Below are 121896 nucleotides of genomic sequence, written 5' to 3' on the forward strand. Positions count from 1 at the left end.
TTTACCTTTTTTGTTATTGTTTCTTGCTTTTTTTTTTCCTTTCTCATGTTTTTTTCCTTTTTGATCTGATTTTTCTTGTGCAGCACGATAAATGTGGAAATATGTATAGAAGAATTTCACATGTTTAACATATATTGGATTACTTGCTATTTAGGGGAAGGAGTGAAGGAAGGGAAGGAAAAAAATTTGAAAGGCAAGGTTGAAAACTATCTTTGCATGTATTTTTAAAATAAAAAAAACTTGTTAAAAAAGAAAAAGAAAAACATGGATAAACTTACACAAAATACTGAAGAGTAAAATCAGCAGAACTAAGGGAACATTGTATATAGTAACAACAATATTGTTTTAAGAACAACTTTGAGTGGATAATCATTAAGACTATTATTAAAATCTAAATTAATTACAAAGGACATATGAAGGAAGATTATCTGCATCTAGAAAAAGAACTGATAAATAGAAGTACATATAGAATGATTTTACATACACACACACACACACACACACACACACACACACACACACACACACACATTGTCCCCTTACTGCAAGGTTAAGGGGAAGAAAAGAGAGGGGGAAAAAGAAAGTTAACATGATAAGTTTATTATATATTTTAAAGGAATAGCAAGTTGTACATAATAGATTGTGCAGTTTCATGTAAAATCATCCTTTTTCTTCTATGTTATAAAAATACTTGTTTTATTTTTTAATTTGAGAATAAAATAAACACAATTTAAAAAAAATTTCTTTGGGAATATTTATACCTCAGAAATTGGTAATTGTCATAAATCATGGCTTTATTATTGCTTTGTTGATTTCTAAACTTGAGAATACTAATAATGCAGGTTAAACTTGAAAGTATCTATTTTTTTTTCTAGAGAGCCTAGCTGTTGAACATTTACCAATATATTTACCCTATTCTATAAATTGCTCCATAAACCTTGCTTGAGCTCAGCAGGATTGCAATAGAAGGCTCAGAGAATGAAATCACCAGACTGGAAGACTGGTGAATGAGGCTTAATAATAATAATTAATAATTGGCACTTACATAGCACTTAAATGTTTGTAAAGTACTTTTACATCTATTATCTCATCTGAGACTTACAATACCCTAACTCCCTTCCCATATTAAGCTAGAAAACAAGTCAACACTAGTAGTATAAGTAGGTACACATGGTGGTCAGGAGGTTTGTAGCTCTCTGACATAACCTTAGAGTCTGCCAGGTTGTGGGCAGATGAGGCTTGGCAATTATATGCTAGGATCCTGAGAATGGTAGAACTTATTTTTCTGTTTTGCAATTGGTCTGAGATATTTTTGAGTACAGAAGGTCAGATTATCTCAGTTTGAATGTTGTCAGTTTTTTCTCAGGCTTGTTCAACCAAAGAGGACTACCACTGTTCCAAAACTACAAAGCTGGGAGATCAAACTCTGGTGTTCAGTCAACAACAATCAAAAGATCTTTCCCAAGCATCTTTTTTGAAGTTCTCAGACACAGCCTTATAATAGAATGGTGAACCAAATTTCAGAACAATTTTCTTATTAGAAATACAACCTGTATTGTATTTGAATAATCTTATCATCATAGATTTAATCATATAGGAAAACCCAAACCTTTTTCACTGGGTAAGAGTAAGAGAAATACTACACAGAACTAGAGAATAAGAGAGCTTTAAGGGGAAGAAAAACAGATATAGAAAACTGCTTCCCTCCCCAGCTGCTACAAGTTAGAGCATTAGAAAAAACCTTCAGGATTATGTCCAAGAAAAAGAAGCCCCAGAGGCTTACCTGAGTCTGAACATAGCTTCACATTTGTACCCAAAAGCACTAGGATAGTAATCAGTCTAACATTTTACCAGTCACAGTAATAGTCTTTAATTCTTCTTAAATCCTCCAGTTAACTAATTGTGTATTATTTCTCTATGAGAATACTAAGAGAATACTCTATGAAAAGTACTACTTCTCTATAAGAATCAAATGATGACACCATCAATCAATGCCATTCAACAAAGATACTATACTAGATGCTGAAGAAGATAACAAAGATGTTCTCAGATTTAGTAATATTTTTATGGAAAAACTGAGCAGGGTGTTCAGTGAATGGCTTATAACACTAAAGGTCAATTTTATGGTTTAGATCATGTTCTGGGAAGGGGGAGGCTGACAGCAGGCACACAGAACCAAAGTAGCACAGAGATACATCAAATTCAGCCATACTGCGTGCCAGATAATGAGACCATTGACACTTGTGTTTTTGTTTAAAATGTCCCCATTTCTTTCCCCCACCCTCTGCCTGGAATTCCATCCCCCTCTTCTTGGCCTATCTCAGTCCAAGTTTTTCCTCAAATACCTCCAAAGCACTCCCAACTCACCTGGAGTTGGGTTGCTCGTATTGATGAAGAAATTTACCACATAAATAATTATTTATGGAGACATTTTGCCAAGTGCCCCCTCCCAAAATAAATGGTAAACTCCTTAAAGGCTATCAAAAAATTTAGTATCCCTAGTGCATAATACCCAGTAGTTCTCTGTAAATGTTGTTTGATAATTCAGAATACTCCAGCACCAAAAACATGGACTGGGAGACTGAATCAACACCAGTGTTATGGGAAAAGCAAGACAAATGAAATCAAAAGATATGAGTTTGGTTCCTGACTCTGCTATTTCCTTCCTTATCGGAATTTGGTCAAATGATGACCTCAGTAGACCTTGGTTTCCTAGTCTGTCAAATGATATGACAGGAGTAATGCTTTTAAGGTTCCTTCCAGATATAAATCCTACGCTGTCTATAATAAAATTGTCATCCTTCCTAATATATCAAGCAAGAAGCGAGCCCTCCCTCATTTACAATTAATCAGTCAGCAAGCACGTATTAATCACCTCCTATGGAAGGGACACTGCTGATCTTTCCCCTTGAGGAATTTGTATTCTATTAAGAAACATAATATGCACATGTATAAATACAGACAAAATATTTACAGAATAAATTCAAGATAATTATCAGGTGAAAGTACTAGGAGTTTGTCTATGTATGAGAGAGAGGGAGAGAAACTTTTACAGAGTCAAAAGGTGACATTTCTTAAGAACCTACCTACCATGTCTAGGCACTGCTCAAGAAGATTGTAATGTAATTAGGGAGTAACCAAGAAATAAATATGAACAAATAAGGTATATATGGGATGAATGGGAAATTGTGAAAAGATGGGAGTGAAGTACGGAAGTACTAGAATTAAGAGCTGTTGGGATCTCTGCTGAGACTTAAAGGAGGTCTGAAAGTAGGAATGAAGACAAAGAGCATTACAAGAATAAAGGCCAACCATAGAAAAATATTCTACCTTCTGTGAGAAACAGCAAGGAGGCTGAGTCATCAGGCTGAATAAAAGGTAAGGTATTAGGAGACTACAAGGAAGGGAGGAGGAAATAACCATTTATTTTGAAACCGCTCTGTACCAGGTATTGTGCTAAACACTTCACAAATATTATCTCATTTGACTTCACAACAACTCTTTAAAGGTAGATCCCAACTTTACCATTGAGGAAACTGAGACAAATCAAGGTTAAGTGACTTACCAAGCTTCACTTAGGTAGTAAATATTTGAAGGTGGATTTGAATTCTGAGCTCAGCTCTTTATCCATCATGCCGTCTAGAAGGGGATGTTAAGGGTTTAAGTTTTGAAGGACTTCAAATGCCAAACTGAGGGTTCTTTATTTCATCCTGGAGCTGAAGGGAGGCCACTGGAGTTTATTGAATTAAGGTACCTGAATAGAGAGTATGAATTGGATTGGAGAGAGAGAGAAGAGGCAGATTGACTCACTAATAGGTTATGATGATAATGCAAGGTCCTGAACTAGAGTGGTAAAATTGTCAGAAGAGGGAAGAAGGTATATTTGAGAGATGTTCAAAGGTAAAATCTTCAGAACTTGGCAATAGATTGGATATGGGAGTCCATAGATAGTGGGGAGTGGAGAATGACATCTAGGTTTGTAAGCCTGAGAACCCAGAAAGATGGTGTTGAAATGAACATTGAAAAAAAAAAAGTGACTCAATATTTTATCTCCCCTGATACTAAATTGTAAATTCTAGGAGGGCTAAGATCAAGTCGTAATATTCCTTATATCTCTATCAACATCCAATGTTAATACTTATACATAATAAGCACTCTGTGCATTAATTGAAATGAAATGAAATGAAATTTAAACTCATGATACCCAATCTAACTGAATAGAATTCAAATGTAGGAAAATACCCATCCTGGTCCCCCTATTGTTCTAAATAATGTGACTTATAGTCAATACTTACAGTTTAGCTGAGTAGCTGATACATACATAAAATTTAAAAAAAAAAACCAATATGGCATAATGCAAGAAAATGTCAATCTTTGAAGTGTAGGCAATGTGAAGTTTAAAAGGTCAGGTAAGAAAAAGGTAAGTATGAACTAAAATACTTGTAGAAAGCTCAGAAAGAAAGAAATGGGGAATCATGTGGTCTTTGAAGAATGGCTAAGATTTATATAGTAAAAGTAAAAAAAAAAAAATTCTCCTTGAAGAAAACAGTATCATCCTAGATATGGCTATATACATCAATATCTTCAAGTGTGAGTTGAATGAGACAATTTTGAGTCTTTTCAGGCCAAAGATTTAAAGAATCTATTCAATCTCCTATTCAAAATTCTATTAAAAAATGATCTAGAGTGCTAGATTCTAGTAAATTCCTGATAATCCTTTTTTCCTTAGTGCATTAACTATGTTTTTTTCCAAAACCTGACAGTTATATTCTTACTTCTCTGAAAACAGTCTCTAACAAAGGGCTCCTGAGCATTATGAAGTTAATCAAACCATTAGATTTTTTTGTTTGTTTGATTTGTTTTGTTTTGCTAAGCAATTGGGGTTAAGTGACTTGCCCAGGTCACACAACTAGGAAGCATTAAGTGTCTGAGGTTAGATTTGAACTCAGGTCCTCCTGACTTCAGAGTTAATGCTCTATCCACTGCACTACCTAGCTATCCTAGACCATGCGTTTTTTATGAAAATATCTGAAACAAGTTGACCAGAATAATCTTAACTATTATTTTAAAATGTCAAAAAGAATCAAAAATGTATATTCAACAGAAATGTGAAAAGACTTAGAGGTCATCTAAGCTCAGGGTTCTCAACCTGGGATTCATTCAAAGAGGCTATGGGCATATTTAAAGAGATCCATGAATTTGAACAAGAAAAAAAAATACAACTTTATTTTTACTAACCTCTGAAATTTTGTATTTCTTTCAATTATGATTTTTTAAAAAGAATTATTCTGTGGAGGGATGTGGGAAAACTGAGACACTAATACATTGTTGATGGAGTTGTGAACAGATCCAGCCATTCTGGAGAGCAGGTTGGAACTATGCTCAAAAAGTTATCAAACTGTGCATACCCTTTGATCCAACAATGTTTCTAATGGGATTATATCCCAACGAGATCTTAAAAGAGGGAAAGGGACCCATATGTGCAAAAATGTTTGAGGCAGCCTTTTCATAGTGGCAAGAAACTGGTAATTAAGTGGATGCCCATCGATTAGAAAAAGACTAAATACGTTATGGTATATAAATGCTATGGAATATTATTGTTCAGTAAGAAATGACCAGCAGGATGATTTCAGAGAGGCTTGGAGAGACTTACATCAACTGATGCTGAGTGAAATGAGAAGAATTAGTAGAATATCATACATGGCAACAGCAAGATCATATTATGATCAATTCTGAGGGACAGGGCCCTCTTTAACAATGAGATAATTCAGACCAGTTCCATTTGTGCAGTGATGAAGAGAGCCATCTACTCCCAGAGAGAGAACCATAGGAACCATGGTGAACCACAACATAGCATTCTCACTCTCTCTGTTATTTGCTTGCATTTTGTTGCTTTTTTCTCAGTTTTTCATTTTCTTCCTTCTTGATCTGATTTTTCTTGTACAACCAGATGTGGCACAATATGCATACACATATTGCTCTGGCATATATTTTGGCACATTTGGCATGTATTGGACTGCCTGATGGGTGGGGGAGAGGATGGGGGAAGAAGGGGAAAATTTGCAGCAGGGAATTATGCAGGTGTCAATGTTGGAAAAATTACCCATGTATATGTTTTGTGAATAAAAAGCTTTAATTAAAATATATATATATATATATATATATATATATATATATATATATATATATATATATATATATATATATATATAAAAGAATTATTCTGAAGAGTTCACAGATTGGGCCCATTTCACATATTAAAAAAGATGAATAATCCCAGAAATATTTTTTTCAGAGGACAGAATTAAGACTCAAGAGATGAATTCATTTAGTTAAGATCACACAAGTTAAAAAAAAAAAAAAAAGAGCTAGAATGCAGACCCAGGTCTTTTAACTCTATGTCCCTTTCAGCTCTCCCATGCTGCTCCACTTTGACACTTGTGACTAGTACTGGAAAGATTTTCACTGATTCATTTTCAATGTATAGCCCAATAATCAATCATCTTTTGACCAATGACATCCACTTTTGCCATGATCAGCCAGAGTTAAGTCTTCTGTGTTATTGATGACAAGTTCAAGAATTAAAATCACTCCCATGACCTTATGTTGGTTGTCCTCCACGCAAGTCACAGGTCTGTTCTGGTAATTCTGCTAATTGTTTATCTCACACAAAGGATCCACAGCTCACTGAAGCACATTATTAATATTATTCTTTATTTTTATGCTAAATCTTGTATTCTTTCAGCTTGATCTTGCCATGCCTAATTTCATTCAGATTCTGAATCTATGCCCTATATAAATTTACAGTAGATGTGCTTCATTTCCTTAATCTATACTTTAATTTTATAATGCATTTAAGTTTATTAATTTACAGTAAGACAATACATTGTGGAATGTGAAATTTTCAGTAGAACCAAGTTATTATAATTATAGCATTATTGTCATGCAAGTTTCTGGAAGGAATAGGACATACTATGAGTACTTAATGAACCAGATTTTTTTCTAATACATGTTGTTCCCTATGCCCAGGGGGCCAGATTATTGCCATTTTGCAACAACATATTCTCAGGAGAATAACTTGCAGTTCTTACAGAAAACATCCATAATTTCACATAGGCACTCCTTTCCCTGCCAAAAATGAAAACACCATCAAGCATTATCTGATTGTGTATGGGGATAAGGTGAAGGAACATCACACTTATGATATTACACAATAACCAATATTCTCAAATATTGCCATCATACTGCTCTCTGCAAGGTGTCTGCTGAAGTAATGCTATGATTTTTCTGGGATCGTCAGTTGTAATAAGGCTACTCTGCTGAATTTCTGCCTTCTGCTATTATACAAAGATCTCTGGTTACAGTATATCTTTTTCTATGTTGGCTATGTGGTTGGCCAGCCATTAGCTATAGCTATAATGTTGTCTTTCGTTCTTTTATGATGTAGACCCTAGTCAGCTGTATCCAGGCAGCTATCTAGAAAAACTTTTAAATATTTTAAAGTCTGTGTTACTGAACTTCTTTTCTCAGGATCTCTCCCTCTAAACTCTTATCTGAGTTAAACAAAAATTCCTTTTAACTCGAATCAAACCCTGAGGTTAAAAGAGTACATTCTTACATATCATCCCAAGGACTCCACTTGGCAAAATTGCAAAATCATCAAATGGAGTGGTGGTTGAAAAACAAAAATTCCTTTCACTCCCCATAAGTTCCTGTTTGTCATGTAAATCAACATTAAAGAAAAGCTAAAAAAGGGTTCCGTGGGGCTGGTGGAGCTAGCAACCTTTGGTCTACTTCCTATCAGTCACTAAAATTGCAGTTCTTCCTAAGTGTATAACACTTTATTGCTTCAAAGCCTTTAAAAAATATTTACTTTTCATTCTCACAACAACACTAATAAGTAGGTAGTTAAGTATTATTATTATTATCATGTTAAAGATGAAGAAACTGAAGTCCATAGAAATTAAGAAATTTACCACCAGTTACAAAGCTAGTAAATGTTGAAGCTAAGATTTTAATTTGGTTTGCCTCACAGACTCATTTCGTATCAGTGATACATAACAAAACAAACCAAAGCATAACAGCAAACCATAACAAAAAGAGTGAAAATGCTATATAGTGATCTACCCTCAGTTTCCACAGTCTTCTCTCTGGATGTAGATGGCTCTCTCTACCACAGATCTATTGGAACTGGCCTGAATCACCTCATTGTTGAAAAGAGCCAAGTCCAAATGATCAGTGTTCTTTGGCACTCAATTTGGCAGAAGAAGAAAGTCACCAGGGACTGAAGCTCACCTTAGCAAGTACATGTTCCTAGTGTCTTCTGCTTATAACCTTTATTATCCAGAGTGGGGAGGTGTAAGGGGAGGAGGAATCGATAGACAGAGAGGAAACTTTGCTTTCCCTTTCACTCTAGATGGTCTTTAATACTGGATCCATACAATTAATTTGTCCTTGATTTTCTTAGATCTTGGGCAACACTGGCTTCCTAAGTTCAGAGATCTACCACACTGGATCTCTATAACAGTGCCCATTTTTTTCTTTTCTCTACTACACTTCAGCCTTAAATGACCTTACAAGGAAAAAAAAATAAACACATTCAGAAATATTATATCATAAGCAAATAACTGATCACTGATTATTGAATTTTTAGCACCCTGACAACTGAGGAAGATGAGGAAAAATCATAACTTTCACCTCAAAAGTAAAAAATAAAAGATGTATTAGAGATAACACAATAGATAGAATATTGGAATTGGAGCCAGGAAGTCTTATTTATTTGATCTCCAAAACATCTTTTCATATCCAAATCCTCTTTATTTGCAAACTGATTTAGATTCTTTTTATCTCTATTACAGCTTCATAATAGGAATCCTGGATTTCATTCTTTCTTTTAATTAATTTACCCTCTATATATTTACTTAAACTATATTCCTAAAACACAATTTTGACCATGTCATTCTCCCACTCAAAAAACTTCACTAGATGTCCATTGCCTTTTGGATGAAATATAAATAATATTAAAAAAAATAAAGTCCACACCTTGGCAATTAAAGCTTTTTATAATCTTGCTCTGACATCTTTTTCTAGGTAAATGTTCTACTCAATTCAACAATCCATCTTCCATCTTTGTGACTTTGCAAGGCTATTCCATACCTAGAAAGTATTTTTTTTCTCATCTCTGTCACTTAGAATTCCTAGCTTACGTCAGTTCATGTACTTCCCAGAAGAATGTAAGTTTCTTGAGGGCAGAAATTATTTTTCATCTTTGCATCCCTATTTTTATCACCTTGTTTTGGAAATAGTAAGTGCACAATAAATGTTTATGATATTGTAGTGGAATCATACCTCTAATACTTACTAGCTGAGTGACTATGGACAAGTCATTTAATCTTTATAAGCCTCAAGAAATTAAGATTTATTTAACGTCACAATAAAATGAGACTGGCATTGGTGGATGAAGTTCCCATAATGGGAATTCCCTATGCTAAAGAAAATACAGACCATTTATGTATTTGAATATTGAAAGAATACTATCGTGTACCTGAGTGATACCTAATTTTCCCCCTCCCCCCTGGCTGGGGTTAAGTGACTTGCCCAGGGTCACACAGCTAGGAAGTGTTAAGTGTCTGAGATCAGATTTGAACTCCAGTCCCCTGAATTCAAGGCTGGTGCTCTATCCACTGCGCCACCTAGCTGCTCCCGATGCCTAATTTTTAACTAAAGTTCCCCATGACAAGCAGTTTAACATTCATGATCTTGTTCTGGGTTCCATTTACTTACCCTAGAATGGTGTCTTCAATCCTAGAACAATCCCATGTTATTTAGGGATTCTTCAGACCTGAGTTCTCTGTACTGAGGTTATTCACCTAGTCTACAAATCTAAGCTTAGTTTGGAACCCACTCATTCAGCTTTTACCTCAGGCTCACACTCAGACAAACAGAAGCTTCATTGTCCAAGGCAAGATGTTGGATATTTCATCCACATTCCTAACTAATCTTTGGCTATCTAACTTCCCCCATATAGGGAAAGATATGGAAATAAAGCATGTAAAGACCTCTTTGTGCATCAAGGTACAACCTCAAATGTAACTATCAATTCAAATTTAGTTCAGTTAAATTAGTAGTGCTTTCTATGTTCAGTTCATTGTTTAAGATGTTAAAGAAAATTCAAAATTAAGATAAAACAAGGTCAAGGTCAGTACTCTCATAGAGATTTTAGTGTGGTAAGGAAAAGAACATAATCCTCAATAATTAGAATTCAACTTAACAATTTATTTCCAAAATCCAAAAATAGGGTTTCTTTCATTGAGACTTACTTTTCATTTTTAATTCATTTTTTACATCCTTGAAAGATACCCCAAATAACAGTTTTCCTGTTAGTGCCTTTTTTTTTGGGGGGGGGAAGGGCACAGAGGTCACTGTTGTCTTAATGGAAAAGAGAAGAATTGAAGCAGAATGGGATGAGACCCTAACAGCAGAATTCTCCCTGGTGGTGAGGGACATAGCCTGGGAAAAAACATTGGGGAAAAAGCATTCCTCTCCTCCCCAAGATATTTATATGGGCATTAAACAGTAACTGTCAAGTGGAAGAAGCATTAGATTTATTCTGTTTGGGCCCAAAGAGCAAAACAAGGACTAATGAATGAGTGGCTTTTTGGAAGACAGTTTCCATTTCAAGACAATTACTAAACTTACTATCAATCCCTTCCCCAGTTAAAAAATAGTAAAGCCCAAAGAACAAATCTAATCTTTTGACTAGATGATCCCCTGTCGGGAATGGTGTAAAGAGGATTGTTGCATTGAACAGAAAAAGTGGCAGCTAAAAGAGAGAAGAGAATGAAAAGAACAAGAAATAAAGGAAGATTAAGACACAAAGACACAGAAAAAGTTGAAGAGAACCTAGAGAGACAGGAGAGAGCATGAGTTTCTCCAGAGATAGCATGTCTTCAGACAACAGAAAGATACACTTATCAGCAAGCCCATAGGCAAAAAAGCCATCTGGAGAAAACCTGATGGCCCAGGAGTTCTTCTGATACAGTTTTCTAAAACCCAAAGTCACTTATATGCCAGCAATTATTTAGTAACATTGGCATTTTAAATTAACTTTTTCATTTTGTAGTTGAAACATTATTAAGTCAATTCACCAAGCACTTATTTAGTACCTACTATATGCAAGGCACAATGCTTAAAAAGTAGAGATACAAATAAAGGGAAAAAATAGTCCCTGTTTTTGGGAAAATTAAAGTCTAGTGGAGGAAACAACATTCAAACAACTAAAAACAAATAAGATATAGACAGGGTTAATTAGAGATAATCTCAAAAGGAAAGAAGTAACATGAAGGAAGGTTGTTAAAGGTTTCTTGTAGAATTTAGCTGAGGCTTAAAGAAAGCCAGAAGATAGAAATAAGGAAAGGAGTGGAAAGAGAGAAAGAGAGACAGACAGACAGAGACAGGGAGACACAGAAACAGAGAGACACACACAAACACATAGAAAGAGAGGGAAACAGGTGGAGACAGAGGCATACATAGAGGGACAGAGTGAGAGAGAAAGAGAAAGAAAGAGAGGGAAGGAGAAAGGAGAGAGAGAGAGAGACAGAAACAGAGAGAAAGAGACAGACATATACATAAACACATAGAAAGAGAGAGAGACAGAGAGACAAAGAGACACACACACACACACACACACACACACACATAGAGAGAGAGAGAGAGAGACAGAGAGAGAGACAGACAGACAGACAGACAGAAAGACAGACAGACAGTGACAGAGACAGAGGAATCCAGGCTGACACCTAGTTTATGAGACTTGTAACTGGGAGGATAGCAATACCCTCAATAGTATTAAGGAAGTTAGAAAGAAGCAAGGATTTATGAGGAAAGATTCAGCAGTGTACATGCTGAGTATAAGATATCTACAACACACCTAATTCAAGACACTTAATAGCCAGTGGAAGAATCAAGTTAGTGTGAGGAGAAAAAGTAAGGCTGGACAAGAGAGTAATCTGCATAAAGAGTATGAATGAATCTGTGGAAGCTGAGGAAAACACCAAGTGAAAGAGTAGAGAATGAGAGAAAACCCACTTAGCAGTGTGACTTAGATGAAAAGAGAGCAAAGAAGACTGAAATGGAATTGTCAGTCAGGTAGGAAAAGAATAAGGAGTGAACTGGGTCAAAAAACCTAGAGAGAAGAGAGAATCAAGAAGAGAATGATCAATAATGTCAAAGTCTGTAGAGGAGACAAGGAGCATGGGAAGAGAAAAAGATAAGATCAGTGTCAGTTAAATTATATGGCTGAAAACCAAACTGTAGTAAGTTCAGAAAAATAAAGTAGAGGTACCTATATAAACAGCATTCTCAAGAAGGTTAACCATGAAATAGAGAAGAAATATTGAGTAAGCTTTTTGTTGTTTGTTTGCATTCTGTTTTCTTTCTTATTTTTTTCCCTTTTTGATCTGATTTTTCTTGTGCAGCATGATATTTGTAGAAATCTGTATAGAAGAATTACACATTTTTAACATATTTTAAATCACTTGCTGTTTTAGGGGAGGGGAGGGGGAAAAGGAGGGAAAAAATTAGAACACAAGGTTTTGTAAGGATGAATGTTGAAAATTATCCATATATATTTTTTGAAAATAAAAAGTTTAATTTTAAAAAAGAAATATTGAATAAGAGGTAGTGAAGATGAACAAACTAAGTGAATGGGGTTTTTTTGAGGATGGAGGAGACATGGACATGTTTATAAGCAGTAGGGAAACATCCAGTCAACAGTGAGAGACTGTAGAATGAAAGAGAAAGAAATATTAGAAAGGTCAACCTGCTGGAGAAGACAAGATAGAATGGGATCACAGGTATTTAGAGAGCTTTGTCTTAAAGATAAGGGCTACCTTTTTTCATGAAGATTATAGTTGCAGAAAGCATTAGAGTGATATGAGATAAGGAGAAGGGGAGAAAAGGGAACTCTCAGTAAATTATCTCAATTTTTTTTTCAGCGAAATATGAGCCAAGGTTCCCAGTTGAGTGTGTAGGGGAAGGGAGAGTCATAGGATATTTGAGGAAGGATGAAAAGGTTGGGAAAAGTTGCTGTGGTGAGTAGAATAGTAAATCCATTAGGGAAGAATAAAGAATTACCTTGCTGCTGTGAGGGCCCAGTTGATATTATGTAATATAAATTTGGAATGAATTTAGTCAGCAGTTTCATGATTTTCTCTACCTTCATTAAGCATCACGTGAGTTGGAATGATCACAAAGGACAGCAGAAGAAACAAAAGACTGAAGTTTGGTAGAGCAAGGTTAGTGTTACCATAAGGGAGCAAGGGTCTTAAGAAAAGACAGAGCAGAGTTGAACTGGTTCATTAAGCAGCCAAGATGGCAATGAGGAGAGTATAATTAATGGAAAGATAATGACATGGAGAAGAATTGAAGATCAGAGGGACTGGAGATCACTATGAGGAGAAAGAACAGATTTAGGGAATGCAAGGGAAGGGGAGAGATGAAATTTCAACACATTAATATCATCTTTTTTTTTTTCATCTTTTTCAATGGGATTCAGATAGAAATGGTCCTGGTACAAGCCATTCTCCTGCTATTATTCTTTAATATTTAATGTCTTATGAATGACTTGAAGATGGATAAAATGATTACTTTTATGGTTGAATAAAAGTATTGGGATATAAATTCAATTTTTGACAGCATTTTAAGTGGCCTCCAGGAGCAGATAAGAAAATAGAGATGAAATTTACTTTATAGTATTCCCATCTGATTTTGATCTACTTTCCTATATCTTTGTAGTGAATTTTTTTTCATTCAGAACTTGTCTAATTGACACTGGTTTGAGATTTGCACTACTTGAAAACTAAGAAATGATAAGGTAATGAATTATAAGTGTTTTGCAAACTTTAATGTTGTATAAATTTCATTTATTATTATTTGTATTATATTGAAACCAAACATTCATTTCTAACCAAAACAATGATTTTTGGCAAACTTAGATTCTAATGGGAATAATATATAAATAATACAAACCAGAAACCATCCAATGGGAACAAAACCCTTCAGCAATAAATGGCTTAACAACTGTTCATAGGTCTACAATTGCTTTATCAAACTTCCAAAGGCTTTGTTTTGATTGGAATAATCATAATGTGGTGAGAATATTTTCTTTGGACCATAACTCAAGTATCTATATTTTTCAGATGACATCAAATGATGGGCAAAATGTAGTAGCTTCCCACCCTGAATTAAAGGAAACCAACAATATAAAAATTTAATTTACTGACATAATAAATCGTACTAACAGTCCTTTCAACTGAAACTAGATATTATAGTATGGTAGAATGAAAAGATAAAAAAAGTCTTATAATAAATAATTTACAAAGAAAATTAAACAAACATTTCAATAGTCTAATTAGTACTCAGATAAATAAATATCAATACTTATTTCAAAAGTGCTAGCAAAATATGATCATGTCTCTGGGAGTATCATACTTCTTTTATTGAGGTTCTGTCCAGAATCTCAGAAATATTTCCCACTAAGGAGCCCCCAAACTGACGCTTAGCATCATAGGTTTCTATCTGGAGGTAAACCACTTATGATTACATTTCCAAATCATTATGATCAATTTTGCAATTTCAAAAGAGTCATTAAGACTCACTGGCATGGTATGAATGTCAACTTAAACTTTTAAAATAAAATCCTTGCAAGCAAACTATAGAAATACATTGAGAAAATTACTATCTAATGGGTATTTGTACACCAGGTTGAGGATAATTCAACATTAGACAAGCAATGAAATAATTAATTTTATAAATATCAAAAGTAATAAAATTACTCCCGCAGATTCTGAAAAATTCTTTGGCAGAATACAGCACTTATTTATGTCAAAAGAGGAAAAAGCATATTATGAAAGAACTATCCTTCATATGATCAAAAGCTTGATCTATAGTCCAAAGAAGCTTGTTTTTCAAATATGGAAATATATTTAGAACCTATATCAGATTGTTTGCTGTCTTGGGAAAAGAGGAGAGAGGGCGAAAAATTTGAAGCACAAAGTTTTACAAAGGTGAATATTGAAAACTATCTTTGCATGTATTTGGAAAAATATCTTTAAAATATCTTTAAAATATTGAAATTATGAAAATTTATTAAGAATTATGAAATTAATTATGAAAAAGAAGAAGGTTGTCTTTGTATCTATTTACTAATTCAACAACCATTTATTAAGCATCTACCATGGGCAAGGCATTATGCTAAATTCTAGAGATATATAAAGACAAAAACTAGACAGGTCCTGTTCTCAAGGAATTAACATTTTTTGAAGGATGATATAATATATACACAAGTATGTATAAAGGATATATAAATTTTGAGGGGCAGAAAGAGCATTAATAATTGGGAATCAGGAAATATCTTATATAGGAGAACACCAAGCTGAAGCTTGAAGGGAACCAGGATTTACAAGAGGCAGAAGTGAAGAAAAAGCACATTTCAGACATGGAGGATACACTGAGCAAAGATTCAAAGGTAGGAGATAGCGTGACAAGTTCAAAGAACAACAAGGTCAGTTTGGCTGGAACACCAAGTGCATGAAGGTAATAGGAAATAAATCTGGAAAGGAGAAAAGAGTCAGATTGTAAAGGTATTCAATGTCATAAAAATCATTCTGCATTTTATTCTAGAGTCAACAGAAAGATTTTGAAGATTCTTGAGAAGGGGAGTAACATGTTTGGTTTATATTTAAGAAATCCCAAACTAGCAGCTCTGCAGATAAAGAATTAGAAATGGAAGAGCTAAAGATCAGGTAGACCAATAAGAAGGCTATTGCAATGGTCCAGGTAATAGCAAACGTAGGCATGAGAAATTGGGAGTAAGTAATCCAGAACAGATGACAAGACCTGGAAAGACAGTTGGGAGGCATCCTCATGGACTCAATATGAGATCACCAAAAGGGACTATACTGACAAAGACATCTTGGGATGGAACTCTGGGGAAGTAGGTGGGAAGAGGGGGAGAATCCAAGAAGGAAATTGAAAAGGAGTAGTTAGAGAGGTAAGGAAGAAGCAAGAGGGAACAACAAAGAAAAAGGCAGGAAAAAGAGTGTCATGGAGTAGGTGGTGAATGCCAGGAGTAAGGGATCTGAAGAAGTTAAGAAAGTCAAAGGTTAAGAGATTCCTGGTAATCTTAAAGACTGCAGTTTCATTTGAGTTGTGGGATTAAAAACCAGACTAGACTACAAAGGATTAAAAAGGGAGTGGGAAGTGAGGAAATAGAGGAGATGAGTATTGGAGAAAGCTTTTTCTAAGATTTTGATTGTGAAAGGGAGAGATATCAGGATCAAATGAAGGTTTTTAAAAAAATAATTTGGGAGATCTAGACATCTTCCTACATGGTAGGAAAAAGCCAATAAATAAGAAAAAATTGAATATGAGAAATATCTTCTTCAGTCTTCTGGGTGCTATCATCTGACTGGGTGATGGAATCCAAGGAATCCTAAGCTTTGCTAGCCATTCCTCAATTGTCCCCTTAGGATTTCTGGGATAATTCATCTGCCCTACAAAATACATACATACAAACACACACACACACACACACACACACACACACACACACACACATATATATATATATATATATATATATATATATATATATATATATACACAAACACATACACACATACATATGTATAATGTTGTTTATCCCAAGTAAAGTATGAACTTCCTGAGAGTACTATCTCATTTTCTCTTTTATAACCAAACGTATAACACAGTGCTTGGCACATAATAGGCTATTAATAATATATTTTTGTTCATTCAGTGATTGGAAGGAACAAGCTATCAGAGGAGACAGGAGAAAATGGGATCAATAAAAGAGTAGTTTGTCTTGGCAAAAAGGCTCAGCTTCTCTTCAGAGGCTGGATAAAGGAAGGAGACACTGGTATATAAAGAAGAAGGGTGCGGTAGAAGGGGAAGGAAAAAAACTGACAAATGGATTCTTTTCTCAGGAAAATTAGCAATTGTGGGCCTCTGCTAAGAAGGTAGGGGAGGAAGTAGAATGGGAAAGTTTGGGAAAAGTTACTCTGGAGAACATGAAAGAAAACCAAAGAGGGAAGTACATAAAAGATTGTCGTGTAGTAATAGGATTGCTTGAAAGTAGATAAAATAAATGTGTCATAAAAAAGTCAAATCATCACCACTGTGTCTTTCTCCAACAGTACAGAATAGTTAGTATCTGAGTAGGAATAAGGAAGGCTAATGGTAGGAATAATCCAGGACTGAAGTTAGGTAGGGTGTGATTGACTATGGGACAAAGAAGCAAGGTGTACAAGACTTATAGATAAATTTAAATTGAATTGGTGAATCATAGACTTCAAAATAGAAGGGAGGCCAAAATGAAGTTGTATTAAGGAATAGAATCATGGTTAATAATACTGTTCTTGATGAAAAGACAAATGAGAAAATTTTGCACAGTTCAGATAGGATGACTAAGGCATAGAAGAAGAATTTTCCAGTGCATGGGGTTTGGAAAAGATGAAACTCCAAACAGAAATAAATTGTCTACAATACTTGGTGTTCTTATATTGGTTCACTAGTTCTAAGTGAGAGAGACATCAATCACATAAAAAGCATAATATGAACTGGTGGAAACTGAAAGCAAAATATACTTTGTCCTCATAAATGAAGGTCATTCCCATGGTGGTGATTTGTTTTGTTTTCTTTTATTTCCAGAAGAAGCAGTCTTATTAAGTTCTTTGTCCTCTTTTAATTAGGGTAACATATCTGATAATTCAAATCTTTTTCCTTATCAAATGAAATAACATATGTAAAGCACTTTCCAAACCTCAAAGTGCCATATAAATTCAAATTACAATTAATATTTTAAATTCTCATTTTTGTTATTGTGTGTTCAAATCTGAATTTGAAACTTACTTTTACATAGGTTTTTTCACAAATTATCTATTTGTATAGACTATTTACAAATATATAAAGGTACATTTCATATAGCACAATAGCATTTCACCACAATCATAGACCACAACTTGTTTAGCCATCCCCCAATTGATGGTTATACCCTCAATTTCTAATTCTTTGCCACCACCACCAAAAAAAAAAAAAAAAAAGAACTGCTATAAATATTTTTGTACATATAGGTCCCTTTCTTTCTTTCTTTCTTTCTTTCTTTCTTTCTTTCTTTCTTTCTTTCTTTCTTTCTTTCTTTCTTTCTTTCTTTCTTTCTTTCTTTCTTTCTTTCTTTCTTTCTTTCTTCTTTTCTTTCTTTCTTTCTTTTTTTCTTTCTTTCCTGTCTTCTCTTTGGGATACAGACCTAATCATAGTTGTTGTTCATCCTTTGTTTTCAGAGGACCCATGACATCATGATGTTGGAGTAAAATAGTAGGTGACTATAATGGGCCAGAACTCTGAAACAAGGATTCTTAAAAGGTGTTAAGTCAGTGGAATTGATAAGACAATGATTATCTAGTTTAGCATGATGAGTAATAGTTCTCTAGTTAATGCAGTTCCACAAGATTGACACCTATTCTACAAGATTCACACTTACAATGATGTAATTATAATAGAATATATAAGTTGTGACAAACTCAGCCAGAAACATTCATTCCATCTCCCATCTTTGTGGAGGCTAGAGGTTGGAACACAAGCCCTCAGACTCAGGGAGACATTACATGTTTGATCAGGCTCATGATGGCTCTCCTTCATTTCTCTACTGAAACCAAATCCCATCTGAAGAGCCTCCAGAAAGTTAGCCAAGACCCAAGTGAAGAAGAGAGACTTTGAAGGAGTTAATAAAGAATTTGGACTTTATTCCTGGCTATTCTTGTGCTGATTACTCTGCTGAAATGAAGGCTGGTCCAAAGACCTCCAGAAAAACAACCAGAACATTACATATTGGCACCCAATATAGGGCTAGGGATTTACACTCAGCAGTCCAGACTGACCTGATCCTGAGTTCAGTGGAAAAGTCTCCATGACCCAGAAATTAGGGTGAGTACAAAAATAGACAAGAAGAAAACTTTGTTAAGGGCTAAACTAGTGGTTTGCCTGAAATGGGACAAATGTTTAGAAAACAGCCTTCTCCACCACAAGGAAAGTGTGTAGAAAGCATAGTTAGACTAATAAAAAACCAAGGTTTGATTGTAACATGGGAGCAGATCATTGGACTTTTAGAAAAATTAAAATACACATTTCCTTGGTTCTCTACAGAAGAAGAATTAGAGCCAGACAAATGGAAATTAGTAGGAAAGCAACTAATTGAATATTACACTGATAATGGTCCTGATTCAATTCCTAAAGAAACATTCTATATAAATAACTTAATACAATTGGCTTTAAGGAATTACATAAGTTTTAGAATTTAAAAAAAGGAGAAAGAGCAGAAGTGGGATATGACAAGCTAGGTGAAAAGCATGAATAATTAGGCAAGAAAGGAGTTAAATACAATGCTGGTGAAATTAAGAAAAGCTTCACAGCAGGAGTCATTAGGGCATTCCCCATCCCCTGACCTACCCCCCTCAATTAATCCTTCATGGGTGGAGGAAGAAGGAAAAGGGGGAGAGGAAGTAACACCATAAGTACCATCCATGCAGGAGCTTTGTCTATCCCCTATGACAAGATTACAAAAGGCACTATTTAAACCTAAAAAAGGACAGGATATATCCAATTTAAAAATAAAAGCATACCCTGTAATTCAAGAATTTGACTCTTCAGGTCAACAAAGGAGAGGATCCACTCCTTTTGATCTGGAAATTATCAAAGATTTGAAAAAGGATTGTACTCTTTATGGGGCTGCATCATCTTATGTTAAGATGATATTAGAGAATGTGGTTTATGAAATGTTAACCCCTAGTGATTGGAAATCTATAGCAAAGACATGTTTAGAACCTGGACAAAACTTGTTGTGGCTTTCAGAGTATGGTGAACTATATAGAATACAAGCCAAATGAAATAAAAAAGCTGGAGTTAATATACAAATCACCTTTGACCAACTAGCAGGTAAAGGTCAGTTTGCAGATGCTTTAGCATAGATTAGTTACCCTTTGATAGAATATGAGCAAATTGCTGCTGCTGCTATCAAAGCATGGGGCACTCTCCCAGGAAGGAAAGATAGAGGGGAAACCTTCATGAAATTAGAGCAAGATCCAAATGAACCTTTTGCTAATTTTGTGGAACATCTGCAGACATCTGTCATACAAACTATTGGTGAAAATGCAGCAACAGAAATTATGATAAGACAACTTGCTAGAGAAAATGCTAATGAGGTTTGTAGAAGAATTATATGGGGACTACACAAGGATGCTCCTTTAGAGGAGATCATAAGATGCTGGTGCCACAGTGGGCACAAATGTCTTTCATACCCCAGGCTATGATGCAGAATATGGGAAGACAGGGTCCCTCTTGGCAAGAGATTTCTAGAGAAACTTGTTGGTGCTTTCAATGTGGTAAAATAGGGCATCTGAAAGCTCAATGTTGACACAAAGATAGGGTGAGAGGCCAAGATGAGAGAATAAGACTCAAAACCCCATGTCCAAAATGCAACAAGAGCTTCCACTGGGCCTCAGAATGTAGATTGACCCAAGGAAATGAGAGGTGGGGCCCAGCTCCAAGACCTTAAGCAAAAAACAGGTGGGGCATGATGGCAGCCAAGGTTACACCTAGAGAGTCTTTAGAACTTCAATACCCTGATATGATCAATCAGCCAAAAAGCAATCAGTTGGGAGAAAGGGATTATAGTTGAGGAGATTACAGCTGGGGAGAATACAGGCTTTTTAACCCAACAGAAGGGCAGTGTCCAGTGCCAGCAGCTCCAATATAATCAGCAGGTGATATGGAGAGATCCAGAAGGTGATGAATGAAAAGGACTAGAAAGATTAGTTGTTTGGGGGAGAGGGATTGCTTGTATCTCTACAGATGGAGAAGGAATCATATGGGTGCCAATGAGCCATATTTGCCTTGTCCATCAGAGAGAGACAGAAAAAGAGAAAAAAACCTCGAAACAAAGGAGAAAACCTAAGAAATATCTGACACTGAAAGAGTATGGCTGATATTGAGACTGTTGCAGGACTTTAAAGCCAGCAGGAATCATTGGATTCCCTGAGATAAAAAATTGTTGGTAAAACTGTAGCAGGACTTCAAAACTTGCAAGAATCATTGGATTCCCAGACATATGAAGTAATGGACAATAGATTGGTTTTTGACTATTTCTAAGACTTATGAACATGTTGATTCATGTTGTTTGTTACATTACTACTAGCTTGTGTTAGTATGTGCTTATGTAATACCTTCCATGTTGATGGATTTATGTATACCTGTTTGAAATGAGACCCTCCAGAAACCTGCTAATCTGATTTGAATCCCCTTTTCCTTTGGAATTTTCATCTACCTTCCTGAGATGTCAGGGAGGGCATGATCACCTCCGTTTTTGGTGTTTTAACCCCCTTTTATGAGAAGTCAGGAATGGTGTTTTCACCTCCTTTGGGGAGTTCTCATCTCCCTGAGAAGTCAGGGAGGGTGTGACCAACTATGTTCTAAAACAAAAGAAAGCAGATGTTATGGGCCAGAATTCAAAAAAAAAAAAAAAAAAAAAAAAAAAAGGATTCTTAGTCAGTGGAATTGATAAAACAATGGTTATCTAGTTTAGCACGATGATTAATAGTTCTCTAGTTCAGTACATGTACTTAGTACTTAATATAGTTCCACAAGATTGATTAGATTGATTCTACAAGAGTCGCATCTATGATGATGTAATTATAATTGAATATATAATAAGCAGGGACAAACTCAGCCAGAGATATTCATTCCATCTCCCACCTTTGGAATTTGGAGCACAAACCCTCTCACTCAGAAAGACATTCTATCTTTGATCAGGCTCATGGTGGCTTTCCTTCATTTCTCCACAGAAACTAAGTCCCATCTAAAGGGCCTCCAGAAAGCTAGCCAGGCCCCAAGTGAAGGAGACAGACTTTGAAGGAGATAATAAAGAATTTGGACTTTATTTGTGGCTATTCTCATGATGATTACTCTGCTGAAATGAAGGTTGGTCCAGAGACCTCCAGAAAACCACCGAGAACACTACAGGTGACAGGTAATGTCTTGACTCGAACTTGGATTTGATTTAATTAAGGTAGAATAGCACAAAATCATCTGCCTCACTCTCTTATCTAGTCATCAAAGTTCATCGGCAAGACAAAGTCAAGTTGACTGGCTGAGGCCTAGGATGGAGGAGGTGACCTTGATGTCTTTGCTTTCTGACCAAGTTCGAACAGTCCCCAATGCCTGCTTTACCTGACTTCATGGCACTGGAACAAAATGTTTTCCTCTACATATTCTGCAGAGAGAGTCTTCATCTGCTCGAAGTGGACCTCCCCTACCCCGAGTCCCCAGTGGATTTGAGGCCTGTCAGATACTTTCAATGGTTTAGCCCATCTATTGAAATGATTTTACCAGGATGTGGCCTCCCAATATGCTATGGCTTCTTAGAGTCACAGGTGAGAGGGGGTAATAGAGATATTTTCGGGATCAGGGGTATGCACAGTTATATAGCCCTTTGGGCCTAGATCCAAATTATTCTCCAGAAAGACTGGATCAGTTCACAACTACAGCAATAGTGCATTAATTTCCCCATTTTTCCCCCATATGTCCTCTAATATCTGTCATTTTCCTTTTCTGTCACATAGGTATGCAGTAAGACCTCAAAGCTGTTTTAGTTTGTATTTCTCTAATCAATGATTTTGAGTATTTTTTCATGATTTCTTTGATTTCTTCTTCTGAAAACTATCTGTTTATATCCTTTAAACACTTAAATGAGCTGAACTTTGAAGGAAACTTTAGGGATTCTAAGAGGTGGAAATGAAGAGGGGCTCTCCATCTATTTAAGGCCTTGTAAATCTGATTGCAAACTGGGACCCTCAATTCACTTAAGGCCTTGCACAATCTGATTCCAAACAGGGACCCTCCATCTATTTAAGACCTTGCACAATTTAATTCTAAACTAGGACCCTCAATCTATTTAAGACTTCGAACAATCTGATTCCAAACTGTTTGGTGGCTTTATGTCTTAGTACTTCTCTGCTTCAGGGAGAGTTAAACTAGATTGGTTTTAGTTAAGCATTTTCATTTCTATACCTTTAGTCACACTTTTCTCTGTACCTGAAAAGCCCTTTCCTACTTACCTCTGTTTGTTGATATTCTATCCTTCCACCAAGAATTAGCCCAAATGTCAGTTCTTCGCTATTCTCCACAAGTGAAAATTATTTCTCCTTCATTCCATCTAATGTTCTTCAGGAATGCAATGTACTGGTCATGGGGCACATGGGAGAAGCCTGATTCTAGGGCATAAACTGTTTAAGATTTCAAAGAAATTATTTCCCTTTTTAGCAAGTAGGACCTAACTATTTGCCAGTTGCTACTGTTATATAACTCAATGCAGTCACAACAGATTTGCATCAAGTAATAATAGTGATTATTAAAAATGCATGTGACACACAATGTGATCTTTGCTCACATTAAAAAAAAACTTGAACATCACTTTTATAATACCTTATGTTCCTTGTGTACACTTAAAATCTCCTAATACACATCAAATTTGTCAGTTATTGTGTATCATCTCTCCAACTAGATTATGAGCTCCATAAGGAGAGACAAAGTGAAATTATTTTTATTTTTCTATGGAGTCTAGCAAAGTAGAAATGTAACAAATGTTTTTAAATGAATTATGGTAAAATAAGTGGTTTGGAGTTACTCTGAAAAATGCTTCAAGGTCTTATTGTTAAGGTAAAAAATAGTGAAGGGCTTTCCCAGGAAGAAACATTATTATATTTTTCAAACTCTTCCCCTTCTTCTTCCAAAGGACTTTTACAATCCTTTCCAAATATCTTTATGCAAAAAAAAAGAATGAAAAATGACTAAGGGATTAAAGCTGACCCTCCAAGAAGTGGAATTTGAACTCACTAAACCTGAGGGACAGACAGTGGTTAATTCAATAAGTCATTCCACTGTCATTTTAATTTTTTTTATAAAACAAAGCACCAAGGGAGGAATTCTATACCTTATGACTACTCAATAATTCTTATAGGATTCAAACAATGTCAGGTTTCTAAATCAAGATTACAAAAAATTACCATAACTACTGATGAATCTTACTAGTTATAGGCTTTCCTGGTTCTGAAGAATAAGAAAATATGTCTTCTCCTGGTCTTTTAATCCCCTGACTCCATGATAATGATGGTGAGTATGGTGATGATGATGATAATGATGACGATGACGATGATGGGGGCAGAAGTTGTCTGGATTTCTTTCCTAACCAATTCTTTTTTTCTTTCTACAGCTCAACCATGTGATGAATTCTGCAGGATAGTTATTCCCACTAATTATCAGTCTCTGGTGATATACATAATCATTCTGCCAGCCGTGGCAGTTACATGTGGTGGAACAACCAAAAAAAAAAAAAAATCTGAAATACATAATAGAGAAAAACTGGAAATCTCTCAAATATCTCTGTAATAAGATCTTTGGGGTGCAGAGACAGGTCACAGACATCATTAGACAGATTTCTTCAATGCTGTGTAGTATATTTTTAATAAATGGGAGGACAATAACTGTCTTGGAGTATTTAGAAATCTATTACATGGAAAACAGATCAAATTTGTTCTTCTGGGCCCCAGATAAAGACCTAAAAAAATAGATATGTATTGTAAAGAGGAAAACTTGGGCTCTTCAAGTAAGAAGTTTTGCCTTATTAATAAGGCAAACCTTTCTATCTTTTTCATTAAGACAATTGGAGTGTGACTTGGTCAGGGTCACACAATTAGTGAGTGTCTTAAGTATCTGAGACTAGATTGATCTCATATCCTTCTGACTCCAGGGCCATTGCTCTATCTACTGCACCACCTAGCTGCCCCATTATTAGTGCTTTCTATAACTGGAATTAGACATTTCTAGAAATAGTGGGTTTTGAGACACAAATCTATATATGAATGACAAAGACCATCAGCAAGAGATAGAAAGAGAAATTTCACTTACAATTACTGTAGACAAAATAAAATACTTGGGAATCTACCTACCAAGACAAACCTAAGAACTATATGAATACAATTACAAATCACTTCTCACACAAATAAAGTCAGACATAAACAATTGTTCATGGCTTGGCTGAGTTAATATAATAAAAATGACACTTCTGTCTAAATTGGTCTACTTGTTCAGTGCCATACCAATCAAACTGCTAAAACATTATTTTATAGAACTAGAAAAAATAATAACAAAATTCCTCTGGAAGAACAGAAGGCCAAGAATATCAAGGGAATTAGTGAAAAATAAAATACAAAGGATGGTGGCTTAAAGTAGCAAACCTAAAACTATATTATAAAGCAGCAGCAATCAAAATCATTTAGTACTGTCTAAGAAATAGAGTGGACCCACATAAATCCTCAGCATTTTTATATATCACTAACAAAATGCAACAGCAAGAGATACAAAGAGAAATTCCATTCCAAACAAATGTTGAGAGTATAAAGTATTTGGGAATCCATCTACCAAAGAAAAGTCAGGAATTATATGAGAAAAATTACAAAACACTTGCCACAAAAATAAAGTCAGATTTAAATAATTGGAAAGACATTCAGTGCTCTTGGATAGGCCGAGCGAATATAATAAAGATGACAATACTCCCCAAACTAATCTATTTATTTAGTGCTATACCAATCAGACTCCCAAGAAACTATTTCAATGACCTAGAAAAAATAACACCAAAATTCATATGGAAGAATAAAAGGTCAAGAATTGCAAGGGATCTAATGAAAAAAAAACTCAGAGGAAGGTGGTCTAAGTGTACCTGATCTAAAGCTATATTATATAGCAGCAGTCACCAAAACCATTTGGTATTGGCTAAGAAATAGAACGGTAGATCAGTGGAACAGATTAGATACAAAGGACATAAAAGGGTACATCTATAGCAATCTAATCTTTGACAAACCCAAAGATACCAACATTAGGGACAAAAATTCATTATTCGGAAAAAACTGTTGGGAAAACTGGAAATTAATATGGCAGAAATTAGATATGGACCCACACTTAACACCATATACCAAGATAAGATCAAAATGGGTCCATGATTTAGGCATAAAGAGGGAGATAATAAATAGATTAGAGGAACAGAGGATAATCTACCTCTCAGACCTGTGGAGGAGGAAGGAATTTATGACCAGAGGAGAACTAGAGATCATTATTGATCACAAAATAGAAGATCTTGATTACATCAAACTAAAAAGTTTCTGTACAAATAATACTAATGCAAACAAGATTAGAAGGGAAGTAACAAACTGGGAAAATATTTTTAAAAGCAAAGATTCTGACAAAGGTCTCATTACCAAAATATATAGAGAACTGACCCTGATTTATAAGAAACTGAACCATTCTCCAATTGATAAATGGTCAAAGGATATGAACAGACAATTCTCAGATGAAGAAATTGAAACAATATCCACTCACATGAAACTGATTAGAGAAATGCAAATTAAGATAACTCTGAGATACCACTACACACCTGTCAGATTGGCTAAGATGACAGGAACAAATAATGATGAATGTTGGAGAGGATGTGGGAAAACTGGGACACTGATACATTGCTGGTGGAGTTGTGAAAAAATCCAGCCATTCTGGAGAGCAATTTGGAACTATGCCCAAAAAGTTATCAAACTGTGCATACCCTTTGACCCAGCAGTGCTACTACTGGGCTTATATCCCAAAGAAATACTAAAGAGCGGAAAGAGACATATATGTGCCAAAATGTTTGTGGCAGTCCTTTTTGTTGTAGCTAGAAACTGGAAGTTGAATGGATGTCCATCAATTGGAGAATGGTTGGGTAAATTGTGGTATATGAAGGTTATGGAATATTATTGCTCTGTAAGAAATGACCAGCAGGAGGAATACAGAGAGGCTTGGGGAGACTTACAGCAACTGTTGCTGAATGAAATGAGCAGAACCAGAAGATCACTGTACACTTCAACAACAAGACTGTATGAGGATGTATTCTGATGGAAGTGGAAATCTTCAACATAAAGAAGATCCAACTCACTTCCAGTTGATCAATGATGGACAGAGGTAGCTACACCCAGAGAAGAAACACTGGGAAGTGAATGTAAATTGTTAGCACTAATATCTGTCTGCCCAGGTTACATGTACCTTCGGAATCTAATGCATATTGTGCAACAAGAAAATGGTATTTACACACATGTATTGTATCTAGGTTATATTGTAACACAAGTAAAATGTATGGGATTGCCTGTCATCGGGGGGAGGGAGTAGAGGGAGGGAGGGATAATTTGGAAAAATGAATACAAGGGATAATATTATAAAAAATATTTAAAAAAAAAGAAATAGAGTGGCAGATTAGTGGAATAGATAAGATACAGTCGACACAATAATTAAGCCTAAAACAATCTAGTACTTAATAAAGCCCCAAACTTCAATTTCTGGAGTACGAACTTAGTATTTGACAAAATTGCTGGGAAAACTGGAAAATAATATGTCAGAAAGTTGGCATAGACCTACATTTCATACCTCATACCAAAACAAAATCAAAATTGATACATGATTTGGACAAAAAGGATGATACCATAAACAAATTAGGAGAACAAGGGATAATTTGTTTATCAGACCTTTGGAGAAGAGAGGAATTTATGACCAAAGAAGAATTAGAGAACATTATAAAAGTTAAAAGGCACAACTTTAATTATATTAAATTTAAAAGGTTTTTAATAAACAAGACCAACAGAAATAAGATTAAAATGGAAAAACTTTACAGCTAGTGTTTCTGATAAAGGAATAATTTCTAAAATATATAAAGAACTGAGTCAAATTTATAAGAATACAAGTCATTCCCCAATTGATAAATGGTCAAAGGATATGAACAATTTTCAGATGTCGAAATTAAAGTCATCTATAGATGTGTGAAAAAAATGCTCTAAATCACTATTGATGAGAGAAATGCAAATTAAAACAACTCTGATTTACCACTACACATCTCCCAGATTGGCTAAGATGACAGGAAAAGATTATGATAAATGTTGCAGGGATGTGGAAAAACTGACACACTAATGCATTATTGGTGGTGGTGTGAAATGATCCAATCATTCTGCAGAGCAAACTGGAACCATGTCCAAAGAGGCTATCAAACTGTGCATATCCTTTGACCCAGAAGTGCCATATCCCAAGGAAATCATAAAGGAGGGAACAGGACCCACATGTGCAAAAATGTTTGTAGCAGCTCTTTTTGTGATAGCAAAAATTGGAAAATGAGTAGATGGCCATCAGTTAGGGAATAGCTGAACAAGTTGTGGTATATGAAGATAATGGAATATTATTGTTCTATAAAAATGATGAACAAGCTGGTTTTAGAAAGATCTGGAAAGATTTACATGAATCGATGCTGAGTAAAACAAGCAGAACCAGGAATACATTGTACCCAATAACAGCAAGAATGTTCAATGATTAACTATAAAAAATTTGGTTCTTCTCAGTGGTTCACTGATTTAAAGCAATCCCAGTAGACCTTGGACAGAAAATGCCATCTGTATCCAGAAAAAGAATTAAATACAAACCAACACCTGCTATCTTCACTTCTTTTATCTTTCCCATATTTTTTCATTTTTGTTCTGAATTTTCTTTCCCAACATGATTCGTAAAGCAATGTATGTTAGAAATAAAATTTTAAAAATTAAAAAAAAATTGAAGTGGTAGATTTCAGTTCAATGGAAGTACTCAAGGAAAGATTGGATGAGTACTTGGAATGTTGTAAAGAAAATTCTTATTTACATGTGGATTTCATTAGTCCATTCTAATGCTGAAATTCCATCATAAAGAACACAATAACTAGGGGAGACTAGTTCATAAGATATTTGAACTAAAAGGGGTCTTGAGATTGGAAAATCCAACCTCTTCCGTTTGCACATTAAAAAAAAAAAAAAAAAAAAAAAAAAAAAAAAAGATACTCTCAAGAACTAAATATCTTAACCAAGGTCACATACAAAGCTCATGTAACAGCTTATACCATGACTTGTACTTTTTCATACTTTCTAGCTAATGTGATTTTCACTAAAACCTGGCTTCTCTTTTATAAATAAGTGCCAACCAAACCAAACCAAGCAAAATGAGCAAACAAAAATTTGCTTAAATAATCTTAGTTGAAGAGTTTTTTTCCTGGGTACAGCTAGGTATCATAGTGAATAGAATATGAAGTCTAAAGGCAGAAAAGACTTGTGCAAATCATTTAACTGTTATTTGCCTTAGTTTCTCTTACTGTAAAATGGAAACAATAGTACCTGCCTCACAGGATTGTGAGGATCTAATGAGATTATTTAGCCCAATGCCTGGCACATGCTAAATACCATATAAATGCTTATTCCTTTTTTAAAAAATGAGATAGTTCAGCTCCTTATTAATCAGTTTCAGAAATATAAAGAAAAAGGTAAATTTAGGGCTTGCAAAGTATGCAGAATTGGGATTCCTTTTGAGTAATGCAATTTCTATTTCAAAGGCTAATTTTAAACATTTTATACTGATTTTCTCACCATCCCCTCCCCCCAGAGACCAAGAAATTTTGCTTCAGGCATGGAAAAATAAATCAGCAAACAAAAAAGAATGCTTTTATTTTGATTTATGTGCATTCTTCCTATTTAATGCAATCAAAGCTTTCTTTATTTGGATGCTGGGTAACCTGAATTAAGTCATTTGGCTATAGGAGAACATGAGTTTAATGGTATAAAGTGGCAGTCACTGATCATTAGAAAAGACACAATGGGGCAAAAAGGTGGAGTACTACTTGAACAAAACATTGATATATTTTTAGATTTGGTCATTTTATTGAATGTTTTTCTTCATTCTTTGGCTTTGTAAAAAGGAAGAATTTAATGTAGGAAGTGGAGGGTTAAAATGTAAAGATAATAGAAAATAAAATATCATTTTTTAAAAACAAAAAGTATGAGGGATATCAATTTGAAAAGTGGTATGATAAAAAATAAGGTGCTAGAAATAGTAACTGAAAAGTTGTAGGGTAGTGAAGAACAAATACAAATTTTCTCTCCACAACAAATCTATGAAGTAAAGAGTACAAATATTTTCATTTTACAAATGAGGAAACTCTGACTGGTAAGGTAAAGATAAAATGACTTTCTCAAGGTCACAAAGTTGCTAGTGAATTGAAATTGGAACTTAAGTCTTCTAACTCCAAGAGCTTACAACTACCTAAATGATGATATAGTATGGATAAGCTATGATACTATAGTATGCAGAACTAGACACTTAAAGGAAACACAAATTTAAAATATACCTTACTTCAGTGAATTTATAATCTAGTTAGAGAAAAAAATGTAAATACATGAAAAGTTCAATATTATAAGGCAACAAACTCAAATTCAATTTTGACAGATATTTGCTAAATGCTTACTATGTGCAAAAAGAGAAATGATTCAAGGCTATAATCTGTTAAACATAAACCAGAAGTAATTTAAATTAACTAAACATAGTTTCTCTCCTTAATCCTTCTCTTCAACACAGAGGTATTTAGATTTCTCAGGGTAATGTTACTATATGATTCACATCAGAAGAAAGAAGACAGTTTGGCTATTACCATGTTCTATCATATATCTTCTTTTGAAATTGCCTGAATCTATCCTTTGATTTCTATTTTTCCTTCACTATCTAGAATAATCTGCTTAGGTTCTTGCAATTTTGCCCCTTCTGAAATTTTTGTTTGTCACTCTATCTCTGCTTGGTGTTCTGATGAAAGCAATTTTCTTTTTACATTACTTTGAGCCTTAATAAAATCTTCTGATGTGTCACTGTGACATAGAAGTAACTCAGTTTTGAAACTATTCCAGTTGACTGTGAGCTTCCAAAGGTCCACCAAACTGGGAAGCCTTAAAGTACAGACCTGGTTATGGACTATATGTCTTTCAACTAAGGATCAGTCTAGCTAGTTCATTATTATGTTGGCCATAATGGCCAAAAAGGTCATAATTTTTTAATGGCCAACATTTTATAGCTATGGCAACTCTTTAACACCATCTGCTAAATCATGAAGAGGTTGTAATCTTCATCAATGAAAGAATACCCACACTAAGGAAATCATGGATCTTTTAAGCACTGAAATACTGTACTGCATTGATTTGAACATGTAACCCTCCATGCTTCCCTAAAATGTGTTAAACTCACAAAGGAACAGATTCCTGCAAGTTGCATATTGGCTTATAAAACCACAAATTAAAGTGATCTATGGTGTTGAGTTTTTTATTTTGTATTTATATTTATTTTGTTAAATTTTCCCAATTATATTTTATTCTGCTTAGGCCCATTAGGATGACTTGAAGAACATAATGAAAGCTCACTCTCCCAAGTGTCCTCTGGCTGGGGGTATTTGGGATTCTATATTTGGTTGACCAGCATCAAATAACACTGATCACTACTTAGGAGATTTTGTAATTAAATACCTATTATGGCATGCTGGATGACATATATAATTTAGACAGATTCAGTCTTTCTTCTTTATGGGTTTTCAGCCCAAGACTGACAAAATATGTTATGGATTTTTTTAAAAAAAGGAGTGTTAAGAAAATATATAAAAAGTTAAAAGTAATCATTTATGCTACTCTGTCAAAAATAAGTGGATTAGGGGATAGCAAGTTTGCTGTGAGAATAGTCATTGAAAAAATACATTGAAATAATTAGTAGGACTTCACAAAAGCCAAGTTTATACTTCAATATTCAAAAAGTTCATAGTACATTTTCTTAGGACATGATGGGCAATTCTCTCTTACACAACTATCATATTCTTGCTTGCTTTATTTTTGTCTTTATGCTATATCCCCATAGTGTATTTTAAGCTCACGGAGGGAACAGAAGAATAGCATGTTCTCTATGAGTGCTACATTTGGAATAAGAAAAACTTGCGCTTAGCTTCCATCTCCAACTCTTACTAGCTATATGTTCAAGAGCAAATCATTAAGGTCTTTGAACCAGTTTTCTCTTTTATAAAATGGGAGAATAATACCTGTATTATCTATCTGCTGCAACATAATCCATATAAAGGATTTTTGCAAACCTTGAAGAATTATTTAAATGTCAGTGATTATTTTTTTCATTTTTGCATCTCTAGTGCTTAGCACAGGGATTTCAATATAATAACTATTTATTAAGGGATCTACTATGTACAAGGCACTGTGCTAAGCACCAGGTTTTAAAAACCAAAACAGTTCTTGCCCTTAAGATGCTTAGTTTCTAGAGATACCTGCGGAATATATTTATTACCATGGGTTATATACCCTCTGTACACACCACATTACCAGTCCATTTTCTTTTTCAATTATACATATCTTTGATAGCCATCTATATTTCAATTCTTTTTGTAGTTCCTTATTTGTTATGTATATGATGCTTTTCATACTCAAGGTTTACTTCTCCATTGCTTTTTGGGTGACATCCATTTTTAATTCTTTAAAGAAAAAAGAAAGTGTTCTAAGACTCATAGTCATATCACAATACCAATAAAATACTGGTATTGGGGAGAAAGAAGTTCAGTCTCAGTAAAGGAATTTTTCAATTTCCTAAAGAAAATTTGGTTTGTTCTTCTTCCACTGAATAATTCTAGAGTAAATTCATTATACATTTATAGTATCTATTCAAAGATATTTACATATACAAAATATATAATTTATATTTATGTATATGCACATATACAAACACATTTGAACTATTAAAGATACAAATCTCTCTATGTGTAAGACAGATAACATAAATCTATAGATAGAGTATCCTAAAAAGTCTTAGTGTAGTTATGAGCTTTAATAGATTGCTAGTTTAAAACTGCCCTAGGATTTTAAGGATATCCTACATATTGGTAAATAAACTATAAATGAATCAGTAATCAATCAATAAGCTGCTAGGTGGCACAGTGGAGTGAGCTTTGAACCTGATGTCAGGAAGATATGAGTACAAATCCTGTCTGAGAAACTTTCTAGCTGTGTGGTCTTGGGCAAATCACTTTACCTCTGCCTCAATTTCCTCATCTGTAAAATGGAATAACAATAGCACCTACTTCCCAGAGAGGCGGTGAAGATAAAATGAGATATTTATAATGTGCTTTGCAAACTTTAAAGTTTTATATAAGTGCTATTTATTATTATTAGTTATCATTATTAGTAATATAGAGGCTTTCATGTGGGGGGTACAAAAACAAAAAAAGAAATATACCTCACCCCCAAAGACCTTACAATCTAGCAGGGGAAAAAAAACAACCTGTACACTGGTAGGTAAAAACAAACTATATACAAGATAGATATTAAGTCATTTCAGGAGATCAGGAGAGGCCTCCTCTAGGAGCAGGCACTTGAATACATGAAAGAAGCTAGAAGCTCCAAAAGGTGAAGTGGAGAGACAAGCAAGGGAAAAGAACAGAGGTGGGAGATGCATCAAGGAAGCTCTAAAAGAGAACAAGATGCTGTATTCTGGGAAAGTTAGGCTGAAACCAGATTTTAAAAGCCAAACAGAAGAGTATTAGATCCATTCGTGTAGGTGAAGTTTTGACAGCAAGTTGTCTGGAATTTGAGCCTTTGGTACTGAGCTATATCCTTGAATCAAGAGGCTAGTATTAATGATTCTGGTGCTAGAGAGAAGAGGTTTGATAAATGGGATGCTGACCCTAGAGGGGAGGATCCTGTCTGAGGCTCAGTCCTTGAGGTCACACTCAAGAATTGGGCAAATGTGAATGAGGTATGTAAGGTTTGGGTCCTGGGCTGGGTCTCTATTAGCAACAGAGGCTATATAACATTTATTCACGCAGAGAAATAATCACAATATGGAAAGGTGCTGCCTTTGGTTTCCTGTCCTCTCCTTTCTTGGAGATGACTGACTTGAACTGCTCACTCCCTAGAATGTATGGTCCATCTAGGGGCAGGGTGCATTTTGGACAGCAGGTATCACTTAGGTGTGTCATTGTTTGGTTTTTGGTTGTTTTTCTGCTTGCATGGTTTGACCAGTCATTTGAATTGTTACAGATGTAGATGCTTCTACACTGTTCTAGAACTCGAGGTCTCCAATATAAAGTCATCTCCAAAAAGGATCATGTAGATACCTAGCCAAGTGGAAATTTCTTTTTCTACTTGGACTCTGCACTCTATCCCCTTTCTGACAATGACAATGACCTTTAATAAGCTTGAGTCTGCATTTTTATGCTATCCCCTCACATTCATCATCATAAGACAAAGATATTTTTATTATCTCTTTCAAAGAATCTTTACTAATTTTAATGTGTGAATGGAAGACATTATTGGAAGACTTTAAAGTGACATTTTTATTTTAAAGTATGCTTTGAAGAAAACATAATAAAGAGTAAGTATAGTGGGATCTTGTATAGTAAATATAAAGTAGGTAAAAAGCTATACAAAATAATGTTAAGATACAAAGAACACTAAACAATTGAGAAAAACCAGTAAAGGCCATATGTTAGAGGTAGTAGCTGATCTGAGAATAAAAGATCTAGAAGGTATTTAAGAAATAAATGTTGAATTAAATTGTCAGCGCCAGGAATTCCTACACTGATTCAGATTACAAACTTGAGATCCCTGGAAGAAAATGATCTTTATGAGTTGACACAGACAAAAACTTTGATCATAGAATGGCTGACCTTTGGGTCATTAGCGTCGCAAAACTTAACTAGGCTATTCCTTGAATATCAGACAGTTCATGGACAGATTCTGCATGAAATCTTGTCAGCAATGTTGCATGATCATAGAATCACAGGATCACAAAATCTTGGCAATTAGACGAACCTCAAAGGCCATCAAGGCCAATACTTGTTTGAACAAGAATCTCTTCTACAGCCTACAGGATGGTGATCAGCTAGTTTATGTTTGAAGACCTTGTGAAATAAGTTGTTTTACACTTGGGACTTTGACTTATTATAGAGCATTCTGTGGTATATCCATTTTAGTGCCTAATATATCACAGTGTCTTACAGTCATGAAGTAGATCCAAAAATCCAAATAGAAATTTAAAAAGTAAAAATATATAAACCTAATTATCCTTTTTTCAATAAATAATGGTGCTGCCTGACACATACATGTGTATTATTGATATGTATATATAGACACATAAGCATATATGCATACATATATGTATACATGTATACTGTACATTACATACATATACATTTTCCCCCCAGTGATTTCATCAAATTTGTTCTACCAATATAGATTGAAAACTTCAATTAATAATCAGTGAAGTAGGGAAGGGAAGATATAAGGAGTTGATTACAGAGCACTTAAAACTCAGTCTATTTAGCTAGCATGTGTCAGAGACAGGACTTGAGCCCAAATTTTTGTGACATCCATTAACTTTATGCTGTGTTGTATTTGTGTTAGAGAGACAGAAACTGAAACAGGGAAAATATAAAATATTTTACTTTGGTTAAGGATTGGGTTCCCTGCACCCCCAACATACACCTATTAAACAATGTAAGAACAAGCCTTATTTGTGCCCCATTCTTTACCACCAAGAACCTAAAAATCTTGCTGTCTTCTTTGTCTTTTGTTAAAGAAATTTCAGTTTAATTCAAAATCACAAGAAAATCAAAACAAGTTATTCTTGTTTACTGCCATATTTTATTAGCAGTTAATATAAGTAAATATATTAATGAATTTCTTGTATATTCCTTATTTATTTATATACTTTATGTTTGTGTGATTTTAATGTGTAGATCAGAAAGACATTTGTATTAGAACAGAAAATGTAAAAATATATGAATATAGGTGCTATAGATGCATATGTTCACACTCATATTTTTCAAAAATAAAAAAAAAAAAGATGTCAATGGTTTCTAGTTTATCACTGACCTTGAATTCTCAAGGCTAATTGGGCTATAACTACCAACTTTGAGGAAAGTTATGAGTTTACTGAAAAAACCTACTTCAGTCTCCAACCTTTAAAGGAAAATAATATTTCTTCACTGATTCTGGACCAAAGACTGTAAAAAAACAATTGATCATTACAAATCTCAAATCCTAATTTCAAGCATGAGAAAACTGATAAGAATGACAGTCTACACGGGAGAATGATTTTCCTCTGAATTCTCAGTTTATTAGTGCCCTTTCTTAATGTAAATTAAAACAAATTTCAGATGTAGTTTGAATGTAGTAAAGAATATGCAATGAAATTACCACATCTTGAGGCCTGGACAACATACCTCTTAATGTAATCCCAATAAAACATGGGTCGCACAGAGGGTGCATAGATATTTCCTGCCTGTTCTCAGTTGACCACATGTGCTAGCTTAGTCCTTGTGTGCTTTGGAGTTAATTAAATCATCTGCTTAGAGTGGGGAGGGGAGGGAATAAAAGGGAAATGTGTGTATGTGTATGTATATATCTACATATGTATATATAAATATATCCTTTCTTAACTATAGCCTGCTTGGGAGTGATGAAAGAGGGAAAAAGGATAAAATAAATAAAGTGCAGCAGAGAAGAGGGAACAAAGAAACAATTTATAAGGAAGTAAAGAAAAAAAAATTTATGAATACAATTTCTTCTACTAATATCTATGCTTTCTTAAATTGGTATTTGTTGTCATATATTTTGAATCCTCCCTGATTTTTTGCTGGGCATAAGAATAGTGTTCTTTTTTGTTTTGTTTCATTTTGTTTTGTATTGCTTTTCTGTTTTTCTTTTTTGCTTATTCTGTTTCTTCAAGTAAAATAAATTTGGAAAAAAAACAAACATCTCCTTTATTAGATACTGAACAGGGAGAGGCAATGACTTCATGGACCTTTAAAAGGGAAGTGACTCCACTCAGACTTTCTGTGAGGAGTTTAGGAAGTTCAATTTATCCTTTGACCCAGCCAGACCACCATGTGGCAATAAGCTCATAGAAGCTGAGGTCCAAACCTGAAACTGGATCTCACAGCACAATGCTAGTTGCCTCTTCTGATGAGTTTCTTTCCTGAATGTGGGTAACTGCACATGGGCATTTTTAGATGGATGTGTCTAGGTTTGAATATAAACTCAAGATTAAGCGCTCCAGAGGTCCAGGGTCCCTGGATGGAGATGACCGACAGCAGGGGAAATTTCTGTCTCAGAGAAGACTACAGTAGCCCAAACTGTACAATTGATGAAGTCTGAGATATTACAGAGCTAATAGAAAAATTTACATGATTATAGACCAAGCCTGAATACTGTATTCTGATGAGGTTAAATCTCAGCCTCCTTAGAGAGAGCAGTTAGAAGTTCAGTTACTCAACAATACTGTATGATGATCAATTCTGATGGATGTGGCCCTCTTCAACAATGAGATGAACCAAATCAGTTCCAATAGAAGAGTAATGAACTGAACCAGCTACACCCAGCGAAAGAACTCTGGGAGATGACTATGAACCACTACATAGAATTCCCAATATCCCTAGTTTTGTCCACCTGCATTTTGGATCCTTCACAGGCTAATTGTACACTGTTTCAAAGTCTGATTCCTTTTGTACAGCAAAACAGCTGTTTGGACATGTGTACATATATTTAATTTATACTTTAACATATTTAACATGTATTGGTCAACCTGCCATTTGGGGGGGAGGGGGGAAGGAGGGGGAAAATTAGAGCAAAAGGTTTGGCAATTGTCAGTGTTGTAAAATTACTCATGCATATATCTGGTAAATAAAAACTATTAAAATATTTTTTAAAAGTTCAGTTACTGACTGATATTTTGAGTCTTTCTGTCAGTGTTTTTGTTTAGTATTTCTTTTGTGTGTAGGAAATAAATATCTGATTCATACTACATTTTGAATACTTTTATGCTCTCCAATTTGGGGGACCACAGACATGAACCAAAATCTGTTTTGAATAATTTCCCTCAGAGTTCTGAGGTGGAGGCATGCATGGAAAACGCCAGAGTCTAAGAAAAGGCGTCCGAGCTCCCGCGATACTGAGCCTCCCCCAGATCACTTCAGTCACACAGCAAACATTTCTCTAACCCATACCCTAAGTCAGACACTGTGCTAGGGCAGATACGTCTGTTAGCAAGAAGACAGTGAATAAGAGCGGTACAGCGCCCCAGTCTACGGGAGGATTTATAAAATCGCTAGATAAACTTGTACAGTACTAGTTTTCTTTACTTATGTTCAGTTAAAAATACCCATTTCCCCCTAATAAATTGCTGTTTCGCCACATTTTTGTACTTTTCATAAATTTCACAAATGTAAAACATTACTTTTGTCCCCATTTGTTTTTTCCATCACAATATTCTTGTTTAGCAAGATTTTCCTGACTTCTGATTCTACTAGTCTTGATTTGTCACTGCAATTTTGATAAGTGTATGCCCCCAACTTCACCATAAAGCGTGTACAGATTACACAGGAAGCGTTTCTGCAAGGTGACATACTAGAGGTTCCCCTAATTACACAAGTTTGAACTCTTTTCCTAGTCGTCTTTTCTACAAACGCATGCAAGGCTTTGATTGTTTTATAAAAATCTAGGCAATCTCTGCGTGTTTAAATACGGCATTTTCTCGATTTGCCACTCTAGAGGCTGTCCAAATCAGGCTTATCTGGCGGTGCACCCAGCGGTGCCTAGTGCACAGTTTTCTTTTCTAAAGTTTGTGTCCCTTGTCAGAGTTGGTCCTCCACTGGCACAGCTTTCTAAAACCACGGCCACCACTAGGAGGCGCCACGGAAGGCGGTCTAAGCTTTAAGATTCCCGTTTCACAGACGAGGAACCTGGAGCTGGAGGGAAAAAAGTGACTGGCAGAGCAAGCCATTCTCCTGACCCTAAGTTTGTTCAACGCCAGTCCTTAAAGTGAAGTCCCGGCTTCAGGCGGAATTTATTGTAGGGTCGGGCTTATAAATGGCCCAGGACCATCCCTGGTGTTCGCGTGGGACTTCGGGGGTTGTCCAAACGCTTCCCCAGTCCTCGAGGGGCCTCGAGGATTACTGAATTAAGCCCTTTAGGTGTTTCGATGGAAGTTTCATTCCTGTCCTTTATTCTTTCATCTGAGCATCTACTCCATGGGAGCCAAGTGCAAAAGCGCGCTCTCCTCCTCCTTGGTTAATAGTAAAAGCCCAAGAAGCCACCTTCTAGTTTAGTTAATCTACTCCTCCCCCATCTACAAACTCACATTTACAAGACCCGCACTGCGCACGCTCAGCAACACCGCTGGCTTTCATCAGCCAGCCTGGGACCTTTTTCACGCTGCCTAAAGCCACCCCGCCCACACTGTCTCCCCCCCGGATTGGTCGAGTAGAGCAGGGAAGGCGGGGGGTGGGGTAGATGGAGGAGGGGCCGGGAGAGTGAAGGAAAAAAGAGACCTCGCAGTTTCTCCACTTTTATCCCGCTTCGTTCCTTGCTCGGGAAGCACACGCGCACGCGCGCGTGCAATCGAGCACGAGACTGCCCGAGAACGTGGAAGCGAGGCGCGGAGCTGGAGGGAGGGGTAGAGACTGGGGAACCGAAGATGAGGAAATAGGAGGGCGGGGCTGTCGTTGCCATGGTAGTTACGTCAGGCGGCGTCGGGGAGTGAACTCGACACACATACACACACACACACACACACACATACACATACACACGGAGATATGCACACGCACACACAAGAGGAAAAGGTCAAACTAAAGGCGAGGAGGAGACGGAAGGGAGCAGTCGCCGTTGCTGCTGGCGCGCGCCATGACGGACGCGACCTAATCCACTTCCTTCGTCCGGACGCTTCCGACCCCCCTTGACTTTACCAACCCCCCCTCCCGCCCTCGGAAGCACCCCCCTTCCCAGCGCGAGCGTGTCCACGCCCCCCTCCACCACTCCCCCCTCCCGCGGGAGCGTTATTTCGGGAACGCGCGCACGGGCGCGTGCAAGAAGGGGGGCGGGGGAATGGGAAGGGGTTCCTGGTTGGGGGGCGCTGTGACTGCAGTTGTGGCTGCACCTCCCTGTACTGGAGAGACCCGAGAAGACTGATCAGGTGAGTGCTCTAAAGGGGGGTTACTTGTCAGTGGAAGATGAGGACACCTTGTACCCCCACCCCCACTTCTTTCTAATTTGAGAGACGCTCCTGGAAGATGTAGGGGATAAGCTGGGGCGGGAGAGAGGCTAGAGAAGCTTTTGTGGGAGGGGGTCCCGTACCCTCAATTGTGGAGAGTAGGACTGCTTGGGCTAGAGGGAGAGAAAAGAGGGCAGGACTTAAGGGATCCCCCTCCCCCTTTTTCTTGGAGCCAGGCGGGCTGGGGAGACCGGTGCAGAAGTTGGCAGAAGGCGGTCAGAGAGAAGTTGGGAACCAAGTGCCCCGTGACTCTGGAAATGATGTGTGTGGGTGAAGTGGAGAGAGTTGGAGACGACTTTATACCGTAATGAAGTCTTAAGCCAGGGAGGCTTTTTGTGGGTGAGGTGAGCACTTCCTCAAGGTCTGGAGGGGGTTGTTGCCAGGTAGAAGCAAGAGTTGGCAAAGGACAGGACCCTGGTATCGCTCACCGCCTCCCGGCTTTTGGAAGTAAGGTCGAGAAGGGGGTGGGGGGAAGGGGCGGAGGGGAAGGAATCGATATTGACCAGAGTGAAATAGAGAAGGAAATGACCAGGGAGCCCTGGGATGGCTCGAGAGTAGAGTCTGGGGGAGGACAGGTAGCAGGGAAGGGGGAGGCGAAAACAGCTTCGGTTCGGAGAGGCGCGGAGAGCGCCGGAGCGGGGCTCCGGACTGGGGACCCAGCGTGTTCTAGTTGTAGTTCTGCCACACAAAGCTTTGTGACCTTGGCCAAGAAACTTCGCCCTATTGAGTCTCACAAGAGAGAGTAGACCAGGAATCCTCCCAAGACCCTGCAAAGTTAACCGTGTCTGCTAGGTGAGCCGTAGGGTTAGAAATGAAGGTGGTTGTTGGGAACTTTGGGCTGGATGGAGGTTCCGAAATGGGCCCATCTCCTGTACTTGGGATGGCAAACATGCTTAGTCTGGAGAGAATCCTTAACATAGTACTGGGCCTAAGGGGTGGGAGTGAGATAAGAGCAGAGGGTCATGTTTGGATTGGGAGTAAATAATTTGTGAATAAGTACATCTCGGTACTGTGACTGTTGACATTTCAGTGCTTTGTGAATGTATTAATTAGTAGTTTTCCGTAGTGTTCATTCTGCTGGTATGTAAATGCTTTTATTGTATATTTCTTCGGGACTTATATGGAAAATAGGATAATCTTTTTGCTCTGTTTAACATTAAAAATAATAAGCACAAATTTTCCTAAAACCTTGAAAAGAGGTAACTTTTGTCAAATGAGTTTGAAGTAGCTCACTGTTTCTCGAAAGAAAATTTGTATGAGAATGTGTAAGCAGTCACCTTTGTAATCATAAGCTTTGGGAGCCATCAGTGCACTTTAGTTGTAACTGCTAGGGTTTAATAATCACATTGACTTAGTGCCACTTTCCAAACTGAAGCTTTACTCAGAAATTCAGAGCGATAGTAACAGCCCAACACTTCATATAAAGAATGTCTGGTTCTTCAGTATTGGTTTTGGAAGCCTCTATATCACTTTAATCTTTTTAATTGTTGTAATATTAAATGTGAATTTGTGGCTATGTTGAATGTAAATTGTTATGTTGAAAAGAATTCTCTGACTAAAATGCTTTTCCACATGAATTTCTGTAGGCATTTTAACTTTAATTTGTTTAATTCTTGAATTTCTTTTTTGACCAATTTATTTTCTGAAGGAATACGAATAGTTTAAAAACAATTGCTTTTGTAAAGCATGTGTAATCTAAACAGGTTATATACTACTAAATGAATAATACTAATTTTTATCATTTAAAGCATACTTTGGAAAAATTGTTTTGTGAAAGCTAAATAGTTAAAGTAGTGGTCAAAGGATTAATGCTGATAGAAAAGTGAAGGTGATGTTGACTAGCAGGCTCAGAATATCCAAACTAACTTTTTAGTCATTAGAAGATTTATAATTAGTTGAAATGCTCTTTCAGCTTCTCAATTATTTTATTTTTACACAAAGTTATCTCTCTAGAGGGCCCCCTGCTTTGAAATGTGGGGCTCTGTGGCACTTAGCCAAAATATAAGTTCAAAGGTCTTTAGTACACAAAGTAAGAAAGGTTTTATAACTTTTAATATATAATATTTATTAATATAATATTTGGTGGAAGTTTTTGTGCTTCATACTGTGTTCTGAACCCTTTTATACTTTGTTGACACTGACTATTGGTTTTTTAATGGGATTGTGCAGTGTGAAGAACTGTTTCATTTAATTCATTTAAGTCCAGGATTTTCAGAAAAACTGAAAAGTTAAGCAACTGTAAATTTATACTTGCCTTTGGGCATCATTGTTCCTGTAAGCAGCACTTACTCCACAATTCATCTTACTGTAGGTCTTAATGACCTTGATGACATTTCAGAGGTCATGGTTTAATACAGAAACAATTTTTTTTTAATAGTTTTAAACCTCAGTATAATAGAAATAAATGCTTAAGAGCTTTGAAACTAGGACATCTTTTTCATATTTTTTTTCCCTTTACTGAAACCATAGCAAAAAATAAACAAACATTGGTACCTGATCCTATGTTATTGTACATATCTTTTTCCTCACTTTTTTTCCTAAAAAAAAATTTATAAATTCTTTTCCAAAGTAACTTGTATTCCCACTCCATTCCCTTTTTAAAAAGAAATGTATGTGAATATATACCGAGAAAGAAGAAAGTAAATATGGTTGTGAATTTGCCTTTTGAAATAAATTTATCCTGATTTAAGAAAACTCATATGTAAATTAACAAACATAACTTAGATGGTTATTCATAATACAAAAGGTTCCTTTGTTTTACAAAGGGATTCAAAACTAGGGCTTTTTGAAAGAATGAGATTTCTTAGTATAGTACACTTTAAATGTGATTTGGTTGGCAGTAATTTGGTTTCACAATGTTTTATGAACATTTTTGTGGCATATAGCCAAGGTATACGTGTGTTTAGAGAGAGACAGGAACAAGGACTCAGAATAGAGACTTAGAGCTAGGAGAAACCTTAAAAGATAATTTGGTTCAGCCCCTTCATTTTATATTCTTTTTATTATTTTCTCTTTCATAGATGTTCAGGTTTGTAGTCTTGTATTTTGTGATTCCAAATAGTGTTCCTGTTGGCTGCTCAATTTGGGTGTTGTATAATTGTCATCTGATTTATGCTGTTACATTTATTTAGGAGTAGCCTGAACTCCTACTATAACACTATTTGGTTTAGAGCAAAGTTTGTCTGAGGCAGGTCTGTCTCGGATCCCATCCAAAGAGGTTTAGTTACTCAAGTATCAAAAGCATCTTGTTATAAGATACTCCCTCCCTTAAGGTGGGTCCCATAGGACCCTTAGGAAATGTTAAATTGAAACTCCTGCGTAATATAAATAGTTTTTGTCTGAAATCCACCTTTAAATAAAATCCAGTTACACTGAAAATATATTCAAGATATTCTTCCGAATTAAAGCTTTATGTCGTACTAATCTAATTTTACTTAGATCCATAGATAGTTAATATTCATTGTATACATAGGACATATTATGTTAATCATGGCTCTTTGAATTTATGCAAATGCTTGTTTATATTTTCTTTATAATTTCAGAAAATTTTCCTCTTTTGTTAGGGACTTGTGTTTATTTGAAATGGCTAAAGGAAGTTGAATGGATTGCTTTCAGAATTTTATTTTGAAACTACTTTGATTAAGTGACCTAAAAGAAGGAATTTGTAATAATATTAACTAAAGCTTCCTATAGCAAACTTTATGTAGATAGAGGGAGAGGAAAAGAGAGTGAATAAAACCATAGACCTAAAAAGAAGAGGAATTCCTTTTTAGCATGGTTTAGACCAAAGATGGAATAGAGGTGAGTATTTTTCCAGTTTTTTTAGAGTAATCTTATTATCAGGAAAAAGATTGGTTATAGTGAAACTTATTGCAACTTCATGCTGAATAAAATGATTATTTCAAGACTTTAAAAATACTTAATATTCATTTAAGAAGTAAAGATATTACCCTTAATGTACAAAATTATTATCATATTAATATGGTCTAGAGAGGCTATATTTGGTGCACTTAGCAGTTTTCTTCATGTTTTGCTTAAGGGGTATTACAAAAGTTAAAATATGAATGACACCACTGATTCCAAAAATGAATATTTTCAGTTTTCCATTTGAAAATATTAAAACAGTTGCCTTTGTCTGGGGAGGGGGTGGAAGAGAGAAGATTGGAGAAAATTTATTCCATGTAGCTATTTGGATCTAATTCCAAATTTTAACATGCATGTTTTAAGTTAAAAAAAAAAAAAAACTTATGAAATAAACAATTTGTGTGTGTGTGTGTGTGTCTGTGTCTGTGTGTCTGTACGTATAAGTGTCTGTACACTCTGTCCATATAATTCAATGAATGGAACAATGATTAGAAAGATGCATAATAATCTTAAATAGAGTTAGTCATAGTTCTTTAAATAGTTCACTATCATTTTTCTTGTCTACAAATGGAATCAAGAATATATTTTGTAAGCTAGGACTGATTCGTATAAAATAATAGTAAAGCTTTTGGAGATAGTTGAAAAATGCTGTTATAAGCTAATCTTATTTTAGCATTATATTTGTTAAATTGTATGTTTTTTTTAAAAAAACTCCCCTTATATGTTTAATATTTGGAACTAGAATAAAGTTATGGAAGGAATTTTTAAAATAGATTTTAGCTTATAGTTTAATCTCCTAAAATTAAATTTTCTTTCCTCATGCCCCTATTTAAGAGATTTTTTTTTTTACATTACATATTTATATTTACAGCTCTAATGATATTAAATGCTGGGCATCTTAGCTATAAAAACAATAGAAAGTTTATCTTTTAATAACATCCTTCATGTTTTCTCCCAACTGTTCCATTTGTGTTTTAATTGTAGTTACCAAGGGCACTTTAATCAAGTTTAATAGAAGGCTTTTACATTTTCTTTAAAGAGTAAAGAACTAAACACAGTACGTTTTTGGTTAAACATTTTAATTTAATGATAATTTTAGATCTAATTTTAAGCTAATTTAAGTTAGTATGAACAATGATAACGACATATTAAAAAAAAAACAAAAAACTTTTCATGTCATTAAAGTGTTTTTCAAATGTTCTCCATATTGGAATTGTCTGTTATCTAATTTGTAATCCTGAGGATTTTTTTAAATCTAGAAATCAGCATTTTCTCATTATTAAATCTGGAATGAGAATAGTTAACATTTATGTAGCACTTTAAAGTTTTTATGATCCTTTACATGTATTATTATCTCATTTGATTCTTATCCTTACAACAGCTTTGTGTGGTAGGTATTATTACCAAACTCACCTTGCAGAGAGGTCAAGTGATTTATCTAGAGTCACACAGCTAGTAGGATTTGAAATTCAGGTCTAATTTCAAGTCCAGCCATCTATCTATGGATCCTCCACCTGACCTGGAGATCAAGTTTATCTTACCTCCTTATTTTACAGATGAGGGAGCTGAGGCTCAGAAATGGAAAATGACTTATCACAAATTGAGGTGGCTTACAAAAAAAGAAGTCTTCTGACTGTCATCCAAAATATATGCCCTTCCATATGTTTAAAATATATAAAAAAACAAAATACATTTTAAAAAACTATCACATTTTTTCTGATTTATAAACAAATGCTTTTTTGAAAATAGTGGATTTTTTTTAAATGATTATATAGCAGTTCTAAGACCTATACTAAGCTGCAATAGTTTATATGAGCATACTCATATCTTAATTTTATTATGATATAAAAGCCCATAAAAACAAATAACTATAATGGAATAATAGCTTGTATTTGTCAGTTTAAGAAACTTGAAATGTATCCAGAAATAACATTTTAATTATGAATTGCTGGATTAACTTGAGAATGTCACACGGAAATGATGTTTTAGTAATTATAAGTTCTAATTTAGTTTCTATTTTATGATAATCTTTGTCATGTGGATAATACAAGTACAGAATATGTTTTAGTTAACCGATGAATTTATGGTTTGCCTCCTCATACCCCTTCTTTATAATTGGCTTTTAGCCAAACAACATCAGAAATATTACCGAATGGTATTCATAGTGGATTATGTTTTTTCAATTTCTTATCTGAAAGAGAAAAGAAATAAGAACTATGAAAGATAACCCTGAGCATTGACCAAAAGTTTCCTATAACTTTTTAGGTTGAGTATTGAACAATTATTTTGAATGTTTGTTTCTAATCTATAGTATCTAGATAAAGGAGATGGTATTTGAAAATAATTCATCAGAATTTTTAAGTTTGTTAAAATGTTAGCATTTAAAATTTAGGGATTAAAATGAAAAAGGGAGTTTTGTAGAAAGTGAATTAGGTGGCAAGTAAAAGTCTATTGAATTTATTCTTACTGTTTCCCCAAGATTAAAATCTTACTTTATTTGTTTATGCAGGTCTGATGTTCAGTGGTCAGTGATTCACTATAGTCATGCCATTTGAAAGTTACTAAACTAGGAATAATCCAGTCCTTAAAATTTTTGTTTTAACTGCTACTACCAGAGAGATTTGAAACAATTTTCTCACTGATTATCATTCTGGATGATGATATTTAAATTTTAAAAGTACTGAATTTTATAAGATGGGAGAAAAGAAGAAAGGGTAACAAACTTTCGGGAAGTATTTATATATACAAATCAGCCTTGGATATCCAGGGTCATCAGTTTGCCAAACATGCTTATAATTGTTTATTTGCAAGCTGAGGGGGAATGGTGAAAGAGATATAACTTTTTATACTATAACATTAATTATTTAAGTGGTAGGGTATGTATCTAGGGGGAAAAAAAAAAAGTAAAGAAAAACTGTGTATTGCCTTAGGTCTAACCAATCACAAGACTCCAAATTGGGTTTCCAAGGGCCCTAGGACCTTGAGGATTTCTGTGGAAGGAATTGAGAAGAACTTAGCATGGCTATTAGTCTTTTCTCTGTACCCCATTCAGTCTTCTTTCCCTCCCCTCAAACACAAACAGGAAAGGTGGAGCTGGTGCAGGGATGTGAGAAGTTAGAACCTCCTGCCATTAGAGATTATTGTGATAAAAATTGGGGGAAAAAAGTCTCTGTAGTTCTGATAGAGATTGCCTAGAACATGCTTGGTGTCGTGATAAAATCGTGTGATGATCTGGCATCTTGGATTTGTTGAGCCAGGGACTTAATGTCAAGTGGAATCAGATACCTTTATTTCATTGATGAGGTACTCCCAAGGGGTTGAAGTGAAGAATCTTGAGATCATAAAGCTAGTTCTCTTCTGAGTTCTGAAGCCACAGACTCCCTTGAATACTAATAAAGTGATCTTTCCATTATACTATGTAGAAAAATGATTATGTTGATTCATTACTTTTGAATGGGAAGTAGCTGAATTATTTTGGAATTAAGGCTTTTCCACTTACTATTTGTATGACTTTTAGCAACTCACTTAACCTATCCAGGCTTCAGTTTTCTTATCTATAAATTGAGGTTAAATTAGTTAACCTTAAAACTACTTGACCTCTTCTTACTTTAATTTCATGATTCTATATTTATTTAGTTATGGCATTATGTTTTTAGCAAATAACCCTTAAATATTTATATATCATTTTTGCAAAGGGCTTTTACAGTTATGAATCTCATTTTATTCTTACAACAAGCTTCAGGAGGTAGATGCTATTCCTCATGTTATAGATGGGAAAACTGAGGCAGAGATTAAGTTGAACTCAGGTCGTTCAGACTCAAGTCCAGTACTCTGCACTCTACCACCTAGCTGCATTTTAAACTTTTCAGATCAAAAAATAGTAAGGCATTTAAGAGCAAGGACCATATATCATTTATCTCCCTCAATTTCTAGTATATATTATGCTTTACAGATTATGGACATTTAATATTTCCTGAATTGATCAATATTTAATATTGATAAGCACTATTTAATGAACAAATGGCATATTTAAGACATAGTGCTGGTGTTTTATCAGGGAATAAAGGTAGAAAACACAAAAATTATATTATTTTGCTAGTTGAATTAGTCTCTAAGGCCATCATCAACTCTGAGATTAGACAGCCTCTAAGGCCATCATCAACTCTGAGGTTCTATATGCTATAAGACAAGAAAGAATGGGGGAAGGACATTTATTCTGTGCTTACTATATGCCAAACACAGTACTAAGGACTAGGATATAAATAGAAAAGCAAGATAATCCATTCTTTCAAAGAACTCACAATCTAATTGTAAGACAGCACACATGGAAGATTTTAACAAGTCTGGAAGGTCCAAAGTTATAGAAAAGTCCAATGGTCCTTAGGGTACATTAACAAAGCAGATGGTAATACATCTTTAATGTTATTTCCACCAACAAAATCATATTTATTTCTTATGTTGAATCATTTAAGGGAAGATAAGATGCTTATTTGATTCTCACAACAACACTGTGAGGTAAGTTATTATTGACATTTTACAGTTGAGGTAACTAAGTCAGAACAGGTTTAAGTAATTTGTTTTAAGGTGGTAAGTAAACTTACTAAGCTAGTAGAAGTCTGAGATCTTAGTTCTTAGTTCTTTGGTTCCATATCCAGTGCTTTTATCCACTGTCTGAAGTCAAATTTGAACTTAGGTCTTTTTAGTTCCAGACCCAAAGCTTTGTCCACTCTGTCTGAGTCAAATTTGAACTCAGATTTTCTTGGTTCCAGCCCCAATGCTTCATGCATTGTGTCACCTAGTTGCTTTGAGAGTGCCAAGATCTCTGAGGGTGAGGATTGTTTTTAGTTGGGTATGAATGGTTAGGAAGCAAGGACTACAGAACCCACAGAAGCAGTTGCCAGCATCTCTGTAGGGCTTCCTGCCACAATTGATTCTTGCCAGAGCTGGACCAAAAGTCTGAGAGGTGCTGCCGCTCCTGGGGCTCTTGGGTTTATCTGACTGATGGTAGAAGTTGGTGTTTGTGGCAAGGAAAGTGGGCCAACTCTGCATAGAAATCGATCCCCCCTTAATGATGGCTGTGGAGCCCAGGCTGAATGCATGATTGGTGGTCTTGAGGGCACTCTTATTTCCAAGGCATCTTGACTTCATGATTCTGGCTTATCTGCATGGTGGTCTGAGGAGACTTAGAAATACAAAAATTATTATAATCAGGAGAATATTCAAGTAAACTGATGATTGGGATTAATTTCTTGTACTTATGAAAGTTAAGAAATCCCTTCTATATATTATGATATTTTGAGGTTTCTAATGATTTTGGTTAACATACTAGTTTCAGTGGCAATACTTTTTTTATGGTATAAAATATCCTCACTCTGAGATAAGTCAAAGTAGTACAGTACTTTTTTTTTCTTTTTCTAACCATTTCATCATTTTTATCAGTGATTTATATAATAGCATTCTAGCAGATTTATAAATAAAACAGAGATGGGAAGGATAATTAAAATATTCTATTTTAAAAAAAAAAAGAGTTTAATCCAGAAGATTTTGAGAATCTAGAATGTTGGATCTTATCTAATTAGGTGAAATGTCAAGTTTTACACTAGGATTCAGAATTAATCTTAAAAAGTACAAGATGGCAGTTATACTAAGCAGAACATTTTTTGAAAAAATATCTAGTGATTTCAGTAGACTTTAAGTTCATATAGGTCAGTTTGTGATTGATATGTGAGCTGGAAAATATATGCAGTCTGTGCTAGGTGTGTGTGCCAGGTATTGAGAGTATAAAGACAAAAACAAAATATTACCTAACTTCCAGAAGTTACATTCTATTAGTGCAAATATATGTACCTAGAAGGGAATACAAAATAAATCCGAAGTAAAAATAATTCTAGAGGATTCTAGCAGCAGAAGTGGATCAGGAAATGAGGTATTTTTAAAAGTTGGAAGTGAAGATAGTATACTCTTGCCATGAGGGATAGCTTATACAAAAGCACAGAAAGGAGAATTAGATTTCCTTGTAGCAGGATTAGCAAATAGGCCCATTTTGATGGAATATTGAGAAACAAAGATTTGGAGGGGATGACAAGTTCAAATACTTAAGAAGTATTTGAAATTGGAGAATTCCTGCTTGATTCCAGAGGGGAAGAAAAGTAGCATTAGTGGCAAAGGTTACAAAGAAGCAATATTAGACATGATAAATGGAAAAACTTTTTCATTCTTAGGAGCAAATCAGCAGTGGAACAGGCAGTATTAGAAGGCAGTGGGTTCCTCTTCAAGTTGTCTTCAAGCACTCTACATGACCACTTGGGTATGTTTTTGAGTTGGATTTTTTTTTTTTAGTTTTTTATTTTCAAAACATTTTAATATTTTCAGCATTCACTCTTGCAAAGCCATGTGTTCCAAATTTTTCTCCCTCTCTTCCTCTCACCTCTCCTAGACAGAAGCCATCTAATATATGTTAAATATGTGCAGTTCTTCTACACTTATTTCCACAATTACCATGCTATACAAGAAAAATCAGATTATAAAGGTAAAAAATAAGAAATCAAAAAGTAAGCAAACAACAAAAAAGGTAAAAATGCCATGTTGTGATCCACATTCAGTCTCTATAGTCTTTCTGGGTGCATATGGCTCTCTTTATCACAAGTCCTTTGGAACTGGCCTGAATCACCTTGCTGTTGACAAGAGCCATGTCCATCAGAATTGATTGTTGTATAATATTGATGTTGCCATGTACAATGATCTCCTAGTTCTGCTCATTTCACTTAGCATCAATTCATGTAAGTCTCTTTAGGCCTCTCTGAAATCATCCTCCTGATCGTTTCTTAGAGAACAGTAATATTCCATAGCAATCATATACCATAACTTATTCAGCCATTCTCCAACTGATGGACATCCACTCAGTTTCCAGTTGCCACTTACAAAAAGCACTGCCACAAAAATTTTTGCACATATGAGTCCCTTTCCCTTCCTTGTGATCTCTTTGGGATATAAACCCAGTAGAAACATTGCTGGATCAAAGGCTATGTACAGTTTGATAGTCCTTTGGTCTTAGTTCCAAATTGTTCTACAGAATGGTTGGATCTCTTCACAGCTCCACCAACAATGTATTAGTGTCCCAGTTTTCTTATATCCCCTCCAATATTTATTGTTATCTTTTTTGAGTTGCATTCTTTTATATATGAATTGGATTAGAAAGTTCCTGAGATCTCATTCAGCTCTAAAATTGGGATTCTATTCTGATCCTCTTTTCAGTTGCTATTATCTCCTGTGGTATAAAAAAGTCATTCCATTAAAAAAAATTTTTTTTTTCTACTTTTGAAGTGTTGCTATTTCTTTAAGAGGCAGGTTAGTGTATTCAATTCTCATAGTTTCTAGTGAAATAATAGACTACTTCAATCAGAATGACATGGGAAGAAACTATAAACTACATTCTCTTGGCTTTTAGATCTGAGTGTGGGTTTTTTGCCACCTGTACTGCTCTAGTTGGTACTTATAAACCTTAGGTAGAACTCTGATGAGTATGAGAAACAAGTATACATGGCTTTTACATAATTTATGGAAACCCAACAATATTCAAAACTTCAGTATTGTACATTAATTAGAACCAATACAGGATTTTGTGTTTTGCTTTCCTTTTTGACTTCAGATTTATACATCCTCTGAATCAATCTACTCTTGCCTGTGTCCCAAAGTTATATATGAACTTAACATATATTAGATGTCTTTTGTCTAGGGGAGAGTTGAAAGGGAGAAAAAAATTGGAACACATGGTTGTTAGGATTACTAGGTGAGAACTCAGGTTGTCTGGACAATTACAAGGTGAGAACTCAGGTTGACTTGACAGTTCTCTGGCTCAGACCTGTAAAGGGAGTTTACACCTTAGGAATCCTAGAAGGAGCAAGCTCATTGGTTGAAGTGGTTCTTCCCAGAAGCCCTTGCATTATCCCACGCCCATTCTCTGGGAGGATAAAAGAGGACTGCACTCCAGAAATAGGAGGGGTCTCTGCATTACATCAGGCCTGACGGGGCTCTCTGCAGGAAGGGAAGTCACTTCTCTGGACAAGAGTTAACAGCAACTGCCTGGAGACAATGGTTCACTACAGGAAGAAGAATCTGTCCGAGAGATTTGAGTAGACACAGCAGTTCTCTTCCCAGAGTGATCCAGCAGCTTCTGGAGACTACAGCTCGCTACACATGGTTTTGCAAGGGTGACCAGAAGACCTGGTTTTATAGTTTGCTTCTAGACAAACCTTAAAGCATTATATAAATGAGAGATTATTATTTTTGATAAAGTTGATTTCATTTCTATTGATGAAATATGTCATGAACCCAACACTTCTGTGAAACTTTTCTCTCCCTTCCCCCCCCCAAGGCTATTGAGCTTAAGGGCCTTGCCCAGGGCCATACCGCTAGGCAGTATTAAGTGTTCTTGAATGCCACATTTGAACTCCGGTCCTCCTTCACTCCAGGGCTGGTGTTCTCTACTTCTCATTTAGCTGCCCCTGAAACCCTTATTTATAAGCAGACCAACATTCTATATAAAATATGCTGGGAAGGGGGAACTGTCAAAAATGTAACATTAATTTTTTGTCTTCTAAGATTTTACTTGAGCCAGGTACTGTCTTAATTATAAATCTTGTATCTCTTCCTCCCAATTCCCAAACCTCATGAACTAGTATTGTGTCCCATTCTTCATGACTTGTTTGAGGTTTTCTTGTCAAAGATACTGGGTTTGCCATTCCTTCTCCAGCTCATGTTAGAGAGGAAATACTGAAACAAACAGGGGCTAAGTGACTTGTCCAGGATCATACAGCTAGTCAGTGTTAGACCAAATTGGAACTCTGGGAGAAGAGGTTTCCTTCTGACTCCGGGTCTGGCACTCTCTCCAAGGAGTTACCTAGCTACTCTGTTTTACATAGAGTGGGGACTTAATAAACGTTTTTGTTATTTTAAGTTACATATTTTTAAAAGATTGATTTCTTTTTATAATAAAATATATCTGGAGAATGCCCTAAAAGTTTGCTGTCCCAGCAATCAAAATGTAAACAGAAAGTATGTTTTACGACAAGCATTCTAGGTTACATTAAAGAATGTTAAGTGAATAGAAATGTTCACGTAAGTTGATTATTCAGCAATATGTTCTTTTAATTGGTTCTTTGGTTCTTAGCATAAGCTATATTTTCCCAAATGCTAAAAGTATGAATTTCTATGTATGATAGTCCATCGTGGTGGGGTCTTCCCCTGTCCTCTTCTTATAAGGATTCTGGGAACTAAGCCACAGAAGAAAAAAACAACTTCTAGTGTTATTAGTAAGTTTAGACCAAGCCTATTCCTTTACAAAGAAAGATACAAGAGGATATGAATGTTTTGTATTATGATTAACCTGGAGTTTTCATTTCTGTTTAGCAAAATGTTTTCCTATATCATTTTTATAGATCCATAAAGCCAGAGTGTCTTTGCTTAGTTTTGTCATGAAAAAGAATTAAAATACTGAAGCATTTAAAAATTTTATTAATTACTATCTTGTGTTTTTATATTACCTTTATTTCCAAATATATACTTCCCACTCCTCTACTTGGTGATCCATTCTTTTGTTTCTCCATTTTTCAAATGCCTTAGAAAATAGTTGCTCATGTTTTAAAATAGTTCAAATTCAAATATAAAATTAATGCTAACTAAATTATAAGAAAGTGCAGTAGTTTGCTTCTCTAATCTTTTCTACCGTTTTAAAATAAGAAAGATGATTTTATGTGAGTGCAGAAGGAATTTGTTATGTAAAAAGTATTATGTTTAAATCCTTTGTTGTTTGCTGCAACATGAGCATAGTTCTACTGAATATCAAAATTGGTGATCCTGTGCTACCAGTTTGTTCCAAATACTTGGGAGTGCTGGCCTGTTCCATCCCAACATCCCTTCTTTAAGGTCAGTGGAATATTTCCTGCTATTTGAATAGGCCACCTATTATCTAGCTTTGTTCAGAATCTGAAGGCCTGAGTATAAATTCCAGTTCTGGTCAAATGAACCTGTTTCCTCATCTGTAAAGTTTGAGAACTGAATTAAGTTAGAGGTTCCCAAATTTTTTTGGTTTACATACTCCTCATATCGCAGTTTTTTCATGCAGCCTCTAGACCAAAAGAAATACTTAACAATTCCATTTATTAAATAGCTAGATCCAAACAACTAAAAGGATTTTTTTGTCCTAACAATTTAGTAACTGTTTGGAAAAGTAACATAATTTGAAAGAAAATTATATATCATTGTTAATATTTTATTGCATTCACAATTAATAATGGAATTATGGGTTTTGGGGGGCACTGCACTACTTACTAGAATCATTTTTGGATACCATCATTGATTTTCTTTTTCTTCTTTTTTTTTTTTTAAGTTTTAAATTTATTTTAAACTTAAGTACAAAATAAGAAAAGGGGGGAAAAACATTGCCATGTATACTGAGAAGATTCAATTTAAAGCAATAAATTTCCATTTCAGCAAAACCTATGTAATAAATATACACTGTTTTCAGAGCTGTCTAGCTTTTCATTGCTTTCTTGTAGGTTATTTTGTTTTCTGCTGTGCACTTTTTAATTTTACCCTCCATATCCGTCCCCCTTGCAAAAAAAAAAAAAAAGTTAATGTGGATTATGCACATACATATACACATATATCTACTTATACATACATATCTAAGACTGTTGTGCTTACTTTAACTTGACATCTTTTTCTCTGGAGGTAGGTGGCATCTTTTATAATTCAAATCTTTAAATGCTTTGCTAAATCAATTAGCTTATTTCTTTTCCTAGACCACAGCAATATTCCATCCCAATCACTTTCTATCTGAGAGATGTTTGTAAGCCTCCTCCTTCCCCATTTTTCTGCATTCCTTTTATTCTTAACTACATAGGTTTTATTTAGTCAAGAAATTTTTAATTTAAAATTCTGCACTTCCACAATGTTCTTATCTTATAAAATGATTTAAGGCCTGAACTATTTCTGAACAATTAAATCTACTTCCTTTATATCTTTTTTCCCCTGGTTTCTTTGAAGTTCCTGACCTTTTGTTCTTCTAATTAAATTCTGTTATTTTTTCTAACAATCAAATAATTTTTTTAGTAATTTTATTGGGGTTGCATTACATAAATAGATTATTTAGGTAAAATTGTCATTAAAAAAAGTATTGACTTTACCTACCCATGAACAATAAATATTACTTCAATTATTTAGATGTAATTTTATTTGTATAAAAATGTTTTATATTTATGTAACTCTTGTTATCTGTTTTGGCAGGTAAATTCTTCCATACTCTCTAGTTATTTTAAATGTCTGAAACAATATTTAATAATATGGCTGACGCACAATAGTTTCCTTATTTTTCTCTTTAACTTTGTTGAAAATCAGGACTACTTCTCCTCAGCCTTTTTTATATAATAAATTCTACTCCTGATCTTTATTTTGTGTTTGTGTGTATCTCTCATTTTTATAGTGTTTCCTGAAAGCTACAAATTGTTTAATTTAAATTTTTAATCTGCTATCAGTTTCCATTTTGAGTAAATTTATCCCATTCATCTTTTCAGATATAATTTTTTTTTGTATTTTTTCTGCCTTTCTATTTTTCTTCTATATTCTCTCACCCACCTCACTCTTGTACTTTACTTCTATCCACTACCTTGCCTTCCTTTCTCTTAATCTCTAAGAACTCCCCCCTTATCTTCTCCCTCCATCCTATCCTCTGGATCTCTTGTTTCTCATTGAAAAAGGAGTACCTCTTTTTAATCTATTATCGTCCTCTGAATGTGAATCCTGATCTTCTCTATCCCCACAGTAATTATCTATGATTATATTCTTTCACCTTTGTTTACTTATTTCTATTTTATTTTATTTTTTAGCAAATATTAATGTAATCAAGTTCTAGTCCCAATATATGGGAATCATGCTCTAAGTCTCAGGTCTTTTTACTCTTTATTTTCTGAGGTCTATCCTGGTACTCATTCTTGGGTTCTCCTTTCTATTCCTAAATCTGGACTAGAGGCCTTGCTCACACAGTCCTACTAAGATCTTGTCTCTCTTCTTGGGACTGCTCCTGCAGGGCCCCCAGCCAAAGGGTTCCTGCCCCTGGGCTGCAGCCTTTAGTGAGAGTGCTTCTTCTCCAACAGCAGCCCAGCCCTGGAGGCTTCTGGTCAGCACAGCTGTGAATGATATCTCTCTTCTCAGCCTTAACTTCAGCACCTCTCACCCCTCTCCCTTAGCACAAACACTGTCCATGAGATGATAGTTTCTAAGGCTGAAGCTGCTTCCCAAGGCCAGCTGCTCTCAGACTTGGTTTGTTGATTCCAGAGTTGGCCTGGAGGTGTTAACACTTCTCTCTTAATGAGGTGATGGTCTTACTGAGGTGGTGGTGGTGGTGGTGGTGGTGGTGGTGGGGAGGGGGTGGCCATGGAGAGAAGAGTCTTTTCAGGTTGTCTTAGGAAAACAACTGCCGTCTTGACTTCTTTTTTTTGCTGCTTCTCCACATTCCTTCTGAGGCCAAGTTCTTTCATTTTCTTTCTCATAAATTTAGAGAGCAGAAAGTTTTCTAACCTACTTCACCATCATCCCAGAATCTTCTCCCCTCATTGATTTTCTTGCATTGAAAATCCAACTTCACAAAAACAAAATATTGAAAATGAGAAAGCTTGAGAGGTTTATTAACTGGTAGAACCAAAAATGCAAGTAATTAAACGCCTATCAAACATTCACTAATGTCATCAAAAGGAATATAGTTCAGTCTTAACATTGAAACTATCAACTCTCTCAAGCTAGTAGTTCATGCAGTGTTCACCATATGTTCATTGTCTCTTTCTTTCTCTTGAAAATGTGACCCCCTCTGTTTTTAAGTTCTTTGTGGCACCTTAGTATACAGTTCAGGAACTGTAGGAACAAGAAATCTTTCTGGTCCCTTTCACCTCTGACAGTATAAGTTTCTGTGTCATTTGCCCATTGTCTTTACATGCTTTATCTAGATTCTTTTTGATGATAGGCTACTATCAATACATATCACCTCTGACCTTCTTCATTGCTCTTTATCTAAAGTCTATTAGAGAAGTTTTAAGTATTGTTCTTTTCATTGCCTGCAGAGAAGGCATGAATAAGCTTATGCTCCCAGAGTTTATTGTAGATTATTGTAGGCTGCATTCATGTTCAATTTGCATATACTAGTCAATGTGAAACCAGTCTTGAAAAGCTTTGAATTTGGGTCTGTTTTCTATCCTGGATCATGTTGTTGACTAAGATAACATTCCATTGCTTTTTCAATCTTTAAATCATCTCTTAACATCAAGCTTTGTGGGAAGTGATCCTTTGAGTCTATTTAATTTTTTTCAGGAGTCATAGTTGGTCCATCTTATATAACTGGTCCATTGTATATAACTTCATTTCTTCATTTAGTGTTTATTTCATAAGTAGTGCATATACACTGAATTTACTTCACTGTTGTACATTCAAATATATTCAAAGCTGCTATTGTTTCTACTGATTCCAATACCATTTGTAATTAACAAAAATATAGCAAAAGGATTTTTATGAACTTAAATCATAAATTAATTGTTTTATTTTCATTAATGTCTTCCATTCTCAGTACAGAGAAGTGTGTATATTTCTACAATGGAATATTAAAAAACAAAAAAAACTTTTTTGTACCCTAAAGGAGGTGTGCTTAAGATGTGACTTAAAACTTTAAATATTTTAAATCGTTAAGGCAGTAATAGAAATTTTTTGAGTTTGCTTCCTGACAGCTTTAAGAAAAGGTGGTGGTGAAGAAAGACAGTTTGTCTGTAGGCTGCCAACTTTTTGTTTGTTTGTTTGTTTTTAATACTCCATGCTATTAGGCTAGGAATTGAGTAGGAGGAAAGCAGGCTGGATTACATTTGGGAAATTATACAGTGCTTTTAATAACCCCACTCTTCTCTGTGAAACAAAGGTCCATCTAAACAATGATAGTCTTTCTATGATGCTGAAAGACTTCGAGTCATGGAATACCATAGTCATTGAAAAAATAAAATTGTGGGTCACTTAAAGGGCAGTAAAGAAGCATGTTATATGCATGAATAGACTACAACTTATAACTAATGACGAATTGAACAGGGAAAAAGGCTGTAAATGTTATTATCAGGGAGATATATTAATTGGCAAAAGATTCAGATTGTCAGACAGTGATAACTGCTAGATAACTTGAATGCTCCATTGAAATCTTCAATACTAAGAACCTTATAAGGATATTGAAGTTTATAGGAGAACATAATAAAGAAGAAACAATTAGGTGGCTTAATGGAGAGAACACTGGACCTAGAGTTAGGAAGAAAAGTTCAGAATGCTTTAGACACTAGACACTTGAGACACTAGTGTGTCCCTGAATAAATTACTTAATGTCTATTTGCCTAAATCTGCTGGAGAAAGAAAGGGCAAACCATTTCATTATCTTTGCCAAGAAAACCTCATGGACAGATTTAGAGTGATATGGTGCATGGGATTATGAAATGTCAGACATAACTAAACAAATGAACAACAAAATGGTTAAGTATCCAACCACATGGAATAAGAGATTATAGATAGGTTATCATTTCTGTTGTTGGAAGGAATAATGACATTAATGAAATTACAAATGCATTAGAGCATAAAAATCAGTTTTACATGAAAATTTAGCGCAACCTGTATGTGTCTGTATGTGTTGGATTTACTAACTGGTTTTTAAGCACTTGCTGGGTTGTCTTCTCTGAATTTCTGCTCATCTGCTATCAAGGAAGTCTCAAATGTTATGCCATGTGCTAAGAAGAATAAGCCCTTACATTATTAACCTTTGTGGTTTGCAAAATATTTTATAAACATCAACTCAATTTATCTTTGTAAACAATCTTGTGTGTTAGGTACTATTTATTCTCATTTTACAGAAAAGGAAATTAAGTCAGACAGAGGTTAAGTGGCTTGTCTAATCACAAAGCTAGTATCCAAGGTCAACTTAGAACTCTAATATTCCTAACTTTAGGTCTAATTCATATCATTTAGCTGCCTCTATATTTCAATTAAGAGAGGACAGAAAGAAATTAAGTGTAAAAGTTGGAATAAGTCTAGAACTAAGAAGAAATCTCAAGGTTATCCAATTCTAGCTTTCTTACTTCAAGCAGATCTGAATTAGCAACTGCAACTCACAGAAGTTAAGTATTTTACCTAAATAGTGGCAATTATTTCTTTGCCTTAACTCAAAAGATGAGAGACAGGAATTTATTGAACTAAGAGTTAAAAATAAGCATGCATTTTTTAGAGTATCAAGACTACACAAGCTTCAGCTTTTTGTCTTTTAATATATTTTAAAATTAACTTTAAACTTTGCATTCTGAAAACTGTCAGCATTGGAGCTGTTCATATCTATAGAGAATTAACAAAATGAGAATTTTAGCAATTAAAGTGAGATTAGCTTGTTCATTTAGTGTGTGCATGGATAAATGTTGCTTTGGTTATGGGGTCTCTATACATAACCAGACAGGGTCCATGGATAAATATATTTTGCCCGTCTTGGTGAGTGTTGTTTTTAGTTATTGTTGTCTCAGGATCTCCATTTAAGTTTTACTTTGATGTCTCAGCTTGACATGGAGGTGACCGTTCCCCAATTTCATGTCAACAATCCTCAGGTTTTTGCTGATTGTAAAATAGAAGATCTTCTATGGGCCTGATAACGGATTGTATGTCTGTGAACTGAAGGCTAAGGTTAGAAATGGACTAGTTTGGTAAAGTTCATAGTGGGGCTTTGTTAGAAGAATGGTAATTAAATGGTGAATTTTTGAGATACACTATTTCATGAAACCATTCCACTGAAGAGTGAATTGTTTGTAATATGTAGAAACAAAACTAATGACATTTCCCATCTTTTGTAACAATAATGTAACAATTTATGAGCTAGTAACAGATTCCAGGCCTGAAGGCCCTGGAAGCTATCAAAACAGACTGAATTTATATTTGGCTAGCAAAACCTGTTCTTAGAATTTCTATTATTCCTTTGTGTAGGACCTTGGGTGTGGTTAACAACTCTTACTGGTGGCAGAGTAAGTCTCTGATTTATTTGATATTACTGATAATAGTATATCTAGTTTTAACGAGATATTCAATGTAGTATTGTTAAATCTGTTATTTTAATCCAGTTTAAGAATAGGTAAATTTTACCTTCCCTCTCTTAAAGAATATTGCAAATTTCATAATTTTGGAAAAAATGTTTTATGGAAATGGCATGTCTTGCTAACTTTTTCAATATTTTTCAGTCTTTTGTGAATCATTATTCCTGAAGAAAGTAGACGTTTTCATTGTAGATTCTAATGAACATGTTCCAAATCTTAAAATAAGCCCCCCCACAATTGCATTCTAAGGAGAGGCAGGTCAGGTAGCAGTGCTATAATTAGGTAGGAGTCAGTATTTTATTTCTAAGAGTTCCTCTTTCAGTACCTTATAATTTTCTGCAAAATGTAAAAATTACCCATAGAGTAAGTGTTTTATTCTTTTTACCCAAAAGTAATTTTGTGTTAATGAAGTTTGATTAAAATTTTGTTTAGACGTTGTTGGCTTACTGACAACTGAAAGTGCATAAAGAATATTAAATTTACTTTTCTCATACAAAAAATATTCAAATACTATGTTTGTGTTTTCTAAATAAAATTGATTTGATTCTAAACTCTTAATCTTACCAAAATTGCAAAGTTTCTTTTCTCTTCTAAAGTATGTCTTTAAGGTGGTTAAAAAAAAATGCATTTAGAGAGAAATAAAATTGAAATTTTTGACTATGACATGTAATACAAAGAATATTAGGTGATAAATTCTTGAGGCTTCATTATGTGACCTCAGGTTTTGTTAGCACAGATCCAGTTTTGGTGGTTTAATATATTATCCATCCCCTGAGTCACATCTGAGACTGATGATGGCAGCTAGGTGTTCAGAATTTGAATGGAGACATTAGTTTAATTTAAAAAACAAAAAAAAAGTGAATTGTATGTTTTCTATTTTGAATAGATTGTGGTATAGGATTATGGGGAAGGGGGAACTTTTCACAAAAAGATAGGCTGTCTTGAACCACTCACAGTGAAAGAGGTAAGCCAGAGTTGAGTGCCAAAGTGATTGTACCCCATCATTAACAAATGTAATAATACCTTCTTTCTGTACTTTTCTATGTTACAATTTTGCCATTGATAATAGCTTTTGTTTGTTTCTAAATTTGTATAATTATAAAATTAAATATCATGTACAGAATAACTGGGGATCAATTAATCATTATAGGATCTAGTTTGGGGATGTATTAACGCTCATGAGCCCACTATTTTTTGAAGAAATTCAGAATGCAGAATATATTTCAAGTAGGACAGCCCTACTTATGTTATTTAAATGAACAGAATAGCAGCTCTCCAACACATGGTGGTGAAAACAAGAAAATAACCACATTGTCTTTTTGAGCAGCATTTGTAAGCATTTTTAAAGTGCCTACTATGCAAAAGGCAATGTTCTAAAATTTCAAGCATGATAAGATAAAAATAAAATGGTTTCTGCCATTGAGAAGAAGTTTAATTTTATTGAAGAAAAGATTGGGGAGGAAGAAGAGGACAAAGTAATATACATATAGAAAATTAAACACAAAATATATGCAAAGTAATACCAGGAATGGGGGGAGTCCTGGTAATTGATTGGGATTAGGTTAGACTTCTATATCAAATGAAGATTGTAGAAGTTCTAGGAGAGTCAGCTGGGTGGCTCAGTGGAGGGAGGGCTGGACCTATCTTTGGCAAGACCTGAATCCAAATCTGGTTTTAGCTGTGCACCTTGGGTAAATCACTTAATCTGTGTTTACCTTAATCCACTGGAAGAGAAAAAATGGTAAAGTGAGTGTCAAACAAATCCCATGGATTGCATGAGACTCATGAAGAGTTGGTCACAACTGAACAATGACAATGATATGAGAAGGAATTCCAGTAGATATAAGATATAGGTGAAGAGAGAGCTCATTACAGACATTACAGAAAAAGATAGTATAGAAAAGGATAGATGAGTTTGGCTGCTTTGTAGAATGCATTAAGGAGGGTCATAAGTAAAAACACTTGCAAATTAGACTGCAACCGGATTGTGAAGGCCTTGCAAAACAAAAAGAGGTTTATCGTATCTGTTAGATAAGAAAGAGGAAGCTACTCTTTAGAGATTGTTAAAGAGAAAACGAATATAGCCAGACTTGTTTAGGAATATCATTTTGGCAGCTATGTGGAGAATAGATTATTAGGGAGGAGAGAGACTTTAGGATTAGTTAGAAGAAAGAGTGTTAGTATAATTCAATTCAGATAAGAGATAATGATAAACTAAGATGTTGGCTATGTAGGGTAAAGCGAAATGGACTGATTCAAGACATCTTCTCTTAGTAAAATCAGCAAGATTTGACAACATTGGGTATGAAAGAGAAAGAAAAGCTAAGGAGTCACTTCACGGTTGCAAATTTGAGTGACTTTAAGGAAGGTGGTGCCCTCAACAAAAATAGGAATGTTAATAAGAGGTGACATGTTGAAGGAAAATATAAGTTCTCTCTTTATCTTATTTCAAATGCCCTATGCTTAATTGAAGATGTTTGATGATAGGCAGGTAATGATGTAGGACTAAAATTCAGAGGTGAGACTGGGGGGATGGATATGTAGATAGTAGAGTTACTTATATAAGAAGGGAAAGAAATGAGCATTTATATACTTTCTATTACCAGGCTTTGTGTTAAAAGCTTTAAAATTATCTCATTTTATCATGTAGTTGAACTTATAAAATTGCTGAGAGTGTAAAGGGCCCAAACTAGAACCCTTGAATATTCTGCTATACTATGATTCCAGAAAAGAATTCAAAGAAAAGATGTGAAGAATCCTATCCCAAAGGGAGAAAACCTATATTCCATAGATTAAAAAACTATCGGATTTACACAGGATCTCCTTGAAGACAGAAACATCTGTATTTGTCATTTAATGACAATTAAATAAGAACTTTTGAAATTTTACTTTAGGGGCTGTACTAAATACTGGGTCTACATAGAAAAAGAAAATCTCTTCTCAGGAACTTTATTCATTAGGGCTACTAGGTAGAGAATAAATAAAAGGGGAGGAGAAGTGGGAAAGGCTTTGTGGAAAAGGTGGTGCTAGATCAGGGATTCTTTGAGACAGAACTAGTGCAGACACAGAGGGGGACTAGAATGTGTGGTGGGGGGAGGTTAGCAATAAAGAGTCAAGAAAGATAGGTTGGGGCCAAGTTACAAAGGGTATTAAAAGCTAAACAGATAAAAGCATTTATTCAACTTTTACTTTGTGCCTAGGCATCATGCCAAACAAAGGAATTTGGATTTTATCCTAGAAACTATATAGGAAGCCACTAATGTTTATTGAGTTAGGGAGTTGATACGGTCAGAATTGTGCTTATGAAAAATTACTTTGACAAATGGGAGATTCTCAGATCATAGATTTAGGCCTGAAGGGGCCCTCAGAGGCTACTCTTGTGGTCAAAAGATGTTGAGTGACTTGCCAGGATCATATACATGAAGTAAGCTATGGAGGATTTGAACTTCATTTCTCTGACTATAGTCACTGCTTTTTTCATTTTATGAAGCTTTTATAGAACAGTTAAATCTTTGTGGTAGTCCCAGCTTAAGATGACCAATGTCTTGTTGTTCAGCCTTTGTTTTGGAGAGTTCTGATGACATGGGGGGAGAGGCGCTGCTTGATTTGTGCATAAATTGGATTTTAGTAAGGCAGAGTTGCATGGAGTCATCAGTATCACTCTCTCTTCTAGGGTCATCGGAGTCCAGTGGCAAGACAAGTGAGGATGACTGGCTATGGCCTGGGCTGCAGTGGATGGCCTCTGCTGTCTGACCAAGTTCTGAATGCTCCCCAGTGCCTGCTTCAGGTGACTTCATGACTCTTAGAATAAATTATTCTCACCCACCTTTTCCACTAGGAGTAATGTTCATATGCTTGGGGTAGATACCTCCCTAATTCCTCCAGGATTTGAGGTCTGTCAATTTATCTACCCATCTGCCAAGACAGTTTTACAAAGGGTGTGGCCATTGAGCATGTGGAGTAATAAGTGGACACCAAAAAGTGGCTGAGCCACCTTGAAAAGGTTTCATTGTAGTGAGAACAGCTTGAGCAGTTAATTGAAGGTCCAAGAAGTAATAAGGTTACACTGAATAGATTTTCTTTAAATATCTCTAAAGAATAGTTAAAGGATTGAATTATGCATGATTGTAGTTGGGTATATATACTTTTGAAAATGTTAAGTGGATTTCTAACACACATTTTATTACCTTGTATAATGAAAAAACTATCCATATCTTGTATATGTATGTAACAAGTATAATCAATTTTATGGTGAAATACTACCTATATCTTGTTATGCTTAAATATAATTCCTAAGATCATATGAATTACAGAATCTTTAAATTCTATATGTGGTAATAACAACAGCTCATTTACCTGGTTCTCTGTAAGACAGGACCATAGTGAAGGTTGGTTTAGCCCCATTTGAAATTTAGAGATAAAGTAACTGATTCAAGATAACTTAACTTGAAATTTTACTTGTCAAGGTAACCTTTACAAGGTAACTTACTTCAGCAAAGCTGAAATCTAAAGTCAGATTTTCTAACTTCCAAGTTATAATAATTCTGTACTAAAAAGAATGTGTATATGCTAGTATTTTTTATTGACTAGTGAGGGTTTTTTCTTCTCCTGTCCCCTGAAAGTTCTGATTTCACTTTGAAATTACTGCATTTTCTGAAATGTTGTTGATTATTGAGCTTATTGGTTTTTTTCTCATTTAAAATACCATTTCTTCCCATTAGTGTCATAGTTAACAACTTGAATTTTTGAGTTATTATTATAGTAGGAATAACCTGGGTTTTGTCAAAGTCGTTCTTTCAATTGTAGTAGTAGGAAATCAGAAATTTCCTACTCTCTACTTCTCAGTCTATATATTTATTCTTTAATATTTAGAAATTTTACATTAAATACTGTTAGCATAAATTTTAATTTCTTTCCTTTATGTTTTCTCAGTGACTCAGACTTCTTTGTTTTGTATTTTTGTTCCCTTTAGGATTAAACTCTTCCATATTAGATTATTTTAATTTTTTTCTTCTTTTCCCTAGTAGTGTTTCCTTTCTTCTCATTATTGAACTTTTAGCCTTTTTTTTTGTTTGTTTGTTTGTGTTGTCAATTTGCTTGCTTTTAATATGAGCTTTTTTTTTTTTTTTTTTCTCCCCACATAACAGTTGGGCAGAAGCACTTTAGGGGAGGATCTTCTTATAAAATTACATTAAGATCTTGATTAGTTTAAATCCAATTTACTAGAAACCTTTACCAGAATTTTTTTTCAGTGTCCCACTTTTAAATGAGAAGCAAATTATTAAAAGCAAGTTGTTATAAACTGATATTTAATCAGTTTGCATTCAATAATTAGTACAAATTTAAGCCAATCTCCTGTTATCTTTGATCTCGACTTCACATTTATCCACTACATTCTAGCAATTATCAAGTCTTGCTCATATTATCTGTCAAAATATCTCTACTTCTCTACTTTTTTTTACTATCTTAGTTCAAATCTTCCTCACCTTTTACCTAGAGTCCAGGGGTTTTCAAACTACGGCCCACAGGCCAAATGTGGCCTGCTGAGGACGTTTATGCGCCTGCTGGGTTATGGCAAATGGGCTGAGGGGTGGAGACCGAGTGTGCCTTTTTGTTTTTACTGTAGTCCGGCCCTCCAAGAGTCTGAGGGACAGTGAACTGGCCCCCCCTATTTAAAAAATTTGAGGACCACTGACCTAGATTAATGTAAAAAAAAAAAAGTTAAAGCTAGATTCCATCTACACTTTATTCTGTATACCATTCCCAGATTTCTCTTTCCCTAAATTCTGTTTTCATAATATCTTATTTTGTCAAATCATTAGTGGTTTTTGTTTTTTCCTGTCATCAAGTCTATATTTCTTTCTGTTCTATATGTGGTCTCCCATAATCCAGCCTTGCTTGATCTAGTCTTTTCATTACTCCCCAAATGTTAACTTTATCTTCTCCCAAGACGTTCTTATCCAAACCTTTTTTTCCTGTTGCCCTGATCCCTACCTTATCTTCCCTTCTTTCTTTCTGAATTGTGCCTACACTTTTAAAGTTTTAGCTCATTCATATAACATTCATAAAGACTCAGGAAAGTCTTCTTTGATTCCTTTATCTTTCATTGATGTCCATTCCTTCAGAACTTTGACCTATTATCATTTAATTTCATATGTACTTATTATGCCTCTTTAAATGAATTTTAAAATTTATTTAATATTTTTCTCACATTTAAAACAATTTTTTCACATGTTAAGATTTTTGAGTTCTAGTTTCTTTCTCCTATCCCCATCCTCAATTAAGAAACCACCTGTGAAGTTATGCAAAATTATTTCCACATAAGTTAAGCTATGAAAGGAAACATAGATCTTCTACCCCAACAACAATAAAAACCATCAAGAAAAATTAAGTTTAAGAGAGAGAAACAGAGAATCTGTGTTCAGACACAATCAATTCTTTCTCTGGGTATAAATAAGATTTTTTTCATCCTAAGTCCTTCAGAGTAGTTGTGGATCATTATACTATTGAGAAGAGCAAAGTCATTTTCATCCCAGAACATTGCTCTTATTTTGTATTCAGTACATTTCACTTTGTTCATGGAGGATTTTCCATGATTTTTTTTTTTTTTTGGTGTTTTTTGTTTTCTTTTGTTTTGTTTTTCCTGAGAGCATCCTGCTCATCATTTCCCAGAAATAAATAATATTCCATCACAAATACATACCACAGTTTATTGAGCCAGTCTCCAATTGAGTTGCATTCCCTCAATTTCTAATTTTTTTGGTCCTTAGAAGAAAACTGCTATGAATTATGAAAATGTTTTTATTTATACATATAGGTTATTTTTCTTTTTTTAATTCTGTTTTTTTTTTTTTTTCTGAATCTCTCTTGGTATTCATTCCTACTAGTGGTTTTTATGTCAAAGGTTATGTATGAATTTGCAGTCTTTTGGGTACAGATCATGTGTTTTAATCATTTGTTAATTGGAGCATGGCTCCTATTTTTTATAGATTTAACCCAGTTCCCTCTGTTTGAAAAATGAAGCCTCAGAGAAACTTCAAAAAAAATATTTTTTTACACTTAATATTGCTAATTGTATTTACTCCCCATTTATTCTCCTTGCACCCCGTTCCTCCTCAAAAGTGTTTTGCTACTGAGCATTCCCTCCTCCAATATGCCCTCTCTTTTTTTACCCTACCCTCCTTTTCTCATTTCCCATTCCCTTCCTATTTTCCTCAGGAGAAGATAGATTTCTATATCCCTATTGCGTATGTATGTTATTTCCTCTTTATGATAAATCTGATAGAGTAAGATTCACTTCTAATTGCCATAATGAGAATGTCCTAATGAGTTATAAGTATCACCCTCCTCTGTAGGAATGTAAAAAAATAAACCTTATTAATAAGTCCCTTACGATATCACCTTCCCAATTACCTCCTTATACTTCTCCAAAGTCCTGTATTTGAAAATCAAATTTTCCATTAAGTCTGGTCTTTTCGTCATGAATGTTTGAAAATTCTCTGTTTCATTGAATGATCTATTGTACTGAAGAATTATACTGTTTTGCTAGGTAAATGATTCTTGGTTGCAATCCTAGTTCCATTGCTCTCCTGAATATCATATTCCAAGCCCTCCAGTCCTTTAATGTAGAAGCTACTAAATCTTGTGTCATCTTGATTATGGCTCACTATATTTAAATTGTTTTTTTCTGGAACCTTGCAATATATTCTCCTTGACATGGGGGTTCCAGAATCTGGCTACGATATTCCTGAGAGTTTTAATTTTGGGATTTCTTTTAGAAGGTGATCTATGGATTCTTTCCAGTTTCTATTTTACTCTCTGAATATCAGGATCGTTTTTTCCTTCATAATTTCTTAAAAGATGATGTCTAGACTCTTTTTTTTTTTTTTTTTTTTTTGATCATAACTTTCAGGTAGACCAATAATGTTTAAATTATCTCTCCTGGATCTATTTTCCAGGGTAGTTTTTTTTTTTTTTTCCAATTAGATATTTTGATTTTTTTTTTCTTTTTTTCCCCCATTTTTTGTTTTTGCTTTATTGTATCTTGATTTCTCATGGTAATTAGCTTCTATTTGCTTAGTTATATTTTTTAAGGAATTATTTTCCTCAATGAACTTTTGTGCTTCTTTTCCCAATTGTCCAGAAACCTAGATATAATATATGTGTGTAAATCCAATTTTCTTGTTGCACGTTAAGTATTGGATTCCGAAGGTTACTTATACCTGGTAGATAGACAGTAGTGCTAATATTTTACATTCAATTCCCAGTGTTCCTTCTCTGGGTGTAGTTGTTTCTGTCCATCATTGATCAGCTGGAAGTGAGTTGGATCTTCTTTATGTTGAAGATATCCACTTCCATCAGAATACATCTTCATACAGTATTATTGTTGAAGTGTATAGTGATCTTCTGGTTCTGCTCATTTCACTCAGCATCAGTTCATGCAAGTCTCTCCAAGCCTTTCTGAATTCATCCTGCTGGTCATTTCTTACAGAGCAATAATATTCCATAGCCTTCATATACCATAATTTACCCAACCATTCTCCAATTGATGGACATCCATTCAACTTCCAGTTTCTAGCCACTAGGAAAAGAGCTGCTACAAACATTTTGGCACATACAGGTCCCTTTCCCCTCTTTAGTATTTCTTTGGGATATAAGCCCAGTAGTAGCACTGCTGGATCAAAGGGCACGCACAGTTTGATAACTTTTTGGGCATAGTTCCAGATTGCTCTCCAAAATGGCCGGATTCTTTCACAACTCCAGCAACAATGTATTAGTCCCAGTTTTCCCACATCCCCTCCAACATTCATCATTATTTGTTCCTGTCATCTTAGCCAATATGACAGGTGTGTAGTGATAAAGAGATAGCATTTTAACTGAAACTTGAAAAAGATGGGGAAGTCAGAAGATGGAGATGAGAAGGGAAAGCCAGTAACAAGATTCATTTGTTAAGTACTGGGGAAAGAAAGACACGGTATTACTCTGAAGGAACTTAGATTCTAAGGAGGGGCACAGCATATACAAACAGCTATATATGTTCAAAATATAGTGGTAGTCTCAGAGAGAAGGCATTAGTAGTAGGGGAAAGATACTGAGAGAAGAGGACTCTTAACTAGAGCCTTGGGCATACCCACAGTTAACTGGATGGGACATTGTTCATGAATTCAGCAGAGATTGCTAAATATCTGCTACATTGTTAGGGGAAGAAAACCCTGAGAGCAGTGCTGTGACAACCTAGAGGGGTGAGAGAAGAAGGGTGGTCAATGTCAAAAGGTCAAAAACAGAAGAACTGAGTAAGGACCATAGGATTTGGTGGTTAGCTTAATTGGAGATCAGAAGCAAGATTACAAGTTTGAGAAGTTAGTGAAAGTCAAGATGAACAGAAGGTGACCAATGAGGTTAACTTTTTAAAGAGCTTGTGAAGGAGAGAGATGGGGTCAGGAATTTGATGGAATAGATAGTAGGGTTATTGAAGGCTTTTTAATCCTAGGGACATCTGAGTAACTTTAGAGGCAGCAGGACAGGGACCAGTGGATAAGGAGAGATTAAAAAGTAGGGAAAGAGGAGCAGTTATGAGAGGAAGGGACAGCCTGTCAGAGGAGATAGGTTCAAAGATACAGTTCTGACCCCAATGCTTTAAAAAAAAAAAAATAAAAAAAAAAAAGAATAAGAAAAATAGAGGTGCTAACGTTTCTTCAGACATTGGACCAGAGTGATAGAGTAGTGTGGGTCTCAAGTTTTGAGATAAAGAGTAAGGAATTATTAGCAAATGATCTCTTGTTAGTCAAAGATGAGTGGGCTCTTCTGGTATGGAATTACAGAGAAGAGGGGTAGGAGAGGGTCTGAAGGAGACAAAAGATTTGGAGCAAGGACAGGTCTGATAGGGAAGAGGAAATGCGGCTTTAAGTCTTCTTGTAGCACTTTGCAGTACCATATAAAATAGAGAAGGCATAAATGTTAGATTTGCTCTGGAATTGAGGTTTGGCGAAGCATAAGATTTGGGGCAGCTAGGTGATTTGGTGGGTAAAGTGCTAACTTGGAGTCAGCAAAGTCTTGACTTCAGTTGTGGCTTCAGACATAAGCTTTGTGACTAGGCAAGTTAGTGAACCTCTATTTGCCTTAATGCCCTAGAGAACATAGTGGCAAACCAATCTAGTGTCTTTGCCAAGAAAACTTCATCAAAAAAATAGTCATGAAGAATCAAACAGGACCAAATAAACAAGACACAAGAGATGATAGGACAGAAAGGGAAGGGATTCATGCCCATAAAATGGTATATAATCTGTAGTCTCATTCAATCCACCTAGACAATCAGTTGCCAGATTTTGTTATTTCTACTTTTATGTCATCTTTAATAGAAAACTCTTCCTATGTACTCTAGGCTGTCATCACTTTTCATTTAGGGTAGTGCAGTAGAATCCTGTTTTTCTACCTATCTCAGATCTACTAGAATCCCTTTTCAACAAAGCTTCCTTGTCATTCTCCTCCTCAGTAAACTCTTAAATGGTTTCCACTTTCTACTAGAATCAACCATAAATTATTTTCTTTGGCATTTAAAATTCTTCACAACATTTTTAGGGTCTGCCTGCCTAGTCTCCTCCTAGCATTCTGTGGTCCAGGTATCCTTAGCTTTTTGCTCTACTGAGTCAGGTAAGTGGATAGAGTTGTATGACCCTGATCAAGTCACTTAGCTACTTTCCCAAGTTTCCTAATCTGTAAAAAGGGTATAATAACATCACCAACCTTCCAGGATGGTTGTGGTGATCAAATGAAATAATATTTTAAAGTGCTTTACAAACCTTAAAGCATTATGTAACCAAAGCCAGTCCTGGCACCCACAGCTAAGCAGGAGAAATTCCTGTATCCACCTTCTTGGATAATGAATCAGTAGTTCTGCAGGCCAAGGCAGCATCTATCCCTTTACCTCAATTCTTTTTTCTATGCCTTCTTATTTTGAATGGTTTAATGGGAAAGTGAGAAGCAAACATTGAGCAGGCGTCAGAATGACTTACCATGTTTTTCAGTCCCAGCCTTCTTTTTTACTTTGTTGCCATGGAGGGTACCGTAGTGCTTCTGAGGTTCCCAGTTTCTGAAATCTCTTCATTTTTCCTTTATTCCTCACTTAATTTTTAAGAGAGTAATTTACATTATCAGTGAACTCTCTATTTGCCAAGTCTATTAGTTTTATCTCAGTCCTTATTCTTCACCTTTCTGTGGCATTTAATGCTGTTAGGTCTTCCCCCTTCCCCTCCCCTCCCCCATTTACTCTTTTCTCTTGGTTTTCTTGGCATTGTTCTCTTGGTCAAGTCACTTAACCTCTCTGATCTTTAGATAAATTACCTCAATTAACTCATCTGTAACATGGAGAGTAGAAAAAAAGGAGAATAAACATTTATCTTTGTGCCAGGCACTGTGCTAAGCTTTACTTAGGATCTGTGAGACAGGTGCTGAATATCCTCATTTCACCATTGAGAGAACTAGGGCAAACAAGGAACTTGCCCAGGATCACCAGCTATCTGAGGCATTCTTTGTCCAGTCTCCCTGACTCCCAAATCCAGCACTCTCCACTGAACCACCCAGCCACCTCTATTTTTTGACCTTTGTGAGTGGATTTAGAATTCCTTTTGTCCAAATAGCATGATTTCCTTTAAATGTGATTTAAAGGTCATGCAACTAACTTGTATTATATCTGGGACTAAACTACAGATCTCCTGACTTCTAGTCCAGTGCTCTTTGATTACAACAAACTTTATACTATGCTATTGTTCTGGGAGTAAACACTGTTGTTTGGAATTGGAATGTTGAAGTATACCAGATCCAGCTTGCCTGGAAGTAGTGAAAAGAGTATTGAATTTGGAATAGGAAGTTCTGTGTTAAAAATGATGGCTTCATCACTTACTACCTATGTTTCAATTGTTTCCTCTATTAAATGGATGTTATAGTATCTTTTCTAGCTGTAGTACAGGATTTTTGAGAGGTTCCATGTATGTATGTATATATATACATACATATAGATGTACATATATAATAATACATATATACACACACTATAGAATGTACTATGGTCTATATTTGTCCTTTCATAAACCAAAACTATGTATAATATATAGAGAGCAATTGGGTGTCACAGCCTTTGAGTCAGGGTTCAAGTGTGGCCTCAGACAAGATATTTAACCTTATTTGTCTCTGTTTCCTCAACTGGAAAATGAGCTGAAAAAGGAAATGGCAAAATGCTCCAGTGTCTTTGCTAAGAAAACCCCAAATGGAGTTAGAAAGAGTCAGACATGGTTGAAGTGACTCAACAACAAACATCCTATTTATACACGTGTATGTCACTTAATAAACCATAGCTATAAGAAGCTTTTAAAATATTTATGCGTAGAACTTTAAAGAATAGTATATAGGAATACCCACTTAGAAAAAGGAGGGATAGGCAAAATATGACACCTTTGGTTTAATTTCAGAAAAAATTTAAAGTTTTTAACTAGAATACTTGAATTTATTAATGACTTTTTCTTAAAATGAAGGAAGTCAATTTGTGATCATTCATCTGACTTTGTTTCTGCTTTCAAGAAGGATTTTTAAAAATCAAAATATAACTCTCTCTTGTTCCTCCCAGCCAATTTCAATATTTATTGACTGTTCCATGTCTGGAACACCAAGCACTAACAGGGAGATTTAAAAACAAACAAACAAACAAAAAAAAAAGGATTAGATGATATCCCTGTTCTCAAAAGAAATGTAATGTAATTATGAAGATAGAACAATGACTCAAGACATAAATAATCAACAACTTTATCCAGCAGATTTGTATACTAAGTCAAAAATTAGGAGATGGATTCAAATACAAGTCTACCTCTTTCTAGCCATCTTGATCATAGTATCATAGAGCTAGAAGGAAACCTTAGAGGTCATTAGTTCAGACCCTCATTTTACCAGTGAAGAAAATGAACTTGAGAAGTGAACTATCCAGAGTCACATGAGGGAGTAAATGACAAAGATAAAATTTGACTTCAAGTCCCAAAAAATGGGATTATATCTCTCACAAGGAAGTTTTAAAGATTATTTGAAAAGGTGTTATGATGATGTATTACATGAAAGCAGAGTAAGGAGGAATCTGTTCAAGCCTCATTTAAATTTTAAAGTGACATCTTCCAATTCCAAAAAACTTGAGATGGGAAAATGACATCTGCATTCAAGGAGAGAAGTACGGAAACTGAATGTGGATTGATATTAAAGGAGTATCAAATTGTACACAATAGATTTGCAGTTTCATATACAATTATCTTTTTTCGGTTTTCAAGTTATGGAAATGCTTTTATTAAATCTAGAATAAAGTAAAATTTAAAAATAAAATGTCTTCTCTCTATAGCAGGAAATGGAACTAGAGACTCAGGAAATAGGTACAATAGGCAACTTTACAGTGTCTAGAATAGGGTCTTCATGTTGTGTCTTAATTGTTACTGTTATATAAGTAGGAGGTTGACTTGCCAGTGTTGGACCAGTTTTTGGAGCAAACTTCAATTAGTTTTTAGCATTCTATTTCAACTACTGTTGTAGCATGTTATAGCTCTTTCAATACTTGAATAAAGCTGGCACCACCTCCATTATATGAGTGCTCTTTTAACCAGGATAAATGTGTCCCTTTCCTCTTTTAAGGTTTATTTAAAATTATAAAGTTCAGTGACATTTTATTTTTTTAAACCGTTCATTTCTATAAGTACCTTTTTTTTTGGCCCATTATTATAATAAAAAAGTTAATGCAGAATATTATAATAACATTTGAAAAGGTATGCAGGTTATATTTTAATATTTTTATACACACACACACACAGACACACTTTGAGTGCACCCATTTCCTTTATCATTTCTAATACAACATGATCTGGAGGCCTTTCAGCATCCCAGATGACCTTCTTTGGACATTGTGGTCTATAATCAAGGATAGGCTCTTCCAGTTTTTCATTATTACTCTTAAGATTCTGGGCTTTGTGTTCCTCTTTGTGAATTTAATTAGCATTTTTTCTAACTATAAATTTTTTTTGATCATTTGATTTATATAGAACTGAATAACAAATATATTATAACTTTTGTAGTTGTTTTGAATGCAGTTTTGCTTTTTAGCTCTTCCTTTTGACCCAAGATGAAAATGTTGATGACTTGTGGATTTATTTTATATCCATCAACTTTGCTGTATTCAGATGAATTTTTTCTTCTTCCCAACTCTAGGGTTTTCTTTTTATTATTATTATTATAACTTTTTATTAACAGTAGCATTTTCTAAGTAAGTAATGATCCTATCTTTAGGAATCTGTGCCATTTTTATATCATAGAAAGAGATTTGGAAGAGTTCCTTATTATTGCAAATAACAGATCTTCAAGCAAAAGTTTGGTAATTATTTCTCAAGATATGTTGTAGAGAATTTTTAATTCAAGTAGTGTGGTATTATACTGGGTTTTGGAGTTAGAAAACTGAATCAAATCCCATTTCACATTCTTACTAGCAGTGTAAGGGCGAGCCATTTGACTTCTCTGTGTTTCATTTTCACGATTTGTAAACGAGGGATTTGGACCTAGTGGCTTCTAAGGTTACCCTTTTAACTCTAAATCTGAGAAATATATACAGTTCACATTGGTTAAGATGGACTTTTAGATCCCTTATAGTGGACATATTTTAATTCTCTGAGACTCACAGAAACTTAGCCTTCAGGATAATTTGTTGTTTTAGACATTAGCACTTCATGAACACAGTGGCAGAGTTGTAATCTGTGTAAATGGAAGGATCACTTATACATATCAAAGCAACAATCTTCTCAGGGATTTTTTATTATGTCTTTATTGTTTTTCCAAAGCATAGTTCATATGGCACCTCATACTAAGCTTCTCCTTATTCTCCCCTCCATCTCCAAAATTGCTAGTGTTCTCTTCCTCCTGAAATCCTGAAATTACTGGGTATAACTTCATCTATTTTGCATTTCCTATAATACATCAGGAGTAGGGAATCTTTTTTCCTGCCAAGGGTCATTTGAATATTTATAACCTCATTCTCGGGGCTACAAAATTATCAACTTGCAGAATTCAAACATTAGAAGGTTGTTGTATCTAGCTTTCAGCTCATCCTTGCCAGTCAGTTGCCTTTGCAACTGATTTCATAAGCCTTTTGTGGCCTGGAAATCCATCACCCATGCTATATGTGATCCCACGGCTTATATACTTATATATTATTATTATATTGTCATATAAGTAAACAATGATTTGGCAAAGCAAAAGGCTTAAATCTTTTTCCTACCAAATGTAATTCTTACACATATTTTAAAATTATTTAAGATTACTTGAAAGACATCTTTGCAAGGATGTTCTCCACTCTCAGCAAAAAAAATTCTAGTTCAGACAATTCATAGCATGATTGTGAATAATAACTAAAATGCTCATATATTTGAATGATACACTAGCTATAATAAAGTCTGGGACATTTCAGAGACTCCCAAATGGTATTTGTAGACATCTGAGTTGACTATTCATAGTCACTTTGTAAATATTAGCTATCTATAAAGAAGAGCTAAATTGGTGAAGAATGCTTATTGTCTGTACAGCATTCTTCTGGTTCTGTTCACTTTACTTTGTATTAGTTCATTTAGTTCAGATTTTTTGAACTCATCCTGAACAATGAAATTTCATCACAATCATCTCCCCAGCTTGTTTAGCCATTTCCCATTTGATGGGTATCTCCATTTCCAATTTTTATCCATCACAAAAAGGAACTCTCACAGTGGATTCTAAATCAAAGGATTTGGATCCTACCTAGCTCCTTCATGTTACTACCTAGGTGACTTTAAACAAGTGACTTTATCTTCTTGTACCTCTTTACTCATATTTAAAATGATAGGTATGGACTAGATGTCTCTAAAATCCCTTTCCTCTCCAAATGATGTTCTATTAGCCTGGGAAGAGGATTAGGAAAAAGCATTCAGCACTATCACTATTACTATTCAATATTGTATTAGGTTTGGCAATAAGGGAAAAAAAAAAGAGAGTAGGTCATGAGGAAACCAAGTTATTACTCTTTGCAGATGATATGATGGTATACTTAGAGAACCCTAGAGAATCAACTAAACAATAACTAGAAACAATCCACAACTTTAGCAAAGTTGCATGTTACAAAATAAAACCACATAAATCATCAGCATTTTTTATATTACCAACAAAATTTAACAGCAAGAGATACAAAGAGAAATTCCATTTAAAATGACTGTTGATAATATAATCTACTTATTTAGTACTATACCAATCAAATTCCCAAGAAATTATTTTGCAGATGTAGAAAAGATAATAACATAATTTATCTGGAAGAACAAAACGTCAAGAATTTCAAGGCAATTTATGAAAAAAAATGCAAATGAAGGTGGCCTAGCAGTGCCAAACCTAAAAATATATTATAAAGCAACAGTCATCAAAACCATTTGGGTACTGGGTAAGACAGAGTAGTTGATCAGTAGAATCAGTAGGTTAGGTTCAAAGGATAAAATAGTCAATGACCATGGTAATTTAGTGTTTGACAAACCTAAAAACCCCAGCTTTTGGAATAAGAACTATCTATTTGACAAAAGGTGCTGGGAAAATTGGAAATTAGTATGGCAGAAACTAGGCATTGACCCATATTTAACTGTATACCAAGATGAGGTCAAATGTGAATCATTGTACACGGCAAGAAGATTATATGGTGATTGATTCTATTAGACGTGGATCTTTCCAACGATGAGATGATTCAGGCTAGTTCCAATGATCTTATGATGAAGAGAGCCACCTATACCCAGAGAGAGAAAACTGTGGGAACTGAGTATAGATCACAACACTTTTTGTGGTGTTTCTCATTTTTTTCTTTTTTGATTTTTCTTGTGCAGCAAGATAATCATATGAATATGTATGCATATATTGAGTTTAAGATTTTTAACATATTTAATATATATTGGATTACTTACCATCTAGAGGAGGAGGTGGGGGGAAGGAGGGGAAAATTGAAACATAAGATTTTGTGAGGGTTAATATTGAAAAATTACTCATGCATATATTTTGAAAATTAATTTTAATCTTTCCTTCTTTTTTTTAAATTAAAATTTTTAAATTTTCAACACTAGTCAGGTCTGGCATTATATGTAGATTCCACACTTATACTTTGTTATTCTTTCTATTCATATTGCTGTCATTGCCTCTCCTGTCTTCTTTTTTTTTTTTTATTTTACTTTGTATCAGTTTTTGTTTTCCTATTCCTCTCCAGTTTTCATTTTTCTTTATCACAGTAATATTCTATTAGTCATATACCACAGTTTGCTTAACTATTTTTTAATCAGGGGCATCTGTTTTGTTTCCAGTTCCAGCTACCAAAAATGCTACTATGAATGTTTTTGGCATGTATAGAACTTTGAAAAAAATCAGCCTCCTTGGCTTTTATGCCTAGTAATGTTAGCTCTGGGTCAAGGTAATTTCTGAGGAGGGGTCCAATTTTCTTTACAGGATGGTTGACTGGCTCCATGTCATCCTTTTTCTTTCTTTCTTTTCTTTTATTTCCTTTTTTTTTTTTTTTTTTTTTTTTTAGTGAGGCAAATAGGGTTAAGTGAATCAATTCAATTTTATTAGTGTCTAGGTATATACTATAGTCCAGTCACAGGCATCTGTTAATACTGCTATGAACCAGCCAGTCTTTTTTTTTTTTTTTTTTTTTTTTTAAGTTTTTATTTACCAGATATATGCGTGGGTAATTTTACAACACTGACAATTGCCAAACCTTTTGTTCTAATTTTTCCCCTCCCTTCCCCCCCCATGGCAGGTTGACCAATACATGTTAAATATGTTAGAGTAAAAATTAAATACAATATATGTATGCCTGTCCAAACAGTTTGAACCAGCCAGTCTTAATAGAATCTGGGAAAACAAAGCTTAAAGTCAAATAGTCCCTGCATTCAAGTTTATAATTAATGTAACAAAGGGAGACAATGTTTATGGATAGCTATATATAGAGACAGAATAATTTTGAAGGAAAGAGAGTTTATCATTTCATTAAGTCTTAAAGTAGAAACTCAAGTGAGCCTTTGAAGAAAAGTGGATGTTTTAAGAATGTCCAGAAGAGAGAAGCTGAGAAACTGGATGATGGAAGGTAACCCATGGTTGAAAACAAGCAGATTATGAATTGTGGATTGTATAGTGAAAGGGGATGGATGTGTGAAAGGAATTCTGGCACTGCCAGTGCTTCATTAAAAGAAGTGATGGAACCAATGCTGGATTTGGAAGTAAATGAAGCTAGAATGGAAAGAGATGGACTGGGAGAAAACATAGTAAACTCAAGTCCTAATGGTAATTGCTTAATTGTAATAATAATGGTAATGAAGGTAAAGGTTAATGTGAGTTAAGAGTTGTGGGAAAAGTGGGAAAGATGAGAATAGGATTTTAAAATTAATGCCTCAGATATAAATCTGTGAGATGGTAAAATTTGAGCTTTGACCATGGCAATATTTAGCTGAAGAAGTGAAGTGAAAGGTTTATCTGGAAGAGAGATTTTGAGTGTGGTGGTTACATCAGAGGGAATGACAAAAGGGATGATATGGAAAAGAAGACTGAATTAAAATCTTTGGGAGAATAAGTAATTTGGAAATACTAGGTAATAACAAGGCTGATAAGTGAGATGTTTAAATGAATGATATAAAGGCCAAAGGGGGAAACTACTGGGGAATGTGATAGAGGAAAAGCTACTGATAAATTGTACAGAAATAGCAACAGTTGGAGAGGAAGGAAGAATTAGGCTGTGTCTACTACTAGACCTGTGAAATGTCTGAGGGTAGAGAGAAATGCTTCTCATTTGAGAGAGTTTTGAGCTATTTGTCCCCGGGGGGTGGGGTGGGGGAGACAGGACAAAAAACATGTTTTAGTTAAAGCTTTAAGGGAGAAGAATTTGGGAGGAAAAGTTCAAATATATAGGAGAGTTTAAAAAAAAAATAATAACATCCATTAAAGTCATAGGCAGAAAGTTCCTATAAACTATATTGTGTTCATAACTTTTCAGCTTTTTTATCTTTCCATTGTTTTAAGTTCTACTTAATTCTTTTTTGGCTAGTACCTCCTTTTTATCCCATCAATCAGCTTTTCTCTTCTTTGAAATCATCTCTAAATGTGAAATAATTGATTTTATTATTTATCCATTTGTTGACTTTTATTCTTATTTACCTATTACTTTTATGTATTTTGTTGTTGCTGCTGCTTGGGATGTTTATAAATCAAAAATTCTTCTTTTTTTTTGTTTTACCTACAGAAATATTTTAAATGCCACTTTTTTTGAATCTCCATTTCTTTCTCTCTTTCTCTTTTTTTTTTTTTGATGATTAATCTCAGATTTCCAGTGCATATTTGTGTATTTTTTGGGTTGCAGCTTGGACAAGTCTTTACTTCTTAGATTCAAAGAGTTTTTTATTCCATTATATACTGTGATAATAGAGAATTATTATTTTTTTTTATTTGTATTTCATTATTTTTATACTTGAAAGTTTTTGTCATGTTCATTTGCAAAATTTGTTTTATCAGTGAAATTGTTCAATTTAGCCACTAAGTGTCTTAAATTCTGAAAGATAAGGTTGTTCAAATTTTTCTTTCATTCATAATACTTAATTTTTCAGACCATTCTTTATTCTTTGTTGTATGTATGTAGAATGTTCTATTTCCTGCATTGTGATTGATGTGTGTGTGTGTGTGTGTGTGTGTGTGTGTGTGTGTGTGTGTGTGTGTGTGTTGTGTGTGTGTGTGTGTGTGTGTGTGTAAAATCATGTTTTTCAGGGGACCTTTAATTTTTCTGTTGAAAATAGGTTTTTCAAGATCAGGTGCTTTGGTTTATCTGGACTGTGTGTGTGTGTGTCTGTGTCTGTGTGTGTCTTTGTGTTTCTTTTTTTTAACATGGTTGACTTTTGGTTCACTTCTACCAGTTTTCTTTCACTTCCATCTTTGGGAGTTTCAAATCTAGTGATTAGATATATGGATTCAAATTTTTTTAATCTGCTAATTGTTTTTTAAATTCTGCTTTGAGAATACAAATTTCTGACCAGCATTTATTTTTAGTTGTTTCTTGTGTGTATTTTATTTTTCTCTACAACACACTCTGAATTATCTTGTTTAGTGTTTTCTGGGCAGTCCATGTTTTTTTGTGTTTCATTAGATACTGTTAATTTACTTTCCCTCACATTATTTTTGTTAAGACAAGTAGACATCTTCTAAGGTTTTACTCATTCTTTTGATTTTAGAATCTTTATCTACTTGTGTGCTATTTAAATTGAAGTTTTATTTTCTTGCTCTTGTTAGTATGTTTATCTTTTTTATTTTTCATTGTCATCTTTTGTGTGTCCCCCCCCTTTACTGTTGAGCAGATCTGACCTTTTTACTTTTCCAATATTCCATTTCCTGTCTCTACCTTTGCAATGGTTTTCTACCATGCCTAGGATATATATTTCTTTGGCATTTTTTCTTAGACTGTCTAGTTTCCTTCAATATTTAACTCACATGCTACTTTCTATAGGAAGTCTTTCCTGAGACCCTCCAGTTACTAATAATATCTCCTTCCCTCTCCCATCTTGCATCTATTTTATAGATATCTGTATATATTTACATGTTATTTTCCCTCAAAGAATACAACTTTCTTGTTGGTAGGTAAGATTTTATTTTGATCTAAATGGGACATTGGGGAGACCTATATTCAGAATTGAAAGTAATTAAAAAATAAAAGAATAAATTTATTTTTGAAATGAACAAGTCTTTTTTAAAAGACTCAAGTGGGATATACTGAAATACAATCAGGTTGGGGTTACCCTTTGAAGGGCTAGGGCTCCTAGTTTGAATCAGGAGAAGAACTCTGGGGAATTTATATCAGCAGTTATATCCAGAGAGGTAAAATGGTGTCACAGAAGAAAGCTTGAAGTTAGTGCTGGGGGGAATTATTTAACATATAAGGTGGTAGGGGAACTACCCCTTAGATAGAATTAACCCATACCAAAGTTTTAAATGCAATACAAAGTTCTGGTGTTTCAGAATGTATCTACAGGTGGTCTTTTACTGAAGTTGATGGTGGCTTTGGGATTTGTAGGTAGAAAAGGGTGACTGATAAAGAGTATTATTAGGTAATTACAGCAAAAAAAATACTATTTTAATGCAGTATTCATTAAAATCTAAAACATATTTTGCAGAGGGCAGAACTTGGACCAGTGTGTGGAAGTTAAAAGCAGAGTTTTTAAGGAGATACTGTCTCACAGTTTGAAGTGGTAAGTTAACTATTTCTCTGGTTCAGTGAAAACTATGGAGGGCACTTTATTAAGTTATTCATGCTGCATGTAGGGTTTGCTTAGAACTCTAGTGACTCTTTAATTCTTTAGGCTCCATGATTTTCTTTGCATGTAACTATGTGCCAAAGGGACATAATTTGGTCCACAGTATAAAAAACATTAGTATGGTGAAGCACTTTAATAATAGGATTTTACAAAATTGTAAAATTTAATATGATATGATTCTATGATTCCATGATCAAGAAAAACTTTCTGTTTCCTCTTATATTAAGTATAATGACTGTGGTACAGAAATCCTTTTTTTTTTTTTTTTTAACTATGAGAAAAAAGTGGGAAATTTTATCTTTTTCTCTCTGCTTACATAGCAGACATTGTGTTAACCTTCACTAATTTTTAAAGAAAAAAATGTTTTAAAAGATTTCTGTAATAAATGCTTCGTTGCAACTTAATGCTTAGCAGCTTAATTAGTCAAATACCATGTGCCTACTTCTACATGAAACAACTATTTTTTTTTGCAATTTAAACATGAAATTTTTCAATTGTGGAAAAGACAAAGGTGACTATTGTAAATGGCTGCTAAATTTTTCAACTATTTGTCCTCAAAAACAATGTAGGTCAAATTAGTAACCATAGAAACTGCATGTAGTTTTTTTCATTAACCTAAACATGACTTCTGTAATGACAAAATTATTTACATCATGTGAACAAAAAAATGTTTTTATAGTTGACAACCTTTTAATATTATTAAAATGTGTTTGTCAACATCTAGATGATAACTTCTATATAGTTTCTCGAAGAAAGCAAAAAAAGAGTAACTTACAAGGCAGTCATTCTTGTCAGCCTCAGAACACTAGATAGTTTTTACTTTAGTAGATTTATGCATGCTACTTTTGACTGTTCATTTTATACCTTTCTATGGTAGAAGAAAATAGGATTAAAAATTTCCCCCATAATTTAACCTCAGATAAGTCTCATTTTGTTTTTAGACAACTTGTATTTATTTTTAAAGGTTTTCTTTTTATATTCATATGCATGAAATTATATGAGTCCAGTTGGGTGTAGAGGACTAAGAGCAAACCTCAGAGTCAAAAAGTCCTGGGTTGAAATCAGCTTGACATACTTAACTCAAGTATATTAGCTGTGTAACTAAGGTAGCCATTTATCCTCTTAAGACTCTAGTCAAATTTCAGACTAAAGGTACAATTGTTGATCTCCTTTGGTGGAAGGATTTATTTCACTGGAATTGCCTTTAGAAATGAAATCACAAATCTGGACCAAAAAAAAATTGTTAAATATAAAGAACACTTTTTGGCTGGTATTGGGATTCAGATATTTCAGTTTTTATTTGGATTTCATTTCTTGTACTTTAAAGAATACTAATCGCTCATTTATAGTGTTTTACATATTACAAAGCACTTTCAATTCAACAAGCATTTGTTAAGCCCTTAATAATAAGGTGCTGTGAATATATTGCCAAAAAAGAAATAACTCCTTCCTTCAAAATAGGAAGCGTGCAAATACGTAAAAAACAAATTAATTTGAGGAGAGAAAGAGAGCACTAAAAACTGAGGAGAAAGGGGAAGGTTTCTTATAAGAAATTTCATTTAAGCCAAGCCTCTTAGGAAGATAAAAATTCCAAGAGGCACAGATAGGGGAGTTTGAGTTTTCAGTTGTGTGGGGCCAGCTTCTTCTATCTCTCACATGGCAGCAGGAAATGGAATGTTTAGCTCAAGTTTGAAAAACATCTAACAGTCCACTTTAGCTGGAAGGTATCAATCCACAAACATTTATTTGGTGCCTTCTATGTGCAAGGCACAATTTTAGGTTCAAATGGATATATAGTAATCAGAAATAAGATTTGGAAATGCATATTTAGAGCCAAATTATGTAATGCATTAAATGTTAGGATGAAAAAAGTTACCTTTTATCCTAGTAGCAAGAGGGAACCACTCAAAATTCTTTAGGAGGAAAGAGACATGGTTGCTTTAATTCAATAAACATGTTAAATGCCTTAGGATATTAATTAATTGAGCTGTTTGGAGGATCACTTGGAAAAGAAAGAAACTAGGAGAATAATAAGGAAGTCTAGTTAGTCACTAAATCAGAGGTAATCAGGCACTCAACAAAAAGTGGTTATATGATTAGGGAAATTGAAAAGAACTTTTTTTTCCCCCTACAATAGCCTAATAGATAATACAAATACTACTATCTCCATTTTAGAGATGAAGAAACTGAGATTCAAAGAAGTCAAGCAATTTATTCAAGATCACATGGCTAACAAATGGCAGCTGGAATTAAAACCCAAGTAATATGACTCCAACTCCAGATACCTGCATTGGCAAACATTTCTGCAGAGTCCATGCCACATTACTCCCATTAGGAAAATAGTTCAGGTAATGTGATAATTTTAGGTAGTTAGGGTAAGGTAATATAGTTCATTTTGCTTCCTCAGTTTGTATCCTTGCCCTGGTAGACTGTCTTACGCATACATTAAGTCTGGAACCCAAGATAAATATTGTCCAGCCTGGTAACTGAACGAATATCCCATCATATTCCTGTCAGATGATTAGTCATCCTGCCTCTGCATGAAAAACTCTTGGTGTCCAGAAGCAGCTTCCCCCAATTTTGGACCACTCTCATTTCTTGAAAATTTTTTTCTCATATTAAGTTTTACTTACAGCCTCTGCAACTTATACTTTTTGTCATTCATTCTGCCTTTTGGTATTGAGCAAAACAAATCTTTTCCTTCTCCCAACTGACAACCTTTCATGTATTTGAAAATAGTTATCTATCTTAATTCCTCTAGGTTAAGCATATCCGATTCCTTCAGCTTGACTTCTTATGCCTTTATGTCAAGTATTCTTAACATCATCTTTATCCTCCTTTGGATACTTTTAACTTGTCAGTATCCTTCCTTATTTGTGGACTCAATTTCATAAGTACTTCTTGAACACTAGGCTAGGCCCTAAAGATAGAAAACTAAAAAGTGAACCAGTGTTTCAGATGTGGTCTGATTAGGGCAGAGTGTAGTCACCTCCTTTTTTGGAAATAGTGTGTTCTCCTGAATGTAATCTAACATCCATTTGGCCTTTTTTGGTTTCCATATGTCATAGTATGGACTCAAATTGATCCTGCAATTACCTAAAACATACAGGTTTTCACAGGAATTTGTCATCAAATGAATGTTTATAAAGCAAAAACTATAAATGCTAGCTCTTATTATTCTCCAGGTACATTATATAATTGCAGTTGATTGGTGAACCCAAGATTAAGTCCTTTATTCTAGACTGTTGGGATCTTTTTTTTTAAAATCCCAATTCTATCAGGTGTTTTCTGTAAGTATAAGTCTAAATCATAAATTAAAATGTTAAGTAGCATAGGGCAAAGCACAGATTACTAGGATACTTTATTATAGATCTCTTTCCAAATTAATTTTAATCCATTAAATCATGGTAAATCTAGTTAATTACTATTATTCAGTCTATATTTCTACATGTTATTTGCAAAGATTTTATGAAATTTATTTTTAAGTTACTGTGTATACTTCATTCCCCTGGGATATTTCAACAGTGATCTTAAAACTTTTTTGATATAATAGTCATATCAGTGCAAAAGTTTTTGAGAATATACCTTCAATATGTGTCTATTTGTTTACTTAGAAATTATATACATGTTATTGTGCTAGTAATTCTGTACATTATAAAAATACAAATGAAAAAGGATGAAATAACGTTTGATCCTACAATCAATAGTGAGCCATTCTTAGAATTTATTGAATAGGGGAGTGACATGGTCACACCTTTGTTTAAGGAAGATTTGCTTTGTCATCAATGTGAAGAATGATTTAGAGGAGAGACATGATGTAGGCTGATTAGAAGGTTATTATAGTAGTTTTTGAAAAACAGTGAGAGTCTGCTGGTAGAGTGTTTGTCACATAAATAGAACACAGGGACAAAAGTGAGTGATATGGAAGAAAAACCGACAAGATTTAGTAACTTATTATTGGGGGGAGGGGGCGCCAAGTCAGAGATGTTAAAGGTTCTGAAAACATGGGTGAGTGGAAGGATGCTGATGCCTTTGGAAAAGTAATAAATAGGGAAATCTGAGAGATAAATTGAGGGACAAAGATAACATAATGATGTCTTTACTCTAAATGTAGCTGTCCCTGCTTATTTTGTATAAAAAATGAAAAGGAAAGAGGAGTTAAGAGAGTTCTTACTCAATACTAGGCATTTAGACTAACTACAGATTTACCTCAGCTTCTAGGAGATCTGGAGGTTAGGTACGTGGCTAACACTTATTTTGTGCTTAAAGATTTACTTAATACTTTAAAAATGTTATCTCGGGGCAACTAGGTGGTACAGTTGATAGAGTACCAGTCCTGAAGTCAGGAGGACCAGAGTGCAAATCTGCCCTCAGATACTTTAACACTTCCTGGCTGTGTGACTTTGGGCAAGTCAACCCCAATTGCCTCAGCAAAAAAAAAAAAAAAAAAAAAAAAAAAAGAGAGAGAGAGAGAGAGAGAGAGAGAGAGAGAGAGAGAGAGAGAGAGAGAGAGAGAGAGAGAGAGAAAGAAAGAAAGAAAGAAAGAAAGAAAGAAAGAAAGAAAGAAAGAAAGAAAGAAAGAAAGAAAGAAAGAAAGAAAGAAAGAAAGAAAGAAAGAAACTAGAAATGTTCTCATTTTATCTTCATAACCAACTTCCCTGCAAAGCAGGTGCTATTATCATCCCCATTTTACAAATGAGGAAACTCAAATAGGTTAAATGACTTTCCCAGGGTAACACAACTAGTAACTATTAGAACTCATCTTTCTAACTTCAGGTCTAGCTCTATGTCTATCTTTTGTCTCTGGCTAATTGCAATTAGAGCTAAGCTGCAATGCTTCCCTAGGCATTCCTTGCCCCACTTCCAGTATGCTGGAGTACCTGATCAATATCTATTAACACTGTTGGGGGTCGAGGGGAATAGATGAAGCTAATTGGTAATGATCTCTTAATGTTATGGTCACAATGGAAAAGTAGATAAAAGCTTATTATAGATAATAACCACCATCATAAAAATTCAAATTAAAGGTCATATTCTATTAGGGAAAGGTCAGAAGTGTTAACTTGGATAAAAAAATGTTAATTTGTTATATAATAAAATTAGAGAATTAGAAGAGGGTGAGGATATCGGCTAGTTCAGTCCTGTCCCCCAAGCATTTTGCATTTCTTCAGTTTGGAGAGAAAAGCATGGTATCTCAAATTTTTTACTCAGCAAGCAATCAGGGTAGAGCTGCATCTTCATTGTTATGTAAACTCATTAGATGATATCCATAATGAAAAATAAATATGTTTAATACTTGCCAAGCCATACATTTAAATCAAGTTTCTTTTAGTTTCTTTGTGAAAAGTAAAGTTTGTTAGATTTTTTTTCTTGTTATGTGAACAGCATTTAATTGTACTTTTCCTATCCTGGTTTTTATATGAGTGGTATTTAACATACAGAAAACTTTCTTTTATAAGTAAAAGAGGAAGTTGGAAGTAGTTGTTTATAACAGTACTTCGAGTTGATAATTGTCGATGAAAGTCTGTTGTTGTAAACATCCCCGACTGGAAGCTGTAAGACACAGCCAAGCTTTCAGTCAGATGTTTGCTGCTACCGGCTAATCACAAACATCATCATGTTATAATTATACATCATCAAGATCTCTCCTGTGCATAAGGGGCAGTGGTGGAGAGACTGGAAAAATTTAGAAGTACTATATTATTGTTTTGTTGTTTTTCCCCATGTGTTCTATTTGTATTTTTGTTTGCATTGTGATTGTAATTAATTGTAAATTAGATAAATAAAATTTTGTAACTTTAAATATTTAGCATAATCAGAGCTCTTAAGACTTTAGTTGCTTTTTCTGTTTTGTGACCCCTACTTAGTCGTTTAAGAGTCATATTTTCCATTTGGATAACTTTCTGATTATGTTGTGATTATTATTGTGTCTGATTATATAAGTTTTTTTCTTTTATTTCTTATATTTCCATTTATGCCAGAGTTTATCTTTGTACAGATCGTTCTTCTTTATACATTTTATTGTATAACCAAGGAATTAATTTAGTTCTTTGCTTAGGTTTGTAGGTTGTTGTTGTTTTCCTGCAGCTTGCAATAAGGAACTTTTTTCAGTGTCAGGAATTTAAAATTATAAAAAATTATAAAGATATGGAATTGTTGACGAATTATGTGCAACATAATTGCACAGCTGGTAATAAACTAATTAGTCAACAGTGTGTACTTCAAAACTCTTATCAGTTATCATTTTCTAGCTTGTCTCTACGCATTTGCTCTTCACCTTTGAAAAGTACACCACCTTCCCTGGCAGAGGTGCCCACATCTTTCAGCCAAATTGTCCTTCTAACTATTTGTATGATAAAAATGTTGTTTGTAAAGCCTTTCTAAGTCCTAAAACATGTTACTTCAAACACACTGACATCTCTTGATGGCCTTGTTCACAGATGAAAGTTCAAGTTAGAGGACTAGATTTCAAATCCTGGGTTTTCTATTATCTACATGATCTACAAGAAAGAAATTTCACATGTCTGGACCTCAGACATTTATCTAAAGAAAGATTTATACCAGATGTTCTCAAGATCTCTTTCAACACTAAAAATATCATATATTTAATTAGTTGTTTTATCAGTAACATTGGTGTTTTTCATGTATATGGCCCTGGTTTTTTTGTCCTCCACCGTCCTCCATAATTTCGCCACCAAAATTATGTCTTTACACAAAGTATGTAGTGATAATTCAGTATCTATTATTATTGACTAATGTTTTACAGTATTGAAACTTTTTTATATCTAATTTTCTCTTTTTCATCTTTTAGCAATAATGGTTTCTTGATATATTTTATCTCTTTAATAAAACACTGGTCTATCAATTGATAGGCATTTTTTGTCCATGGAAATACATTAAGTATCAAACCTAATTGATTTGAAAACATGGTTCCTACTTTTATAGATTAGATTGTGGACTTGATCTATGATTTCACGGACATAGGAAATTCCCAGATAAAGAAATTAACTTAACAAATTCATTTTGATGCTTTTTCTATAAGATATCTCTACCCTACGGCAATGGTGTCAGACTCAGAAAGAGGACTCTAAAATGGACATAAGGATCCCCATAGACACATATTGACCTGGAAACCCAGATGTTTTATTATATTTTTATTTATTTTGTTAAATATTTCCAAATTACATTTTAATCTGATTCAAGTAGCTTGATGTGTTGTAGGTGGCATGTGAATGTATCACATATTTGACACCTTTCGTCTAAAGCACTGAGAGGTTATGTGACTTAATCCAGGTCAGCTAGACAATATGTATAAAAGGGAAAACTTGAATTCAGATCTTCTGGTTTGAAAGCTAGGTTTCTCTCCACTAAACTGCACTATTTCTCCATTATCCTTACACTTAAAATTCTGACAATTGACTTTTAAAGTCATAATAATAAAGTAAACTTAAGCACTTTTTGAGGTGCTTTGTTAGTAAAGGCTTAAAATATATTTGATTTGTTGTTTATTTTATCAGACTTCCTCATAGAAGATTTTTCAGAAAAATATGAATGAGTCAGGATGAGAAAGCACGCAGGGGTTTTTCATCTTCATTGATCGTAGTGGTAGTGGGGAACCCACAATATTGAAATACTAGATTTCCAAAGAACCAAGTTATAGCCATCGTTAAAATTTTCCAGTGTATGATTTATTTGAAACTATTTTGTGAAATAGACTTCTCTTTCAAATATGGCTTGGACCAGATGTCTTCTAAGATCCCTTTGAACTATGATGGTATAATATTCTAATAACATTCTCTTTCTTTTGTTTGAAAGGGATAGTGTCTAAGTCTGTCCTTTGTTTACTTCAAATATAAATAATTGAAGGTACTATGTAAAAATCCATCAGATTCACTTCTTGATAGTCACTTAAATTTTTTTTCTTGTAGTAGAATATTAAGCATGTATCCCAGTGATATTGGGATGATAATAATAATATTAATAATTTAATAGCCTAACTTTTGTATATGCACATATAAGATTCTGTACTAACATTATTGTTTTATCAAAAAGTTGTTCATTTGTGAAAAGCGTATAAGTATATTTTTTCATGTATTCATATGTATTTCCAATTCCATACTTTATTGATTTGTGCATAAGATAAATGTTTTTCTAAGCAAAATAGGTTGAATTTTTTCATTAAAGCTGGTATGCTGTGCTCAAATAGTTTTATTGCCTCTATACATTGTAGGATGAATAGTATGGTTTGTGTTATATAATACTGGTCTATATTATTTAGACCTAATGAGATGAAATAAATTCTTTGTTGACTATAATTCTAGCTGCCTTTGCTTAGGTATCTCTTAACTGTGACCTCAAGTATTTTGTGAGTTGAAGTTTTCATATTTGAAGGTGGCAAGTCTCACTTTAAGTGATCAAGTCTATTTGCCATTCACATCTACATGTCTTAGAAAAGTTAGATTCTTTTTGTTTGTCATATACTATTAAGTTGTTTGTAATACACCATTAAGGTGTTTCTTAGTAACCTTGTATTAATTGTTACTTTGGGGAAAATAGAAAATGTTAAGTTTAGATAGAAAACATGAGAAGCTTTATCATTTAAGACTACTTTTAAAAAAATCTAGTTTTGTCTTTAAATGAAATTTCTCAATCTTAATTTTGTGCTAAAATTTGTTTTAAGATGATTTGGAGATAATTTTCTAAAATCAAATAATCAAATGTTAATTTTTAGTTAGGAAAAATTTTATTTTTAAAAAATAGTCTTTGTCAGTTGAAAGTGCTTTCCAATAGCCCACAAAAAGTATAAGTTTAATACATAAGAGCATATTGTTTCTACTTTATTTTTCAATTTATTTACAACTTACATAACATTTAAGTGTTAGAAAACAATTTAAATACATTCTCTCATTCAGATCTCATGCCAGCAGTAGATGATATTACTTTTTTAATTTTTCTTTTTAATACGTGAGGAAGCTAGACTGAAGGGAGTCAATAGGAAATATTTGAACATATACATCTCCAGATTATAAAGCAGAATGTCTTGAACATACTATTTGTCATAGCTGTCAGAGTTTCAAAAGATTACTTTGTAGAGCTAAAGAAAAATAATGAAATATCAAAATATCAAGGGATTATATTATAGGAAAAAAAGATTCAGAATCCTTTAGAAACAGATAGCAGAGAAACAAATAATGTTCAACAAATTTAAAGACCACATAGCAAGATAACCTCTAAATGAATATATGATTTACCTATAGAAAGTCATTTCATAAACAGATTTGAAGAACAAGGGAGGAAATATTTTCTCTACTATTGAGAAGGTGAAGAATTTGCAAGCAGACAAGAAAAAGGATCACAGAAGATTAAAAGGACAGTTTTAATTACAGGAAACCAAAATGTTCTTTTAGAAAAATTATTAACTGGAGGAAAAAATCATTGTAGCAAATTTCTCTGATAAAAGTCTCATATCTAAGACATATTAAAAACAAATTATTCTCTAATAGATAATTGTTTAGGCAATTTTGAACAGATTTTTCTTTAAGCAAAATATTCAGGCTATTACAAATCAGGGAGGGGTAGAAATTGGGGAGAAATGTTCCAATTTACTAATAAGGAAGAAAAAAGCAAATTTAATTCTTTTCTAAGGTTCCATTTCACATCCATTAAGTTGGCAAAGAAGAAACAAAAGGATGACAGTTGTTGAAGGGATTGTGGAAAAGCAGGCATGCTGAATGCCCATTGGTGGAATTGTGGATTAATATCCAACCATTCTGAAAAATAATTTGGAATTAGGTCGCAAAAGCCATTAAATCTACATGTGCACAGGGAAGATAAACTAATTTTAATTAGCTAAATTAAATCCAATTAAATCTTATCCTTAACAAAACAAAAATTGTCAAGGTAAGGCAAATTGAACAACATTTTGTTTGTTTGCTATTTACAGATTACATCATTACAATTTACTTCCTGTGGTGTTGGTGATTGAAAGTTAGTTTTTTATTATGTAGTTATTTCTTTAAGATACATAATATTTTGGTAAAGTTGGTAATTAAACAATTGATAATTTAAAAAATTTTGAATACTGCAAGTTGGATTTAAAAATTCCTTTAAAAATAATGGAAGGCATCAAGGAACTTTTGGTTACTTCTAAAGGATTAGAGAGTATTTACTCTTAATCTATAAGTAATTTCACATCAAACTTAATTCTTGTCCTTTTTCTTAATAATAGAATCATATTTGACTCAAATGGAATAAAGAGGGATTTTTTTTTTTCCCCTAAGCTAACTCAGGAAGATTGGGAAGAGAGGAGTAAATCTACTATGAGAAAGATCATAGGATTTAGAGTAGAAAAAATCTTAAAGATAAACCAGTCCATCCTTTTCAGATGAAGAAAGCTGAAATGCCTCAAGATGAATTAATTCATCTTAGGTATTGAATTCATCCAAGATTTTCTTTCTGCTAATCTAGTTGAAGCAACAAGACTGAATAGTAATAGAAAAAGAGGCTATATATAGATGAATTATGAGGAAAGAAAAAGAGAATATAAAGGAATCATTGAATTAGAACAACACACTATGCATGAAAATCCAAGATAGTTTGGGACAGGACAAAAGGTACTCAAATCCAAAGGTACAGAGTAGAATAACTTGGGGAGTAGGAAGGGATTCAGTGTGTGTGGCTAGCTATTTCTATACATAGTGTAAGATACTCTTCAGATTGTGACATATAGGGAGTATGAGTATATATAGCCTTATATGAATGTATATACGTATAATTCTCTTAACAAACAGAACCTTAGATTCTTAAAATTTGAAGTACAGTTCTGAATTGCTTTTTTTTGACATTTTCATTGGTTACTGTGCTGTTTTAAAATTTTTGTTCTATTAAGTTGACATTTTAATGAGACTTCATATGTATCCCAAGGTGAACTTAACTCTTATAGGTAAGATACTTAAATAAAATAAAGTTTCATAAGTTGGCCATTAAACTGAGTTCCAGTTCATGTAAACATCCTACACTCAGCTGTAACACATGGATTGGCTGGGAGGTGGATGTTTACTTCAGCTGACTTGGAATAACAGCCTTTTAACATTCTAAAATGGAATCTGACAACAATATTTTAGGGAATAGAATTTTTAAAGTCATATCAAAAATTTGACCTATCACAGTCTTTCTCATACCATTATAGGCAACTATGTGATCTTTGGGGGACAAAAAGTACTGGTAGACATTTTTGCTATTAGATACTTGTGTCATATTTGGTTATTATGTCTTTGTCAGATTTAAAGTAGTTTGAAAAACTATTGTTAGTTATTATGGTAGAGTAGTAATGTTCATTTTTTAGTACTAGGGAGGTGAGCATAAGCAATTGATGTTTTTTAACTTACCATAATTACCAATAACATTTTCAGATTATAAGTTTTTTTTTCTGAGTTATTTAAAGATAAATTAATATTTGTGCATAGTTATGTTTAGATATTTAAACATCTTATTAAGCATTATTATAAACTATTTAAAATATACTTCCATAATTTTTCCCATCAGTTTTATGAAATAAATGCTGTTTGGTATTAGTGAAACATCTACAGGCTTGTATGAACTAGCAAATAAAAACCCTTCTGAACCTGAGTTCAAATATGGTCTCAAACACTTAACATTTCCTAGCAATGTGACCCTGGGCAAGTCACTTAATCCCAATAGTTTTAAGAGAAAAATTTAGGTAAGATTTAGGCTGTCGGACTGAAGTGTTAGGATTACTAAGTGAGAACTGAGGTTGTCTGGACAGTGAGAAGGTGAGAATTCAGGTTTTCTGGACAATTACAAGGTGAGAACTCAGGTTGACTTGATAGAGGGGGCAAGCTCATTGGCTGGGGTGGTTCTTCCCAGAAGCCCTTGCATTATCCCACGCCCATTCTCTGGGAGAATAAAAGAGAGCTCTCAGAGAAAGAAGAAGACTCTCTGCATTACATCAGGCCTGACGGGGCTCTCTGCAGGAAGGGAAGTCACTTCTAAGGACAAGAGTTAACAGCAACTGCCTGGAGACAACGGTTCACTACAGGAAGAAGAATCTATCTTAAAGATTTGAGTAGACACAGCAGATCTCTTCCCAGAGAGCGATCCAGCAGCTTCTGGAGACGACAGCTCGCTACAATTGGCGTCCACACGTGGGGCAAGGACTTTTGCTTATTCTGACAAGAGGAGCTAGACCAGACCTTCGCAATTTGGCGCCCGAACAGGGACAGACACAGTCCTGATTCCAGTGGAAAAGCTTCTGATCTAGATCTCAGTCTCTCTGACCCAGAACCGTGAGTAACAAGGAAACTTTGTTAAAGATTAAGTGAGCGTGCTAATAGATAAATAAGGAACTTAACTTGTTAAGGGCTAAACCAGGAATCTCTTATAGCTGAAATGGGGCAGATGTTAGCTATATTCAATCCCTGGACCTCAGCCGACTCAACCCCAGCCCCAGAAGCAACCTCAGCTCCATTCAGGAGTGGTACTATAGAGAGTATAATCAAGATAATTGAGGAGCAGAGTTTACTTGTAACCTGGGTACAGATTGCTAAACTCTTGGCTGCATTAAGACACACATCCCCTTGGTTCTTAGAGGAAGAAAAGATAGATGTAGATAAATGGAAGCTAGTGGGATATGAAATGAAAGAATTTCAAGCAAAAAATGGGCCTCGATCAATTTCTGCAGAAGTATTTTATATCTACAACATAGTTCAATTAGCCTTAAACTATCAAGCAAGTTGTAGGAGAAGGAAAAGTTCTAAAAATGAACAGAGGAGGAAGTGTGAGGAAAAAAGGAAAGATCAAGATCTTTCCCTAGAGCAAGAGGATTTAAATGAGGAATTATGGTATGATTCTCTTGAAGAAGCTTCAACCCTGCCTAGAGAACAGATTATTGACAGGCCCACATCAACCCCACCTTCAGAGATGGAGGAAGAAAGAGGGGAAGAGGCAGAAACACAAACAGAATTGCCTGTGAAGAAGCCTAAGCCTATGACAAGATTAGAAAAAGCATTGGTTAAAGCTAAGAGAGAAGGACAGGATATAAGTGATTTTATACATGCATATCCTGTGATTGAAAATACTGACTCTGTAGGTAAAAAAAGGAGAAGATATGCACCTTTAGATTTGAATAAAATTAAGGATTTGAAAAAAGGTTGTACCCTTTATGGGGCTACATCAGCTTATGTCAAAATGTTACTAGATGGTTTGTCTTATGAAGTCCTAACCCCGAATGATTGGAAATCCATAGCAAGGACATGTCTGGAACCTGGAGAAAATTTATTATGGCTTGCGGAATTTCATGAATTATGTAAAATTCAAGTCAGATGCAATTTGGAAATAGGAGTTAACACACAATTCACTTTTGAGCACTTAGCTGGTGAAGGTCAGTATGGAGAGAATTCGGAACAGATTCATTATACCATGACAATATATGAACAAATTGCTAAGGCTGCAATAAAAGCTTGGGGTGTCCTTCCTGGACAGAAAGATCGTGGAGAGGCTTTCACTAAAATACAGCAAGGTCCCAATGAACCTTTTGCAGATTTTGTGGGACGTTTGCAAACTGCTGTCAAAAGAACTATTGGAGAAAATTCAGCTACAGAAATAATGACCAGACATCTGGCTAAGGAAAATGCCAACGAGATTTGCAAAAGAATTATATGGGGATTAGACAAAGATGCTCCTTTAGAGGAGATCATAAGACGCTGTGCTACAGTGGGAACAAATGCTTTTTACACCCGCACAATGATGAACGTGGAAAGGCAGGGTCCCTCCTGGCAAGGGACTTCTAGAGAAACTCGGCGATGTTTTCAATGTGGAAAAATTGGGCATCTAAGAGCTCAGTGTAGATATGGAGATACAGTGAGAAGACAGGGTGAGAGAAGACCTAAAACTCCATGTCCAAAATGTCACAAGGGCCTCCACTGGGCCTCCGAATGTAGATTGACCCAGGGAAATGACAGATGGGGCCCAGCTTCAGCCCCCCAAGTGGGGCATGATGGCAGCCGAGGTTACATCCAGAGAATTTTAAGACATGATCAATCAGCCAAAAGGCAATCAGATGGAAGAAAGGGATTGAAATTAGGAAAAATAGAGTTGTGTGCAGTAGAGACTACCGAGATACTCCCTGGAGAAGTGAAATCTGTTCCTGTTGAGCCTATGGATCCTTTGCCTCCAGGCACAGTAGGCTTGACCATTTCACCTTCTGAGAGTGCCTACAAAACAGTGTCCATCCATACACTGATGTGGGAGACTGGAGAACGTGTATCTAATATCCCAGTCACTAACACAGGCAGACAACGTGTGATTTATCAACCAGGAGAAGTAGTAGCATCAGGCTTATTGTTACGGACCCCTAATAAGCAACCTAGTGATAGTCGCCTAGATTTTGACTCCAATGAACAAAATCCAGGAATATATTGGACAGCAGCTGTGACAGCTGACCGACCTATGCTTACTATTTATATAAATGGAATACCATTTGAAGGATTGGTAGACACGGGTGCAGATCGTACAGTTATTAGAGGTGCCAATTGGCCCGGTCACTGGCCAAAGATTAAAGCAGACACCTATATGTCTGGGGTGGGAGGATCAATAGCAGCAGAAGTTAGTGCTAGGCCTTTGAGATGGGTATTTGAAGGAGAAACAGGAGCTTTTACTCCTTTTGTGGTTGAAAAAATCCCCATCAATCTGTGGGGAAGAGACATTTTACAGCAGATAGGATTACAAATAAGCACTTCGGCTTTTTAGGCAGGGCTGCTGTTGAAGGCCTACCTGCACTTTCACCAGTTCCTATTCAGTGGAAGACTGATTCACCAGTGTGGGTAGAACAGTGGCCCTTAAGAAGTGATAAAATTCAGGCCTTATTAGACATAGTGCAAGAACAACTTGACCAAGGACACTTGCGGCCTTCTCTAAGTCCTTGGAATTCCCCAGTATTTGTGGTGAAAAAGAAATCTGGAAAATGGAGGATGATAACTGATCTAAGAAGAGTAAATGAACAGATGGAAACTATGGGAACTCTTCAGCCTGGACTTCCATCTCCTACTCAGTTGCCAAGAGAATGGCCTCTATGGGTTATAGACATTAAGGATTGTTTCTATTCTATTCCTCTAGATAAGGAGGATATGAAAAGATTTGCTTTTTCAGTGCCTAGTGTTAATTTGGCTGAGCCTTATAAAAGATATGAATGGACAGTTTTGCCACAGGGAATGAAAAACAGCCCTACTATGTGCCAAATGTATGTTGCAGCTGCTCTTGCTCCAGTAAGAAAAGCCTTTCCAAAAGTAATATTGTTACATTATATGGATGATATTTTGGGATGTGCACCTGAGGAACAAATGTTAGAGGCATGTCTACAAAGGACCATGGAAACATTAAAGTACTACAAACTGCATATAGCTACAGAAAAAATTCAAAGACATGCTCCTTTTCAATATTTAGGATATGAAGTATATCCTAAGGTGCTTACAGTACAAAAACTCTCCTTAAGAACAGAGAAGCTAAACACCTTAAATGACTTCCAGAAATTGATAGGAGATATCCAATGGATGCGTCCCGTGCTAGGCTTGACTACCTGTCAATTGCAACCACTATATGACATTTTAAGGGGAGACAGTGCTTTAAATTCACCACGCCAGCTTACAAAAGAAGCACAAAAGGCTTTGAGAGAAGTTGAACTGGCTTTATCCAATGTGGTTGAAAGAGTCACTCAAAAACCCTTGGAAATATCAGTTTTTGCTACAAAAGAGGCACCCACAGCAGTCCTTCATCAAGGAGACAGAGTGATTGAGTGGGTGAACCTCCCAGCACAACCAGAACAAAGCCTTACACCTTACCCAGTGCTTGTGGCTAGGATTTTATTAAAGGCTATTAAGAGAGTAACACAATTATCTGGGATAAGTCCTGAAAAAATATACACATTCTATACTAACGCACAGATTAATGTATGCTGTGAGAACATCCCAGAATGGCAAATTTTATTGGCCACCGCTCCAAATTTTGCACATGGATCTCCATTAAAGATTACCCGGCTACTACATAATTGGCGATGGATTTTTGAAGAAAAGGTTTCTAAGGTTCCTCTTAAAGGACCAACAATCTTTACAGATGCCTCCAAAGAAAATATTTGTGCCATATACTCTCATGATTTAACCATAAAGAGAGTAATCAGGACTCCTTTTCAATCCACTCAACAGAATGAATTATTTGCTATCATGCTAGCTCTCACTTATTACCCAGGAGACGTAAATATAATTACTGATTCAGCCTATTCAGTAGGTGTAGTACAAAGAATTGCCACAGCCCAAATAAAATTTGCAGCCTCTAATATTTATCAGCTCTTTAAGGAACTTCAAGAGCAAGTGAGAAAACATCCAGGCAAGATTTATATCTTGCATGTCCACTCACATAGTGGACTTCCAGGTCCCATTTTTGATGGAAATTCAAAGGCAGATAGCCTTCTAACCATGTTAGCCAGTAGTCCTTTATTTCAGGAAGCACAAGAATCTCATTCTAAATATCATCAGGCTGCTCGAGCTTTACGTTTACAATTTGGAATCACAAGAGAGGAAGCTAGGAGCATAGTAAAAAGCTGTACAGCTTGTCTTCCTTTCCATGCTCCTACACTCCCTCCAGGGAAGAATCCTCGTGGTTTGAGACCCAATGAAATCTGGCAAATGGATGTGACCCATTATAAATCTTTTGGTCGTCTATCTTTTATTCATGTCGTGGTAGACACCTTTTCAGGATTCACATTTGCAATGCCAGCAGCAAAAGAGACAGCCCGAGTGGTCACTGAATTCCTTATACAAGCTTTTGCAATTATGGGTGTGCCACAAGCAATAAAAACAGACAATGGACCTGCATATACGTCCAAACATTTTACACACTTTTGTGCACAGTATAAGATTTTACATACCACGGGCATACCCTTTAATCCTCAAGGGCAGGCAATAGTAGAGAGAAGAAACAGAGATATTAAGACACTCCTCCAAAAACAAAAGAAAGGGGGAGCCACAGGTAGCCCTAGGGAACTTCTAAATTTAGTTCTCTATACCATTAATTTTCTAATTTTTGACAAAGATGCACTGGCTCCAGCAGACAGGTTTTATAACCCACCAGAAGGGCAGTGTCCAGTGAGAGCATCTCCACTGTCCTTAGATAATCGCCAGGTGATGTGGAGAGATCCAGAAAGTGGTGAATGGAAGGGACCAGATAGGTTAACTGCCTGGGGGAGAGGGTTTGCTTGTATTTCTTCAGCAGGAGAAGGAATCAGATGGGTGCCAACGAGTCATATTCGCCTTGTCCATCAGAGAGAGACAGAAAAAGAGAAAGACCTCAAAATAAAGGAGAAGATCTAAGAAACATCTGACACTGAAAGAGCATGGATAATAAGAAGACTGTTAAAGAACTTTAAAACCAGCAGGAATCATTGGACTTCCTCACACAAGATGAGACTAATGGACAATGGACTTATGGACATTTATAAATTTTCAATTTATGATTATGTTATATGCTTCTAGCATGTGTTATGTTACTATGTTACTATATGCTTATGTAATTTATGTAATTATCTGTAATACTTCCCATATTGATGGATTTATGTTTCAAGGTCATTTATGTAATTATCTGTAATACTTCCCATATTGATGGATTTATGTTTCAAGGTCATGACTGTCCTATGTTCTAAATCAAAAGAAAGGGGGAGATGTTAGGATTACTAAGTGAGAACTGAGGTTGTCTGGACAGTGAGAAGGTGAGAATTCAGGTTTTCTGGACAATTACAAGGTGAGAACTCAGGTTGACTTGATAGAGGGGGCAAGCTCATTGGCTGGGGTGGTTCTTCCCAGAAGCCCTTGCATTATCCCACGCCCATTCTCTGGGAGAATAAAAGAGAGCTCTCAGAGAAAGAAGAAGACTCTCTGCATTACATCAGGCCTGACGGGGCTCTCTGCAGGAAGGGAAGTCACTTCTAAGGACAAGAGTTAACAGCAACTGCCTGGAGACAACGGTTCACTACAGGAAGAAGAATCTATCTTAAAGATTTGAGTAGACACAGCAGATCTCTTCCCAGAGAGCGATCCAGCAGCTTCTGGAGACGACAGCTCGTTACACTGAAGGATAATTACTAAAATTCTGAAGGGTTTCCTTCCTTAAGTTCTATTCAGTAAGAAATTTCTAGACTCAGTTTGGGATTCCAGACCTAAGGAACTCTCAGGTAAGGAATATTCCTGTGCCAATGAAGATGTAGCTATTTTTTCTCTGCAATGCATAGTCTTAAAGAGTTGCCCTAGAACAACCTAGAGTTAAGTATAGTGTCCAGGGTCACATGCCAGTTTGGTATCAAAGGCAAGACTGTAGCCCAGGTCTCCCTGATTTTTAAGGCCAGTTCAAATCTGATCTCAGGCATTTAACACTTCCTAGCTCTGTGATCCTGGGCAAGTCACTTAATCGCAATTGCCTCAGGAAAAAAAAAAAAAAGAAAGAAACTTAACCAATTTTTAAAAATCTTTTTACAATTTATTGCAATTCAAGAAGACTTCAGGGCTGGTGCCTTCTTAATCAGTTGCATATAGAACATTTGTTGCAAATAAGAAATGTTTATACAACTACACTACATAATAAAAGTTTTTTAAAAATTAAAATGATGCTTTTTTTCCCTTTCCATTGAAACAAACATTTTTTAAAAGTCTAACATGAAGTGCTATTTCTTCAGTTACTTTATATTTTAATTTGACATGAAAATTCAAAATATGCTGTTTTACATTAATTACTTTTTTGCCAGTTCAAGTCAGTATTTATTAAATAAATGTGATGTGCCAAGCACTTTTGGACCCTAATAAAACAAAAATGTAGCAATTTTTGTTCTTAAGCAGCTTAAATTCTACTTTCCTTCATTTTTTAAAAGATGTGGAATCTCCTTCTTTATTAGTTTTGCTACCTAGACATGCTGATTAAAATGATTAAGACAAGAGAGCTGAATGGTAAGAAATATGCAATGAACTCCCCTCCACAAACTCCTCCAAATAGGTCTAGAAAGTTATACTAGATTGAAATCTAATAGGGAAATCCGGAAAAACTCACTGTGTCCTTTATTCAGCTCAGCTCTGCATAGCAAAGAGAGACAAGGAGATCTGTGGACAATTGGGATGAGGTTGGGCCTCGTGTGCCAGGCATAGATACAGCCCCCAGAGAGAAACTGGCCTGGCTCACGAGGAAGTCCCAAAGTTATATCAGACACTACAGTGAAAATAGGTGCAAGTGGAAGCTTTGTTGCCCAGTATCAGTTTCAGATCACAAATCCAGGGCAAACTAAGAAGGGACCTATGCAAGGGAGGGATGTTCCTAGATTGGGAAGCCTTAGATTATATGTGGTGAAAGAAGTGCAGAAGCCACCAGGAACAGCAGACGCTAGGCACAGAACAATCTAACATCTAGCTCACTCTGCACAAGAATAAACAGAAATCTCTGAGTAATGGAGGGGAACCCAAAATTCTGCCACTTCTGAACCAACAGACTTCCTATCTCACTTGTAGGAGCTGTGTTCAGCAGCATTCCCTCTTGCACAAATTCAAACCAGGTCAGGAATACTCAGTCTAGGGGGGGCAATAATAAAACTTTGCTCTGAGTTAGACTAACACTTTGGGTACAAGTCTCTGTCCTGTCATTGAGATCCTGAATAATAGCATTCAGTTTTCCAAGAAAGCAACAGGACCAGCTCAGACCTTCCCTCAAGAAGTATGGCAGAACTCACCCACAGCAAGTCCAAAGTTTGGAAGTAGATGGAGAGAATTGGCAAATTAAAAAAAAAGAAAAGAAAAAAATAATGAGCTATTGTACTAGCTGGGATACTGGAAGACAAAAGTACAAAAGAAAAGAGAACAAAATATATACAAGTAACATTGCAGAGAGAAAAGCAGCTTGGGCACAAACTCAGAATTCCAGGAACAGATAAAGTAAGAGTTTTTATTTAAAGAGTTAGAAGATTTTTTTTTTAAATAAAGGAAGTGAAAGTTCTTGAGAAAAAAAATAGAAAAGAAATGAGAGATATGGAAGAAGAAATTGGAAAGGGAATAACACAGCTTGATTCAAGAAGTGCATTTGTACAAGCAACAATGGCCCTGAAAATTAGAGTGGACCAAATAGGAATTTGGTGATTTCCTGAGCCACAAAAAATACTAAAATCAAGAAGCTAGGAAGAAAAATGAGAAGAAAATGTAAAATGTCTTATGATAGCAAAATAAATTGACTTGGAAGACATGAAGAAAAACAATCATTAGAATCTCAACTCAATAAGAGAGATTAAAAGAAAAGTGCCAAATCCCACAGACCCTGAGGCAAAACAAATAGAATTAGTCATCTCTTAAAAGAAGCCCCAAATTGAAAATTCTCAGGAGCATCATAGCTAGAATCTAGAGCTCAAAGTCAAAGGAAAAAATACTGTGAGCATCCAGGAAGAGAATTCAAATACCAAGGAATCAAGATCACAAAAGATGTAGCAGTCACCACTATAAGGAAGTGGAGAACTTAGAATATGATATTCTAGAAGGCAAGGAGTATGGACTTACAACTAAGAATAACCTGTCCAATATAATAGTACAGAAGGGAAAAATTTTTTTTTTTAGTGAGATAGAGGACTTCCATACTTTTATCATGAAAAGACTAAAACTGTATAGAAACTTTGTAACAGCATGGAAGAGAAAAAAGTGAACATGAATGGTGATTAAGAGCTTGGAATAAAATATAAATATATGAGGACAAGATCCTCATTTTGACTCTGAATTCAATCATTTTCATGATTCACAGGATTCAATCACAGAAAACCTAGGAGTCGTTCTGTTAATATGTTGATTTTTAAGAAGGGAAAGAGGAAAGAGGGAAGAAGAGTACACTGAAATGTGGGAAGAAAAGGAAAGAAAAGTTAGGAAAAAATATATTACATGATTGCAATACAGATGGATATCTATAGAGGCAAGAAGACTTGGGTAGTGGTAGACACTTGAACAACTCATCTGAACTGGTTAAGAGAAGGCATATGCACAGACAGTTACATACATAAGTACTTATTACTCAATAAGTATATAGAATGGGAAGGGGAAGAGAAGAGGAAAATAAGGAGGCATCAGTCCTAAGCAAAACAAACTAGGAGGATATAGAGCTTTTGAGATGACAATAGAAATCTCAGGGGGTGCGTATAAATTGGAGGATGGTTAGAAGGTAATATTTAGACATCAATTCATGTCTGTGTCTATATTGTACACCTAAGTGTATACTAAATACTTGTGCATGTGTATGTCTATATAGCTTCTGTATTTCTAATTCTAAAACTTTATCGTATAAATATTGACCAAGTCAAATCATCTTTATTTTAAAGTGAAGACTTATGTAATATTAGTATTTTATTAGATTCAAGGGAAGTTCACTCCACATTCTCAAAATTACATTAATAACTCAAAGTGTATGATATGGCGCCTGTGCTGGGTCCCAGTGATAAAAGAACAGATAGGACCTCATTTCTGCCCTTTGGACACTCATAGACTAATATGAAAGAAAAGAGATATGCTGGAAGTTGTGGGGCACCATACGAATGTCAACATTTTAAGAGAGGGCTTCATAGGAAAAGTAGGGTTTTGTCAGGGGATGGGATAAGGATTGTCTCTTTCATGTCTGAGTTTTAAACTAGGCAGCTACTGAAAACCTTTGCATTTAAAAGAATGTGGTGCTTTATGTTCAGTATCTTAAAACGCTTTTTTTTTTTACAAATCTAGAATGGGGCTTAAACAAATTTAACCTCTTTGTTAACCTCAAATGTGACCTCTTGTTCTTTACTTTATACTTTCTCTTTAAATACCTCATATTAAGCTATTCTCCATTCTGTTCAGCCTGTGCTTGGAATACAATGCTTCTATATCTCTGCCTCTTAGAATTCTTTTTTTCCTTCCAAGTCCAGCACAGATTACACATTCTACATGAAGCCTTTCATGATCACCCTCAGCTATTAGTGCCCCTGGCTAGCCAAATAAACCTGTATTTGCCATATGCTATGTTGCCTGTGTGTGCTATTTCAAATATTAGAAGCTACTTGAGGGCAAAGATTGCTTCATTTTTGTGTTTGTGTCTTCAGTACATGTAGTACTGACATGTAGTACATGTAGTACTGACATGTAGTACAGTACATGTAGTAGGCCCTTAATAATGCCTTGTTGATTAATAATTTGTTGAGGTGGCCACAACTTGTTTTCAGATCCTCAGTTTAAAGCCATTTGCTTGAAATGCTGAGAAAATATGATAGATTATAAATTTGCTTAAGAGTTAATTTTGCTCTTGAAACCAAAACTTATTCTGAAAGAAATAGAAATATGTGAAGTAAATTTCACTTTCTTTTATTAGGGTTGTTAGCAATAGAGAAATGTACTATCCTCAAGGCTATTTTCATAATGTGATTTATTATGTGCAGCAAGTAAAATTGTTCCATGAGTCAAGGTTTTAGTAGTTGAACCAGTTCAGCAACTTTTCTATCTTAGGACTTCTCAAGGTTATGCAGCTAAAACTGGTTTAGAATTTATGACTCCCCTCCCCACCCCCACCCCTGTTTTGAATAGTCTTAAACACCTGTATATTAAACTATTTTAAGTACTGTTTATCCTACCCTCTAATGGTTTGGAACTTTAAAAAGTTTAGTATGTAGGTTGAGAAAATTCTTGGGCCACTGGATGTCAGGCATAATTTTACAGAGTGGCTGTTTCTTTTTTAAAAGCTCATGAATTTTATAGGTTATTCTTCAGACCACTGGGAAATTACACACTTGTCCTCTTGGTAGCCTAGCCCTTTTCAAATTATCATCAGTACTCACACTATAGGCAAGATGGTAAATCTTGCCTTCAAGTTTGTGTAATCTTAGTGAAAAGAGGCATTAAAGGTTAATTCATCTATAGTACAAATTCTTACCAGGTAAGTAATTTCTCTTGACCTAACTTATTTTCTATTCCTTCCTTGTAATTTTGCATATTCTATCTATTTTAACAGCAAATATTAACATTTAAATAGATTAGAATATCAGTCCTTTATTAACGCTGGTGCTAATCTGTCATGTATTCTGTGGCCCAGTAGAATGTCATTTAAATCAAGACTCCTAATCACATTGAACAAAGGGGAAAAAAATAATATCTCAAACTAAAACACTAGTGTCTGAGAGGTAATGATGTCTTACCTGTAAAAGCAGGAAGAGCAGGACAAAATGGACATTCTTACATCCTTACACACATTATACATACACATCTGTATTGCTTTAACGTATGAATTCCCAGACACCACTGTACATAGTCTCATGTCTAATACTTAGAAATTGTGTGCCTCACCATGTCATCTTTATCCTGGTTATTGCTAAGTTGTGAGTAATCATCATGCCCAAGCCACAAGATAATGAAAGTTGATCACAAATAAACTGTATAAAATTAGTTTGACATAAATGTTGATGTCTAAGCAAGATCTAAGTTCTCCTTAGTGCCTGCTTCAGTCACCTTCATGGCCACTGGAATGAGTTGTTCTCATCCACCCATTCCACCAAGGGAAGTTTTTGCATGCTTGGGGTAAACATCCCCTAATTCACTGAAGGGTTGAGACCCCTCTGTTACCCTCTGGTTGGTTTAGCCCTCTGCCAAAATGGGCTTACCAGGGTGTGGCCACTGTGCATGCTACAACTTCTGGGAGCCACAGGTGAGAGTGGGGTGGGTCAAGTAAATGCCAAAGGTGTAAGCAATCCTAAAAAGGACCTGCCGCTCTCACACCAGAAGTATTCTTCCTAAACCTATTCTTCTCCTCCATCCTTTTTAGCATGGTGCTTTTAGCAGTGTTGTCAAACACTTTCGAAGAGGATGAATCTGCATCAGGGTCAACTGCCACATTGTTAATTTAACTTAAAAGGACTGCAAGCCAAGACTAAAATGGAAGTTTGGTGCATGATTTTTTTTTGTTCACAGATGATTGTGTTCTCAGTGCAACCTCTGAAGTGAGGTGCAGCAAAGTAGAAATTCATTCTTTGCTATTTATAATTTTCTCCTAACAATAAGAAAACACTGTGGCAGCCCTCTTTGTAGTGGCTGGAGGCTGGAGACTGGGTGGATGCCCATCGGTTGTAGAATGGCTGGGTGAATTGTGCTATGTGAATATTATGGAATATTGTTGTTTTTTGGGAAATGACCAGCAGAATGATTTCTGGGGACCTGGGGAGGCTTGCATGTACTGATGCTGAGTGAAATGAGCAGGACCAGGAGATCATTGTATACTTGAACAACAGTGCAATATGATGATCAATTCTGATGGATGTGGCCATCTTCAGCAATGAGATGAATCAAATCAATTCCAATAGAGCAGTAATGAACTGAACCAGCTACACCCAGTGAAAGAACTCTTAAGAGATGACTATGAAGCACTATCCCTCTATTTATGTCTGCCTGCATTTTTATTTCCTTCACAGACTATTTCACTATTTCAAAGTCCGAATCTTTTGCACAGCAAAATAACTGTTTGGACATGTATACATATATTGTATTTCATTTATACTTTAACATATTTAACATGTCTGAATACAATTCTTCCTTTGCAACAACAACAACAAAAAAATTCGGTTCTGCACATATATATTGTACCTAGGATATACTATAAGATATTTAATATGTATGGGAATGCCTGCCATCTAGGGGAGGGGGTGGAGGGAAGGAGGGGAAAAATTCGGAACAGAAGGGAGTACAAGGGATAATGTTGTAAAAAAAAATTACCTATGCATATGTACTGTCAAAAAAATGTTACAATTATAAAAATTAATTAAAAAAAAAACCCAACATTTAACATGTATTGGTCAACCTGCCATGGGAGGGAGGGGAAAATTTGGAACAAAAGGTTTGGCAATTGTCAGTGCTGTAAAATTACCCATGCATATATCCGGTAAATAAAAACTATAATTAATAAAACAACAAAAAAAAAAAAAACAATAAGAAAACACATTTACTCCACTTGCCAGCACCACACCATGCATCCATTCATGGAACCACTGGTTACAGCAAATGGAAAAGTTTTGAATACTGTAGATGAGTTAATTTACCTTGGCAATGGGTTAGCACCCATTGCCAGAGTAGCTCAGAGCTGAGAGGCTTCAAAGGAAAGTGAGAGAGGATGTATTAGACTGCCTACTGAACTAAAGAGCTATAGAGCCATTGTTCTGGCCTGGACTGCATACTAGCTCTAGGCCAGGAAACTGAACTGCTTCCATTTGAGTTATCTTAAGAAAATTCTGAATATTCTAGCAGACTGAGGTCCTTTCTTGAAAGAAACTGCCAACTCTTACTGCAAAAACACAGCTCTGGTGGGCTGGCCAAGTCTGTATGACAAATATATACTTGCATAAAAGACACTTTGATGGAGAACTAGAATGCTTGCTCTCACATGATGATCAATACACATGATAAAAGAATACTCTCAAGATTGCTGTGAAGAGTTTTGAAATTGATTGTGTGACAAGGGAGACTAGCAAAGGATTGCCTAGCATGGCATACCTGCATCAAAGAAGGTGGTGTGTTCTATGAACAAAGCAGAATTGAAGTAGTTCAAAAGAAATTCAGTATGTGCACATTTGGAGAATTATAGATATGTATATATACATGTATATGTGTGTGTATATATATATATATGTATATATGTGTGTGTGTCTATTTTATGTGTGTATATCTTGAATTGAAAATTTATTATTTTGAATCTTCTATGCTGTACATTTTTAAACTTTTTCTTTTCTTTTTATTTTGTAATTAATTTTTAAGTAAATAACCTTTTTTTTTGAAAAATGAGAAATGAGGAAACTAATTTCATGAGACATCAAGGTATGATCAAAAAAATAAATAAGGAAAAGAAAATGTGAAATTTCTCATTTGAAAGATAACTGACAGAAAAAAAAAACATCTAGGAGAGATAATTTAAGAATTATTGAACTATTTCAAAGCCATGATTTTTAAAAAATCTTGGACAATATCCTTCAAAAATTCTTTAAAAAAACTATCCTTCTAAAAATAATAATTGATCCAAGAAATGCAAATCAAGACAACTCTGATAATACTACACACCTCTTAAATTGGCTAAGATGACAGGAAAGGACAATGAATGTTGGAGATGTGGGAAAACTGAGATATATACATTGTTGGTGGAGTTGTAAACTGACACAATCATTCTGGAGAGCAATTTGGAACTATGCCCAAAGAGCTATCAAAATGTTAAGACCTTTTGATCTAGCAGTGTCAGTAGTGGGTCTGTGTCCCAAGGAGATCTTAAAGGAGGGAAAAAGATCTACATATGCAAAAATGTTTGTGGCAGCCTTTTTTGTAGTAGCAAGTAACTGGAAACTGAGTGGATGCCCATCAATTGGAGAATGCCTGAATAAGTTATGGTATATGAATACTATGGAATACTATTATTCTGTAAGAAACGACCAGCAGGATGATTTTAGAGTGGCCTGGAGAGACTTACATGAATTGATGCTAAGTGAAATGAGCAGAAAGAGGAGATCATTGTACATAGGAACAATATTATTATAGGATGATCAATTCTGATGCAAGTGACTCTTTCCAACAATGAAATGGTCCAGACCAGTTCCATTGATCTTGTAAAGAAGAGAGCCATCTGCATCCAGGAAGAGGATTGTGGGAACTGAGTGTGGATCACTAGCATTCTCACTCTTTTTGTTGTTTGCTTGCATTTTGATTTTTTACTCATTTTTTTCCTTTTTGATTAGATTTGTCTTGTGCAGCAGGATAATTGTATAAATATGTATGCATATATTGGATTTAACTTATATTTTTATTGGATTACTTGCTACCTAGGAGTGGGAATGGTAGTGGGGGGTAGGGAAATTGGAATACAGGTTTTTGCAAGATTCATGTTGAAAAATGATCAATGTATATCTTTTGAAAATTAAAAAACTTGAATAAAAAAATTTTTTAAAAGAAAAGCTGCCCTGATTTACAAAATGGGAACAGATGAGGAAGAAAAAGAGGGCGAAATGAAATTGAAAGAATTCACTGATCACCCCCTGAGAGATATCCCAATATGAAAACTCCCAGGAACATTATAGCCAAATTCAGAGCTCACAGATCAAGAAAGGTTCTACAAGCAGTCAAAAACACACAATTCAAATATCATGGAGCTATAGTTAATATTACACATGATTTGGTAACTTCTACATTAAAGAGGGCTTGGAATATGATAAATTAAAAGACAGAGGGATTAAGATTACAACCAAGAATCACTCACCCAGCAAAACTGAATACAATCCTTTTTGGGAAGAAAAGTGAACATTCAATGAAATCAAGAACTTTCAAGCATTTTTGATGAAAAGACTTGAATAGAAAATTTGACTTGCAAACACATGACTCAAGAAAAGCAAAAAAAAGGTAAACAGGAAAGTGAAAACATAAGGAACTTAATAAAGTTATCCCTTCTATCAGTTCTCCCTACACACTTTTATGCCCATCTCTTTTTACTTCCCTCATTAAGCCAATTATGATGAGAGTAAAATAGCTCTTTCACAACTCTTAAATGAAATAATTTACCATTCTTCCAGTGTAATCTATTTTCTCATCTTTTTCTTGGGGTGGGGACAGGAAAAGGAGATCATCCTGTCAAAGTCACTTAATATACACACCTTCTATCTCCTAATTGTGTCTATAGTTATAAAGTTGTTGAGAGTTACAAACATATTGCCATGTACAAATATAGTTTATCTGTTTCCTTTGAGTCTTGTATTTGGAAGTAAAAATTTTTATTCAGCTCTGGTCTTTTAATTAAGAAAGTTTTTTAGTTTGGAAAAGCAAACTTGGGAGGGATTTGGTGTATATAAGAAATAGGGATAAACAAAGGGGAAATGGCATGGAGGAAAATACACAGTTGTCATAATTATAAATGTGAATGGGATGAACTCACTGATAAAAACATAGCAGAATGGATTAAAATCCAGAATCCTACAATATGTTGTTTACAAGAGATACATTTGAAGCACAAAAACACAAGAGTAAAGGTAAAAGGCTTGAACTTGATCTATTATGCTTCAGCTGAAACAAAGAAAGGACTGGTAGAAATCATGATTTCAGATAAAGCAAAAAGTATAATTAAAAGAGATGAAGGAAATTATATTTTGCTGAAAGATACCACAGACCAGAGGGGGAGAACCTTTTTTTCTGTGAAGAATCACTTGGAAATAACATCATTTGTGGACTATACAAAATGATCTATTTATAGAACTCAAGTAGTGGGAGGTGATTCTACCTAGTTTTCAGCTCTTCACATGTGGTTGCTTAACAAATGATTTCTCATGCCTTATGCAGCCCAGTTTCCCACATCTTCCATAGACAAGGAAGTAATATTAAAACTAAATACATATGTACCAAATGGTATAGCATCTAAATGTTTGAAGGAGAAGTTCAATGAGTTACAGAGACAATAAAACTATAGTAGTGGAGTACCTCAACTTTCCCCTCCTTAGAATTATGTAAATCTAACCAAAATATAAACAAGAAGATAGTTAAGGATATGAATATATGAAGAAAAAAAATTTCCCCCAGCAGTACATAGCACCTATGCAAAACTTGACCATATATTAGGACATAAAAACCTCACAATAAAATGCAGAAAAACAAATGCATCCTTTTTCAGATTCCTAACCAAGTAAAAATTACATTCAGTAATGGACAATGTTAAGATTAAAAATTAATTGGAAACTAACTGAATCCTTAAAAGGATGGTGGGTGGGGATGGAAGTCAAAGAACAAATAGGAACAATTATTAATTTCAATAAAGAAAATGACAACAGTGACACAATGTATCAAAATTTATGGGATGCAGTCAAAGTGATACTTAGGAGAAATTTTATATCTCTAATTGCTTACATCAAAAAAATAGAGAAAGAACAGTTCAATGAATTGGGCATGCAATTTAAAAAATAACCCTAGAAAATAAATTAAAATTCTTCAACTAACCACCAAATTGGAAATCCTGAAAAGCAAAAAGAATAATAAAATTGAAAGTGAGAAAACCACTGGACTAATAAAAAGAAGCTGGTCTTATATAAAAAAGAAAATAGATAAACCATTAGCTAATTAGATTTTTTAAAGGAAAGGGGAAAACTAAATTACTAATATAAAAAATGAAAAGGAGTGAATTCACCACCAATGAAGAAGAAACAAACTATTAGAAACTATTTTGCCCAATTATACACCAAATAATTTGACAAACCTAAATTTAAAATGGATGAATATCTACAAAAATATAAATTAGCAGATTAACAAATGAAGAAATAAAATAATTCAATCTTAGAAAAATTTAAAAAGCCATCAAACTTCCCAAGAAAAAAATCCCCAGGACCAGATGGATTTACAAGCAAATTCTTCTGAACATTTAAAGAACTGTTTAATCCCAAAAGTATATAAACCAATTAGAATAATAGGCAAAGAAGGAGTCCTACCTAATTCCTCTTATGACACAAATATGGTAATTATATCTAATACAGGAAGCACCAAAACAAAATTATAGACCAATTTCTCTAATGAATGTTTGTAAAGGGCTAGAACTGAGCAATGCACTTGGATAATGAAGCACGTGAGACTAATTTCCAATTGGACAGTTCCCTATTAACTTGTTTGAAGGTTGACCCTCCCTAGCTGTTCTGGGCTGACTTGATTGGTGGGACAAAGAGGGGGAAGTGACGTGTGTGGGAGGAGGAGGAGGAAGAGGAGATGCAGAAGCTTACTCAGCCTCTCCAGGTGTTTGAGGGAGGAAGGTGTGTGTGAGGTTGCTAGGCCTAACCCCCTGACCTTGACTGTAAAAGATCAAGAATAAAGACATTTAGTGATCCTGACTTCAGCTGATTTCTGGGAAGACAGAGTTCCAGCAAATGTTGATGAAATAAATTTTAATAAAATACTAGGAAGGAGATTACAGCAAGGATCATACACTATGAACTGGTGGAATTTATGCTAGGAATATGGGGATGGTCTAATATTAAGAAAACTGTCAGCATAATTGACCATATCAATAATAAAGCTAACAAAAACCATACAACACCCATTCCTATTAACACTAGAGAGCATAGGAATAAATTAAGCTTATCTTACAATGATAAGTAATGTTTATCTAAAATGATCAGGAAGCATTATCTGTAATGGAGATAAGCTGGAAGCCATCCCAGTACAATTAGGGGTGAAGCAAGGATGCCCATTATTGCCTATTATTCAACATTGGACAGCTAATGCTATAGCAATAAGAGAAGAAAAAGAAACTGAAGGAAATAAAATGGGCACTGAGGAAATAGCACTCTTTGGTGAAATATATTATAGAATCCTAGAGAATGAACTAAGAAATTATTTGAAATCATTAACAATTTTAGTAACGTTGCAAGATACAAAATAAAACTACATAAATCATTATCATTTCTATACACTAGCAATAAAATCCAGCACCAAGACAGAAAGAGAAATTCCATTTAAAATAACTAGGGACAATATAAACTACTTCTGAGTTTACCTCCCAAAACAAAACTCAGGAACTATATTTACATAAATCACAAAACACTTCATACAAGTGAGATCTAAACAATGGGGAAAATATTTTGCTCATGGTTAGGCTGAGCCAATATAATGAAAATGTCAATTCTATATAAGCTAATCTATTCAGTGCCATACCAAACTATCAAAAAAAAATTATAGAGCTAGAAAAAAAAAGTGATAATTCATCTGGAAGAACAAAAGGACAAGGTTATGAAGGAAATCAATGAGAAAAAGGAAAATTGAATAACTGCTAGATTTCAAACTATCATAAATTGGCAATTATGGGTTTGTTTTTTGTTTTCTTACTAGCATTTTTAAAAATCAATTACAAGTAAAGATAGTTTTCAACATTTATATTTTTAAGATTTTGAGCTCCAAATTTTTCTCCTTCCTTATTTTCCTTTCCCAAGATAGCAAGCATTCTGACATGTTATACTTGTGTAATCATATTAAACATTATACATATATAAATTGTAACCTCCCATCAAGGCTACTGATTGCTAGCACCATACATACCAATCTTCCCCAGATACACATGAAGACGAGCTGATGTTAAGGTGCCAAACAGCCTTTCTTTATTGGTGTTCTCAGTAGGGGTTAGCAGGAAGCAAGAACAAGTGTATGTATGTCTCAGCGTCTCTCTGCATCTCAGAATTTCTCTACATCTCTGCCTCTCTCTACTTCTCTCTGCATCCTTTGCACCTATGGACTCAAAGCTGGTTATTTATATTTACTCTCCTTTGGGATTACCCTGTGTCTAGCCCACTCAGCACTGCGGAGGTGGATCCACAGAAGGAAGATACCTGGAGTTAGTGCTGCATCCTAAGAAAAGATCTAGCAAGAGAACATACCCCTTGCCTTCTCAAGGAAACACATGCAAGACACAACCTCCTGCCTCAGAGGCCAAGCCCATTTTTACCTCCTGGGTCCACCCTACAAACTGACATGGCAATTCTCAGAAGGAAAGTCCCTAACAATAAATTACATATAAAATTTTATATTATGTATCATAACATATATAATTATATATTTTGCAATATATAATTATATATAAATGTAAATATATCATAATATGTAATATGTGTAATATAATATGTACTAGGCATTGGGTATATAAAGCTGGGGGAAGTGAGAATCATCTCTGCCCTCAAGAAATTTATACTCTTATCAGAGGAGACAACATAATGTGTATCTGTGCATGCATATGTGTGCATTTATTCAGTCATAATAATGACTGAGTTTTTGTGTGACCCCATTTGTAGTTTTCTTGGTAAAGATACTGGAGTACTTTTTCATTTCCTTCAGCTCATTTTGCAATTTGAAAATCAGGAAACTAAGGCAAACAGGGTGAAATGATTTGCACAAGATCATACTGCTAATAAGTGAAGCTATATTTGAACTTGGAATTTGGCAGGATTCCTTCTTTGCCTGTTTTTTTTTTTTTTTTCCAAATAGTTTACAAAATATTTCAATTAATTGTTCTATTAATGTTTGGTAGACTTGTAAATCCATCTGGCCATGGAGATTTTTCTTAGAAGTTCACTGATGACTTATTCAATTTCTTTATTTTAAAATGAGGTTATTTAATTAATTGGTTTCCTCTTCTGATCATCTGGGTAATTTATATTTTTTTGTGAATATTAATCCATTTTAATTAGATTGTCAGATTTGTTGGCTTACAGTTGGGCAGAAAAGCTCCTAATTATTTTAATTTCTTCTTCATTGGTGATACATTAGTTTACCCTTTTCATTTTTGATGCTAGTAATTTAGTTTTTTCCTTTCCTTTTTCTAATCAAATTAATCAAAGATTTATTTATTTTGTTGGCTTTTTCATAAAACCAACTTAATTTTATTAATTAGTTCAATGTTTTTTTTTTTTTCAACTTTATTCATCCCCTTTGATTTTAAAAATTTCTAATTTGGTATTTAATTTGCGGAGGGTTAATTTGTTTTTGCTAGCTTTTTAAATTAAAGGCACAATTCATCTCTTTCTTGATTTTATCCTTGTAACTATTTAGATATATTAAATTTCCTGTAAAAATTGCTTTGGCTGCATCCCATAGGTTTTGACATGTTGTCCCATTATTATCATTCTCGTGGATACAATTATTGTTTCTATGATTTCTGTTGTTTGACACACTCATTCTTTAATTTCTAATTGGTTTTTAGTCTTTCCCTGATCCTTTGTTGAATGTAATTTTTATTGCATCATGATCTAAAAAGGAAATATTGCATTGTATTGTGAGGTTTATATGCCCTAATACATGGGCAGTTTTTTGTGTAAGGTGCCATGTACTGCTGAGAAAAAGGTATATTCCTTTCTATCCCTATTTAATTTTTCTCCTAAGTTTTTTAGGATTCCATTAACCTCCCTAGTTTATTTTGTGGTTAGATTTATCTAATTTTGAGAGAGGGAAGTTGAGGTCCTCCTTCTAATATATTTTTGTCATCTATTTCTTCCTGCAACTGACTTAATTTCTCTAAGAATTTGGATGCTATACCATTTGGTGCACATACATTTAGAATTATTAATACCATGTCATTATCTATGGTACTGTTTACAAGGCATAGTTTTCTTATCTCTTTTAATCAGATTTATTTATGCTTTTACTTTGTTTGAGATCAGAATTGCCCCTGCTTTTTTTGTTTTGGGTGAAGCATAATAAATTCTACTTCGGTCTTTTATCCTTATTCTATATGTTTCTATTACAAATGTGTTCTTGTAAACAAAACATTGTCATTTTATTTAATCTATTTATGTATTATATATTATATCAATCTATTTAATCTACTCAACTATCCAATTCCATTTTATGGGAGAGTTCATCCAATTCACATTCAGCTTGTGTATAATTATTAGCTGTGTATTTCCTCTCTCTTATTTTCTCCCTTTTATATACTCTTTTGTTCTCTTTCTACCCTCTCTCCTTAGTAATGTTTTGTCTCTGACCCACCCCACCCTGAACCTGCCCTCCTTTCTATCTCCCCTTCTCTTTTCTTGCTCCTTTCTCCTAGTGTTTCTGCCCTCCCTTTCATCCAGCCCCCTCCCTTTTCTTTCCCTTTTCTCCACCTATTTCCTTATAGGGTAAGATAAATTTCTGTACCCACCTGAATGAAAATGTTGTTCCTTCTTTGAGGCAAAACCGATAAGATTAAGATTCAGACCATGCTCATCTCCCTTCCTTTTCCCCACTCTATTGCAATAAATCTTTTGTGACTCTTCATATGACCTAATTTATCCTATATTACCTCCCCTTTTCTTTTCTCCTAGTACAATCCTCTTTCCTACCCCCGTAATGTCTTTTTCTTTACTATTATCACATCAGAGTCAAATTATACCCACACCTTCTGTCTAAGAATGGTCTAACTACCCTAATAAAAGATACAGTTCTCAAGAGTTACAAGCATCGTCCCCATTTAGGGATGTAAACAGTTTAACCTTTTAAATATTTTTTTTTGTTTATTTTTCCTTTCTTGTTTATCTTCCTATACTTCTCTTGAGTCCTGTGTTTGGAGATCATATTTTCTGTTTAGTTCTGGTCTTTTCAACAGAAATCATTGAAAGTTCCTTACTTCCTTGAAGATCCATTTCCTCCCCTGAAAGATGATACTGTCTTGATAGGTAGTTGATTCCTGGTTGTAATCCCAGGTCCTTTGCCCTCTGATTCTTTATTATAGAAGGTGTCAGATCTGAGTAATCCTGACTGTGGCTCTTTAATATTTGAATTATTTTTCTGGCATTTTGCAGTATTTTTTCCATGAGATTATGGTTCTGGAGTTCTGTAGCAGTGTTTCTTCTATTTTTCTTGTGGGATCTCTTTCCTGAAGTGATTGATGGTTTCTTTTGCCCTCCTCTGGTTCTAGTATATCAGGGCAGTTTTCCTTGATGATGTTTTAAAAATTACTATCTAGATTCTTTTTTTGGTCATAGCCTTCAGATAAAAAATTTTTGAATTGTCTCTTCTGGATCTCTTTTCTAGGTCAGCTGTTTCATCCAATGAGGTATTTCTTCAGGTTTTTTCAGTCTTTCTTTTTAGTGTGTTTGACTGATTCTTAGTGTCATGTAGTGTCATTAGCCGTCTTTTGCTCTTTTTTTAGTTTTTAATGTATAACTTTTTATCAGTTAGCTTTTGTAGGTCTTTTTCCATTTAATTAATTCTACTTTTCAAGGTGGTGTTTTTTGGTGGATTTTTTTTTTTTTTTTTTTTTTTTTTTTTTTTTGCATTTGGCCAATTGTATTTTTTAAGGAATTGTTTTCCTTAAAACAATTCATTTTTGTCCTACATTTTCCAAGTTGTTGACTCTTATCTTGCATACCTCATCTTTTTTTTCCCCAATTTTTCTTTTATTCTTCTTATCTGCCTTTTAAAATCTTTCATGAGCATTTCCAAAAAGCCTCTTTGGGCTTGTAACCAATTTATAGCACACGTTAAGATTTCCCATGTGAGCATTTTGTCTTTTTTAATTGGTGTTTTGGTCTTCCTTTTCACCATATTAGCTTTTTCTGTTTAAGATTCTTTTCTGTTTCTTTCTGTTTTTTTCTTCCTTTGTTTTTCTTTCTTTTTTCTTTCTCTCCCTCCCTCCCTCCCTCTCTTTTTCCCTTCTTCCCTCCCTCTCTTTTTCCCTCTCTTCCTCCCTCCCTCTCTTCCTCCCTCTCTTCCTCCCTTCCTTTTCTCCCTTTCTCTCTCTTTCTCCCTTTCTCTCTCTTTCTCTCTTTCTCCCTTTCTCTCTTTCTTTCTCCCTTTCTCTCTCTTTCTCCCTGTCTCTCTCTTTCTCCCTTTCTCTCTCTCTCTCTCTCTCTCTCTCTCTCTCTCTCTCTCTCTCTCTCTCTCTCTCTCTCTCTCTTCTTTCTTTTTCTTTCTTTCTTTCTTTCTTTCTTTCTTTCTTTCTTTCTTCCTATTTTGTGACTTTCAAAATCAAGCTCTGTTCCTAGGGACTTTGAGCACAGGGCCCCCTCGTATTTGCTGTTTTACTCACAGCATGGGGTAGTCCTACTGGCTTTCTATAGGCAACAACCTGATTTTCTGGGGTATGAATTTGCCTTATGAACTGAACTGGAGGCTGCCCCACTGGTCTGCTCTGTACTGAGCCAAGACTGAGGGTCTCAGTTGCTGATCTGTTATGACTAAGACCCTCTCACTGGCTTTCTCAGAGTCTATCTGAGCTGCCTGAACACCCTTTTCACCCCAGTGAGACTGACCTTGAAGTCCTTCTAATCTATGTTGAGCTACAGGGCTTTCATTCTGTCTGATAGTTCAGAGACTTGATTTCATGTGGTTTTTGAAGAAAACTAGGAGAGCTGGAGCAGCTTCCCTCTGCCCCCAGAACCCAGTTCTAAAGTTCTTAATATAGAGTCCTTGAGAATTCCTTATCTGGCTTTTTCTGATCCCCTCATGAGCACTGCCCTGTATGAGTTCTCCATAAAATAGTCTTTTTGGAAAATGTACATTTAAAGAAATGTAATGCAGTATGGAGTTGTTTTTTGGTTTTGTCTAACTGGGATTTAAGGGCGGCAGAGCTGCCCCAAGTCTTTGGCCACACTGTCTCTTCCAGAGCCATCACTGTGGCAGGACAGTGCCAAGATGAGTGGTGATGACTTGGATGCCGGGATGATCTTGGTGCCTGCAGGACATCCCACAGCCTATGCACACCTGACCTTCTAGGCCATTGGAGCAAATTGCTTTCATCCATCTGTTCCAACAAAGAGTTTTTACTCCTCTTACTCAGTAGGGTCTGAGAGCCCGTGGTCACCTTCACCTTGTTTAGCCCATCTGTCGAAATGTGTAGCTGAGCTTTCATAGTGTTCTTGAAGTGACCTGGGGGCACTAGTGTTTTAGGGTGGCAAAAATACACAGTGCCAGGTCCATCCTATTCCAAGTAGCTGCTATGCACAGTGAAATAACTGGATGATCTTTAATAAATGAATAGAGTAGTAGAACAGATATTAGTATTTATGTTATATTTTAAGTACTTCAAGCTATTAATAGTTTAAACTAAGTTTATATCAAATAAACTGGTCTGACTTAAAAAGCAAACAAACCAGACAACAGACCATCCAATTTCAGTCTAAAATAAAAATGCTGATTTTCCCCCCCCACTGGAATGCTTTGGAATAGAATATTTAACAAGTTTACAGAATTTAAAGTGAGTACTTGCAAATTAAAAGGGTTCACAAATTTATCCCAGATGACTCCCCTACTTTTTTCACAAGTAAAATAAAAAAGGAAGACAAAATGAGCTTGCTTGTACTCATTCTGTTCTTTCCTCCTGTCTCAATAGGGGTAAAATTCAATCATTCTTGTCTCCTTTTTCCTGCTGGAAGTTTTGGTTAGGGTGTGTGCTCTTTTCTTTGATTGTTGCCTTTTCTTCCCCATCCCCTCTCTCTCTATGGATTTGGCAAAGCACTATTACAATTTGTTTCATTTTTAGCCTAGGGGAAAATATTTGTTGTTGCTCAGTTGTTTCAGTCATGTCCAATCCATTTGGAGTTTTTGAAGCAAAGATACTGAAGTAGTTGTCCATTTCCTTCTCCAGGTTATTTTATAGACAAATTGATTGAAGCAAAAGAGTTAAGTGATTTGTCCAGGGTCACACACCTAGTAAAGAGTCTGAGTAATTCACGTATTTCTGACTCCCAAGACTGGTGTTCTTCATTGTACCATTTAGCTATCCCAAAGAAAATACAAGAGTCTTCAGTTCCATGTTTTATTGTCTTATTATTTTGTTGAGTTTATATCAGATCCAAAACTATTAATAGCTTGAAGTCCTTAGGAGAATACCCAACATGTAAACAGCTTTAGCTTTCTGCCTTAAATTAAATGTTTGTGTAACTATAGATCAAAGCTTTTTAAACTGTGGTCATGACCTCATTTGGGGTCTTATAACTGAATTTGGGGGTCATGGGATTATGATTTATTATCAGTAAATGTTTTATTTATGTACCTATTCCATGTACCTATATACTTGAGGTCATGTAAAATGTTATCAGATGAATGAGAAAATTTTTAAGAAGCCTTTCTCTGGAGAAATATAACTCTTCTATATTAGAGGCAAAGTCAAAATACAGGAAACAAATGGAGAGAACTGGAAATCAAAATACTGAAAAAATAGAAATGTAAATTATCTTAAAGTGGGAAGGGAGATAGAAGGGAAAACTGACCTGGAAAACAGATCAAAGAGAGAAAACTTAAGAATCTTTAGACTATCTGAAAGCCATGAACAAAAAAGACTGTATATAAAGAAATTATAAAAGAAAAACATCCAGATATCATAAAGCCAAAAGGTAAAGGAGAAATTGAAAGAATTTACCAGCTGTCTAGTTGGGAGAAAGCTTTTCTATTGTATCCAACAGCTATAGCTCCCAGGTCAGGGAAAAAATTAATACTGCAAGTCATCAGAAAAGAGGAATTCAGTTCCTTCCCAAGGAGCCACAATTACGTTCACACAAGACTTAGCAGATTCACTATAAAAGATAAGAGAGCTTGGAATTTAATATTCCAAAAGGTAAAAAGAAACTTGAGTTATATCAAAGAATAACCTGCCCAGAAAAGCTGAGTATAATCTCATAGAGGGATGGACCTTTAAGCAAGATAAAGGACTTCCAAACATTTCTGAAGAAAAAATTAGAACCGTATAGAAAATGTTACATACAGACATGGAGTCAAGCATGAAAAAGTATACAGGAAAACAATCTTAAAGGACTAAAAAAAAGTTAAACTGATATATTCTTATATGGGGAAATAATATATGAAGCCACTGGAAATTCTATCATCACCAAGAGTTTTATAGATTGAGTCTAATTAGACAAAGCACCTGAATGTAATTATATTTGTGTTTAGATGAACTCAAAAGAAAAATGGAAAGGAAGGGGAAGACTGATACACTAAGAACAGAGGAAAAGGAGGAGAATGGGGAAAATTATCTTACATAAATGAGGTGCCCAAGGAGGAATTTATATAACAAGAACACAGCAATGGCAGAAGGGGAGAACAGATGATCCTTAAAAGCCTTATATTCTTCTGAACTGGTTGAGGGAGGGAAGAAAACACATTACATATACATGCATACAAATACACACAGTTAATCAGTCAATAAGCATTTATTCAGCACTAATTATGGCTTTGTATTAAATGTTAGGGATAGAAAAAGAGGCAAAAAGACCTTACACTCTAGGATCTCACAATACATATTGCTTACCAAGAAAATAGAAAGAGAAATGTTAAGGAAAGGGGGGGAATAAGAGGGAATGTAGATGCAGGGAGGTGTTACATGCAAAGTAATCTTTTAAAAGGGGAGAAAGAAAAAGTAAAAAGCAAAGTATAAGAGAAAGAATGGGAAGAAGTATAGTTAGCAATCATAACTGTAAATGAGAATGAACTTACCAATAAAAAGAAGAAGATAATAGAATGGATAAAAACTAGAATCCAAAAATATGTTGTCTATAGAAATAATATGCTTGAGACAGAAAAATTCATTGTGTTTTAAAAGGGGGGGGACTAGAACAAGTTTATGCTTTGTTTGAAGTAAAAAGGCAAATTTGGCAATCATGATGTCAGACAAAACAAAAGTTTAAAAGACATTGGCCTGATTAAAAATGTTAAATATGAAAACTACTTTTTCTTGATTACAAAATAGCAAAACTAATGAATCAATATCAGTACTAAGTAGGTGTACCAAATACCATAGCCTCTAAATTCTTAAATGAAAAAAAATAATTACAGGGACAAATATTAAACTTCTAGTTAGTGGGGGAGCATCAATTTATCTCTCTCATATATAAATAAATCTAACTAAAACATAAATCAAGATGAAGTAAAGTGATAAAATCTTAGAAAACTTAGTCATAAGGATTCTGAGAAGATGGTCATGTAGATTAGAAAATTCCAGGCTATCCAGATTTTCCCCCAAACAAAACAAAATTGCTCCTTAGGGAGAACAGAGATTGGAGGTAAAAAATAAGACTCAGGACAGAACAAGGGTCCTCCTGAGACAATCCAAGAAGGCCAGGAGAAAGACCTCTGGACCAGAGTTTAATTGGTGTGAAGTGTAAACACCTCCATGCTAGCTCCTCAGAAACAGCCAGAGGAGAACCCTGGGGCTAGCTGGGTAAAGAGGTAACCTCAGCCAGGACCACAGGAACTTTCATCTTGTGGGCAGCATGAGGAGCCCAGATCTGTGTCTGGGAAAACAGAGGGAACCTTGGCCAATCAGGAAAAGCAGGTCAGGCTGTTCTGGGACATGGCCCTGGGCAAGAAGGAACTAACACACCTAATAAGTGCAGAGCTGGTGCAAGCTTCAGACATTTGCAGAAGAGAGGAGTTTTTGATTTGGAGTTTCAAGTTAGAGGGGAGAGCCGAAGTGAAGCTAGAAACACCATGACCTCACCCCACAATTAGAGGTGCTATACTAATAGTTCTCTCTTTAAAAAAAAATAAAAATAAAAAAATAAAAAGCAAACAAGGAAAGCCTTTTCTACCCCAAAGAGTAATGTTAAATGGTTACCAGCCTAAAAAGAATTTGTAGAAAAACTCAAAAGAAAGGATTCCAAAAATCAAATGAGATAAAAGAAGAAGATGAGTATGAAAAAAATTAACCAACTAGAGCCTTAAAGAAAAAAAAAATAATTCTCTGAAAATTAGAATTGGGCAAGGGGAATCCAGTGAAGGCATAAGACACCAAGAAATAACAAAACAAAACATAAAGAATGAAAAAATAGAACAGAATGTGAACCATCTTATAAGAAAAATAACAGATGTAGAGAATAGACCAAGAAGGAAAAAAAAAAAAAAAAGAATAATTGGACTATCTGAAAACTAAACCAAAAAATTAAATAAATAAAAACGAACCTTGGCACAATAATGCAAAAA

General features: G+C 34.8%; 1 protein-coding gene across 1 annotated transcript; it reads left to right on the forward strand.

Annotated features, from left to right (window-relative positions):
• Positions 1-39388: 39388 nt before the first annotated feature.
• On the forward strand, positions 39389-117693 carry LOC141552188 (endogenous retrovirus group K member 6 Gag polyprotein-like). The gene is made up of 6 exons (XM_074284642.1): positions 39389-39993; positions 50157-50242; positions 63748-63861; positions 81290-81364; positions 83606-95384; positions 117539-117693. The coding sequence occupies exons 5-6, from the start codon at positions 93839-93841 to the stop codon at positions 117691-117693; spliced, it is 1701 nt and encodes a 566-aa protein (XP_074140743.1). The 5' UTR covers positions 39389-39993; positions 50157-50242; positions 63748-63861; positions 81290-81364; positions 83606-93838.
• The last annotated feature ends 4203 nt before the right edge of the window (positions 117694-121896 follow it).

This window comes from Sminthopsis crassicaudata, chromosome 1, assembly GCF_048593235.1.
Source record: "Sminthopsis crassicaudata isolate SCR6 chromosome 1, ASM4859323v1, whole genome shotgun sequence".
Lineage (NCBI taxonomy): Eukaryota > Metazoa > Chordata > Mammalia > Dasyuromorphia > Dasyuridae > Sminthopsis > Sminthopsis crassicaudata.

Excerpts from the sequence above, each read along its gene's own strand:
- LOC141552188 (XM_074284642.1), top strand. The coding sequence starts at position 93,839 with ATGGGGCAGATGTTAGCTATATTCAATCCCTGGACCTCAGCCGACTCA. Across the intron at positions 95,385-117,538 it reads CCTCCACTGGGCCTCCGAAT|GGCGGCAGAGCTGCCCCAAG; the intron begins GTAGATTGACCC and ends CTGGGATTTAAG.